Source organism: Ambystoma mexicanum, chromosome 4p (assembly GCF_040938575.1).
Source record: "Ambystoma mexicanum isolate Mex_15411 chromosome 4p, UKY_AmexF1_1, whole genome shotgun sequence".
In the NCBI taxonomy this organism is placed as follows: Eukaryota; Metazoa; Chordata; class Amphibia; order Caudata; family Ambystomatidae; genus Ambystoma; species Ambystoma mexicanum.
Window position 1 is genome coordinate 89,832,323 of NC_090927.1, and position 144,179 is coordinate 89,976,501.

A 144,179-nucleotide genomic window follows, 5' to 3' on the forward strand; every position below is an offset into this window, starting at 1 on the left:
CTCGTCCCAATTGCTGGAATCCGTCCTTTCAAAATAAACCCTTGCAGTCCCTTCAATATCCAGGAGACTGACATAGCCCTCCCCTGAGAGGATTGCAAGAAGAACTAAGTCCTCATCAAGGTGAAAGGTGGAGCAGTAGGGTTGTAGAACCAGGCCATCAGGAAGGAAATATAAGTAGGGGTAGAAACAGAGCAAGGCGTCATTTTCCCCTAGCCTCCTGGCAGAAGTAATGGTTAGGAGAAAAGCCTCCTTAAAGGTCAGAAGTTTCAGGGGAATTTCCAAGAGATGCTTGTGTGCTCTATTACCTTGAAGCATTGTCTAAGTGCTAGACGGAATTAAAAATAAAATACCTCAGACCAAATAATCAGGCAGACTCATGGTAGATGGAAAAATACTGCTTTTATCGCAGTGAACAAAAGCAGGGTACCCAAACTAACATCAATGCAGATGTAAGTCAGCTCACACACAATTCTAATCAAACAACAATGTTATACTACATATGATGCTATGTGTGATGTCATGCTGCGTGGTAAATAATAAAACCTATCGGGTAGAGGAATTGGGTTAGGGGAACATCTCTACATATACGATCCATAAGTAACAGTGCCTCATTGGTGGCCCCTAGTCTGTAGGGCACACCCTGAGCTACTTCTATACGCTTGTCATCATTATTACAGCAGAGAATATGGTAGCAAAATAGTGCTTCACAAAGGTGTATGTGAAAGTGCTATACCAGCCTCTCATTGGTTGGCAACCCACCCAACCTTGGATGTTCAGCTTGCTAGCAGAATGTACATGAAATAGAAACCCAGGCACCATGAGCTACATCAGCTTTCCCCTTGTTCTCCCAATTAGTTTGACTATCTCTGATCGGTAGGCCTTAAGCCACTGTCTCTGTTCACTGTCCTGAAACATTCAAGGGAGTGTAGGCACGCCACTATCTCCGTCTGAGGCTCTAATGAATAGCCTTTGTTCACGCATCTCACATCACGTACTAGGGGACCATGAATTTGTCCATTCTGTCCTCCAATTAATAAGAATTGATTTTAATTGGTGTGATGCAATTACCCTTTCCAGCCTTTATAGACTTGCTCACTCTAATTCACATAGGCTTTTGCATTGTGTTTATCCAATACTTGTCTTTCACAAATGTTCTTATCCTTCACAATATTGAGAGAAATATGTCTGACGCACGTGGTTTGGTCATGGACTCCCTTTGAACTCTTTATTCATCTCCTGAAATAGCCTTTTTGGCTCCAGGCCTATGTACTCCTTTATTCTGCACACAGAGACCATTTCCCGATCACGTCTTTATCTCACCACCCTGGGCTCATACTCCTGAGGTAGCTGGGTTGTCATGAGACGTCACCCATTTTCATCTAATGGCCATCCTAAACGTTGTTTATATACCTCCTCTGCAAGCTTTTCCAGTTCACTTTCTACCTTGCATTACTGCATATGTACAGTTATTGACTGAGAAGTAACTTCATCTTTGTTTCATCCATGATTCCTTTGCCTTTAGGTACATGTTTCTCTTAATGCTTCCGTTATAGTGTCATCTTTAAGTATTCTTATATCATTTCAGCATGGTCTCATATGCCTTTCATAAGACACCTTCTTGGTGCTGTCAGATTTTCTTTAACGCACATCCATGTTGTTCATAGCCACATTTCGGAAGCTGGGCACAGGAAATCTTTCTTGCTAACTTCCTTTCCCTATTGCAGCCTGTGGATAGACTCTGAATTGTTATCTGAGTGCATACCATCTCTCGTACATTCGGCGAGGTCCAGGAACATTGCAGTGGTTCATGCTTGGGTTCCCCGTTATAGCTCTTCGTCTGCTATCCCAATATGAGGGCAGCAAGGGGCGGGGAGTAAGCTTCTACCTCCTCCTCTACATTCCCCCCTCTGGTCGAGTTCTCAACCAAACTCTTCACTTCTTCTTCTGCAATTCCTGCTTTGTATTCTTCTATCATTTCATCATATTTCCTTTTCTTTGGGAACCATATTTCCGTCACCCACCTCAGGTTACCAGTATTCTTTATGTGTTCATCCACACTCCAGGTCATGAAACGACAATCCCCTGTTGGTGAGAAAAATATCCATCGTCCCACATACTTTTTTTCTGATCCTTGGGATAATGATACTTGGTTCCTGGAGGTGCACAAGTGCTTTTCTTTATGCTTTCTCTCACATGTTGGCCTCAGTCTTTTCAAGTGTTCCAGCATCGATGTCAATCATTATCTTCATCCCAATTGCTTTCTTGGATGTCTTCTTGCACTGTCCCATGATAATCCTTATAAGACAGAATCCTACCAATGCAAACACAAGTATTGCTCCAAGCATTTTAATGCATTTGCTAGCCAGGTTGGAATCCATGAGAACAGGGATGTAAACCAATCATCATCTTTGATTTCTTCTACTTCCATCACCATCTTCGTGTGCAGATTTGTCAGTGTGCTTTTTGCTTCTGTCAGCATTTATTTTCTTCATCATGGGCAGGTAGGTATGTACAGCATGCAGGTCCAACCTTGGCACACATGCCAACTTCCATCGCTGTAATCAGGTCCAAGACGTATCTTTTCTGGAGGGCCATATGCCTTATCGCCCTCAATTCTTCTCTGATTGCATTGAATCCTTTTATTGTTGTTTTGATCGTCTGCAGAAGCTCCCATCTAGTGATTTGCAACTACTTGGCATTTACTCCTGCCTGAAGTCATGGCAAGAATATGGATGTAAATTTCACTGCCGTCTCGCTGAATCGCTTTTGTTCATCTCGGATTTCATCATATGCCTACATTGATTTTGATGAGATATAATTCTCTCTTTTTTGTCACTTTTTGGAAAGCGATCGCCTCTTCGTCATCTTCAGGAAATCTACTATCTGCAGGTCACTCTGTGGTACTACCAAGGCTGGCATGCTTACCAACACTAATGAACAAAGTCCTCCCCAGTCTGGTGGTAATTTGATATCTGCTCTGGTTCCACATCCCCAGTAATGATCCATCAATACTGAGGTCCCATCCTTCATGCCTGGTACATCAAAAATCCGACCACACTTGATGTGTTCTCCAACCTACATTTTGGCATTGTTTCGGAAGCATAAAGAAGCATTCTTCAGGGGCAGTATCTGCAATGGCGCCCCTCATCATCCACCCAAGTCAGCAGCCTTACGATCTTCGGGCCACTGGCTTTTGCATACATCGACTGCATTTAACTCAACTCATATTTTATAATTCAATGCTTTGCTCTTTTGTCTTCCCTTGACTTTGTATCCTGGACATAATCATCTTCTATTTGATTTGTCTTTTTAGTAAGACACACTAGGGAAGCAGTTTTTCACTAGAACTGCCTTCTGGTCAGGAAGAGTGCAAGATGTGTCAGATAATGTGCTTTTTTTACTGGTACTTCTGTAGCTATAAATATCTTGGATGTACCCAAAGCGTAGGGTATCAGTGAGCAGACGTAGCAACTTTCATCTGATGTTCTTCTTCCACTTCCTTCATGTGTTGATACCAAAAAGTATTCTTTAAATTGACTGCATTGTCTAGGTAAGAATGTATTCCATCGTGATCTTCCCCAACCTCCCTCTGGTGTCGGAATAAGTGCATGGACATGTTATTAAATATGGGTATATTGTCTGTGGCAGGGACAACAGTACATGTTTATGTATAGTTCATTTTGCTATTATCTTTTGTAACATTTCTAAGGGCTATTGAAATAAGGAGGGGAACACAAATCATACTACCAATTGATGTCACTACTAGTATCCCATGAACGCCTACGGATCTTCTAGAAGGCAATGAATTTCTAAAATTCAGAAACCTCTCATTGTTACAATTTATTTTCCCAATTCTACAACTCATTTTTACTTTAATATCAGGAACTGGAGCATTACTGCAAAGATAATCCTCCAAACAATGCAGTGGTTCATTGCGTCAACTAGAAAAGGTAGGCATTTTCACTCCATGTCTGCTTAAGGCTGCGTAAGACTGGAGTATATATGAAAACAAAACTAATAAAAATCTATGAAATAATGTAACAATTGGTGTCATAGGAAATATTCATTGTTCCATTCTTCTTTTGGAAATCCACATTTTCATGTCACATTGTTCCTTTGAACCTGTCTAAAGAGTGTGTTCCAGGATTCTCAGGCAGTCCATCAATCTATAAAAGGAAACCCTAATCTAAAAGATGTTCTTTTTCAACTCATTGCTTCTGTTTTTTTCGATCTTGACCTGCTCTGGATGGGCTGAATTTCTTCAGTTGCTTCACTTGGGGCAGTTGCGGGAGAGGTCACTGATTCGCCTTTGTAGAGCTTGACGTCATGTAGATGGTTCCACACTCTCCTCCCCTTCAATTTGAAAGAAGTGGGATTTACTTCCTCCACAATGCTGGGATCTTCAAAGCGAGGGGTACTCCAGGTGCGCACAAACCTACGTAGCCACATCTGGTCCCCTGGATATGGTTGGGGGAAGGGGGGTTTGAGCAGATCGTTCGAATAACCTGGTTGGTTGGTTCTGCTGTTTTCTTTCGACCTCTCACATTGGTTCTTGAGCTGTTGAGAAATGAAAGAGAAACGTGTAGTCATTACTCTCAAATAATTGTGCATCTCGTCACCTAATGCCTTCGCTACACTGTCCAGTCACCAGTTCATTAGTAGTTAAATAGTGATCTGAACCTGGTTGGTTTCATAAGGAGTATAAGGTCAGAGGTAGGCAATGCAGCCATCCCTTCTTCAACGTTAATTTTAATTTGGCTATTCTCTCCTTCAAAAGGCCATTGATCTTTTTACATATGTAATTCGCTTGTGGATGATAAGCAGAAGCAAACTTGTGCCTGATTCCTAACAAGTATACTATATTCTCAAAGAGTACGTTAACGAAGCGTGGTCCATTATTGCAGCACATGCAGCATCAGGGTGCATGCATGGACCTGCTTCAATCCACCTTTAAAAGGGTCATACTAAGACCAGCATGTACCTGTAGACATTACATGTTTGCAACATATCTATATAATCTATATGTAGATGTTGGAATGGTCCATTAGATCTGGGAATCGCTCCTCTCACTACCCACATGATATGCCCTCTGATACATTTCTGGCACACAATACAATTCAAATGAACTGTGTCACATATCCATAGACATTTGGTGTAAACCATTATTTTTCAATAGTAGCAGCTAGACTCTCTCGAGTCACATGCGCCGGATAATAGAGCTGCTCCAAGGCTATTCTCAATAAAGCTAGCAGCATAACTGGAAATTAAATATGATCTTTTTGAATGCGCTGTGCATTTCACGACTGCTATGGTCTCTGCGATACTCAATGCTTCGATAAGTTTGTCTAATAATCGGACATGCTGCACTGGTCTGCCGTCTGCTTGGAGGGAGCCCCTCCTCTTCCAGTGTTACAAGCCTGCATGTACAGTTGACGTCACATAGGCCGAGTCAGAGTACACTGTCACTTCCTCATCCTCAAATCTTATCAGTGCATCAATGAGCATGGCTAATTCTGCATGCTGTGCTGAATAGGTTGAAGGCAGTCTTCTGCTAAGCAGCACTTCAGGTTTTTCCTCTCAGTTCAGCTGTATTACCGCTGATCCCGTATGTCTTATTCCCGGTTTTTGGTCAATTCTAGATGCACCATCAATACAGATGATTTCCCCCCTCCTTAGAGCATTTTCTCTAACATGGGAAATATCACTATAACATTCTGTGTAAGTCATGCAGTCATGCACATCATCATCTTCTCCCACTGGTTTGGCTTTAGACATTGCTGGCTTTACTGTGCTACACCTTACAACTTTGATTGCAGGGCTTCAGATAATTACCTCATACCCTGATGCTCTTTGCGTGGTCAATGTACTTTTGGGTTTCTCCAAAATAGCAAACAATTCATGTTCTACAAATAAAGTTATGGAACATCCCATAGTAATACTTGAAGCCTTTTCCATTGCGTAAGCGGCAGCTGCTTATGATTGTTCGCAAGGGTAGTGCCCTTTCATGACTGGATCTAAACTTCCACTATAATAGGCTAGTGGTTTGTGACCATGTCCTAGTGTTGTTTTCTGTGTAAGAACTGCTGTCGTAACTTCTCTATTTGAATGTGAGAATAAATAAAATTCCTCACTGTAATTTGGAATTCCTAATACAGGGGCTGTACAGACTGCCTTTTTTTAATTCATTAATTCCTTCAGTTATATCCTCTGTCCAAGTCTTAACCACCTGTGCTTCTTTAAGTGCTTTTAAAAGTGGTTGAATGTAAATACTGTAACCAAAAACCCATGTTCTGCAATAATTGCATAGACCAAAAACATTATGCATTTGTTTTACTGTTTGTGGCTGAACCATTCTCATAATAGTTTCTGCTCTCTCAGGTGTCACTCTTCGTCCTTCATGGGAGATTAACTGTCCTATGTACAACACTTCTTCCTGATAATATTGCAGTTTTTCTATGCCTACTTTGTACCCCTTCTCTATGAGTATGGTCATAAGCATGACAGAGGGCCTCATCACGAGTTTGGCGGTAACCCTTAAATGCGGCGGTAGCACTATTGCAGCTGCAGTTAAGGGTCCGCCAGATCATGGCTTTGGCAGATTTGCCGATTTTTGGCACGATTACCGCAAGCGGTAATAGCGCGAATTTTCCCCTTTGGGCCTAATGGGGAATGAGGAATTCCTGAATGGGCCCAACGGGGAATCAGCAATAACCGTTCCGCCAAACCCATGATCCAGGGCTAATAGTGCCGGGGGGTTTGGCAGTAGGGCTATTAGCGCCGGCGCTAAAAGCGCCAGCGTTACCGCCCAACTCGTGATGAGGCCCAGAGTCTTCTCTGCATCTCTCTTCTGCCTCACTGCACACTAAAATGTCATCAACATATTGAATTATAATGCTCTCAAGTTCAACATTACCCAGGTCCATCTGAAGGACTCTATTAAAAATGGAAGGGGACTCACAGTACCCTTGAGGCAAACGGGTATGTGGATATTTCTATATGAAAATGAGGTAAAATCTTGTGAGTCTTCATGAAGGGGAATGGAACAGAATGCGTTTTTAAAAAAAGCCTTGCTACCACCGGGATATTACATAATATTGTCGTGGGATTAGGAACTAAAAGAAACTCTGCTTCGACTATATGGTTCAACGGTCGGAGATCCTAGATAAATCTCCACAAACCCTCTATCGATTTTTTGACAGGATACACACCCATGCTACCAGGGAAATCAGATGGTACCAGAATGCCTTGTTTCATTAAAGTGGATATGGTTTCAAATAACCCCCTCATCGGCTTCCCTAGACATGGGATATTGTTCCTCATGTGGCAGAATGGATCCTGCTTTGAGCTTGATTTTGACTGCTCCAAATCCTTTTAGTAGGCCCATGTCATATGGACTTATGGTCCACAAAATACTTGCCACTTTTTCCAAGTCTTCCTGGAAAAATGGCGGTCTTATTTTTACCACTGCCATTCTTCATGGTATCTCTACATTCTCTGCCTTAATTCAATAAGTAAAGCTTATACAAAATACCAACTCATCATCTGAACGTTTATCATTAAATAATTCTTCATCTGTCAAATCTGTCAATGTGTATACTTCATTGAAGGCTATTCTCCATCTTCGTCCGTCATCGCCTGTCCCATGAAGCATTACCCTTTCTTCCCTGACCACTGATGATTCTAGCACTAAAGGAATAACTTGCCCTTCTTTATCATCCATAGGAATTTCTGTCTTAAACAGAAAGTTGTCGGGTATCCTCAACATCTTACCTGCTAACTTAGGCAGACATGATAATAAAACAGTTACTACATACAAAAACACTTCCTCATCTAGAGGGCCTCCTCGCAATTATTCTTTTCTTGTAAATGCTAGTCTAAGCTCCCTCACGTTTATATAATGTATCCCTGGAGTGGAACACACTATCCCTTCATCAGGAAAAGATATCGTCATATTAAGTTTCGTCATCAAGTCATGCCTCAATATGTTTACCGGTATTTGTCTAGAATATATTATTGACATAGAGATGCCGTACTCTCCTATAGAAGAACAAGTTACTTATTACCTGGTAACGTTCTTTCGATGGGATGTTTCTCCGACGTATTCCTTATCTTTAATAGATCATCTCCCAGCTTGCTGGCCTCGGAAAAATGTTTCAGTAGAGGGCGCTGCGTGTCGACGTCCCTCGAGCCGATGTCCCTAGACAGCCTCTGTATCGGCGCCAACGTCATCACGCGTATAAATAGACTCGCGCAGCGTCCATTGCTCAGTTCCGTTTTGAGGTTAACAGTTGTTTTACATGAATTGGTTATTGACCTTGAAGGAGCGTAAACTGCAACAACAAGGGAAGTATTACTGCGGGGATGGATGGGAGGGGAGATAAGGAATACGTCGGAGGAACATCCCATCGAAAGAACTTATTCTTCGAAGGGATTGTGTCCTCCGACGTATTCCTTATCTTTGATAGACTCCCATAGCAGTGGTGTGTAATTGGAGGTGGGAGTAAAACGCCATGTTTCCCTTTAGGAATGAACAGAATGTAATACGGCTTTGCCAAACCTAGTCTCTTGACTAGAGGAGGAATCCAGGTTGTAAAATCTTGTGAAGGTATGTGCGGACGACCATGTGGCAGCCGCACATATGTCTCGAACCGGAACCCCTCTTTGGAGGGCCGAGGAGGCTGCGATACCCCTGACTGAATGAGCCCTAGGATTTTGAGGAGGCTCTTTCCCTGCTAGTTCATAACATTCCAGAATGGCCAAAATAATCCATCTGGAAATGGTTTGTTTTGTTATCGGTAGTCCCAATTTGTGTCCTGAGTAACCTACGAACAGTTGGTCTGCTTGCCTAATCCTAGCAAGTCTGCTGATGTAAAAGCTTAAAGCCCGCCTTGGGTCCAGCCTATGTAGACTTTCTTCCTCTTTCCCCGGATGGGAAGGCGGACAGAATGAAGGTAAGGTAATTTTCTGAGTGATGTGGAATTCAGAAACCACCTTTGGGAGGAAATTAGGCTTCACCTGTAGGACAACTTTGTCCTTATGGAAAATTGTATGGGGGGGTTTACAAGATAGAGCTTGTAATTCGCTCACCCTCCTAGCAGATGTTAGTGCTACTAATAGGACAGTTTTAAGAGTGAGAAATCTCAGCGAACAAGAGTGGAGTGGTTTGAAGGGAGTACCCATTTGGAAATTTAATACTAACTTTAAGTCCCATGAAGGAACCTGGAAAGGTCTTGGAGGGTAGACATTAGTTAACCCCTTTAGAAATTGTATTACTAAGGGTAATTTTAAATACGAGGGCACCTCTGCAGTGCGCTTGAAGATCGATAGCGCTGCGAGATAGCCCTTGACAGTGCCAACTTGAAGGCCTGAATTTGCCAAGTAGAGTAGAAAGGATAACACCGTTGGTGTACCACATGAAAAGGGGACGATATTCTCTTCTCTACACCAGCTGCAAAATTTGTTCCAATGGCAGCGGTATAAACACTTTGTTGCTGGCCGTCTGACTGAAAGGCAACACCTCCATGACGTCATCAGGGAGGTCCCAATCCTTGTATCTCAACCTTTCAGAAGCCAGGCGTGAAGGTTGAGGGTTCTGATGTCTGGATGGAGAACCAGACCTCCCTTCTGTGAGAGATGATTCTCCTTGAGTGGAAGATGAATTGGAGGGAAGATGGACATGTCCAGAAAATCCGGGTACCACATTCTCCTGGCCCAGTCTGGAGCAATTAGGATCATGGTCCTCCGGAATCTTCTCAACCTCCTGATCATTTGAGGGATAACAGGGACTGGTGGAAACGTGTACAGAGGTGGAAACTCCCAGTCCACTACGAACGTGTCCCCTAGAGTTCCTCTCGGGGGAAATTCCCTTGAACAAAACAGATCTCACTTCCTATTGGTACTGGTGGCAAACAGATCCACTTGAGGGGTTCCCCAAAGGGCAAAGATCTCCTGAAGGACTTCCTGAGCTAGTTCCCACTTGTGGGAGACTGTGCCCTGCCTGCTCAGAGCGTCCGCCATCAAGTACTTCTCTCCGGCTAGGTGAACTGCTGATAGAGAGATTCCTTCTTGAATTGCCCAAAACCAGAGCTGCATTGCCTCTCTGCACAGTGGCAGTGATCCTACGCCTCCTCTTTTGTTGAGGTAGTGAATGGCCACTGTGTTGTGCATCATTATCAGGACATTTTTCCCCTGTGCAGATGGCAGAAAAGCTTTCAGCGCTAGTCTGATTGCGCTCAGCTCTAACAGGTTGATATGTAGTCTGGACTCCAATGGAGACCAACGACCGCTGATGGTCAAGTCGTTGGTATGGGCTCCCCACCCCATGAGGGAGGCATCTGTGACTACTGTTATCTCCGGCCATGGTTGCCAAAACAGTTCTCCCTTCAAGATATTTTCCTGGCAGGATCACCACTGAAGGTCTCGAGCCACCTTGTCCGGAACCTGAAGGAGGTTTGTCATTCTCCCTGAGAATTGCGACCACTGAGTTCTCAATGCCCACTGAAGAGATCTCATTCTCAGGCGAGCCTCTGGCACAAGGAATATGCAGGATGCCATGAGGCCTAGCAACCTCAAAAAGTCGAAGGCTGGGAGACGTTGGGCATTTTGAAACTTGGTGACCATCTGCAGAATATCTTGAGCCCTCACATCTGATGGCAAGGCTTTTCCCAGGGAAGTGTCCAGGACCGCTCCAATGAACTGGAGTTTCTCTGATGGTATCATCAGTGACTTCTTTAAAATGAGGGAGAAGCCCAGTTTGTGAAGGAAGTGGCAGACATAATCTAGCTGAATCTGAGCTTGTTCCCGGAGATACAGCTCTGATCAGCCAATCGTCCAGGTAGGGGTAGACGTGAATCCCTTCCTTCCTTAGACTTGCAGCCTCTAGCGACATTAGCTTGGTGAAGACCCTCGGGGCGGAGGTCAGCCCAAATGGCAGAACTCGAAATTGATAATGAGAGCCGCCAATTTCCTGTGTTTGAGATGGATTGGCACATGGAAATAAGCATCCTGGAGGTCCAGAGATACCAGCCAGTCCTGGAGCTGGAGGGCCTGAAGGATCTGAGAGAGAATTACCATCTTGAACTTGTCCTTCCTGAGGAACTTGTTCAATTCTCGTAAGTCCAAGATAGGTCTCAGTCCTCTGTCTTTCTTCGGTATGAGAAAGTAGGAGGAGTACCAGCCCTTGTTCCTCTCCGCTACAGGTACCAGTTCTATGCAACCTTTCTCTAGCAGGTCTACAATTTGCTGCAAGAGGAGCAGATCTGGAACTTTTAGATAGCTGTTCCCCGGTGGATGACTCTGAGGGATGCGTAGAAAAGGCAGGCAGTAACCTTGGGCAACTGTCTCCATTGCCCAAGCATCTGACGTAATAGCCTGCCTTCCGTCAGATGTTGAGTTAACCTGCCTCCTACTGGTGTCTTATGAGGAGAGTCCTCAGAGCGGTTTGGAGGCGGCTGATGCAGATGCTGAGGGTAAAAAGGCACCTGCTGCTGCGGCTTTTGTATTTTTACCCCGTCCACCTCGGGTGAATTTTTCTGACCCCTTTGAACCGGCTGTCCTCTGCCTCTTCCGAATGCGGAATAGAAGCAAAAGGACTTACCTCTCCAAGAGGTTCCTGAGGGGCGATATGGTGTCTGACGGATTGCAGCTGTCAGGGATTCTGCTGCTGCCTTTGATGTTTGTAGTTTTTCTAAACTGTCATCCGCCTTCTTACCAAACAAAGAAGAGCCGTCAAAGGACATATTCAAAAGTCTGCTTTGCACATCTGGAGCAAAACCAGACTTTCGCAACCAAGCAAATCTCCGGGCTGTTGTACTTGCCGCCATGGCCCTGCTGATACTGTCAGCAGAATCAATGCCAGTTTGAAGGGATTCGCACATAGCTTCTTTACCATCCTTGATGATGTTTAGGAACGCTTCCCTTTCTTCTCCCTCCGGGAGGCAGTCAGCTGCTGATGAAGCACACTCCCAAAGTGTGTGGCTGAACCTTGCGAGCGTACAAGTAGCATTGATGGATTTCAACACCATGCTACATGCAGAAAATACTTTTTTGGCCATAGAGTCATATCTCTTATCATCCCTGTCCTGTGGAACAGTAGGGTAAGCCGATTTACTACCTGATAAAGTAGCTGCCTGAACAACCAGACTCTCCGGAGTTGGGTGTTTGGATAAATATTCAGGGTCAGCAGAAGACACCCTATATTTAGCTGATAATTTTTTGTTAACTGCCGGGATTACCTCAGGTGTTTCCCAGTTTGCCAATATTCTCCTTTGTAATGCTGCATGAAATGGCACCACATGATCCTCCTGTGGACCTTTGACCAAGATGTCTGTGAGGCGGACTTGCTGAAAAGCAGGTGAGGGTGTGGACCACCCCATAAACTCTATTGTCCTTGCCATAATGGTTCTATAAGGGGTTTCAGCATGTTTCCCTGAGTCTGGTCTGGCAAATTCCACTTCTGGGGAAGTGTCCAACCCACTTGCTTCCTGTAAGGATTCTTGGAGGTCTTTCAACCTACCTTCCTCACAGGTAAATTCCTCTGGTACAGGAGTTGCAGATCCCTGCAACTCAAAAGGTCTTTCCTGATCCGAATCTTCCCCTTCTTCATAAATAGATGATAAGACTCTGGAGTGATCAGGTCTTAAAAATGGTATAAATCCCATTTCCAGAGCAGAAGGGGCCAAATTCGTCATGATTGGCTGGGAAAACGTCGACGCCGTCGACGCGGACGTTAAAGGCTTCCAAGCCATCGAAAAAGCCGTTGGGAAAGGTGGTAGAGGCCTCGATGAACTTGAGAGTATCGGGATTCTACTCGAGGTTGTCGACGACATTCTCGTGATCGAGGCTCTGGGTATGGCCACTGGCTGTGAAGTCGGCGTGGGTTTGTCCTTTCTCGGCGTCGACTCGACTGACCTGTGCGTCGAAGAACCCTTCGATAACGGCGTCGAAGACGGCGATCTATGCGTTGAAGGGATCTTCGACGACGGCGTCGAAGACGCAACTTTGCCTTTACTCGAGGGTTTGTGACGCTCTCGAGTGGCTTCTTTCGCCGGGGGCTACGACTCGCAGCGTTTTGATTTTTCGGGTCTTTCACCCAGGGTATCACCCTCAGCAGTCTTCGAGGGGATCGAGACGCTTTCTGGAAGACGCTCAGCATCTTTTTCCTGAATTCCTCCCACTCAGCCTGAGAGCTATGTTTTGTGGGGCAGGAGACCCTTTTTGGGGAAATGGAAGAAGAAGAAGACAAGGAAGGGGATCTTCGACGTCTCTTTTTTGAATGCTTAGATCTCGAAGAGTGATGGGAACTGCTTTGTGACCTAGAACGAGAATGTCTTTTGTGATGGCGAGGAGACGAATGTCTCAACTCCGCTGAGGAAACTTTCGAAGAAGTTTTAACTGCCTTACCTCTCTCGAGCTTCCCCTTACGCTCCTTCAAGGCTTTCGCCGTCATGGACATGCAGTCCTCACACTCCGATCAATGGTGCTCGATTCCCAGGCACCACAAACAGATCCTGTGAGGATCCGTCAACGACATTTACTTTCCACAGTTTTGACATTTTTTAAAGCCGGACCGTGGAGCTGTCGGTTCGGGTGAGGAAGCCATCGAGTACGACTCGGTATTCACGAGGAATAATGTAAGTATATTTGACTGAAGAACTGAGCAACGATATTCTGAGGTCCCACGAAAAATGGAACTGAGCAACGGACGCTGTGCGAGTCTATTTATACGCGTGATGACGTCGGCGCCGATACAGAGGCTGTCGAGGGACAGCAGCTCGAGGGACGTCGACGCGCAGCGCCCTCTACTGAAAACATTTTCCGAGGCCAGCAAGCTGGGGGATGATCTATCAAAGATAAGGACTACGTCAGAGGACACAATCTCTTCGAAATAGGTAATTCGCTTGTGAAAGGAACAAGACTTGATGGCCCAGAAACTCCCTACGCATTCATGGCAGTACCTGACATTGGATATTTTCCCTCATGGACACAAGACTGAGTCGCCCCTGTGTCAACAAGAAATGAAAATGTCTTGCCCCCTATCATCACCCTGACTCTTGGTTCCTCTTGGGGATCTGGTGTTACAGATAGTACTGAACACAACAGGTCGCTCTGTGGGCTGTCCTTTTGTGGATATAAATTTATCGCCGTACCAGTGAAAATATTTCCACCCACCATAGTTCCACTCCCCATTTTGGGTGTGGCTACTGTAATGCTGGAAATGCATTGGAGAGACGGGGCCTCCATGTCATTGTCCTATACTCCCTTATCTTGTGTGTTCTGTGCTGTTTTCTGCACAGAGTCCAGTTGGGACCCCTGGCAGTACAGCTCTTCCTCTTTTTGGTCATGGTGAACAGAGACCCTTTGGGATACCCTTATGGCTCCCATGGTTGTGGGTACAACCCTGTACCCCTAGTGTACGTTTTGGGCACCTGTGTGTTGCCCACAGAGCAGGGTATGGGCTGGTGGCAGCTTCATGCTGATTTGACAGGAGCTTTGAGTATCCTCCATTTTGGGATAACCAGGCCCTATCATAGGAATCAGTGGATTCCTGATAGAAGGCAAGATGGCCCCTGCAGCCTCTTGGTTTCTGTTGCCTATTACCTTGTTTTTCCAAAGTCCAGGGAAGCCCTGACTCTGTCCCTTCCCCTGACTGGCTGTTGGGTAGAAGAACCATATATGGTATTGTGGGTAAGTCCAGGCCAGACTGGCTGGAGTCTTCCCAGTGACTGCATGTTGTGGGTGCACCCATGGGGTAGGACCTGTGTGAATAGAGTGTGTGACCAATATTGTTAGGCAGAATCACATGCAGTAACCTTTGGGAACACTACACACAATTAAGACTACAGGTCTCCTAGGAGACTAAGCACAGGGAGTTTCGGGCACCGCTCTCACTTCCTGCCCACCACAGACACTCAGGCACCAGAGGCAGCCTTCAGTACTGAAGCCCCCCAAGGGTGATGGAACAAAGGGACGATACCTGGTTTGGCGCGCAGAGACAAACACAAGAAGGACCTTTCCAAAAAGAAACGCGAAAACGTCGATGGGAGTCTGTTTTTTACAGAGAGGGCTCAGACGCCATCTTGAAAAGCATGGCGCTGGTGGATTTCAGCTACAGTAGCGTATAAACGGGTTGCGGTCGGGGAAATCATGGTAATACCACTGCAACCAGCCATTCTGAGAGGAAAGGGTAGCATTTGGATGCTACATGAGTTTTCTAGACATAGGGAACATTAGGCATTCCCTCCATCATTTCTACTGTAAGGCAGGGTGTGCTGGGTCTAGCAATTTAAAGAGACTAGCAAAGTCAATTTACCTTTACATTCACTAGGAGATAGTAGTCAGTCCCAGATAAGATATGTAAACCTTGGGAAGTCTAAAAGACATCCCTGTGCCACTGCACTGAAGGTGCTGTGTGACACACAAGAAAAGATGATGCCTATGGGGTTGTCTAAAACTCCATATTCACAGAACACAAAAGTAAAACACACATCAAAATACATGAAAGAGTGGGAAAAAAGGCTCACACTCTTTCCAGGTAAACATTCAAGTCCTAAAAATCCAGTAAGGTTGCTGGGGTCTCAAAAGGTAAGGAAAATTAGCACATTTATGAGAATTCCCCCTAACAAATATGCATTCTATGTTATGGGTATCTGGTTTCTGTGTGTGTGACACAATGACTGAGACAACACTGCCTGAAACTGGCATGAATGCAGTTTGTTGTGCTGAAAGACTGGGTGCTTGCTTCAATACGCATTCCTTGTTTTGGGTGTCTGGGTGGAAGTGAATGGCCAGAATACCTGTGAGCCTGATTGGCTGCCTGCCTGCATAAATGCCCTTCTGTGTGACTCGCTGACTTAGCCTGGCTCAGGCAGAGTGAATGGGGTCAGATGTTTATATCTGGGGACCTCTCACTTACCAATTTGTTCATAAGATGAAGTCGAAACTTGAAGCTCATCCTTGAAGCCCAGTTGGAAGAAGAGGATTGCTGCTGTATGTCCTTCGTAGTAATCTAAAAGCTGCTGAGTCTGTCGAGGACTGATCCGAGAGAGGACCTGGCTAGGAGACCTTTCCCCGAGCTACGAGGGACCATCGTGCAAAAACTGCTGTTCTTCATTGAGGCACCCTAAAAGCCAGTTCTGTGAGTCTGACGTCAGGAGAAGGGGTACGCTGAAAATCCTGAAGAGAGCGCCTGGACATCGAAGTCCATTGACATCGACCAGGGTTTGGAAGATTTCAGTGACTGCTAGAAGCCAGTCAAATCGTGTTGCCCAGAGGCGGGTACACCTTGACGCAGCACTGCGTGACTCCCGGAGTCGAGAAAGCTCCACTCTTGCCTAAGAACATTTGACAGAGGGCTCCCTTGGCATCACCATCTACTACTTTGTCCCGCTGGTGAAAGTCGAGGTCGACGGCTACCGAGGAAAGTCCGCCGGTGGGATCCCCACCACCAGAAGCCGACAAAGACATCACAAGTACATCGACGGAGTGAAGATCCTCGGTCTAGCCTGTGGTCGAGTCCCGATCACCGAAGCGACTGCAGCACCGACAGGCCAGAGGTCTGCCGAACATGATTCCTGACACCCGATGCCCGCTGCCGTGCCTGCATCCATCACAGCGTCTTGTTTGTGGCACCAAACACTTTGCATCGAGGACTACAGCATGCCTCATCTTCCCTGGACTTCCACGATCGATTGTCGAGGAGCACTGCGAACATCAAAGCTGCAGCACTACCACAAGTGTCCTCAAGGTTCTCGATGCCCAGGGGCTCCTGCTTAAAAGGGAGTACCCGCCAAAGGATCCCATCGGCGAACCGTCAAATAAACTCTTCCACTTCACATACATTGGGGTGGCTGAACTTTCGAATCAAGAAGTAAGGCTTATTGAACATTTATGGACTGGGGTTGTTAACTCATGGTTGCCCAGGTGGGGGGAACCTCATTCATAATAGTGCATCTAAATCCAAAGAAAGCATTCTGCCATTGTTTAATTTTAACCTCCCTTCTTTCCTTATTGTCTATGTTGATACACCTTACTGAATGATTTGTATGCTCTATTATAACTGCCGGCAGTTGATACATTTTAAAGGAATCTAAAGTCTAAATGTGGTACCAGATATCATTGTATAGATTTGCCATTGGAACTGTGTACAAAGTGTGTTATTGAATTGTGTATATATCTCTGAATCTTATTTTTATTGTAAGAACTGTGTTAGCACATAACATAGTGTGTGGACATTCCTTTGTGGGGGCTCGGGGACTCACTGTACTTAAGAAGCAGCCTGCATCACCTCCTCAGGGCAGAAGCCTTGCTTGCTCGTCCATAGCTACCATATAGAGAACCTAGGCTGGGGTTCTCTGTGCCTCTGCTCTGCCATATAGAGGGCAGAAGTACAGATAGCCCCCTCCAGTCTTTACAGTTACCTTTGTGGCTCCTGTGTCCATGTGCCATTGTGATGCACCTGTCTGTTGCATATGAATAAAATGAGTCTGCTGTGTTGGTGTATGTTGTGCTTGCATGGCTACTTGCTGCGGTTGCTGTGCATATGTTTTAGTCTGTGTGTGATCTTGGGCATACTGTCCTTGTGAGTCTGTGTTATTCTGTGATACATGTCCTCCTCCTCCTCTCTGAGGTTGTCAATTCTGTTGCTGCGTATTTCCCCTGCTCCTACATACTCTAAATGTCCTATTTTACTGCAATTACATGTTGGTAACTGTCCTCTACGAAATCCTCCCCTCTCTTGGGAGTTCTGAAATCCCCCTCATCCTCCCACTCCTCTAAGGTTATTCCCTCTGACCCTTGACATACCATTATACCCATTCTGATCAGTGGCATATGCTGTATAGATTTGCTGTTGTGTCTGAATAGTTTATGGCCCTCATTACGACCTCGGTGGTAGCCATGCCGCTATTGCGGCATGGCTGCCGCCGAAATCGCATCCGGGTCCGGGTCCGGGTCCACAGAATGAGGAATTACCAGGCCATTCCGAGTTCGGAAGGCCCGGTAATTCCTCCCTCCAAGGACCCGGACCCGGTCCTTCCCCATTCCCATTTCAGCCCCCAAAGGACTGAATGGGAATGGGAGAGGGGGCAAACAACGGGCCATTACGAGTTGGACCGTTGTTTGCTCCCTCTTCCCCTCGCGGCCCCGGTAAGCACGCCTGGTTTGACCAGGCGTTACTTACCGGTTCCCGCGAGGAGACCTTGTAATGAGGCGGTACGGGGTTAACGGCGCCGGCACCTTTTACAGCGCCGTTAACCCCATACCGCCAGGGTCGTAATGAGGCCCAGTATCTTTACTTCCTTGTTACTTGTCAATACCGCTCCTTCTATGACATATTTTGACCATTTTTCCTGGACTAACCTAGCCTCTTCTTGTTTTCTACTCTCAGCTTTCTTTTGTCTTTTTTTACTTTAATATTTTACAGTAGTGTATTATTGTTAATTGTATCTCTGGCCATGTCTTTGCTTCCATTCCTACCTGTTTCTTTAGCTGCCTTTGTATTGGCTCTAGTAGCCCTTGACACATAATGTGGTAAAATAATGATACCGTTGTATCCCAAGGCTCGTGCGTTTCGGCACGCCACTTGTCGTGAATACTTTGAATAAAGGCAATGGGATCCTCATCCTACCTCATCTTCCTAGTCATTATTGCCCCAACATACGATGTATCAGTGAATTGTACCCTGAGCGCTAGCCATACATCTGTTCTACAATTATTGAATGGCGCTCCATCGTGCATCTTATTTTGTGCAGTCACCCTAGGTTATGATGCTCTTTTCCAACTGTTGTCAGCTCTCTCCCCGAGAATGGTTATTATTATTATTATTATTATTATTATTATTATTATTATTATTATTATTATTAATGTATAATAGGCCTTTTATATCACCTATAGCTAGTGTTTAGTTTAGTTTAGTTTAGTTTATTATTTTATTATTTGTATGGCGCGCCATACCCTGGAGTATCAGGGCGCAAACAGACAAGGATATTCTCAGCTTAGTTACAGATACATAAAAATCAGATGAAGGTACAGAGATACGCTGAGCTTGGTTACAGATATGCTTGGCTAATTGCAAGTACGAGTAAAAGGCAGGAAGTGTAGACATAGACAATAGCAATATTACATTAAGCAGATATATACAGTGAGAGGTCAAGAACAGGGGAGCAAGGAGCATGCTCCTGCAAGGTCCTGTTCACGTAATATATAGTTATATAGAGTTATGTACAGTGTGACAAGTGGAGTAGTTAGCTGTCATTGGCTCTCAGCCACCTAGTGAGGTTAAGTCTAAATTTTGCGAAAGGCTGAGGTTCTCTGACGTCATGGGGGAGGGAGTTCCATAACTGCGCGGCCTTGACCGGGAAGCTATTTCCTCCTATAGTGGCAAGTTTGAAATGCGGAAGTTGGAGGCAGTTTGCATTGGCTATTCTGGTAGGTCTGGAAGAAGTTATTTTATGTAGTCTGTCCATGAGGTAAGGTGGAGCTTTGTTATTGATACATTTGTGGGCGAGGGAAGCGATTTTGAGATGAATTTTGTCTATGGTGGAGAGCCATTTGTATTCTCTTCTTGTAGAAGATATATGCTCATTTCTATTAATCTTGAGTGCTGCTCTCAAGGCATTGTTCTGGAGCACTTGAATTTTGTGGATGGTCTGTTTATTTGCTCCAATTTAAAGTCCATTACAATAGTCTCATTTGGATAGTATCAAGGCTCTGGCAAGTGTAATGCAGCTATCTGTGGAGAGGAATTGTTTGCTCCCTCTGATAAGTTTGCATGTGTATGCTGTGGCAGAAGCTAGAGAGTTAACTTGTTTGGTAAAGTTCATGGTGGCGTCTAGGTAGAATCCTAAGGTTTTTACTTTGTGAGCTACTTTTATGTTGTTCCTATCGATAATGAAGTTGTCATAAACAGGGCTGAGTTTGGATATATGGGTAGTAGTGCCCAGGATGATAAGCTCAGTTTTATCATCGTTCAGGCATAAGCTGTGTGTGGCCATCCATGCCTGAACGATGCTATATATCCTGTTCACTAGGGCCAGGTCCTTGGCGTAATCTCCTGAGAGTGGGAGGAGGATCTGGGTATCGTCTGCGTAGATGGTGTAGGAGATACCCAGATGATCCATTTCATCAAAGAGGGGCATTGTGAAGACATTGTAGAGGGTGGGTGACACACAAGACCCTTGTGGGACACCGCATGTTATGGGAATTGGATCTGCTGAGGCTGATGGAGCGAAGACTCTCCTGGTCCGATTACTCAGGAATGACTTCATCCAAATTATGGCCTCTTTTGAAAAGTGGGCTGCCGAGTCGAGGTGACTACAGAGGACTGTGTGGTCCACTAAGTCGAATGCCGCTGATAAGTCCAGGAGGAGAAGTAGGGCCGCTTGGCCATTGTCTCTGCAATCATCTATTTGGGTCTTAAGGTCTATTAACGCTGTCTCGGTCCCATGTTGCGTGCGGAATCCTGATTGACGGGTTCCAAGTAGGTGGTTAGACTCTAGGAAGTTTTGAATTTGCAGGTAAACCACTTTATCTAAAATTTTTAGAAGAAAGGGCACAGTCGTGATGGGCCTGAAGTTAGTCAGAATGGCAGGGTCAAGGGTTTGTTTCTTTAGTAGTGGCAGTACCCAGGACTCTTTTAGGTTGATCGGTACTGAACCTGAGATAAAGGAGGAGTTGATTATGTTGGTTATAAATGGCGATAGTTCTCTCGCAGCATCCTTGATGAGTTGTGCTGGGCATTGGTCGCCTTTGCAGTTGGACGGTTTAAGTCCCAGGATGACCTTTTCTACCTCTATGATCGATACCTTAGAAAAACAAAATCGGGCTCCCGTCTTAGGCTGTGGCGGTGGCGCTGAGCTCTGAGGGATGTGTGGTGTTAGCGATGCCTTCTTGATGGCAATTTTGGTTTGTAGATTAGCTACTTTGTTTGTTGAAGCAAGTTGTATGCTAGAGCACCATTTGTTATCCTTGGTGCAGTTTTCTTGGGGTACAAAGGGTGTTTCCAGTTCTTTCAGAATGCTGAACAGTTCTTTGACACTGGATTTTGAGTTGGATATTCTAGTATTGTAGGTTTCTTGTTTGGCTAATAGTATGTCTTTCTTGTATTGGGAGGAGGCTTTGGAGAGGTTGAATTTATTTTTGAATGATGGGGAGAGTCTCCAAATAGTTTCAAGTTTTCTTTTGGCCAGCCTGAGATTTTTTTAGATGGGGCGTGAACCAAGAATTGAGGTGTTTTTTTGGTTTGCCATTTCTTAGTTTGAGCGGGGCTATATGATCCAGGGCTGAGGTCATGGCTACATTATAATGTTCAACTAACAGATTCGGGTCCATGCTGTCAGGTAGTGAGTTCAATTTAGGTATTATAACAGGCATCAGGTTTTTGTCATGATGCCTACCTCTAAGGAGCCAGGCCGGGCCCAGCAACCCCAGAGGCAGACATCATTTTCCCCAGGGAAGTCTCAGCGGGCCCAAGTCGGGGCCCTTTGGACTCAGTCCTGGCGCCTTAGGCGCCAGGCTCATTGCGGGCGCCAGGCTCATAGAAGAGGATATGTGTTTAAGTGCTTGGGTGCACACTTACCTGATGCAGACCTTGCTGCTTCATCCAGGCCCTCTTGAGGCCTGAATGGGACTACTTAACCTGTAGGACTACTTCACCACCCGGGTGTGGTAGGGGAAGGATACATACCTGATTGGTGGAAGGATACATACCAGGAACTTCTTCCAAGGCTATTTAAACCCCACCCGAACAGCCACACATGCTTCGCGTTGTTCTGCACCTAGCAGCTGGACGCTCACCGTGTCAGCTCCTGCATCCTGACTTCAGCCACGCCTGCCAGCACCCTGGAACACCTGCAAGGGGAGAAAGGAAGAGAATAGGAGAAGAAAAGCCCTTACCTGCTAAATCTGCATCCCAGAGTCATTTCTCCAACGGCCCTGAAAAGGAAGACATCATTTTAAAGGCATTTTGTTTCGATCGCTGCAGCGCTGCATTTTACTCACCTTTGCAAGGCGCTTCCATCTTCAGCAGCGATCTTCCGGATTCATCTACGCCCCGGCGCCTAGAGGAAAAAAGACAAGAACAAAGGTGAGAGGGAGAAAAGAAATAAGGAAAGCTCAGTTTCCTTTTAAGTCTTACCTGTTGGATTATTCCCACTGCATTTCGGGTCCTGCCGCTTCCTGGCATCTCCGGACCCCGGCCCCTATGGGGAAAAAAGACAAAGACATTGAATGAGCGAATGCAAAGACATTACCTGAGCGCTCATCCAGAACTGTTTCACTTCGGGTCGGCGCCATATCTCCGGCACTCCGAACCCCGGCCCCTAAGGGGAAAAAGACATAAGCATCAGCGCTTGCTGCAATTAGACAACGAACATTATTATTAAGCTTGAACTTTTGAACAGAACTTTTACAGCGCCTTACCTGAACAGTCAAGCTTACCTGAACTCCCATCAATCCTCAATCCAGTGAAGTAACTGGGTTTCAACGCGCCCCTGCATCAGAAGCAGGATGGAGAGCTCATCCTTCCAAACCCTAAGGTGAGGCTTCACGGGGAATCGTGGAGGAGGTATCGTGGAGGGTTGGAAGGGAGTGGGAGGCTTGAGCATTGTTCCACAGTTGGTAATACTCCCTTTTCACGTACAGGAGGGTATCCAACGAGCCAGGGAAGCCAGAATAGAGGGGCCCTTCCTGTCCATCTTCAGAGTTCTGCGCCTTCGACGCCGCGCCTCCGTGGGAACCAGGTGAGCGTTACAGAACGCGAAGCCTTACCACAATTTCCCACCTGGGCGCTATGGAGACTTCCGAGACAGATCAGCTGGCCCATCTTTTAGGGGAATTACGGGCAGAAGTGCACTCAGCCCGCCAGGAGACTAATGCTCTCAGAAGGGAACTAATCCTATCCAAGGAAAGAACTGATTATCTGGCCAAAAGGTTATTGCAGGGCCAGGCAGAGCACACTCCTTTACCTGTTTCCGGAGATATTTCTACAACAATGGGTTCAAATAACCCGGTACAAATCAATCTACCTGGACACATGCCTTTGGCCCCGCCGGAACGTTTTGCGGGGGATCCCAAGAAATATGCCGTTTTTATGAACCAATGCCGTTTACACTTTTTATGCAGGCCCGGGGCCTTCCCCAACGCCCAAACCGAAGTAGCCTTTGTACTATCTTACCTCAGTGGCTGTGCTGCCGATTGGTCTATTCCATTGGTAAATCGGGATGATCCCATTCTCTGGGATTTCCAGGGCTTCCAGGCCAGCATGGAAAGATTGTTCGCTCGACACTCGCAGGGACAGGCCCTTGACAACGAACTGCTATCCTTACGACAAGGTAATCAGGATCTTTTGTCCTATATCGCCACCTTTAATAGACTAGTTGTGGAAACCGGATGGCCTGAAAACAAAAGGATCACATTGTTTCATCGAGGCCTGCGCGGAGAGCTTAAAGATGTTATAGCTCAGATAGTAGATCCACCCCAGGCCTGCGCAGACTACATAGACTTAGTGGTTCAACTTGATCACAGACTTCAAAATAGAAAAGCAGATCGGCTCAAGTATGAAACCAGAGTACCTATCAAGACCCACGTTAACTCCAAGAGTACTGACGTTTCCGAACCTATGCAAATTGGCAGTGTTAAAGGACCATTAACGCAGAAGGAACGAGAGAGAAGGCGACAAATGCAACTTTGTCTGTATTGCGGAACTTCCGGTCACTTTCTTCAAAGTTGTCCATTTAAACCACCCAAGAAGGTGGTTGGAGCCACTGATAACGAGTTATTGACACCTGGTTCGGGAAACGACCTAGCCCGACAAGCGTAGGGGTCCGCTTGACGAGCTTGAAATAAAAACTCTTTGACCTCGCATTTTGTCATGCCAATGGTGCTTGTGAACCCAAAACAGCCTCAGCAGTTGCATGCTATAAAAGCATACATAGACAGTGGAGCTATTGGAAATTACATAGACCGTGAATTGGCTTCCAGGATTAAGCTTCCTCTCCGCCCGAAAGTAACCCAAGATGTAATTACTACAGTTGATGGAACCGAAATAGCCTCAGGGCCTGTAACGCATTCCACAGTTGAAATCACTCTGGTGGGTCAGGACGGACATCGGGAAGCAATCGTGTTTTATGTGATCAAGGCCCCACAATTTCAAGTACTTCTTGGAATCCCTTGGTTAGAAACACATAATCCGAGAATAGACTGGCGAGCAAAGAAGATAACTTTTCCTGATTGTGAACCAACCTGTTACCCAAGGAATCCAGCTATGGGTCTAGCCTCTGTAACTTCCACCCCTGTACAGCTACCATCTGAATACCAAGAATTCCAAGACGTTTTTCAGAAAGAGCAGGCTAACACCTTACCTCCCCATCGATCTTACGATTGCCAAATCGACTTGGTACCCAATGCACAACTACCTTGTAGTAGGATTTATGCTCTTACTGAACCTGAGAACCTGCATTTGCGCCAGTATTTGGATCAATACCTGGCCAATGGTTTCATTCGCCCATCAAAGTCACCAGTCTCTTCCGCTTTGTTCTTCGTACCTAAAAAGGAAGGAGACCTTAGGGCCTGTATTGACTACCGCGCCCTAAATCAGATAACGATTAAGAATCGTTACCCTTTGCCCCTGATACCTGAGCTTATCGACCAAGTAAAAGATGCTTGTGTGTACACCAAGCTAGATCTCCGAGGAGCTTACCACCTGGTACGTATAAAAGAGGGCGACGAGTGGAAGACTGCATTCCGCACCAAATTTGGGCTCTTCGAATATCAAGTAATGCCCTTCGGTTTGTGCAACGCACCTGCCGCCTTTCAGTACTTCATGAATGATGTTCTTCGGGAACTTATCGATGTTTGTGTCATCGTTTATATTGACGACATCCTGGTGTATTCCTCCTCAGAATCTGATCACAGAAACCATGTTAGGGCAGTTCTTGAGAAATTGCGCCAGCACAAATTATTTGCCAAGCTCGAAAAATGCGTTTTTCATACCACAGAAGTGGAGTTTCTCGGATTCATCCTGACACCTCAAGGAATCCGAATGGACTCGCGGAAAGTGGACGCCATTCTCAAATGGCCATCTCCTAGCTCTGTGAAGGGAGTGCAAAGCATGCTTGGCTTTTCCAATTTCTATCGAAGGTTCATCCCGGAATTTTCTCGAACTGTTCAACCCATCACAGCTCTCCTAAAGAAAAACAAACGCTTTGAATGGACTCTTGAGGCTGAACAAGCCTTTCAGGACATGAAAACCAAATTCACCTCTGCACCTGTATTGAAGCACCCGCGCCCAGATCTCCCTTACATCGTGGAAACCGATGCATCCAGTTCGGCCATGGGAGCTGTCCTGTCGCAAAGAGACCCAGAAACTAACCAACTACACCCTGTAGCCTTTTGGTCCAGAAAATTCTCTCCACCTGAACTCAATTATGCAATTACCGACAAAGAACTACTGGCTATTAAATTAGCTTTCAAGGCTTGGCGTCACTATCTTCTCGGTGCAAGACACACCATCACCGTAATTACGGACCACAGAAATTTGCAGTATTTAAAGACGGCCAAAGCTCAATCTTCGCGACAACTCCGATGGGCTTTATTCTTTGCGGAATTTGATTTTGTAATTACCTATCGCCCTGGCTGCAAGAATGGTAAGGCAGATGCCTTATCCCGGATAGGCATGGAAGAACCCAATTCGAGTTTAGAACCTGTGCCAATCATACCGGAACAAAGAATTCTGGGCTTGACTTCATTGCAAACCATTGAGGACATCCAAGCTCAAGTAAAACAGCTTTTTGACTCTTCTGCCTTACTGGAATGGAGTCAAAAGGGTCCTCACTACACCGTTAAGGATGATTTACCCTACTTCCAAGAGCGGTTATTTCTGCCAAGTAAAGAATTGCAGGAACTTGTCATTACCCGTCATCACGAATCATTAATGGAAGGACACCCTGGTATCGCGAAAACAGAAGAAAAGATCAAACGCCACTTCTGGTGGCCTTCTTGGAGAAAAGATATAAAGTCATTTGTGTTGTCTTGCCGAATCTGTGCCGAAAATAAGAGTCAAAAGAAAAGGCCAGCCGGCCTACTTCAACCTTTGGACATTCCACCAGCACCTTGGCACATCTTGTCAATGGACTTTATAACTGACCTGCCTCCTTGTGGTGGTTACAACACGATTCTCGTAATAGTGGATCTATTCTCCAAAATGGCCCATTTTATCCCTTTAAAAGGATTGCCGTCAGCTTCCATCTTGGCCAAGGAATTTATGGAAAATATAGTGCGGTTACATGGTTTCCCTTCCATATTAGTCTCAGACCGTGGAAGTCAATTTATCTCCCACTTTTGGAAGAAATGTTGCCAACTAGCACAAATAGACGTGCGGTTATCCACCAGCCACCACCCCCAGACCGACGGACAAACCGAGAGAACCAATCAGACTCTCGAGCAATATCTGCGGTGCATGCTACACCAATCCGAGTTGAATTGGAAGGACATCCTTTGGATTGCAGAATATGCATACAACAATTCAGTGCATTCTGGAACCGGACAGACTCCTTTTTATACCCTGTATGGTCACCATCCTCGGACCTCTGACCTAGATCCACCTCTGACCCTGGAGATGCCTGCAGTAAATCACCTACATTCCACAATAACCCAAGCCTTCAAAGAAGCTACAACCCACTTACAGCAAGCCAAGAAAAAGTATAAAGAAAACGCTGATTTGCACCGAAGTAAAACTCCTCCTTACCAAGTAGGAGATCAGGTATGGCTAGCAACTAAACATCTACCCCTCAACTTTTAATCCCAGATTCATTGGGCCTTAGCCCATCAAAGCTATTATCAACCCAGTGGCCTTTAAACTCGATTTACCATCCAACATGCGGATTCATCCCGTTTTTCACGCATCTCTTCTAAAACCAGTACAACCTGGAACCAGACTGTCTGACCCCCCAGGCCCTGTCCAAATTGATGGAGAATTAGAATTCGAAGTGAAAGACATTTTAGATTCCAAGATAGTTAAGTCGAAACTCTTCTATCTTGTTGATTGGAAAGGATATGGACCTCAGGAAAGATCTTGGGAACCCAGTAACTATGTTCACGCACCACGATTAATTCAAAGATTCCATCGAAGATTCCCGCACAAACCAAAACCCCAGGAGGGAAAGACCTTGGGAGGGGCCTTGAGGGGGGGTACTGTCATGATGCCTACCTCTAAGGAGCCAGGCCGGGCCCAGCAACCCCAGAGGCAGACATCATTTTCCCCAGGGAAGTCTCAGCGGGCCCAAGTTGGGGCCCTTTGGACTCAGTCCTGGCGCCTTAGGCGCCAGGCTCATAGCGGACCCCAGTCCTGGCGCCTTAGGCGCCAGGCTCATAGAAGAGGATATGTGTTTAAGTGCTTGGGTGCACACTTACCTGATGCAGACCTTGCTGCTTCATCCAGGCCCTCTTGAGGCCTGAATGGACTACTTAACCTGTAGGACTACTTCACCACCCGGGTGTGGTAGGGGAAGGATACATACCTGATTGGTGGAAGGATACATACCAGGAACTTCTTCCAAGGCTATTTAAACCCCGCCCGAACAGCCACGCATGCTTCGCGTTGTTCTGCACCTAGCAGCTTGGCGCTCACCGTGTCAGCTCCTGCATCCTGACTTCAGCCACGCCTGCCAGCACCCTGGAACACCTGCAAGGGGAGAAAGGAAGAGAATAGGAGAAGAAAAGCCCTTACCTGCTAAATCTGCATCCCGGAGTCATTTCTCCAACGGCCCTGAAAAGGAGGACATCATTTTAAAGGCATTTCGTTTCGATCGCTGCAGCGCTGCATTTTACTCACCTTTGCAAGGCGCTTCCATCTTCAGCAGCGATCTTCCGGATTCATCTACGCCCCGGCGCCTAGAGGAAAAAAGACAAGAACAAAGGTGAGAGGGAGAAAAGGAATAAGGAAAGCTCAGTTTCCTTTTAAGTCTTACCTGTTGGATTATTCCCACTGCATTTTGGGTCCTGCCGCTTCCTGGCATCTCCGGACCCCAGCCCCTATGGGGAAAAAAGACAAAGACATTGAATGAGCGAATGCAAAGACATTACCTGAGCGCTCATCCAGAACTGTTTCACTTCGGGTCGGCGCCATATCTCCGGCACTCCGAACCCTGGCCCCTAAGGGGAAAAAGACATAAGCATCAGCGCTTGCTGCAATTAGACAACGAACATTATTATTAAGCTTGAACTTTTGAACAGAACTTTTACAGCGCCTTACCTGAACAGTCAAGCTTACCTGAACTCCCATCAATCCTCAATCCAGTGAAGTAACTGGGTTTCAACGCGCCCCTGCATCAGAAGCAGGATGGAGAGCTCATCCTTCCAAACCCTAAGGTGAGGCTTCACGGGGAATCATGGAGGAGGTATCGTGGAGGGTTGGAAGGGAGTGGGAGGCTTGAGCATTGTTCCACAGTTGGTAATACTCCCTTTTCACGTACAGGAGGGTATCCAACGAGCCAGGGAAGCCAGAATAGAGGGGCCCTTCCTGTCCATCTTCAGAGTTCTGCGCCTTCGACGCCGCGCCTCCGTGGGAACCAGGTGAGCGTTACAGTTTTCTGCTGTCATTAGTTTTTTGTTTCTCGTTGGCAGAGGTGGGGCGGGTGAGGACGGGGCAGTGGCCCAGTTGGTTGTCACTGTGAATAATAGCAGGTGGTGGTCAGTCCAGATCTGCGGTACAGAATCCGTAATATTTACTTTGCAATTATGTTCTGCTATCCAATCAAGGATGCAACCTTTGTTGTGGGTGGGTAATTCAACTTTTTTGGGAGAATCCCAGCTCTTTCAAGGTCAGAGCAATCGCTGTCCATTGGGTGTCCTTATTGTCATTATAGCCTAGATTAAAGTCTCCTAGCACTATTGTTTGGGATGTATTTTTTAGGTTATTGGACAAGGATGTCGAGATGTCCTCAGCGAAGGTTCCGATAGGACCTGGTGGTCTGTAGATGAGGATGATGTTTAGGGTTTGGGAGTTGGCGATGGCTATTTTGACCGTGAGGCATTCACAGGATTGCATAGTGGTAGTAGTGATGATCCTCATGTCCAGGCTAGTTTTAGCTATGATTGCTAGACCTCCGCCTCGGGAAGTAAGTCTGTCCGCACGTAGGATTGTATAGTTGTCTGGGACTGCTAGTGATAAGGCTGGGCCAGCCGCATCATGTAGCCAGGATTCTGAGATGGCCAAAAAGTCTAGGTTGTCTGTGGCAATGATATCCGAGATCTCTGTAGCGTGTGCGACTAGCGACCTGGCGTTTATAAGCGCACCTTTGAGATATGGTTTGTGGTCTGCTAAGTTAGGGCAGGTGGTGTTATGGCTACCTTTGGTTGTCTGTTTGGAGTTGTTTATTCTGGGTCTGTTGGGCTTGGCCTGTTTCCTGGTGGGTTCTGCAATACCCTTCAAGGGTAACTGTATTTTATTTTGGAATTTTAGTAGTTCAGCTTTCTTGGCTGGTAGCTCATGCAGTTTGGACAGGCGAGCACGTAGTCTTAGGTTTCTGTCTGTAGTGTTGCATGCCCTTTGTAGAGTGGTGCTATCTGGATAGTGGGTCATTTTAAGTCTAGTATTGGGTTGTTGTGTGTTGAGCATGATATGGCAGGTGCGATGGGTGGAATAGGACGTGGTGCGAAGACTCAGAATGTTAACTTTGGTGCTTATTTTAAGTGGTTGTTTTCCTAATGTGATGAGGAGGGCAATATACAATGGTAGCCAGGGTGACCTGTAGGCAAGACCCAGGGTGTGCATGCTAAATGGCTGAGTAATAGTCAGTTAGGTGTAGTTTCAGTGGCAATTTAGGTGGCTAAGACTAGGCAGGTTAGATGCAACTATCAGGCTAGGTAGAATTTCAGTAGCAATTTGGAAAGGCCAAGAACAGGCAGGCAAGATGCAACTGTCCTGCTAGGTACAGTGCCAAGGCACAAGGGCACAGTGCAAGTCAAATGTGGTCTATTAGCGACCAAGGGGCACAACAAGGATCAGGTGTGGTCTATTAGTGACCATAGGGCACAATGCACGTCAAATGTGGTCTAGTAGCGACCATAGGGCACAATGCAAGTCAAATGTGGTCTATTAGCGACCATAGGGCACAATGTAAGTCAAATGTGGTCTATTAGCGACCATAGGGTACGATACAGATCAAAAGTGGTCTATTAGCGAACATAGGGCACAATGCAAGTCAAATGTGGTCTATTAGCGACCATAGGGCACAATGCAAGTCAAATGTGGTCTATTAGCGACCATAGGGCACAATGTAAGTCAAATGTGGTCTATTAGCGACCATAGGGTACGATACAGATCAAAAGTGGTCTATTAGCGAACATAGGGTACAATGCAAGTCAAATGTGGTCTATTAGCGACCATAGGGCACAATGCAAGTCAAATGAGGTCTAATAGCGACCATAGGGCACAATGCAAGTCCAATGTGTTCTATTAACGACCATAGGGTACGATAAAGATGAAATGTGGTCTATTAGCGACCATAGGGCACAATGCATGTCAAATGTGGTCCATTAGCGACCATAGGGTACGATACAGATCAAATGTGGTCTATTGGCGAACATAGGGCACAATGCAAGTCAAATGTGGTCTATTAGCGACCATAGGGTGCGATACAGATCAAATGTGGTCTATTAGCAACCATAGGGCACAATGTAAGTCAAATGTGGTCTATTAGCGACCATAAGGCACAATGCAAGTCAAATGTGGTCTATTAGCGACCATAGGGCACAATGCAAGTCAAATGTGGTCTAATAGCGACCATAGGGCACAATGCAAGTCAAATGTGGTCTATTAGCGACCATAGGACACAATGCAAGTCAAATGTGGTCTAATAGCGACCATAGGGCACAATGCAAGTCAAATGTAGTCTATTAGCGACCATAGGGCACAATGCAAGTCAAATGTGGTCTAAAAGCGACCATAGGGTACAGTACAGATCAGTGGGGTCTATTTGCGACCATTGTATAGGTGTGAGACCAGTAGTAGTGTGTCAGAGAGTGAGTCTGTAGTGCACGAGCCGGCAAGTTGAGGTACATGTACTGTTTCTACATGTGGCAGTGGTAACCAGGCTGGATGCCGTATGCTAGTGAGGGCCCATATGGGTGCCCGAGCACTCTAGAAATGAGAAAAAACAGGCAAGTGGCTGGGATCTGGAGTACAACAAGGGGGCAATATGGCCTACCTTGCATCTGGCTGGGCTCGTAGCCAACGATCCTGAAACCTGCTACTCCTGCAATGGATGGCGGGATCTCCTACTCCTCCGGCCTTCAGTTGAGATGTTGGCATAGAGGGCATACTGCAAGTATGAGCACAGGCAGAGTAGCGTGCTCCAGCGTGCGAACAGGGGGCAAACAGGGGCCTTAGTATGGGCCTTTGTTGTGAGGCTGGCGTTTCCGCTTGCCGGCGGAAGAGGATCGGTGTAAGGAGGTTTTGGTTGCTCAGCAGCGAAGCCACGCGGTCAGAGCCTCGCTCTGATGCCGCGATGCACCCGCCATTGCTAAGTCAGGCGGAAGAATCTGCCAGGGTCAGGGGATTCACTGGATGCGGTGCGCTTCAGGTGGACATCAGCGTGCGGCTGATCTAGGTGTGCTCAAGGCGCATACCTGTTTGGTGTGGGTGGAAAGACCTCACCCTTGAAGATTTCGGGGTGGCCTGGCAATCCGGGGCACAGCTGGGCCATGTAGAGTTGGAGCCGCTCCTGGGCTCCAGAGGCTGGGGCTCCTGCCCTCCGTGGTGTGCTGCTGCAGCAATGATAGAGTGTCATCCCTGATGTTCTTTCCTCTAGTTCCCTAATCCATTTTCCAACACAGGAAGTTAAACTCGGCAGTGTGCACTGTAAATGTTCTTTATCCATTTGTGGCCATGGGATATATTGTGGTCAACCCACCCTTTCTCTAATAGGGGAAACTGTGAAAAGCCTGGCCCAAAGTCATATCTACCAACACTCCTTGTCTTCTATGCAGCATTATCATCACCTGCTTGTCTTCATGCTGATAACTCCCTTAATCTACTCACATAGGGTGGGGACACATCCCTTGCACTGTGTGATCGTACTTGCGGTCGTTTTGTACATGATGTTGACTCTGGTGTTTTCTCTATGAGACCCTCTTGATCTGTCCATTTTACCCCTTTATCTAGGTTTGATTCTCATGAAAACCCATATGCGCCTTCCTTTCTTGTTCTATTCCTTTCTTTTCTTTCTTCATCTGACATTGCCATGCCCCAGCTCATGTGGCTGTAATCTCCCTCTGCATTATCAAGGTCTAACCTGCTTAAGGATAACACTCTATGATTGTCTGTTATGACATCACCCATATCTCCTTCTGCTCCCTTACATGAAGATCCTTGCTCATCCTCCTGAGTTTTGTATCATCCCTTATCTCTCATTTGTCTATATAGGTTCCCACTCCTTCTCCCTATAGTCTCTGTGTCTTCCTCTCTCCATGTTGGTGTTCCTGACATACCTCGCAGCCCTCCTCTGGAGAGCTCTGACCCTCTCTCATCTTCAATTCGCTCTTGCATTTCTATGGTTACCATGCTCCTATGGCATAAACATTCAATCTCCTTGTCTCTGATTTCCCTACTTCGATTCCTTTCATCTTCCCTTCTCTTTATCTCTCTCAATTCTTCTTCCTCTTGCATTCTCTGTAACCTACGTGCTTTCAATCGTAGGGCTTCTATTTCTTCTCGTTTCTCTTCTTTTACCCTCTCTTGCTTTTTTTGTGCCTCATACTTCCTTCGTTCTTCCCTTCATTTGCATTCTTTGCCCCTTTCTTATTTATATATATTCTCTCTTCCTCCTTTTCTTTCTCATTTTTATCTCGTTCTTCCCATTTCCTCTCTCTCTCAAACTTCATTGATGCCTTATCATCTAATTTAAGCAATATCTGTCCTCCCATGCATTCACCCTGCACTATGGTCGTCTTTGTAGCTATGTCCTGTATTACTTTCTTTCATTCTTTCTGCTGCTTCCTCTATCTCTGTCTGTCTACTCTGTCCATCCTTTTTCTCATTGCACTGTTTACCTTCATCGCGTGTCGATAAATATTTGTGTTCTTGAATCTTGCTATCTTCCTCATTGTCTTCACTATCATAAGCAGGGGGCTCATATGATGGATTAATGCACCCCGCTGCTGCTTTTAATTCCTTTAAAGGATAAAATCCCTCCTCTTTATTTTCTGTGCCTGGCTTTTCAGACAGGGAAAGGGAAGCCAAAGGCGTCACACCTTCCCTTACGTTCGGGTTGAGCATCCACTCCTTATAGGCTGGATCCTCCTTCTCATTCTTGTACATCTTCCAGAGTTCTAAAACTGCCAATCTCTTCTCTAGTTTCTTTCCCTTATATGTGGCATGCAAATATGTTGCCATATTACGTAACACTGTCTTTAACAGCGAACCCTCTGATGGCCAGGGCCTAAATGTTTTCTTAGTCGTGCCCTTGACCCATTCGGAATGATACAGCCTAATTTTGGCTGTATGTCTCGGCAATGTTCTGCGTAAATGTAAAAGAGGTGCATCTTCCATGGTGACAAGTCAGTTCAGACTGTCGATACTTACTTGTGTTTTTTGTTGTTCTTGTATTTATTAAGTATATCATTTTAAATTATTTGAGCAGGTACCATCAATCACTGCTCGTATTCCACAATGTAGAATGTTTTGCCTATCTCCAGGTGTTGTTATTTTTGGAGATCTTTATGGCGCTACTCTCCGAGCTCCTTCGTTCACACTTTCTCTTCATTATTTGTATATCGTTCTATGTTTTTTAGTATCTATAGACTCTCTACTTCACTTATATCTTAGTTTCATTTAGTTTTGCCCTCTCTAAAGAAGAGTAGGGGGCACAGGAAGAGCAGGGGAAACCATAAAGGAGAGAAGAGGGCACAAGCAGAGCCAGAGAACCCATAAAGGAGAGAAGAGGGTACGGGGGAGTAGGGGAACCCATAAAGGAGAGAAGAGGGCACGGGGGAGCAGGGGAACCCATAAAGGAGAGAAGAGGGTACATGGGGAGCAGGGAACCCATAAAGGAAAGAGGTAGGCACAGGGGAACCCATTAAGGAGAGAAGAGGACACAGGGAGAGCAGGAGAGCCCATAAATGAGAAAATAGAGTGCAGGGAGAGCCGGATAACTCATAAAGGAGAGTAGAGGGCACAGGAAGAGCAGGAGAACCCATAAAGGAGAGAAGAGGGTACAGGGAGAGCTGGAGAACCCATAAAGGAGAGAAGAGGGCACAGGGGAGCCCATAAAGGAGAGGGGAGGGCACAGGGAGAGCTGGATAACCAATAAAGGAGAGGGAAAGAAGAGGGCACAGTGAGCGCTGGAGAACCAATATAGAAGAGAAGAGGGTACATGGGGAGCAGTGAAACCCATAAAGGTAAGAAGAGGGCAAACCCATAAAGTAGAGAAGAGGGCACAGGGGAACCCATAAAGAAGAGAAGAGGGCACAGGGGGAGCCAGAGAACCCATAAAGGAAAGAAGAGGGCACAGGGAGAGAAGGAGAGCCCATACATGGGAGAATAGAGTGCAGGGAGAGCCAGAGAACCCATAAAGGAAAGAAGTGGGCACAGGGGAGCCCATAAAGAAGAGAAGAGGGCACAGGGAGAGAAGGAGTACCCATAAAGGAGAGAAGAGGGTATGGGGGAGCAGGGGAACCTATAAAGGAAAGAAGAGGACACAGGGAGAGCTGGCGAATCAATAAAGGAGAGAAGTGGGCACAGGGAGATTAGGGGACCCTGCAATGGAGAGAAGAGGGCACAGGGAGAGCAGGGGACCCCACAAAGGAGAGAAGAGGGCACAGGGAGAGCAGGAGAACCCATACAGGAGAGAAGTGGGCACAGGGAGAGCAGTAGAGCCCATAAAGGAGGGAAGAGGCTACAGGGAGAGCAGGGGACTCCGCAAAGGAGAGAAGAGGGTACAGGGAGAGCAGGAGAACCCATACATGAGAAAATAGAGTGCAGGAAGAGCCAGGGAACTCATAAAGGAAAGAGGTAGGCACAGGGGAACCCATAATGGAGAGAAGAGGGCACAGGTAGAGCAGGAGAACCCATAAAGTAAAGAAGGGGGCACAGGGAGAGCAGGAGAACCCGTACAGGAGAGACGCAGGTACAGGGATAGCAACGGAACCCATAAAGGATAGAAGAGGGCACAGGGAGAGCAGGAGAACCCATACAGTAGAGAAGCGGGTACAGGGATAGCAACGGAACCCATAAAGGATAGAAGAGGGCACAGGGAGAGCAGGAGAACCCATAAAGGATAGAAGAGGGCACAGGGAGAGCAGGAGAACCCATACAGGAGAGAAGAGGGCACAGGGAGAGCAGGAGAAACCATACAGGAGAGAAGATGGTACAGGGAGAGCAGTAGTAGACATAAAGGAGAGAAGAGGGTACAGGGAGAGCAGGAGAACCCATAACGGAGAGTAATAATTCCTGTAAAATACTGCACCAGGATCATTTTCTCCAGGCTGGGGCCACTAGAATCATAGGATCCTCCGCCATGTACATCCTGAGGGGTAACTAGGACAAGATTTGGAAGGGTGGAAAGTTATACAACAAACCTATTGACCAATGGAAATGCAGGGCATCTTAGCCTTAGGTGACAGGGTTGATGTCACTGAAGCAATATGATGGGAGCCTGTGGGATGCCCCGGAGGGGAAAATCCATCCTTATTTATTTATGTCGTTATTAATATACAGGGAAGAACAATTCTCTTTTCATTACAAAAGAACATACAATACATAGGAGATCTAATTTGAAGGGAAGCAGTGAGCTTCTTACAATGGCATGAGTGTGAGTGACATTCTGACCAGGTTGTGGAGGGGAGTAAATGGAACAGTCACCAGGGACAATACATGTGTGGACATGTATAGATTAAGGACAACCAACATTAGATATGTTTAAGTGCAGGTGGGCAGTACGGCTACCTCTGTTAGGGATGTGACCATGATGGATGAAGTTCTAGAGGGAGACAGAGAAAGTGAGGGACAGAGGCAGGTTAGAGGGAAGTGAAACTTGCTAGTTAGAAAGCAGATGAGAGGTAGGTTAATGGGTTAACTCAGAGGCAAGGAGACAGGCTTTTAGTTTAGAATCTTCTGCAAATCGCAAGGAAGATACTCCTGATGAGGGTCAATTCCCTCAAGGAAGGTAACATTTTGCTGCGTGCACCTGCCTGGATGTTTTCCACCCCACAAAGGTAGGAGGATTCCAGAGAGAAGGGATGGCCCTTGCCCATGCCATGATGGCAACAGCCACTTCCACTAGCTTCTGGGATATGGTGCCCCGTTATGGTTCAGGTAACATTTCATCACTGTGGTGGATGTTCTAACTGGGAGGAATTGGGAGCGAAATGGAGAAGTGTCATTCTGCCTGTTGAGAACGCTCTCCAGTTTAAGGAGGCTTGCTCCACCTGCGGGTTCCACAGACCCTAGCCAGAATCCTAGGCCACAATATACCCCAGCCCCTTGCATTGGCAGAAGTTGTTTGGATGAGCAGAAAACTCCTTTGCAGATGTTGGGGTGGTCAGGAAAGGTCCTCATGAAGAGGTGTTCATGTGCCTGGGGGTGCAGCGAAATGGGTGCCATGTTGCAATTTCATATGTGTCCAGTGTAGTTAATTGTTTATGGGATATGTTACTGTTAGGCAGAAACCTGTGCAGTTCCCTTAGGGAGCACTGCAAAAGATTTAAGACTACCGGTGTTTGGCAGTAAACCCACTTGGTAGCAGTCTCTACCACACAGATTCACTTGGTAGCTGTGGCTGAGCAGTCAGACTTCCCTCAAGAAGAGTTAGGCAGTATGCAGAGTATACACAATAGGTACAGAGACACAGTAGTACAAGCAAACACTGACCAGAGCTTTGGTGTAAAAGTATAGAATTATTTATTTAAAAACACACTTGTGATTTACACTAGCAAAAACGAGGTAAGTAAATTCAGCACACAGTCACTATCATATATATACAACCCTATTCACTTTTTAGACAAGTCTTAGTGTGAAACACCACTTATTTTCAGACAGAGGTGAGTGCTTAACGTAAGATGACACTCTAATAAGTTGTAAAGAAACGGAGGGAAAAAGGCAGAGTTAAGGAAGCACACCAGTTTCAATACTTTTACAAAGAACCACAATAAGGCAGGATAGGCAGAGTTCTACTGGAGAGCAAGGAAGTCAATTGCAAGGCCCACTCTTGGAGAGAGCAAGCAGAAGGGGTTCAGGTTCACACAGTGGGGTTATGCCCAAAGAGTCTTGTAGATAGTTTGCACAAAAAGGATGAAATTAAAGTCAGGAAAAGTTAGCTAGTTTGTCCCAGGCTAGCCCAGGTTAGAAATTCGAGGCTTTACTGTCACCCCGAACGATCTGTCGCAAGGGAAGCCAGGTGGGACACAGTACCTTAAGTGCGAAGGAAGCTCCAGCGGGGGAAGTTGTTCCTGGCAGCAGGTGCAAGTCAGTGTTTCGTCCAGAGGAAGAAGAGGTCTCGCCGTGGAGGAAAGATGAAGGTCGTTGCACTGCCAGGGAAGAAACCTGCCGCGGAGTTCTCCGGTTAAAAGGCACTACCCTTCTCTTTGTGGTAGTGATAAACCATGGTATTCTGGTTGCCGGGATGCTTGGCATGGGCAAGGCGACCACGAGATGCTCCAGGAAGGTGAAAAGAAGGCAAAACTGGTTATCCCCACCAGTCAAAGGAAGAAGACTCTCCGGACTGGAGATCTCCTCTGTTCGGGAAAAGTGGTCAGACGGTTCAGCAGGGCTCCACCGGTGGTGTCGTCGTTGCAGATCGGCTCAGCTGCTCCCTCCTCGGATTCTTATGTCCTGTGGCGACTTCTGAAGTTCCAGTCCCCAAAGCCCTGCTTTTATGCAGCACACCCCCATTCACTCAGCCTAGCTGTCACTCAAACATGCTAAGTGGTGAGCCGGCCGGCTCACCACTTGGGCCAATCACACAAGAGTGCGACCTGAGTTACCAAGGCAACTCAGTCCAGGGTGCCTAAACCCCCTCCCACACCTCCTGTGGTACCCAGACAGAGTGGCACCACTTTTGGAGGCTTCTGTGAAGAAGCCCGCAAAAAAGTGGAACAAAGGGCTCGACTTAGGTTGGAGTCACAGAAGAGAACACAAACGCCATTTTAGAACCGAGTCTTGGCAAAAAATACCAACCGGAGAATTAATATTAAATAAATAAACCGGCGGTATGTTCGAGGCTATAAGAATTAAATAAAGTTTGTAGCCTCGAACAATGGGAAAATCCCATAAAGATATATTTGCGGTCGAATATAAAAAGTAGTATCCACTGCCACCAGCCAAAACTCGATCAGGGGGGACGGAGACGTGCCCCCTCGAACAACAGACCCGGGCCAATCGAATTGCCCCGACCAGTACGTCCACAATATGATGGTTTGTACTGGTTTCTGTTCATAATTTGGACTAGTAAAGCCAATGGTGACTTTACATGCCCTTGGAGACAGTAGTCAGTCCCAGGGTATGGAGTCTATGTTGGGGGGTTGCTACGACACCCCTGGGTTACGGCACGGAGGGTGTTGTGTAACCCACATAAAAAAAACACATGAGACCCTATGGAGTAAAAGACCCCATAGCCCATAAAACACATTGAAAGATAAAGGAACACCTCAAGGAACACCTCAAATCATGTCTAAGAGTGGGAGTAAAAGAATCTCACTCTTAGCAGCAGAGAAAAAAATAAACCCCAAAAATCGAGTAAAGCAGCTGGAGGACTCACTAGGTTTGGGAAATTAGCCTTACAGAGAATTCTCCCTAACAGTTACTGTAGTGTTACTTTTTGTTTAAAGTTGATACATATTCGATTTGCACACACGTAGAAAGACAAAATGCTAAAACCGCCAAATGAAATATAAAACCTGACCCAGATATGCTGTGCTATGAAGTACTTAGAAACTGTGTGACAGGGAGTTTTGTAACACGCATGCAAAGAAGGGGCTTGTTCTGAAGAAACCACTTTAAGGGAGAGATAATATTTATTAAACATGCATGCACACTATACACAGGGCATTCATAAATCTACTTGTAGTGGACTTATAAATAGATTAAAACACAGCTGTCAGGGTTTGACTTTGAGAAACTGATTTTGCCGCGTTTCAGAGGCCAAATAAACTACGACCTTAGCAATGGTCTTCTCATCTAAAGGAACTGGCCATGGGTTTTATGGCAGGTAGTAAAGCAGAAAGCAGATGTAGGACATTATCAGACGTTGGACGGATTTACCGCTGGGATACCGCCCAACGCAAATAGCATTCCAGCGACTCAGTTTGGCGCTATTAGTGCTGAATACTGAGTTGTGGCAATGCTGTTAAACCCCATTTTTTTAAGAGTCCAAAGGACCCTATGGGGGAGTCTTGGTTCTATTACCACTGGCGCTAATAGCGCCATGGTACTAGCACTGCAAATGGGTGGTAAGTGTCAAGATTTACCTCCAGCTCAAAGCTGGAGGTAAATCTACAACTTTCGGCCCAAACTCAGGATTGGGCAGAGTGGTAACGCAGTGATAACAGCATTATGCTGCATTTACACCACTCCGCCCAACCCCTGATGAGGCCCATAATCTCTTAAATGCATGGGAGCTTGACAGAGGGTTGCAGCTATTTGTTTTTGACCAGCAATAAACATGGGTCGAAGCGATGCATGAGGCCAAAGTGACTAATACTCCTTGTGATTCGATTACTCAGGAAGTGGCCTGGGGCCGAGCATGTTGTAATGGTAGTTATTTATATTAGAATGTTCCAATGGAGACAGTAAACCGGGGTGGATGAGATAGTTATCCTCAGTTCAAAGAAAACTTATTTACTCAGCGTTCCCTCATGTTATTAAAGTATCCACGCGGACCATGTGCAATCCCGATTAAGGTTAAAGGGCTCAGGCCAGTTGGTACTAGTAATTAATTATATTTGTATACAAATGTGTAACCATGTGCTGATGTCATGTCCTACAATGGAGGTATCCCAAGAAGGGATGTGCTATGAATATGTTCTGAAGATGGTAGTTATGAGAACAATGGCTACTGAGAATGGAAGAATCGAAGAAAGATAGGATTTCTTTGAATAGGTTTTAACCAATCATGCATGGGGGTTGATTGTAATGAAGCGTATGGGAGTGTTTTAACTGTTGCTAAAATGTATGCAATGTGTCAACTTATGTGGTTCAGGGAGACTTGGGTTAGTTTGACTCTGCAACGTCATCTAGCTTCTCCCCAGACAATTGTATAATAAACTTGCTTTACCTCTAAACGTGCACTCATTCCTTAAATGGTGAGCACACCTTGGGTTAAGGTGATTAGGGGCCCGCCCCTACACAGTTGAGCTTCTACCAACCAACATAAAAGTTATGCCACAATCCTGGAATAGGTGTGAAGAGTTCTGAGAGGGAGGGTCCATGTTGGTGAGGAGAAAGTTGACCAGAGACTTTAGATGGGACCTAACCAATGGGACCACAAATACACATGCCACGTTGTCAACTTGACACAGCAGCTATGGGTGAGACAGCGTAGAGGGTTGGACCAGAAGACAGCACATGCGGGCTGGCAGCTTGCAGGCTCTTGCTTGTGGAAATGACTCACAATCCTCCATCATATTGAAGCATGCCACTATAAAGTTCAACCATTTTCCTTGGTTCAAGTTGTTCTCGACCAAGCTCAGGATCCAGACAAACCTGAGCATAGTCTGATAAAAAATAGTCATGTTCACAACCGTCTGCAGAAGGGAGAGATGTGCAGCAACCAATCATCCAAGTATGGGTGCAGGATGTGCCCCAAGCATGAAAAACTCTGATCAGAGGTGCCACTTTGTGAAGGCTTTGGATGAAAAGGAAAGGCCAAAGGGGAAGACATGGACCTGAAAGTGCCACTCCTGGGTTGCAAATCTGAGTAAACAGTGATCTTTGGCTCTGTTGGGGGAATGGAAATAGGCATCCTCCATTTCCATGAAGCAAAAGGCATCCCTGGTGCCATAATTGGTATGATGGATTGCAATGTCTAAATCTTGAAAGTTGCAGGACTAAACTACTTGTCTATTCACTTGAAATCTATGATGGGTCTAAAGGACCAGAAAGTGGATGGAATAAATCCCCTCTGTGTATTCCCGAAGTGTGACAGACTGCCATGTTTGGGCAAGCTGGGTGGAGGGTTGGCAGGCCTGGCATAGGCACACATAGAACCCATAGCAGATCCATCCTTTACTTCCTTCCTAGTGTTTGTAGTAACACCCTGGTTACCACTTCCTATTGTCAAACAGGAAGTGCATGCTCACTAGTGTTTGGGTGTGGCTGGCTATATAAGCCACACCCAAGAATCTTCCAGTGCTTCGTGTTGCTTCCTGTGAGCTGCATCAGCACACACTGTCACGACCCTCGCCCAAACCCCCTCTGGCAAACCCATTGGCCAGGTGGAGTCAGGACTCGGGCCTCTAGAGTCTTGCATCCTCTTCAAAAGCCCTCATGGGGCCAGTCCTGGCGCCTGTGGCGCCAGGCTCATACATCATGAAAAACAATGTGCTTGGGAACTACTTTATTGAATTGTCAGCCAACATGGAGGCATCCACATAGCTTGGTTCCCTGTAACCAAGCTATGCGGTCTAGTGTTTTGGGTGTGGCAGCCTAGGGACTACTTTACCTGGACTATTTTGTTGGGGCTATTTAAACCACACCTGAGCAAGACAACACGCTTCGCGTTACTTTGCAGCTTGCAACAGGACGCTCACCATGTCCAGCTATTCCCTCGAACCTCGGAGAAGCAGAACCTGCAAGGAGACAAAAGGAACATCATTAGCAGCAGCATCTTACCTGCAGTCTTCATCTTTAAACACTCGCAGCTACTGAGAACAGCTTCCCCGAATCTGCACGCCTCCTGGACAGAATGACCTGAAAGAGGAAGATAGAGGCAAAGAAAGCAGTAAAGACATTTACAAATTACGAACTGCTCAAAAGGCTTACCTGGCTGGTCGCCTCTCGGCTGGCACCACTCCGGTCATTCCACTCACGCTGAAGAACACTGCAACCTACAAGGAAGGAAAACACAGGTTAGCAAAGGCAAGACTTCGCAGTGCTGCGTATAGAGCTTACTTACCGCATCATAGTGTTCTTAATGCGCCATCATTTACCAGCGGGTCTCAACCAAGTGAGTTCGCTGCGCTAAAGCTCTGCATACCTAAGGGAGAAAAAAGAGACATTTTAAACAAAGAAAGACATGCTGGATAGCAACAAAACTAAAGAACAGCAATAAGACCTACCTGAACAATAACAAAGGGGCCGGCGTCAGTGAAGTAACTGGACTGCACTCGCCCATGAAAGACAACGCGCCCCTGCAAAGAAGGCAGGAGGGAGAGCACGCCTAATTCTACCACAAGGTGAGGAGAGTGCGCCAGAGGGACTGAAATCATGCAGGGATGGAGGGAGGATACTTACCCCCATCGGTCAGTCTTGAACACAGTCCTCCTGTATTTTCAGGCAGAACCTTCCCCGCAGACCACATCTGGGCAAAGCTGAGAAGCATACCAGCGAGTAACCCGGCTGGGTGGCGTCCCTGTGGATACCAGGTGAGCATAACAGAACGCAAAGCCTACCATAACAAATCCACTGGGCGCAATGGAGACATCAGAAATGGACCAATTGGCTCAATTACTAGGAGAGCTTCGTGCTGAGGTTCATTCTGCCCGAAAAGAGACTAATGCCCTCCGGAGAGACCTAATAGTGACCAAAGAACGCACTGAAGAAATTAGCAGGCAATACTTGCAATCACAGGCAGGACAGACGCCTCTACCTGGAAGCAATCCAAAGGTTCAAAACCCCGCCATACCACCCACTCTGGTACAGATCACGTTACCTGGAACAGTGCCCCTGGCACCACCAGAAAGGTTCTCAGGCGACCCCCGGAAGTATGCGGCAGTCATCAATCAGTGCCGCCTTCATTTTCTTTGTAGGCCTGGAGCATTTCCAAACGACCAAGCTCGGGCAGCTTATCATACCTGAGTGGTAGTGCAGCAGATTGGTCGATGCCGTTGGTAACCCATGACAATCCTCTATTACATGACTTTGGGGGGTTCCAGAGAGAAATGGAAAAACTTTTTGCTCGCCATACCCAGGAACAAGCCGTAGACAATGAACTCTTGTCCCTCCGACAGGGGAATCAGGACTTGTTAATGTACATTGCTACCTTCAACAGACTGGTTGCCGAAGCTAGGTGGCCAGAAAACAAAAGAACCACGTTATTCCATCGAGGCTTACGAGGCGTATTAAAGGACGTCTTAGCCCAGGTGGTTGATCCACCCAGAGACTGTGCAGAATTCATAAATCTGGTCGTGCAGCTAGACCACCGGTTGCAGGACCGAAAGGCAGACCGTCTAAGACGGACCCTCGGACCGTGTATATTTGACCAAGGGAAAACACACCCCGTGTACCTGAAAATGCTGTAGAACCCCTACAGATTGGTGTGACGCTCACCTGGCTCCCACAGGAGTGTCGATCGGACCCGGACAGCTGCGGTCTCCTCCAACATGATGCATAGTGCAGAGATGACAGACTGGACTGGCCCGCTTAATCTCGTCTACTTGACCCATAGAAGTATTTTCCTGCAAGTGGAAAAAGCGATTTAGCCACCTGTGGATTCTAGTAATGGCACCCCACTGTTCTCCCCACTAATCACCTCCGATATTCCCTTTCAGTAATCTCACCTTATGTTTTTGAAGGATGAGCTCTCCATCCTGCGTGGAATGCAGGGAGCGTAGATACCAGTTAGTTCACTGGTTCGAAGGCGTTGGAAGAGTTCCAGATGAATATTGACTCCGAGGTTCCTGGCGAGAACCCGGAAGTATAAAGTCCAAAGAGTTCAATATGTCGGATGTTCACTCTTGTCCCATTCCCTTCTTGTGTTGCAGCCGGGTCCAAGAGAAGATTGTCTTGTGGCAGCTGATGGCGTTCAGGTAAGAATCTGTATTACCCAACACTGTCCGGTAAAAGATGTGTGTATTTAACTTGTTGTTTTCTCTCTCCTTACAGGTGCAGCGTAAGAAGTTGCGGGATGTTAAAGAATATTGCCTCTGGTGGTAAATCAGGTAAGTTTATGGTGGTAAAAAGAGATTGTATTTGTTGGCTCTCTCGGCTCACCTTATATTTCTTTGTCCCCTAGATGCTGGAGTTCGGCGAGGAAAATGATGGAGGCAGCGCCGAATGGAAAAATGCTGTGAGGACTGGTGAGTATGGCGCGGCGCTGCAGCTGGCGATGCGACGCGTGCGGAAATAATGTCTTTTCCAAGATCGAAGACATGATGGATCCGGAATCAGGTAAGGAATTAAAATAAAGTCTGTGTTCTATCCTTTCTTTCTTCTTTCCTCTTTTTCTAGGAGCTCAGGATTCGAGGCGGGCGTGGCAGAAGACTGAATGCTGACTATAGGCACGGTGAGCGTTGCGCTGCTGGATGCAGAATAATGCGAAACATGTGCTGCTGTTCGGGCGTGGTTTAAATAGCCTTCAAAGTAGTCCCAGGTAAGAAGTTCCCCCAGAACCACACCTGAGTAAAAAAAAGTCCCTGAAGTAAAGTAGTCCCATTCAGGCCTCACGTTGGCTTGACTTCATTGCAGCATGGTCTGCATGAGGTAAGTAATGTACATGAGCCTATGGACCAGGACTGATTTCCTCTATGAGCCTGGTGCCAATGGCGCTAGGACTGTACCCAGACAGCCCCTAGCCAGAGCTGCTGGTTTTTTTGTAAGCACCTGGATGCCTGCTCCCAGGGCTGATGGGCTTGGCCCGGATGCCCGGGGGTAGACATCATGACAATTGGAGGGATACTGTCACGACCCATTTCCTTGAACCCCCCGGGCAAGCCCATTGGAGGGGTCTTGGTTCGGGCCCCAAACAAGTTTAGGCATCCTTGGCCAAGGCCCTCTTGGCCTTTGGCACCAGGCTCATACTTAATGAGACTTGTGCTTGGTGCTGGAGACTACTTTTTTCAATGCCAGTCAACATGGAGTCATCCACATAGCTTGGCTCCTGGGAACCAAGCTATGCAGTATAGTGTTTTGGGTGTGGTAGCCTAGGGACTACTTCTAGGGACTATTTTTCTTGAGGCTATTTAAACCATTTTGCGATCCAGCAACGTGACGCTCACCGTGTTCTGCAGCATCTGCAAACCTCGGATGAACCGCACCTGAAAGGACAAAAAGGACATTGTTATTAGCAGCAGCTTACCTGAGATTCCACCGTTAGCTGTCCACTGCTCCAGCGAGCAGCATCCAAGGAACAACGTTGTGATGCTGGAAATGCATCGGAGGGACAGGGCCTCCGTATCCTTGTCCTTAACTGCTTTTTATCATGTGTTCTGTCGTGTTTTCCGCGCAGGAGTTCATGTGGGACTCCTGGCGGTGCAGCTCTCTTTCTTTTGGTTTGGTGAACGGACCCGTGGGATACCCTTATGGCACCCACGGGTGGGGGTACAACCCTGTGCCCCTAGTGTATGTTTTTGGGCACCTGTGGGTGGCCCGCAGAGCAGGGTATGGGCTGGTGGCAGCTCCATGCTGAATCTGACAGGTCCGCGGTGTATCCTCCATTTTGGGATACCCGGCCCTGCCATTGGGATCAGTTGATTCCTGATGGAAAACAAGATGGCCCCGGTGGCCTCTTGCTTTCTAATACCCATTACCTTGCTTTCCCAAAGTCCTGGGAAGCCCTGACTCTGTCCCTTCCCCCTGACTGGTTGTTGGGTGGAAATGCCATATATGGTGTTGTTGTGAAGGCCCGGCCAGACTAGCTGGAGCCTTCCCGGTGATGTATGTTGTGGGTACCTCCTGCGGGTGGGACCTGGGTGAATAGTGTGTGACGAATATGCATTCTGTGTTGTGGGTGTCTAGTATCTGGTGGTTGACACAATGACTGAGACAACCCTGCCCGAAACCGGTATGAATGTAGCTTGGAGTGTTGAATGGCTCGGTACTTGTCCCAATACACATAACTTGTTGCGAGTGTCTGGAGAGAAGTGAATGGCCTGAATACCTCGTGTGCCTGATTGGCTGCCTGCCTACATGAATGCCCGTAGTCGTGATTGGATGCTTGAGTGTGACCCAGCGGAATGAATGGGAGATCAACAGTATATCTGGGGACCTCTCACTGCTAGGAATCGTGTTCAGAAGCTGAAGTCCACTACGACGAGTAACTGGATTAACTGACGCTTGACCTTGAAGCCCTGCTGGACGAGAAGAATTGCTGTTGCTCTCCTTCACAATCTGAAAGCTGCTGTGCCTCCAAGGACTGACCCAGAGAGGACCTGGTAAGGCGCCCTCTTCCCGAGCTACGAGGGACCATCGTGCACAGCTGATCTTTGCCAACGCTCCCTGGTAGACAGACCTTCGACAGGCTGCTGACCCGATACGGGGACTGCTGCGGAACTCCAAGGAGAAGCACTCGGACTGTTGTCCGCCACTGTCGACGACCGCCGTCGCTGACCGGAGCCGCCGTGCTCCCGTTTGCCTAAGAACTTCCATTGATCATTGGACGCTCTCGTCTGCATCGTCATCCGCTTGTCTCCCGCTGGAGAAGGCCCGACCATCGACGCGTCGAGGAGCATCCCCCGGTGGGTTTCCCGCCACCTACAGACCGCAGAGATGCCGACGACTCGATGCCCTTGCTGGGCCACAGTTCTTCATCATCTCTTTACGGTCCAGAACTATTGTCACCGAGATGCCCCGCACGCCTCTTCCTTGCAGGACGCCAATGCTCTGTCGTCGACGAGCACCGTTAGGAACGCAGCTGCCACTTCCCTGCCATAGTTCACCCTGGCACTCAAGAAGGGCCGTCGATTCCCCGACACCGAACACCAAGTTCCCCGACACCTCTCGACGATCCGTGGCTCCCTCCTGAAAGGGAGGCACTCAAGAAGGATCGGTTGCCGCATCATCAGAGAACTCTACTCCACCAGGTACATTGGGGGGGTAAAACCTTAATAGGAAGAAGTAAGACTATCGAACATTATATGGACTGGGCTTGTGCTATATATATTTATTTACAGGTTGCCCAGGTGGGGGGATCTCCACACAGAACTGTGCCTAGTGGTAGGGGTCAGCATTCTGCCTATTGTTTCAACCATCTTACGTTCCTGCCTATCTCTATTGCTGGTTTACTCGTTATTGATCTGTGTGACATTTTAACCGTACAGTTGATGCACTTTAATGAGATTTGATAACATTAGTTGTACCACTCTAGACGTGTATATATTTATCATTATTGACTTCCAAGTACAAAGTGCGTTATTGTGATTGTGTACATACCTTTGAATATTAATTATATAAAGACTGTGTTTTCAGTAATACAGTGTGTGGACATTCCTTTGTGGGGGTTTGGGGACTACACTGTACTTAAGAACCAGCCCGCATCACCTCCTGAGAAGCTAGGCCTTGATTGCTCGCCCATTGCTACCTTATAGAGAATCTTGGCTGGGGTCCTCTGTGCCTCTCCTCTACCATATAGAGAGCGGAAGTACAGACACCCCCTACCGGTCTTTACAAGCGTGCCTACTGGATCGTCGAACCTGCAAGAGAGAAAAGATACATTAGACACGACATTTGAGCCGGCAGCTTACCTTGAGTCACCCCTCGATCAGCACCGCTCTGGAACTTCTTGCCCCGGTGAACACCACAACCTGCGGGAGCAAAAGACAACAGGTTAGCAAGGCAAGACATCATCATAGCGCTGCGCAAGCGTTCAGCTACCGCATCAAGGCGCTCTCGAAACACCATCACTCGCCGGAGAGTCCAAATCCAGCCAACGTTCCACAGCGGACTTCCGCGCACCTAAATAGAGAAAAAAGACATTAGTAAATCAAGGAAAGGCTTACAGTATTACAGTATACAGTAATAAGACCTACCTGAGAGACTCTAAAAGGGCAGCATCAGTGAAGTAACTAGATTGCATTCGCCCACAGAGGACAACGCGCCCCTGCCAAGAAGGCAGGACGGAGAGCACGCCAAAACAAGGTGAGGAAAGGTCGGGAACGGCCGCGGGCATACCTGATCTTGGAAGGCTCTTACCCCACTTGCCCAGACTTGAACATTGCCCACCTGTTTTCCAGGCAGAACTTCCCCGCTGATAAATCCAGGGAGCGACCGAGAGGGGTACCAGAGTCCCGGCAGCTGGGTGGCGTCCCCATGGATACCAGGTGAGCATAACAGATACGGCCTCCATTAACAAAACAAGAGCGGGACAAAAGAAGACAACAACAGCTTTGTTTGTATTGTGGGAAACCAGGACATTTCCTGAAGGACTGTCCAGTAAAACCCCCAAGAAGAACAGTCGGGGCCACAGAGAAGGATGAAGCTAAGGACTCGGAAAACTACCAAGCTCGACAAACGTAGAGGTCAGTTTGTCGATTGAGAAGAAAGGGTTGCTGACCTCGCACTTTGAAATACCAGTGATCTTAATTAACCACCAACAGTCATCAAGAATGCATGCCATTGAAGCATACATCGATAGCGCAGCAGTTGGAAATTATATTGATCAAGAACTGGCAGCAGAGATGGGGCTTCCTTTGTGTTCTAAGCCAACTATGGACAAGGTAACCACCGTGGATGGGTATAGAAATCGCTTCCGGACTAGTAACCCAGTGCACAGCCAGGGTAACCTTGCTGTGCCAGGACGGATATCAGGAGTCTATTTCATTCGATCTCATCAAGGCACCTCAGTTCAGGCTAATACTAGGGATGCCATGGTTGGTTTCTCACAACCCTTTGATAGACTGGCGCGCACGAAAATCAACCTTCCCCGGTAACTGCTCCCCTGCCTGCTATTACCAAGAGGAGAAACCTGACGTCTGTATCCCCATGACTCCCGGAGTGACAGTATCAACCCTGGGAGCAACTAATACCTTGCCAAGTGAATACCATGATTTCCAGGATGTTTTCCGAAAGGACCAAGCCAATACATTGCCGCCGCACAGGCCCTATGACTGTCAGATCGACCTTGTTCCTGGTGCACTAATCCCTTGCGGCAGGATCTACGCTCTCACAGAACCAGAAAACCTTCATTTGAAATCCTATTTAGACCAGTACCTTGCAAACGGATTTATCCGTCCTTCGAAGTCCCCCGCAGCCAGTCCTTTGTTCTTCATACCGAAAAAGAAAGGAGACTTGAGAACCTGTATTGACTACCGCGCATTGAACCAGATCACTGTGAAGAACCACTACCCCTTGCCACTTATCCCTGAGATGCTAGACCAAGTTAAAGATGCCCAGATTTATACCAAATTGCACCTTCGAGGAGCGTACCACCTGGTCCTAGTCAGAAAAGGAGATGAATGGAAAACCGCCTTCCGTAGTAAGTACGGCTTGTTTGAATATTAAGTCATGCCCTTCGGGTTATGCAACGCTCCTGCGACATTGCAATATTTCATGAATGACGTTTTAAGGGAATTCATTGATGCTTGCGCCTTAGTGTACATAGACGACATCTCGGTATACTCAGCCTCGGAACAAGATCATGTCAGGCACGTTTGTTCAGTCCTCACCATGCTCCTTCAACATCGTTTTTTTTGCAAAGCTTGAAAAATGCTTTTTTCACGTCACCGAAGTAGAATTTCTTGGTTTCATCCTTACTCCAAGAGGCATCAGAATGGACGTGCACAAGGTAGATGCCATTCTGAAATGGCCTTCACTGACATCTCTGAAAGGGGTACAAAGCATGCTGGGCTTTGCGAACTTCTACCGCCGGTTCATCTCAGACTTCTCTCAGGTTGTACACCCAATCACAGTACTATTACGAAAAAACAATAAAAAGTTTGCTTGGACCGAAGAAGCAGAAAAAGCCTTTCAGGAACTTAAACAAAGGTTTACCTCTGCCCCAATCCTACGACATCCTCATCCAGACCTCCCTTATGTCGTTAAAACTGATGCGTCCAGTGTCGCAATGGGGGCTGTCCTTTCACAGAGAGACCCGGAAACCGGCCAGCTACATCCTGTGGCCTTCTGGTTGAAAAAGTTCTCACTGCCAGAGATTAATTATGCCATCACGGACAAGGAACTCCTGGCTATCAAATCCACCTTTAAAGCCTGGATGCACTACCTTTTGGGGGCCAGACACACCATCACAGTCATCACATACCACCGAAACCTGCAATATCTCAAAACAGCCAAGGCCCAGTCCTCGTGCCAATTACGGTGGGCCCTTTCCTTCCCCGAATATGATTATGTAATCACATTTCGACCAGGAGTCAGAAACGGAAAGGCGGATGCCTTATCTCGCATGGGCATAGATTAAATAGTATATACAATTCCGGACCCAGTGCCTATTATACCTGAAGACAAACTCTTGGGTATCACGACAGCCTTAAAACAAGCAGAACTACGAAAAGAAATCCAACGGACAATGAATCCTGATTCCTAACTCGCATGGCAAACTCAAGGAGAACAATATACCATTAAGGACCATCTACCCATTTTTAGGGATTGCCTATATGTACCCAAGAAGGAATTACAACAGCATATTATTTCAAACTATCACAATTCACTGATCGAAGGGCATCCTGGGATCGCCAAAACCCTAGCTAAGGTGAAAGAGAACTTTTGGTGGCCTACCTGGCGTAAGGACATCATTCAGTATATTCAGTCCTGCGGTGTCTGCGCACAAAATAAATCACAGAAACAAAAACCATCTGGTCGCCTACAACCATTGGACATTCCTCCAGTTCCATGGCACACTCTTTCCCTTGACTTCATCATTGATCTACCTCCAAGCCAAGGGTTCAACACCATCCTTGTAGTTGTGGACTTATTCTCGAAGATGGCCCATTTTATTCCTCTCAAAGGCCTCCCAGACACAGCCACTTTAGCAAAAGTGTTCCTGGAGGGCGGGGTTAAGCTACATGGCTTCCCTTCGGTTCTGGTCTGTGATCGAGGCAGCCAGTTTGTTTCAAACTTCTGGAAAAAATGGTGTGCAATGGCGCAGATCGATGTTCGGCTATCTACGTCACCATTCCCAAATGGACGGCCACACCGAGAGAACCAATCAGACACTCGAGCAATATTTACGGTGCATGCTACACCACGAACAAAGGAATTGGAAAGACCTACTATGGATAGCCGAATATGCATATATGCATATAACAATTCTTTGCATTCAAGCACGGGACAAACGCTCTTCTATACCCTTTATGGCAGACATCCACGTACCTCTGAACTAGACCTTCTAGTCAACTTGGAAATGCCAGCGGTAAAGACTCTACACACAACCATTACTCAGGCTTTCAAAAGGGCAAAGGAACACCTTATTCATGTCAAAGAAAAACAAAAGAAATTTGCCGACCAACATCGGAAAAAGGCCCCTGATTATCAAGTAGAAGACAAAGTTTGGTTAGCCGCTAAATTCGTATCCATCAAGGGAAACCGGACCTTTCATCCCAGATTATTAGAACCCTATACCATTAAGGCAATTATCAACCCAGCAGCCGTGAAACTGGATTTACCACCTAATCTACACATCCACCCGGTATTCCATGTGTCCCTCCTGAAACCAATGCAACCCGGCACACGGATTGGGACACCACCTGAACCCGTACTTGTTGACGGAGAACCAGAATTCAAAGTCAAAGATATCTTGGACTCTAAATACTCTAGGACCAAGCTATATTATCTCGTCGATTGGAAAGGATTTGGACCACAAGATAGATCCTGGGAGCCCAGTGACAATATCCACGCACCACGTCTAATTAGGAAATTCCATCGGAACTTCCCAACCAAACCTGGGCCAGACAGAAGCAACACCATGGGAGGGGCCTTAGGGGGGAGTGCTGTCACGACCCGCGCCCAAAACCCCCTCTGGGCAACCCATTGGCCAGGTGGAGTCAGGACTCGGGCCTCTAGGGTCTTGCATCCTCTTCAAAAGCCCTCATGGGGCCAGTCCTGGCGCCTGTGGCGTCAGGCTCATACATCATGATAAACAATGTGCTTGGGAACTACTTTATTGTATTTTCAGCCAACATGGAGGCATCCACATAGCTTGGTTCTTAAGAACCAAGCTATGCGGTCTAGGGTTTTGGGTGTGGCAGCCTAGAGACTACTTTACCTGGACTATTTTGTTGGGGCTATTTAAACCACACCGAGCAAGACAACACGCTTTGCATTACTTTGCAGCTTGCAACGGGACGCTCACCGTGTCCAGCTATTCCCTCGAACCTCGGAGAAGCAGAACCTGCAAGGAGACGAATGGAACATCATTAGCAGCAGCATCTTACCTGCAGTCTTCGAATCTGCAGGCCTCCCGGACAGAACGACATGAAAGAGGAAGATAGGGGCAACATTAAAGAAAGCAGTAGAGACATTTACAAATTACAAACTGATCAAAAGGCTTACCTGGCTGGTCGCCTCTCGGCTGGCACCACTCCGGACAATCGACTCACGCTGAAGAACACTGCGACCTACAAGGAAGGAAAACACAGGTTAGCAAAGGAAATACTTCGCAGCCCTGCTTATAGCGTTTACTTACCGCATCATAGCACTCTTAATGCGCCATCATTTATCAGCGGGGCTCAACCAAGCCAGTTCGTCGCGCTGAAGCCCTGCATACCTTTAACATTAAAATACCTAAGGGAAAAAAAAGAGACATTTTAAACAAAGAAAGGCATGCAGGATAGCAACAAAACTAAAGAAGAGCAATAAGACCTACCTGAACAATATCAAACGGGCCGGCGTCAGTGAAGTAACTGGACTGCACTCCCCCATGAAAGACAACGCGCCCCTGCAAAGAAGGCAGGAGGGAGAGCACGCCTAATTCTGCCACAAGGTGAGGAGAGGGCGCCTGAGGGACTGAAATCATACGGGGGTGGAGGGATGATACTTCGCCCGTCGGTCAGTCTTGAACACAGTCCTCCTGTATTTTCAGGCAGACCCTTCCCTGCAGACAACATCTGGGCAAAGCTGAGAATCATATCAGAGAGTAACCCGGCTGTGTGGCGTCCCTGTGGATACCAGGTAAGCGTGCTCTGGATCAGCCAGCTTCTGCTTACCTGCTCCGGGTCATCCTGCTTCAGCTTACTTGCTCCGGATCATCCTGCTTCAGCTTACCTGCTAAGGAACATCCTACTTCTGTTTACCTGCTTCAGATCGTTCTGCTTCACCTTACAGGTACTCTGTGTTTTCTCCACGGCGCAGCTATCTCTGGTCAACAGGGGACTTCAACACCGGCATCTGTAAGAACAAAGAAAAACAGCGTTAGTGCGCGACAGCAATAACGCTGCACATACTCACCCAATCTTCCCGCGAAGCGCACAAACCCCTGCAAAAGAAAGACGAGACATTAGTCATTGCGCTCGCCCTAATAACGCAGCATATACTTACCAATATCTCCGTACAAACTTACCAGACCACCAAGTCTTCGGTAGCGCTGAACCCGGACTCGAGGCGCTAATATCACTTAATCCACTCCTGCAAGGAAAGAAAAAGGAGAGACATTACCAGGTGCGCTCGGATTTAAGGCGCTGCGCTTACCTACCAGCAGCTGACTTCAGCACGCAGCGCTACTCACCCATAAAATACCTAGGCAAACAAGGACAATACGAACAATTCAGGACACTAAACAGTCTCTGTGCAACGTTCACCTGGAAAAGACTTTCTAGGCAGTGAAGAAACTGGCGCCTTGAACACTCAGCCTCGCTGTGAAGGCATATAACAGCGTGTGGCATCAGAACTCAGCCAACAGACATTGTCATCATCCATATGAGTGAATCGCGCCCCTGCGATTGCAGGATGGAGTGCACACCTTACTAAAGATCAAGGTAAGCCATTAGGGGACATCACAGCACACCTTAAAGTAAAGGAAAGGGCCCAGGGGAATCAGGTGAATTCAGGTCTGAGTGTTTACTTTGTATTTGACAGGAATCCCTCCGGGTGAAAACAGGGGAAGTGAGAACTCGGGGGTCAAGGGAGGCTCATCCATCGCTCCTGCAGAGACACATGTGAGTGTGACAGCTATAGGGTCACCTGGGTACCCAAGTCAGGAGTAACAGAGGTGAGTTTTAGGTGAGTTTGAGAACAAATTCATCTCGGACCACTGCCTGTCAACAAACATTGTAAACCTTGTTCAACCACACCTCTTGGAAACGGAATATACTTCCCCCTACTGGGAGATCTGATTGGAGGTATGCCAGAGTGTAGACCTGCTGGTAATTATTCCTGGGGAGTGGAAGGAGGAGTGGTAGTAGAGGAGTGAGGCTTAATGATAGACACACCTTGAAACCTGCTACCAGAATTACTAGATCCTCTAATACATTATGCCTTACAGTGCCCAGATTCACCTTAAAAAGTGCTGGAGGATCCAGCTTCATGGTCCTTGCCTCCCAACTTTGGAACACCTTACCACTTAACATTAAATCTATCGAGTCATTTCAGTCTTTCAGGAAACAGGTTATTAGTTGGTTACTGGATAAAAACTAGCATTTACCATCTTCTCTCTCCTATGTCTGACGATACTGCCTATACTCTAATTGTGCTTTTTACCTGCAAACTGTATAAATGTATAACTGTAAACTGTATATAATGTACTATGTAACCGTGTCCCGAAGCACCCTTTTACCTCTGGGTCTGGAGCGCTATATAAATAAATAAAACAAACAAACAAAACACACCTCTACCACATCCATGACCCCAGAACCTAATCACTGGGAGACTGAGGCTGGTCCCGGGGGCTACTGATGATACTTCCCCATGCCCCAGGAATCAATGTCTTGGAAGTATGGATGGGAAGAGCAAGGCCAGATTCTTCCCTAGATTGCTTGACCCAGGAAGTTCCTCTCCAGTCTAACCTGTCAAGCATTTTATAATAAAGAAGAGGTCTAAAGTGAATAAAATGAGGCAGGCATTCCTAGCAAGAGCGAGTGAAATAAAAGGTACAAATTTGGCGCTTATTAGGAATTTATGCTTCTTCCTTGCTGTCATTTTAAAAATGGACCCCTGTCAGATTGCAGAGCACAATGGACTGTTGAAGTAAATTATTTTCAGGTTCAGACTACATAATAACCATGTACAGGACATATTTTCTTTCAGACATTGTGCAACTCAATAAAAATGCCCATCTAGAATATGTGTTGTGGAATACACAAGCCTTCTTGGAAAAAACATATCCCTGTCATGTGAAATCCTGATCCCAAAATATGAAGCACAGGATATTATAAATTTGAGAAAAGAAAACTGTAATGAACCATGCTACATGTGAAAGACAGGCCAATAATTAAAGTAGTCAATGTGCAAGGAATACCACAAGCTATTTAAATAAAAGTTTATAATTGGATTCTTCATATGTCTGTCAATGTGAATAGCAAATGTACAGTAAAACTTGTATTCCAGTCAATGTGAGAATATTACCAGGTTACTCACCGTAGTGACCACCTTACTCCTAGTACATAGTCCCCTTTCCTCCATACTTATGGACATCTCTCCGTCCTGTGGGACAGGACCGGAGCACTTTGTAAAAGCATCCACATTTTTCCAAAAATGTGTCCTTCCTCTCTTTCTTGCGCGGGGCCCGGCACACGGCTGTAACCCCGCCCACCTTGGCTCTGCCCCGCGCATCGCCCATCAGTCCTTTTCTATCGCCGGGTCAAAGACCCATTAGCAATAACAGAGGAACCTTATTAGGGCGTATGGAGGAAAAGGGACTATGGACTAGGAGTAAGGTGGTCACTATGGTGAGTAACCTGGTAATACTCCTACGTCCCGCCCCCTTTCCTCCATACTTATGGGAGATTCCCAAGCACTCCTTACAGGAACTGTGGGTGGATGGAAATACCCCTTACTGAAAAAGGTTCTTCAGCACAGCCTGACCAAAGTGAGCGTCAGCTCTTGAGCTCATGTCAAGACAATAATGCTTACAGAAAGCAGATGGGGAGGCACAAGTAGCTGCCCTAGCAATGGACTCCCAGGGGACATATTTCTAAAAAGCAACCACGGCTGCCTTACCCCGCACCAGGTGTGCATGAATACCCTTAGGAGGTTTCAGCCCTTGGACGGTGAAAGACTCTGTGATGCAGGCGGCGATCCACCTAGAAATAGTTGCCTTAGAGGCCTGCCTGCCCTGAGGGTTACCGAAGGTCACAAAAAGTTGAGAAGAATGCCTAAGCTCGGAAGTCCTGTCCAGGTAGAACTTAAGAGCTCTTCGGACATCAAGACAGTGTAGAACCCTCTCAGCCTCAGAGGCAGGGTTCGAAAAAAAGACCGTTAGGGAGATCGACTGATTCAGATGGAGTTTGGTCACCACCTTCGGTAGAAAGGCCGGGTTTGTCCGAAGGACTACCTTGTCCTTGTGAAAGACCAAGAAAGGATGCTCCACCGACAATGCCTGGAGCTCACTCACTCTCCTTGCTGACGTGACGGCGACCAAAAATGACACTTTCCAAGACAAGTACTTGAGGTCCACCGTAGCCATTGGTTCAAAGGGTTTATGGCACAGCGCCATCAGGACTACATTTAGGTCCCACGGCGGGTGCGGACTACGAAACGGAGGGTAGAGGCGTGTCAACCCTGCAAAATGCCTCTTAACCACTGGGTTACTCAGAGAATAAGAGCACTGGTCTGTAGAAAGATAAGCGGAAACCGCTGAAAGGTAAGTCCTGCATGACAGAACATGAACCCCTGACTCTGCTAGGGAGGACATGAAGGACAGCACCGTGTCAATCGTGGCCACCCTTGGATCCAACTCCTTCTCCAAACACCAATGACAGAACCTGAGCCATTTACTCTTGTACTGAGATCTGGTCGATGGTTTCCTGGCTGCCTGGATAATGTGCATGTTATCCGTAGAAAAATTCAGATGCTCTAAAGACTTGAACTCAGGCACCATGCCGCCAAGCTGAGCAATTGTGGGGAGGGGTGCCACATCTGCTGTTCCCCTTGGGGAAGAAGATCGAGAGTTACTGGTAATCTGATCGGCGGATACACCGACAGGTGTTGAAGTTCTGAGAATCAAAACCTGGCCGGCCACCACGGAGCTATGAGTAGAAGGGAACAGTTCACTGAGTTCTTCAACTTCCAAATTGCACGGTGAACTAGAGGCTGAGGCGGGAAGGCGTAAGCTCTCATGTTGTGCCATGGAATCTCGAGAGCATCCCCTAGAGAGGAGGCTCCCAGCCCCCCTCTGGAGGCATACTGAGGAAGCTTCTTGTTCATCGCCGTAGCAAAGAGGTCCATCTCCGGTGTGCCCCAATGCAAGAAAATCCATGAGAGGACCTCTGCCTTCAATTCCCACTCGTAGCTGACCACTGTCCGCCGGCTGAGGGCATCCGCTGTGACATTTAGCTGGCCCGGGATGTGCACTTCAAGCAGCCAGACACCATGAAGCACGGCCCACTCCCAAATCTCGATAGACAGGTCCACGAGGGTGGGAGACTTTGTTCCCCCTTGATTGTTGATGTAATACATTGACACCACATTGTCCGTTCTTATGCGGACCACCTTGTTGACAATGAGCGGTATGAACGCCCTGAGCGCTAGGAAGATCGCCAGAAGCTCCAGATGATTTATGTGGAGGAGCCTGTCCTGGTGCGACCAGAGGTCCGAGACCCAAAGAAGATCTAACATCGCACCCCACTCCAGAAGGGAGGAGTCCATCGTGACCGTCACCGTGGGGACCGGGTACTGAAAACCTGCACCCCCAGACAGGTTGCTGAGAGATGACCACCAATCCAGGTCCACTCTCATGGAATCCGGAATCATTATCCGCTTGGAATCCGGATCCACTGCCTGACGCCATGAACTCCGAAGAGCCAGCTGGGTCTGGCTCATTTTGAGACGAGCAAGAGGAAGAGCCAGTAGACACGAGGCCATGAGGCCCAGAAGCCTCTGGAACCTCCAGGCCGACATGCTCTCCGACTGTGCAAACATCTGACATGTGGCTAACAGATCCGCCATTCTGTCCGCAGTCAGATACACTCTGCAGTCGATCGTGTTCCAACGAAAACCCAGGAAAATCAGGTCCTTTGAGACCGTCATGGAGGATTTCTGCCAGTTCACCGACAGCCCAAGAGGGAACAGGAGCTGAAGGAGAGACTGGAGATTGCCCGCTGCCGCCAGCGGACAAGGGCTGCGTAAGAGCCAGTCGTCCAAATATGGATACACATGGATACCCTAGAGATGAAGATAGGCCTCAATTACCGACATCATCTTCGTGAAGACACGCGGCGCCGAGCTGAGGCCAAAAGGAAGCACCCGAAACTGGAAGTGCTCCTCTCCCAAAGAGAAGTGGAGATACCTCCTGTGTGGATTCCAAATCAGGATATGCATGTACGCGTCTTGAAGATCCACAACGCTGAGCCAATCGCCCCTCTGTAAGGAGGAGCGTATCTGGCTGGGCGTGATCATCTTGAATTTCTCTTGGGGTAGGAAAAGATTGAACTGGGAAAGGTCTAGGATGGTGCGCAGGCTAGCCTGGTTGGGTTTGGGCACCGTAAACAGTCAGGAGTAGAATCCCTCCCCTTGCTCCCCAAGGGGAACGGGTTTCACAGCTCTGAGGTCCAGACGTTTCTGAACTTCGGCCTTGAGGGAGGGTGAGCCCGATAGCTGAAAAGGAGGGTTGAGAGGTGGGGTAGGGGGTAAAGGTAAGCGGAAGCCCACTCGAGCGACTGACAAGACCCATCTGTCTTCTGTGATGGTCTGCCACACCTCCCAATGAGACGCAATGCGTCCTCCCACCGGGGTATCGTGCGAGCGCAGAAAACCCTCATTTGGCAGGCTTATCGGTGGCGGTGCCACCTGAACCTGATGAGGAGGCTGAGGAGCGGGAGAAAAAACGCATGCACTGTTGTCTATGGCGGTTATTCCCCGCAGGAGTATCCACTCTGTGAGATTTGCGGTCGAGGAAGCCCCTAAAACCAGAGGAGGGTCGACTTTGAGACAACGGTCTCTGGGATTTGAAAGGAGCTTTGACCAGAGCAGACAATGATTTAGCCGTCTGAGTGATATCCTTGGTCTTGGTGAGCTCTACATCAGTTGTAGAATGAAAAAGCTCCTTACCATCGAATGGAAGGTCCAACACCTTGTCTTGCACTTCCTTAGAAAATTTAGTGGCATGCAGCTACGCCCGCCGTGAGGTATCAACCCCCAGCATCAGGCCCCGAGCCGAAGTGTCTAAGTGATGAGCCGCAGCCTCCAGGAGATCCTGGGCCAAGACCCTGGCGTCAGAAAGGCCTCCTTTAAAGTCTTCCAACTTCTCGACCGGGATGTGCTCCTCAAACTCCGACAGACCTTTCCACATCCGCATGTTAGCTCCCGCCGCAGCCACCACTGTGGAGGAGGGAGGCGGACAAGACAACAGGGCCACCTCTTCCGAAGAATGTAGCCTGTACCTCGCGTCATTCTTCTTATTGACAAAAAGTCCCGAGTGTGGCTTTTCCCAGACTCTTCGGACCTTGACCAGAACGTCCCTCTGCAGGAACAGGCCGGTAGGCTCCAAGGGAGGCAGGGTGAAATCCCCAGAAAGCACGCCTGCCTGCGGAGTGGGTGCCTCGGGCACCGGAACATCTAAGAAACTCATCATGAAAGGCTCTGATAGAGCGGGGAAGGTCCTCGTTGTCCTGATCGCCTTGAGGATCATCTGACAGGTCAGCATCCTGCTGAGCTGTGTCAGGCACTGCCTTGTCCACTGGGGACAATGGAGGCAAAGGCGGAAGAGCCGGGGGAAGCATCACAGGCAAGGAAGGCGCCGGCAGAACCACCGGAGGAACGGGTGGAGCCGGAGGCGTAGGTGGACATATCTCCTTGAAAAGCCTTTTCGAAATATTCCCTCATGGGGTCGGTACGCATAAGTGCTTGAAATTTACCGAAAAAGGCGTCCTCCGGAGACTGTTTCGGAAACTGAGTTGGCCTCTCATGAGGTGGACAAATCTAGGGACGTAACGGGGAAGGGTACACACCGGCCCCTCCACCGACGTATCCACATAAATCAAAGGTGCCGCCCCCGTGGGCAATGACACATTGTGCGGAAGAGGCATCCGGGCGTTCCAATCATAAACCGGCCGGTAAGGATGCGCACAAGGGACTTTAGGTTGACCCAAGGACCAAGCCCTACACCAGACGCCGATGGCGTAGTTGTAGGGGTAGCACCTAAAATGGCCGCTGTGGTCGTGGCGGGAACGGGTGCCATTTTGTCCTCATCTGAGGGGAACTGCGGCACGTGAGGAAGTGAGGCAGGTGTCCCCGTCGATGGATCAGGGGTCTTAATCTTAGCCTTAACATAAGGAACCTTGGCAGAGCCGGTACTATGAGGCCTGGAATGTTTTTGAGACATACCAACCGCCAACTGAGCCTTCGAAGGAAGGACCTCGGCACTGCCGGTAAAAGAAGAATTTTGCTTCTTTGACCCCTCAACACATCTGGTGTCACCTCAAGAGCGGCAACGGTGAGCAACCGCTTTCACTGACAAAGCCTTGACCGGCCTCTCAGAACTGTTGGTAGCTTTAGCCTCTGAACGAGGGACCTCGGACCCAGGCCTGGTAACAGCATTATCTGCGCTGGCCTCGAACATCCGTTCAGTAACAACAAGCCCAGCCAAGGCCTCGGGGCGCACCCCGGTCTTGATTTTTTTTTTTTAAAACATATCTTTATTATTTTCTTTAGTTAACCGCATGTAATCAACTTGTATAACAATTCGCCCCAACCCCACCCTCCCCCGCCCCCACCCCGGGGACACGTGATCTTGATCTCGGAGGATTTAGTCTATGCGTTGAAAATGTCCGTGACCTTAATATTGTGGGGGCACCATTGTTCCATAAGGTCCGACTGTAGGTGTTCCAAGACGTTACCCCATTCTTTGGTAAACCGGTCCTTTGTGCCTTGGATTGTGTGGGTGACTTTTTCCATTGCGAGCTGTGCCCAGACTTTTTGAAGCCATGTGAATATTAGTGGTGTTTCCCTCTTTTTCCAGCTCTGTGCTATTGTTGTCCAAGCTGCTATGAGGAGACCCACGAAGCTTCTCAGTTGTGCTTTCGTGTATTTTTTCGTAGTGTCGTCTCTCATTCCGCACATCCATACACCGTCGCTTGTTTGTTCCACATCTGGAAACATTTTGCCCATTTCTCCCTTAACTTCTTCCCAGAACGGCACTATTCCTTTGCATGTCCACCAGATGTGTTTCCACGTCCCCACCTCTCCGCATTCCCTCCAGCATAGGTTAGATGTGTTTGGGAACATGGTGTGCAGTCTCTCTGGTGTGTAGTGCCATTGGGTCATTATTTTAGTCCACATTTCTCTCAGCTGTACTGATCGTGTCAGTTTGGGGATTAGGGCCCATGTGTCCTCCCACTGGTTTCTCGTTAACTCTGATCCCAGCGTTTTGTCCCATTTGCCCATGTATGCCCATTTGATCTCTTCATCTTGTTTATTTATAAAGGTGTATAGCGTCGAGATCCATTTCTTTACCCCTGTGTTGGATGTTATGTAAGTCTCAAATGGGGTTAGGATTCTCGTTGCCGCCTTTACGACTTCGGGGGATTTTAGCCAGTGCTTAAGTTGCTCATACCTGTATCTGTTTCCTGTGGTTCTATTAGGGAGTGTGAGGCATGATTCGAATGGTCTGATTTCTTTGTTGTGGAACATTTCCCCGATTCTCGTTATGCCCTCCTCTTCCCAATCGTCTGATGTACCCTGCTCCGTCCCTGGGGGGAATTGCGGATTCCTCCATATGGGGGTAAATGGGCCTAGCGTGGTGGATATTATGCCTTTACGTGTTTGGGTGTCCCAGGCCTTCATTGTCGTGCTCAATATTTCGCTGATCCCTATGTTGGGGTGTCTATGCTGTTTCTGTTTCCAAAGTAATTCCCCAAGAGGTGTTCTAGCCACTGCCCTATCTTGTGCCGCCCATATCTGTTGTGGGTCTTCTCCCAGCCATTCCCGAAGCACCTTTAGTTGGGCCGCTTGGTAATATTTTTGGAAGTGTGGGAGTGCCATCCCCCCCTCCCTTATTGCCGATGTTAAGACTGCCCTGGACAGTCTTGGAGTTTTCCCTTTCCACACAAAAGTCGATATCACCCTCTGGAGTGCCCTGAAAAAGGAACGGGGAATCCCTACCGGTAGGGCCTGGAAGTAGTATAGGAGCCTTGGGAGTATGGTCATCTTCACCGCTTGTATTCTACCCCACCAAGAGATCATCAGGGGGTTCCATTTGCCTATGTCACTCCTGACACTAGACAGTAGCTGCGGGTAGTTTTTGCCATATAGTTGTTCCACCTTATGTGTCAGGGTGATCCCTAGGTACTTATTACCCTCTTCTGCTACTTTGAGGTTTAGTGCCTTTGCTTCTTTTTTTATCTCTTCCCCGTCCCCTGCTAGTATTAGTATCTCTGATTTGCTTCTGTTGATTTGTAGCCCCGAGATGGCCCCAAATGTTTCTAGCTCTCCCATTGTTACTGCCAGAGTGCGGTCCGGTTCTTCTAAGATCAGCAACATATCGTCCGCGTATGCGGTCACCCTATGTTGCGTGCCTGCCATCTCTATCCCTTTTATTTGCGTGGCTTCCCTGATTTTCATTAGCAGGGGTTCTAGGAAGATGGCGTATAACAGTGGAGATAGGGGGCATCCCTGTTTTGTTCCTCGGGATATGTTTACCCTTTCGGTTACCTCCCCGTTGATGGCTACTCTGCAGGTTGGGGTGTTGTAGTTCGCTCTAATTCTAGCAATAAAGTGTTCCCCAAATCCCATACGTTGTAGTGTCTTAAATAACATGGACCATTCGACTCGGTCGAATGCTTTTTCGGCATCAATTGCCAGAAGGATTGCTGGGGTTTGTTTTATTCCTATCTTTTCCACTAGGTGAATGACCCTTCTGAGGTTGTCGTGAGTTTGTCTCCCTGGAATGAAGCCTGATTGATCTGGATGAATCAACTTTGGAAGGAGCGGGGACAGCCTAGCTGCTAATATCTTCGTATATATCTTGGCGTCTAAGTTAATCAGTGATATCGGTCTATATGATGCTGCGGATGATGGGTCTTTCCCTGGTTTATGAAAAACTAAGACCTTAGCCTCATTCATTGTGGGGGTCACGTTGCCGCTTTCTTTGAAAGAGTTTAAGAGTCTGGTAAGAACCGGGGCTAGGTGATCCGCGTACTTTTTATAAAATGGGGCTGTGAAGCCGTCCGGGCCTGGGGCCTTGTTCGTTGGGAGTTCGATTATTGCTTTCCTAACCTCTTCTTCTTTTATGGGGTCCTCTAAGGATTGCCTGTCAGCCGTAGTAATTTGTTGGAATGTGAGGGATGCCAGATATGTGTCTTGTGCGTCTGAATCCGGGTGATCCGAGTTATATAGCTTTTGGTAATATTCTCTGAAGACTTCCCCAATGTCTTGTGTACGTGTCATGTGTTCCCCTTTTGTGTTTGTGATGTTTTTGATTGTTATGTCTTTCTGTTTGGCTCGGAGTTGTCTTGCTAGTAGCCTATCTGCTTTATTAGTTTTTATGTAGTATCTTTGTCTTAGATACAGGAGGCTCCTTTCCGCCCCCTTTGTGCGAAGCATTTCCAGTTGGCCCTGAGTGTGTTTGAGGGTCCTCCTAAGTTCCCTCGTGGGTTGTGATAGGATTTTCCCTTGCAGCTCCGATATCGAGCTTTCCAGTTCTTTTTCCCTTGTATGCCTCTGTTTCTCCCTCGTTATTTTCAGTGCCATTAGTTTCCCGCGGATCACTGCTTTAAACGCCTCCCAGACTGTGGCTATTGAAGTCTCCCCTGTGTCGTTTTCGGTGAAGTATTCTTCTATTGTTTCCCTTCTGGTTCCGCCCATTACCTTGTCCTGGATTATGTCTTCCGGCAACCTCCACCTCCATAAGCCTCTGGTTTTCCCCTGCAGTTTCAGGTCTAGCCACACTGGTGCGTGATCCGCAATTGTCCCCTTTTCTACCCCCTGGATTTTGCCCATAAGGCCGGTAGAGGCCCACAAGTAGTCAATTCGTGACATAGAGTTGTGTACATGTGAGAAGTGTGTGAACCCGCTCAGGTTCCCCCTGAGTTCCCTCCACACATCGCCCAGAGCCAACTGGTCCATTTGTTGCTTTAGCAGTTTAGATGGTGCCCCATGGCTGTGTGAACCTCCTGCGCTCCTGTCCATCTGTGGGTCCCATGCTAAATTCAGATCTCCTCCCAAGATCACCTCTCCCCTTGCAAAGGATTCTAGTTTGTCCAGGACGTCCCTTAAAAAGCCATCCTGTCCTACATTTGGCGCATATATTGACGCTAGGGTGATTCTCTGTCCCTCCAACACTGCATTGACAAAGGCATACCTTCCCTCCTTATCTGTGATGAAGTCCTCTAGGATGGCATCCCTTCCGGTCTTCATTGCAATGAGGACCCCGGCCCTTTTCCCGGTGGCGTTCGCTTGGGCCCAAATTGTATATCCCTTTACCCTTGCCTTTAGTTTGTCTTTTTTCCTGATATGTGTCTCTTGGAGGAGGAGGAGGTCCACCTCTTCCCTTTTTAATAATTTCTCCAGTTTCACCCTTTTTGTTGGATGGTTCATCCCCCTGATGTTATAGGTCACTATACGAATCTTACCCATTTAGTATGACATAAGTTCCTCGTGTTGTTGATCCCTTTGGTCGGTAATGTCGTCTGGATGTTTTCCCGGTCCCTCATTGCCCACCCTCTGAGTTCCCCCCCCCCCCCAACAGGTAACAGTAACATAACCGAACTTGTTGCCCCCGAGTAGGGCGAGGGTTCCTACTGATGCTTGGGCGTTGCGCCCGCAGCTCCCTGCCCTCCTTCCTCTCGGGGGAAATGTGCATGGGGAATCCTAAACCCCACATTACTGTCTTATCTTATCCGATTCCAAGCCGGGTGTTCCATCCCGGGCCGCCTGCTTCGTTCCTAGCGCGACAGTTTATGTTCTCCTTCGCCCCCTTCTGGAGCCTGCACGGGGACGGCTGTTTGGTATCTTTTCTCTCTGTGTGTTGTCCTCCTTTCATATTTGCTTTCTGCGGCCTTCTCTTCCCAGGGCCTGCCTTTTTTGCTTGGTCTTTTCCCATCCGTTCGGGTTTCTTCGTTGTTCTCCGCTGGGTGCTGTTGGGTCCCTCTCCTCTGTATCACCTTGAAGGCCCAGAATGCTGAGGCCCTCTTCCCACGTGGTTGCTCTCCTCTGTTTACCCTCCCATACAAACGTGAGGCTGAATGGGAAGGTCCATTTGTATCTGATTTCTTTCGCCTGTAGGGCCTTGGTTAGTGGGGCCATCGCTCTCCTCTTTTGTAGTGTTGTTAGTGCCAGATCTTGGTACAGTTGAATTTCCTGCCCATTCATTCTTATGTGGGTCATTCCTCTGGCTTTCCTCAGAATTTGCTCTTTTTGCGGGTAGGATGAGAGCGCCGCCAAAACGTCCCTTGGCCTCTCCCCAGGTGCCCCCGATCTTTTAGGACCGACCCGGTGGACCCTGTCGATTCCTATTTCATCTGGGTCTGCTGCGCCCAGGATGTCTCTAAACACCTCCTTTACTGCCATCATCAAATCCTTGTCCTGTACTGTTTCCACCAGGTTCTCACACTGTATCTCACTGTATCTCGAGGTTGTGGGTGAGTCTCACCAGATGTTCCTGGGTTTCGCTAACTTGCTGCGTTTCTTCGTCGATCCCTTGGAGTGTTCTCTCTAGTGTGTCGGTTCTTTCCTCCAGTTTCGCCACATCGACCCTTAGGTCTTGGACCGCCTGTTTCATGTCGCTTTTCATCGTCATGAACTCTTCCTGTACTGTGGTCATGAATTTTTCCTGGAGGTCGTGGAACCATGTTTGCATGTCCTCCTTAGAGGGTATATTATGGGGGTTCATTTGTGCCATTCCCTCCGTTTGTTGGTTATCCTGTGTCTTTCCTTTGGCTTGTTGCGCAGCTTCCGTGGACCACAGTTGGAGGATGTTTGCTTCTTGCCTCGTAGGTTGTGGGGTCTGTTGGGCTGCGATGTTTTTGTTTTTAGCTCTTGACATGGTATGGTTTGTCCAGGAGTTCCCAGGGGCCGCCGGGTTTCCTTCTTGAGGTTTGGCTTTGTCCCCCTGGCGTTCGCGGCGGGTCCCCTGTGTGGACTGCTTGCTGTAATTCCTGATAATCCCCTTTTCCCTGTTGGGCCTTGTCCATAGGTTGTTTGGGGGGGGTCCCTCCTGACCTGAATTTCTGTCCGTGCTCTTGTGTTATTGTGCCCAGATGGGCGTCTTGGTTCCTGCTTCGCCTACTGTCCCTTGCTCTCTGTTCTGCCCTTCTTCCTTCGGGGGCACTTCCCTTCCGGCAGCCCCGGGTGGGTGGGGGGGGGCGGGGGGCGGCGGTTTTGCTCCCCCAAGTGCTAGGCCGCGCCTTTTCCACGCAGCCCGGCCGTCGTGGCGGGCTTCTGTGCCAGCGGGGCCAGGGGGCGCGAGAGGCCCCGGACTCTGCCGCGCGCGCGGGGCCGGGGGAGCGGGCGTCCCCGGGCTCCGCCGCGCGCGGGTCTCTGCTTGTGGGGGGGAGAGGATCACCTCACCTTCCGTCTCCTGTGCACCGCCTCGGCCGCCGCCCCCGCGTTCTCTTCCGCGCCGGCTTGCCCCAGGATCCAAAGCGCGAGTCCTTCGGTGGGGGAGCGGCGGTCGCCTCGGAGCGGCGCGTCCTGCTTTATCCGGCGCGCCTCCGCCGCGCCCCCGGCTCCCCCGGTCCGCGGGTGTCTCCGGGGGGGTGTATCAGGCCTCAGTCGCTCTGGTCTGCTCCGTTTTGTGCTTTATACGGCGGCCCGGAACGAGCGCGATTTAGTCGCGTCTCGACTCTGCAGCGGCCATCTTGGAATCCTATCCCGGTCTTGTTTTTGAGGGAAGCCGACAGAGAGTTCCTCAGAGCGAGCTCCGGTACCCCACGATTCAGTAGAACTGGGTCTACAAACAGCCCCCACAGGAGGGGCCTCGGAGCGTACTCCGGTATTCACAGGCCCCTTACGGAGATCCTCGTAGAAAACTCCAGTAGAATTATTAGGCCCAACGGGCACATCAGGGCGCACCCCGGTGACAGAGCGATCAATGCCCCTCCCAGACCAAGAGGAACCCGGGAAGGTATCCCTGATCTGAAAAGTAAAGAACTTACCGGGTGTTTCTTCTTCTCGTCGATAAACGCCTGAAAATGCGAAGGAGGAGTTCATCGGAACACCTTCTCCCACCGCTCCAACCGGCGTTGAAGTGCCCGGACCGAAAGGGAGGCACAGTAAAAACAGGAGTCCCAATGGTGTTCCGGACCCAAACACTCTAAACAAAGAGGATGGGGATACGCCCTCACGAAGCGACGGTGACACGATGAACAATCTGGAAAGTCTAACTTGAAAGACATAGACAGACTAGTAAATGAACGCTAGCGAGAGCCAGAGAGGAAAAAGGGAAGAAAATCTTCCGAGGATGCAAGTGCGTCTGGCCCTGATCGAGCGGAGAAAAGGACTGATGGGCGATATGCGGGGCGGAGTCAAGGTGGGCGGGGTTACGGCCACGTGCCGGGCCCCGTGCAAGAAAGAGAGGAAGGACACATTTTTGGAAAAATGTGGATGCTTTTTACAAAGTGTTCCGGTCCCGTCCCACAGGACGGAGAGATGTCCATAAGTATGGAGGAAAGGGGACGGGACGTAGGAGTATATAATGTTTTCCTTTATTGTTCCATGCTAATAATTAATGTATACTATATTGTTTGAAATTCAAGAATAGGAATGGAAATGCTATTGAATTTTATTTGATACCTGATGTAGATTGATTGAAAAGTTAGGTCTGCATTTATAAATGAAGAAAGCTTTAGCCTCTGAACGAGGGACCTCGGACCCAGGCCTGGTAACAGCATTATCTGCGCTGGCCTCGAACATCCGTTCAGTAACAACAAGCCCAGCCAAGGCCTCGGGGCGCACCCCGGTCTTGTTTTTGAGGGAAGCCGACAGAGAGTTCCTCAGAGCGAGCTCCGGTACCCCACGATTCAGTAGAACTGGGTCTACAAACAGCCCCCACAGGAGGGGCCTCGGAGCGTACTCCGGTATTCACAGGCCCCTTACGGAGATCCTCGGAGAAAACTCCAGTAGAATTATTAGGCCCAACGGGCACATCAGGGCGCACCCCGGTGACAGAGCGATCAATGCCCCTCCCAGACCAAGAGGAACCCGGGAAGGTATCCCTGATCTGAAAAGTAAAGAACTTACCGGGTGTTTCTTCTTCTCGTCGCTGGAACAGCTGGAATTAAAAGAAAAGGATCAGATTGCATTAAACGTTTCTATTCTCACATGTAGGCATACATGAATAGTTCAAGGCCTCCAATACAGCTGTAAATGAATAGAATATGATTATAGGTGATGTTCAGGCCAGATTCTTTTAAGATCAACACAAGATGCTCCTCCATTGTACTCACAAAGGATTTCAGGACATGTACACTTTATAAATTGTCTTCGGCATGCAATCAGGCCACCAGGCCTTGATTCAAAGAGATAGCACATGCTTTATTTCACAAAAACACATAAACTATATCCATTAGCAGTGTGAGGTCACCCTAAAGTGTTACTGACATTTAGATGTACAGCTCCAGCCATTTGCCTGGATTAGTTAAGGTTAAAGGTCATACAGAATATGCACAACCAAGAAAATGTTACTTTGAAGAAGTGGTGACTTAGAGAGGGAACGCTTGGGCAATGTGTCATCTCTGCTCTCTTGTGGAGAACTGCTTCAATAACATACCAAAGAAATCCCCATTAATAACATAAACAAAAATCTCACTTTAAATGTGCAAATGCGAAATTAAGCCTTGCATTGCCATGCAAGCTTCAATTGATTAGAGCTTTTGATATGTTGTAGATAAAAGGAAGCTATACCAAAATATTGAAATGGAATTAAACGTTGTCATTTTGGAAATGGCTCAAAATGGTGAAAACGTGTAAAATTGTTAAAATTGTTAAAAAGTATCAGAATTCCATCATGTGATATATCAAACTGTTCACCTAGGCGTGTACACTGAAAATATAAGTTATAATATAAGTTATATCTAGTTAGTGCTGATGAGTCAAAAGTTAGAGCATACAAACAAAATGTATAAGGGCATAGGTGTACATTTTCCAATGTTCTTTGTTACTTTTACATATCAAAGACAATATATGATGTGGTTTCTTTTATCCTCATTCCACTTTTTAGTGAAAAACGAAATTCATAACTGAAAACATTTTGGCTGCCACTTTAAATTGGCATTACCTTTGTAAAGTTAAATATTAGTTGCAAATATAGGTAATATTTAAACTGTTTTCAGTCTTAAATGGCTGGCACGTGGCGGTTCCACATTTGTTGGTTGTTGGGTAGTTTTCAGGCAAAAATAGTTTATCCCACTAGTGAGGCTGCTTCACTGCAAAAATTCAGTATTTATAAAGAGGGGATAATTGTATTTTGGGCCAACTGTATTCATCAAAAAAGTTATGCCAGTAAATTGGTGTTGAAATAATCTACTAGTGCTGGTCTTGATTCAAAAAACTATATTTATTGTCAGGTTTTCTGTTAATTCAACTCTCAACACGTGTTTCACCATTCACATTTCTAAATGGATCAGCAGGAGAGGTTTATCAATATTGTCTATACAGTGTTCCTAAGAAGAAAAAAAATGCAAAAAGAAAAGGGTGTTTTTCTTAGCTTTTGTCCTGTATAATGCTCTGCTAGTCAGAACTAGAAGATGACCTTCAAATGACATACACGATTCATATCACTTACCTGTTTGTAAGGTTGTTACTGTTTTCGTGTTTCTTAGTTGAAGTAATAACTGTAACAACCATTTCTTATGGCTCACTATTGATAGCAATCTTCAATTTTCAAATACTGGCAGGTTCAAAAAGTGCCCCAGAGAGAAAACAAAAAAAAGAAAGAAAGAAAATGGACAGAGTTAGAATTCAATGATAAGGGGGAGGAGAGGACCAGATTATGTGGCAGAACTATGCACTGATTGAAGCTTACCTTAAATTACTTTGTTCCAAGATAAAAGGTTTTTTCTTTTAGGCTTTCATTCGGCTTCCTGTTCCCTGATGCTTCCTGTTGGAGGCATAGTCAGGAAATGAACATTTGTGCTAAAATAGAGCGATTTTAACTTGGTGATTGCTGGAGGAAGAGGAGGGACAGCTCTTCATTACACCGGATACCGGCATAAAAAGCTGGCATGCAAGTGCGGCATACAAGTGCTGTCACACTGCAGACATAATTTGGGTTTTACGGAGTGAGGATTTGTTTTTGCGGACCGTGTCGTTGGTGATTGCTGGTGGAAGAGGAGGGACGGCTCTTCATTACAATGTATACTGGCATGAAAAGCTGGCGTGCAAATGTGGCATGCAAGTGCAGTCGCACTGTAGACATCATTTGGGGCTTACGGAGCGAGGATTTGATTTTGCGAACCTTGTCGCTGGTGATTGCTGGAGGAAGAGGAGGGCCGGCTCTTCATTACACCAGATACCGTCATGAAAAGCCGGCATGCAAGTGCAGTCGCACTGCAGACATCATTTGTGGCTTACGGAGAGTGGATTGGTTTTTGCGGATCTTGTCACTGGTGATTGCTGGAGGAAGAGGAGGGACAGCTCTTCATTACACCGGATACCGGCATGAAAAGCCGGCGTTCAAGTGTGGCGTGCAAGTGGCATGCAGCCGGTCAGATAGCACAGCGAGTAGAGCGCTCGCTTTGACATCCGTGCAGAGCCTGCTGACACAGGTTCGAATCCCGGCAGGGCCAACTCAGCCTTTCATCCTTCCGAGGTCGCTAAATGAGCACCACACACCGTGGGAAATAAGCAGCGCTCAGATACCTGAAGGTTCGTAGCGCTATATAAATGCACAAACAAAACAACAAACAAACAAAACAAACACTGTAGACATCATTTGGGGCTTACGGAGCGAGGATTTGTTTTTGCAGACCTTGTCGCTGGTGATTTCCGGTGGAAGAGGAGGGCGGCTCTTCATTACACCGGATACTGGCATGAAAAGCTGGCGTACTAGTGCAGAATACCAGTGCTGTTGCACTGCAGACATCATTTGGGGCTCATGGAGCAAGGATTTGTTTTTGCGGACCTTGTCGCTGGTGATTGCTGGAGGAAGAGGTGGGCAGGATACTTGCGTGAAAGTCCGGCGTGCAAGTGCAGTCGCACTGCAGTCACACGCAAGGAATCAGCAAGATGGAACGCGTTAGTCAACCCTGAGACTGGTACTTGTGAAAGATCTACGGGTGATCCTTCACTTGGTCTGTGGTGAGTCGAGCACTAAAATCTGTGATTCCCCGGGTCGTGTTTGGTACTTTCATTCAGTGGTAAAAATGCCTGTTGCCTGCTCATTGCATAGTAAAATCAGCCCAGGACTTGAGCGCGGTACAAACACTAGAAGAAGCCCCTCCTGGTGCAGCCACCTTGTGGATGTGCTTGTGACTGATTCCACTACAGCCAGCTTCCCCATGTCGATCCATCTGCAGCCCTTATTGGAGCCCCTTACGGTTGATGCTCCTCAGAGCAGAGGGTCACCGTTGTTCACTCCACTTCACTCCCACACCCCCGGCATTCCCAAAAATTCAAATAAAAAAAAGACTGCCTTCTTTCCCAAATCTGTTCCCTTAATTAGTAGCGCCACTGATGTGGGTCAAGCAGATCCATCTGTCATGAAAGATATCCCTTACAAGAATGTGTTAGTCTATGGGCAAACTATGGATATGGTGTCTACTCCTTCGGCTCCTGATACAAACTCCATTCCGATTCCCCTAACAGATGCTTTACTTAATGACGTTGTCATCAAGCTGATAAATTCTACTCCGATGGTCGTCTCGAAGCCACATGCCCCATTTCACCAGCGGCTATCAGACTCTTCAGTTGCTTCTCCCGCTTTGCTAGAAGAGTTGCCTGAACCCTCGAAAATATCATCGTCATCCTCAGCCTCATCTTTGTTTTCCTCCCACTTGCCGAACCCTGGCACGCAAGGTCCCCCTCTAAGGGCTACTATGATCTCAGCATTGAACTTTGTTAACTTCTTTGGTTAGAATATATGAGAGTATCAACTCCAATTGTAAAGAAAAGGCAGCCCTTTTAAACATCTTAATGTCCAAAATGTCCTTCATTGAAGGATATATTACAGCTGTGAACCCCATTCATCCTATACTAGACCTAAGGAATGATTGAATACGTGCCACCCCTTGAGTTCATCACAAAGATCACCTTTGGGATCGCTGGTCCTCCAGCAAGTTACGAGGGAACATGTGTAGCTCCCCTTGCCATCTCCCCAGGACTTTTGTGTTTGAACCAGTGACCTTCCGCTCAAGGTGATCAGCCCTCCCCTAGGCTTCATGATGATCACTTAGGGCAAGAAGACTCTGGTTAAGGCCCTGCTCAAGATCTCTTAAATGATTCAATTTTCTATGAGAGGAGGAAAAAAACTCTGGTCTGAGAAAAGGAAACAAAACAAAAAAGAGCAAAAACATTAAATCTACACGTAGAAATTGTGTTTCTTGCAGATTTCTCTGCACACTAGTGACATCTATTGAAACTGAGGAGATAGTGGCAAATATATGTATGAAATCAAAGAAAGTGGAGCACATCCCAGATAAAGTCACAGTTTGTTAAGTGACTTCTATTCAGCACTCCAACAAAGTCAATGCCTAGTCTGGGATGCCCAAGGGAAGCCCTTATTTATATATTTTTATAACAAGTTCATAGATCTGGATGATAAACCCTTGTATAACGCCCCTCTCTTTGAATCCCCCTGACCTCACTGAGCCAAGAAGTAGGTTTGTTTGCAAATTAAAAGATGTATTTGAAAAATTAAACAATATATATATATCACACTTTTATGAATAAATTAATATTTGATAGCACACTTATGAATATGACAGTGATCAACAATGGATAATATTAGACTAGCACACTTTTTTCATCATTTAGGAGTTGGTATAGAAAGGATAAGGTATCTGAGAATACTTTATGGTTTCAAGAAAATGCAATGATGGAAAAGAATGCAGCACACGGATAAACTGATATTGTTTCAACAAGAGATAATATAATCACTTTTCCCCTTGTGGCAATTCACTCCCCCCTATGCAATATAAAGAGATGGAAGGGGAGCACACAATTTTCAGGAATATAATCAAATGCAATACAAATTCTAGTTCCCCCCTAGCAAGCTTAGAGCAACCGGTATGCTTTTAAACAGGAAAAAATACTTTTACATGTGATTAGCAAAGAAGTGAAAAATATGCTAAAAATGATTTTAATTCCCTATAGGAGATTCAGGGTAGGTGACAGCTACTAGCAATGATGCATGAGGTATTATCAGGTTGAAAACGAATTTCAGCAATGGAAGCAAAAGACAGCTATTTTTGACAGGTGAAGAAGAAGATTTGTTCCGAGTGCGTCGAGCCTGATTACGGAAGAACTATAGGTTTAGGGCTTGGAAAGCTGAGGATCCTAGCTTTAAAATGAAAGTTAAATCTCGTTCCTAGCACGTTTGGTTCAAGAGATACAGACGATTTTGTGGAGGTAGATTTCAGAAATGAAATAATGATTCAGAATGGCAAATGACACTTTCACAGGTTTGAAATCACAGAATGGACACACGATTTCTATGCAGTTCTAAATAGGTGGAAATGGTTTGAATTAGATTATTTTAAACTAAGAGATTGGTTTGCACAGCTCTGGCTGGATACTCACTCCTAATTTTGGAAGGAATGGGCCTCGTCACAGATCTGGTCAACAGGTTTAGCTGCGATTCTCTCTGCTCTGCTGGTCTGGATCTCTGGTTCTGGCAAAAGTTCTGGCACTGCACAGCGGTCTGGTCTGGTCTCTGGTTTTGGCAAAAGTTCTTTGCACAGGGTTCTAGCCAGAATCACACAGCTCGCCCGGCTGTTGAATGGTTTGGTTAGGTTGCTGGATTCTGAGGCCTCTGGAAAGGATTCAGCTTGTGCACTAGGCCTTTCTGCTACAAAGTTCTGGAATCTGGAGTCTGGTTTTCTAAGTTCTGGTCTCTGAATATTGTCTGGATTTGAAGTCGTCCGGCAAAGTGCTTCGCAAGAAAGTGGAAAGAGCAGTCCTACCTGGGTTTCAGTGGGTCTTTTTATGTCTTTTGAAAGTGGGTGGGAAGGCTGACTTTCTATGCCCAACCCTCTGAGGATCCTGATAGGCTATAGGATTCTCTGTCGCCTGACTAGGGAACTGAATTGTGAGTCATCCGGCATCCTTTTTATGGCATACAGAAAGAACACTCCCCTTGTCACTTTGCACACAAATCTATTTTTGACTTAAATGCATATTTATCTATGTACAATTTTTCTAATATTATATGTCCAGTTAACATATTTTCTGTAGCGCCAAACCATCCGATCCCTGTCTTTGTAAGATGTTGTGTTCACTTCTGACAGAATTATGCCCTTTTCATCCGGAACACAACCTCTAAACTTTTCCAAAATTTACAAAAATGTGCGCAAGGACTATAGGCATCAGATGATGAAGTGTCAGATTTTTAACATACATACATTTGGAGTAATACCCTATTTTCCGCTACTACCCCCAGAACATACCACAGAGTCCTAACACCTCTTAAAATGTGCACAGAAAAATCACAGGAATCATGATATTATTGATATAATTTTGACAATTATGTACTATGAATTATCCATCTTTCTAAAATTATGCTCTGGCCCAGTGGGTGTGGTTTCCCAAAGCACATGGGGGAATGTCTGGTTTATCCACTTCCTCCAAGCTCAGCTGGTTCACAGAGACAGTGCCCCTCCCATTTCCTTCCAAGAGGAAGCCATTTACGACCCCCTGATTTAGAAATTGCTTGGAGCAAAGGGAAGTTCATTGTTCTTTTTCCCTGCTCCCAGGTACTCCTCCCCTGATTCATTCAGAGAGGTGTGATCTCCTTTTGGTGGGGACAGCAGAATGCAGCCCGGCCTGTGAATGCAGTTGCTGGGCAAGTTTAAACTCCTGGCGGGGTAGTTGCCGGGCAGAATTCAATCCCTTTAAGCCAGGCTTCAGCCAAATGTGAATTTTGTTCCCATTTTTCTTCATTCAAATCAAACTTACAATTTTGACACATGCAGCTAGAACGCTGATTCTAAGTTCAAAACTATGACATTTAAACAGTTGCAACCTATGTGACACTACAAAGTAAATCACTCATTTATTTTAAACATTTCGATTTTAGTGGCTTTAAGTCCAATTTCACTTGAGCTGCTGACATCCACTGCTCAGCCAGTTTTGTTATGAACATTATTTTAGGCTCTTCATCTTTCCAGATTTGGTATGCACACAAGACTTCATTCTACCAGACGTCTGCTGGTGTTTAGTAAGATTTTTGAATATCTTGCAATGTTTGAAATAGGCATTTTGAGCTTGCATTTCAGAGAAACAAATGTGATTTCAAAGCGCTTTTTGAGCTAACACACCACGTTTCACTCATGGCGCTTCTCGCCCACCACGCTCGCACTGGTGGGTGGCAGGTCAAGCGACCATTTTGGTGTGCGCAAAAACTGTGCAGTTTTCCTGGATTCTGACGCAAATGTGGGCTTTTCGCCCATCTTGGATTTTCTAAGCCCACAGCACCAAATGTTGCAGCACGATAACTTGAACGTGGGTCGATACCCCTGACAAGTTACAAGTGCCAAGAACAATCATCCACCAAGTAATTGATTAAGTGGATCTTCTGAATATTTCTACATACTCAGTTGACTCCCCCTCGGCTTGTGTTGTAGTGGAAGATCCCGTTCCCCGGACTACTAAAACATGAGGTACAGTGGATCAGGGATCTATTTCCAGCTTGCAACCCTCCAACTCATTATTTAGGAGATATCATAGAAATAAAGCCCTCTACTAGTGGTGTCCAGTTGGTACGCCAGCCGCAATTTCTCATGCTTGAACAAAAAAGGAAGGTCTCAAAGACTTGAATAATAAAACAGTCTTGGACCCCACAAAGAAACCTTTAGAACCACAGCCAGGGGGTTTCAATGTGTTGCAATTTTATATTTTTGCTCTACAGGAAACCTGGCTGAGTATAAGTCCTTTGTTCGAAGGATAATCAGTGTTGTTAAACCCAGCCACTAGGGGGCTTAAAAGAAGGTCATCAGCGGGTCTCCTTGTGGCGGTGCATGATGACTTGGGGCTAACGAATTCCAATTGGCAATCCCCAAATCCCTTTATACAAGCAGTAACATTAACATGGGATCCCCAGTGTTTTCCAGGTGTGGGTATATTTCCAGGGTCGGACTGGCTTGGTTAGAGCTCATGGACACGCCATGATTACACAAGGTAAATGCAATGTGACGGGTGACATTCCTGCTCAGGACACCTGGAATAGGGGTGATAAACATGTTTGTCTTTTTAAATGATACCTTGGTGGCCACTCAGTACTTCAAAGGAGATGTCATTCTCCGGCTGTGGATAATTTAAATAGAAAATACATACCAAATTTAGAGGTAAACCCAGGGAGGAGCAGGTCATTATGGAAGCAGAAAAGTGTAGACAAATTTGCCAATCGCCCAACTCGTGTCGTGTATAGTCTGAAGAGTTCAAACCATATCCTCCATTAAAACCATGTTGCTATTTTGACAGTTTTCCAGGAACAACTCGCAGTTATGACCAAACCTTGCTTTAAACATAAACATAAGTCTAGGGTTGATATTTGTGGCGCTGCCGGATGACTGGGCGTGCACGCGGTGGCGTGATGTTGCACGGCTTTCCCGACCGCGACAGAGCGACCGGGAAGCCCGAACCGAGAGGACGTCTCCGGCTGAGTCCTTCGGGGTTGGGGGCTTACGGAAGGCGCAGGGGGGTCCTGACCAACCCCCAACAGTGGTGACGAGTGGGGGAAACAATGCCTGGGCCCGGCTGTGACTTGACCGGCAATTTTTGTGTATTTGCAGCGAGGTCGCCTTGAGACTTCGCTCCGGCCCGCAGGCCGTGCATTATCCACGCGGCCGGCGGCCATTTTGTGAATCAGGCCGTGAAACTTCTCCGTGCTGCGGTTTGAGCTAAGAAGTGCATCCAGGCCTAAATTTTGGAAATCCTACTAGCAAGCAGTGATACCTGCATGTGACTTTGCCCAGTTGGTGTTTTTGCATTTTCCTGGGTATCCTACGTCGAATGCAAGCAAGAAGGAGGGCTACAATGGCTGGGCCTGCAGGGCCCATATTTCTTTCTTGTCCTAATTTTTGGAACAGCTGGAAGCTGAGGCTTCTCTTCATCTTCTTCATCATCATCAGACTGGTGGCCCCACTGATCTTCATCCTCTTCATCATCACAGAAGTGTGGTGCAGCAGCTGTTTTTCTTCAATGGTGCTGGCTGGAGGCATCTGGACTTGGTGTTTGAGTTGCGGCCCCTGTCCTTCACGCTGGGGGTGCCTGTGCGCTCGAACGAATGAGTGATACTGAGGACCAGGACGGAGCGGCGGTGCAGCGGCCTCCATGTGCTCCAGCAGCACCTCAAGGTTTGCTACCTCCAGTGCAGTCGGCACAGCAGCCTCCAGGTGGTCAAACAGGCCCTCAAAGTCCTATACTTCCAGCGCAGCCTGTGGCAGCACCCGTTGTTCAACAGATCCTCCCCGTTATGGCTCAGGTACATGCACAGGCGGCTCTGCAGCCCATCCCGGAGTTTGATGTATCAGGCCCACCTTCCAGCTTGGGGCCCAGATGGAGGAGGTGGGTGGACCGCCTGGACATGTACTTTCGGGCTGCCCAAGTGGTAGATGTTGATACCCGGCTGGCAACCATGCTGTACTCAGCAGGTCCATCTGTCCAAGAGACTTTTGAATCACTCCTGCCAGGGATGGATCCTATGATCAGGCGAAGGCCGCTCTGCAGGCCTACATCCTGCCTCTCGCCAATGCGGATTATGAACGTTTTGTCATGCTCTCTGCCAAACAGAAAGACGATGAGACTCTGGACACTTTCTACGGGCGCCTAAGGCATCTCTCGCTGGCCTGCGCTTGGGGTGATGCGGAGGACATGATCAGGACGATGCTGATCCAGGCTTGCTCGTCAGGCAAGTTAAGGCACCAGGTGCTAAGGGAGCCTGGCATTACACTTCAGTGCATCCTTGAACTGGGGAGGTGCCATGAGGTGTCAGAGGCGAGGGCTGCGAGAATGGAGGCCGGGTCGCACCCCCTCAAGACCGAAGAGGTATGTGCGATGTGGCGAGGTGGCAGGGGCACCCAAAGACCTGGCAGCAGTCCCCGGGATCGAGCCGGTAGGGCAGGAGAAATCTGCCAAAAATGTGGGTATGATCTGCCTCACCCTGCTGAGTGCCCTGCGGCTGGAAAGACCTGTGGACGGTGTGGGATGCCGGATAATTTCTCAAGGGTATGCAAAGCCGCAATGACAGTATTGGTACCGTGGGGCCCAGGACGGTCCAGTCTCAATCGCCAGGATCAACCATCCAACGTCGCTCAGGTGGATCAGACTGAAGAGGATGCCCAGGTGGAGGAGGCTGAAGAAGAGGAGGAAGAGAATATCTTCTTTGTCTCGAGTGTGGGGATCCTGAGAAGTGAGAACAGGAGACAGCCAAGGTGCGTGGTTGAGGTGAACCGATCTCCAGTCCCCGTCCTGGTGGACACTGGGGCGTCAGTGAATGTAATGGCCCGTGGACACTATGACGCCATGAACCAGCCCCCCAAACTGGCTGCTCCCAAGGCCTGCATTTTTGCCTTCGGTGGTGTTGACCCCATCCCTCTGGACGGTGTGTTTGTGGCAAAAGTAGAACATGAGGGCTCCCAAATCACAGCACGATTCTACGTGACACCGGTGAGCACCAACACGCTGCTCAGTTGTGCTGCAGCAGAGGCCCTCGGCATCGTCAGCTTCGCGACTCTGTCTATTTGGAGGACATTAATGACTTGCTCGAAAAGTATGCTGCGCTGTTCAAGGGGATCGGGCAGATGGCCGGTGACCCAGTGAGGTTACACATTGATGAGTCGGTGCAGCCCATTGCCCTGAAACATCGAAGGCTGCCGTTCCACCTCCGTGAACTTGTCGACAAGGAACTGGACAATTTGGTCAATCTTGACATTATAGAAAAGGTGGAAGGCCCGACACCCTGGGTGTCCCCGATAGTGGTGGCACGGAAGCCTAAACAACCCGATGCTGTGAGAATCTGCGTCGACATGAGGCTCCCGAACAAGGCCATTAAGAGAGAGAGGCACCTCACCCCGACGATTGACAACATCATTGTGGAGGTACAGGGCGCTCGTTTCTTTCCGAAACTGGACCTTCGTGCAGGCTATGACCAGGTTGTCCTCCACCCCGAGTCGAGGTACATTACCACCTTCACGACACACCGAGGGCTATACCGCTACAAGAGACTAAGCTTTGGTGTGTCCTTGGCGGCGGAGGTGTTCCAGAACATTATTCGGGGTGCCCTGGCTGATCTGCAGGGCGTTTTGAACATAAGCGACGACATCCTGGTGTTTGCCAGAACGGAGGTAGACCATCTGAGGTAGTTGGCGAAGACGTTCGGAAGACTGCAGTCCTTGGGACTCACCCTCCACAAAGAGAAGTGTGAATTTCTCCGACCATCGATAGAATTCTTTGGTTTTGTATTCAAAGAAGGGGGGTGTCTCCTGATCCCGGAAGGTGCAGGACATAAAGAAGGCGCAGCCTCCGGAGTCCATATCCGAGGTGCGAAGCTTCCTAGGCATGGTCACATACTGTGGACGATTCATTAAAAATCTGGCTTCCAGATCGGAACCTCTCAGGGCACTGACCAGGAAGGATGTCATCTGGAACTGGGGCCAGCTAGAACAGGTGGCTTTTGATGACATAAAGGGTGCCCTGGCGGTTGAAGACACCATGTCCTTCTTCGATCCTGCGCTGCCTTCGGAGATCATCGTCGACGCTAGCCCATTCGGCCTGGGCGCTGTGCTAATACAAATTGACAGTGGTGGGGGCGTCCGCCCGGTGGCATATGCCAGCAAGGCCCTGTCCGATGCGGAGCAGCGATACTCACAGATCGAGCGTGAGGCGCTGGCAGTACTGTGGGGATGCCGGCACTAACGGCTCTACGTCCTTGAACGCCCGGTGACGGTGGTGACAGACCACAAGCCGCTGCTTCCCATCCTAGCAGGGTCGTCATCCAAGCCACCGGCACGCATTGAGCGGTGGATGCTCGCACTTTTGGAGTATGGAGTCACATTGGTATACCGGCCAGGGGTGAACAACGCTGCAGACTATCTCTCCAGAAACCCTGGGGCGTACGCAGGCGAAGTCCAGGACGCCTGTGCAGAAGAAGCAGAAGACCACGTCTGGGTGGTGGTGGAGGCAGCCACGCCAAACGCTATGCCTCTCCAGGAGCTGGAGGAAGCTGCAGGGCAAGATAAGTGCTTCCAGATCCTAAGACACTCGATGCAACAGGGCTCCTGGAAGTCGGTGCTGGAGGCTCTGGCGGGGCGCACCCAGGATCGGACTTGAGCAACTATGGAAAGTCCGGGAGGAGTTATCGTTCTCGACCTCTGGCCTTCTGCTCTGCGAGGATCGGATTGTGGTGCCCCAGTCGAAGGTGGACGAGGTGATCGCTTTGGCTCACCAGGGCCATCAGGCTGCCGCCAAGACCAAGGCACGCCTACGGCTGAAGGTGTGGTTCCCCGAGCTAGAACGCAAGTTGGATGACTTTGTGGCGGCCTGTGTTTGGTGCCAGGCGGCATGTCCTCTGCAGCGGGAACCTGCAATAGAGACAATGCCGAGGGGGACGTGCCCTTGGGAAATCGTTCATGCGGACTTTGGATCCACCACCATGGGCACCCATTTCCTAATTCTGGTTGACGAGTAATCTAGATACCCAGAGGTGGAGATTGTGGATTCTGTGGCATTTGAGCACGTCATGGTGGCCGTGGAAAAGGTGTTCGCAGGCCATGGTTTCCCACGCACGCTGTGCTCGGACAACGGGGCGCCATTCCAGAGCGAACGCTTCTCGGAGTTGATGGAGAGCTATGGGGTGGTGCACAGGAAAATCATGCCCCTCTGGCCCCGGGCCAATGGCGATGCAGAACGGCTCATGAGGACTCTAAATAAGACCTTTAGAATTGCTCTGGGGCAGGGGCAGTCACTCCAGAGAGCTCTGTACCAGTTTCTGAGGGTGTACCGCACCACGCCACATGCATCCACTGGAGTGGCCCCGGCTGTGGCATTTTTCAAGCGGTGTCCTCGGGGTTTGCTACCGGAGGTAGGAGAGAAAGAACCTGGGGTGATCAATGACCAACAGGTCGAGATGGACCGGTGGCTGAGGATCGAGCAAGAGAACGCTCGGAGAGGGCTTCGCCCGCAGCGGCTGGAGCGTAGCGATGAGGTCCTCATTCGGAATAGGCATCCCCATGGGAAGCTCTCCCTACCGTATGAACCGGAACCGCTGGATGTCGTCGCGATCCAGGGATCCATGGTGACTGTATTGGACGGACGGTCAGCGGTAACTCGCAATATGAGTTTCTTCAAGAAACTGCAGGATCCAAGAACTGATCCACCACCTGATCCAGACCCCGGAGAGATCCCTGAGGACGAAAGGGCAACACCCTGTCTGCCTGAGTCCCTGGCCCGGGGCATGCTCCTGGACAGATCACCCGCGCCGGAGGCGAGTAGGAGGTACCCCCAGAGGGCTGGGTGAGGGAATCCTTCTCACCTCAGCGATTACGTGTTGGGTCACCTGGCTGTTTGTCCTGAGGATGAGGACTGTTAAGTAAGGGGACCCGGGTGGATGTCAATATAGGGTTTTTTGAACATGGGGTTTTCGTAAAGTGTTAAGGACTCATTTTGGTTTGGTTTGCAGTGTCTAGTGTTAGTATTGTTATTGTTCTCCCGGAAAAAGGGGGAGTGTGGCGCTGCCCGATGACTGAGCATGCACGCGGCGGCGTGACGTTGCATGCCGCCGCGTGCAACTTAAATAAACGGGGCGTTCCCGGCCGCAACAGAGCGACTGGGAAGCCCGAACCGAGAGGACGTCTCCGGCTGAGTCCTTCGGGGTTGGGGGCTTACGGAAGGCGCTGGGGGGTCCTGACCAACCCCCAACAATATTCATCAAAAGAAGCAAGTGCTCAGGCGCACTTTTGGGGCCCTGGGGAAACTTAACACGGATGAAATGTGTGCCATGATAAGGAAATACAAATTAAGCTACAACAATTGGCTAAGAAGCTTAACAGCCTCCATGACGCAAGCAGACGCTGAAGAAATGTCAAAAACTTTAGCCTCAAAATCCTCTGCCCATTTCTGGCCTCTTATTAAGTCGATGAATTCCCCCAGTTATCCTATGAAGTGACTTGCATGTCTGCGCATGCCTGGATAAGGTAGTCACAGCCAACCTTTGCCTTGTATCCAAGGAACATTGAGTTGCTGCACCCAGGCCTCAAATCCATTCGCTGACTACAGAGCTTATAAATGTGAAAGGAGGGGATCAGAGGGGCAACGCGCTATTCTTGGAAGCATCTGCGCTTAAAAACCGAACTCAGGTACCGGATTCGGCTCAGTGCTTTATAAAAAAACAATTAAATAAATAAATACATGTTATAAAAGATGGAAGAAAGTGATTCTCTATTTGCAAAGCATAACCTGATGGTGGAAATGATCACGTACTTTGCACTTCCTGCTATGTTTGTGATGTTGCTTCTGCACCTGTACACTCTCACCCTTTACTGCTCGTATTTCCTCCTGCTCATCATGGATGGCAACTGATAGCAATAGCTTCCTCCCTTGCTCTAGTCCCCCCTCTGATTCTATTTCCCACCTGCACCCCTTATCGCACCTCCTTTGAAGCTTTTCACTCCTCTCCTTGAACCCTGGTGCCTATACATGGAAAGTGCAAGGAACAGCACTATTGACTTTGCCAGTGCTTGGTTTATTTTGAAGTGTTACTGCACGGGTTAAACCGCAGCTGTCACACTTGCATTGTCATCTCCAGGGTTTTAAGTGGGTAAGAACTCGAGGGGGGGCCCTCATTTGGGGGCGTGGCTTGTAGCATGGCCGTGGCCTAACAAAGTACACAAATGCATGTAAGCATTTATATATTTGTATGTTTACCTTACTATGTTTTGTGTAGTATGCAAAAAACGAAAAAGGAGGTCACATGGATAAATAAAACAATTATTCAATAAGTAATTGACTCCGGTAGGTGAGGGGGTGATGAGAGGCTCAGTCAGGTAAACAATTGAATCAACATATTTTATTAGTTATACAAAAATCACAGTACAGTAAAAAAGAAATGTCATCCACACAATAACATCTTAAAATGTATATAAATGTATATAATTATCAAAAAGGTTCTAGAAAAAATCTAAAAACTACCTATAGAACACTGCTAAATGTAATTCATAAACCACTCTATATCTGGAGCAGTGTGTGATAGTCAATATAAAGGTATTGTCAAAAAGTGCTTAGTGCCTACTACGAGAATATCATTACAAAGTATCATCATAAGTGTAGTTTCGACGACAAAAGTGATCTAGTTAAGTCAAAAAAGAAAAAACTGATAGTTGTCTTCGTCAGGGCGCAAGCCATCTCTTATAAACATAGAAATAGATAACATATTTCTATGTTTATAAAAGATGGCTTAAAAGTACACAAGCCATAGTGAGGTACACACATGAATATAAAAATGCATACATTTATAAATTTGTTTTAGTGCCTTACTATGGTTTGTGTACTTCAAGATGGCTTGAAAAGTACACAAACCACAGTAAGGTATGCACACCGATATATAACAGTTATATATTTGAGTGCGTACCTTATAGTTTGTGTACTTTTCAAACCATCTTTTTTAAAACATTTCTCTGTTTATAAAAGATGGCTTGAAAAGTACACAATTAAATAAATCTTTTATAAAGCTTTGACGATGGACAAAGCCCGAGGCGACTTTGTCCGTCGGCAAAGCTTTATAAAAGATGGATTGAATTTTATAAAGACAGAAACACAGGAATCCCCAGGTTCGCTGAGGGTGAAAGAACCCTCGACGATCTGGGGAAACAAAGGGACTGTAACTTCCTTTGATGACCTGAGGGGTCACCATAGGAATTTACAGTAACTGACGGAAGTGCCAGCCAGTCACAGCAACGCTGTGCCTGGCTGGCACTTCTGTCGGCTTGCCTGACATTAAAATGGCGGACGCATCTCCCGTCGCGGCTTCAGCCGCGGCAGGATAATGTGTCCTGCTAATGTTGTGTGGGAAGGGCCCCTCGGCAGGTCCCCGCCTGACATTTGCCACCATCATATATACTTTGTGTTCAAATAATTAAAATATGTGAAAAACTGCAAGATAAACAGAGAGAGTACTCCTTTTGCATAGTTTTATGCTCAAAAGTGTGCACGGAGCCGTTCATTTTTGCTAAAGTGATCCCAAAAACTGTTCTACCCACTTAAGGCACTGGTCATCTCCCAAACAGGGATTCCGATTGTTTTTTTTTTCAAAGGAATTCACCCCGATGGGCCTTTTAATGGCCCATCTGAGTGAAATGCGCCCCCAGCAACACACTCTCAACACTAACGTATGCAAGGGAGCTGGCCAGCGCATCCATTCTCTGTGCTCCTTTCATTTGCGCCGCCTTTTGGGAATCAGGCCCCAGGTGTGTCTGAGCTTTCTGCTGTCTCTCTCGTTGCCATCTGGCCTTGAGAGTCAGCAGCTAAACACGTGTCAGTCTAATAGTGATAACACGGTGCTCCAGCCACAGTGCAAGCGGAGCAGAACATGTTGCTGAATGCATGGGGTCATCTGTTTAGAATTCATTCTGAGCACACGTGGAGGATCCTCTGCCCCTCGTGATACCCATTAGTATTAGGTGTTAGTGACACATCTAATAGATTTCCATTTATTTTACAGTGAAACCCGGTGTTTGCCCATCACCAGCCATAATGTGTCACTTGGATCCTTTGCCTAAAGGTTGCCAGGGAGACAATGAATGCCCCGATAAGCAGAAGTGCTGCCGGCTGCCATGCAGCATGAATTGTACCAATCCAGTGAACCCAGGTGAGGTGTGCAGTGTAAACTATGGCTTTGAATCATGCAAGGAATCCGGCCGAATCATTAATCATAGTACTGGTTATTTATATATAGCACTCCTCCTTTCAGCTTCCACAAGCACCAATGTGTGGATCCTTTCAGCTTCCACAAGCACCAATGTGTGAATCATCACACACTTCATGCCCGACTCCTCCTTTCAGTTTCCACACTCACCAATGTGTAGATCATGGCACACTTCATGCCAGACTGCTCCTTTCAGCTTCCACAAGCACCATTGTGTGGATCCCTCCTTTCAGCTTCCACAAGCACCAATGTGTGAATCATCACACACTTCATGCCAGGCTCCTCCTTTCAGCTTCCACAAGCACCAATGTGTGAATCATCACACAGTTTATGCCGGACTCTTCCTTTCAGCTTCCACAACCACCAATGTGTAGATCATGGCACACTTCATGCCAGACTGCTCCTTTCAGCTTCCACAAGCACCATTGTGTGGATCCCTCCTTTCAGCTTCCACAAGCACCAATGTGTGAATCATCACACACTTCATGCCAGACTCCTCCTTTCAGCTTTCACAAGCACCAATGTGTGGATCATGGCACACTTCATGCCAGACTCCTCCTTTTAGCTTCCACAAGCACCAATGTGTGGATCCCTCTTTCAGCTTCCACAAGCACCAATGTGTGGATCAACACACACTTCATGCCAGACTCCTCCTTTCAACTTCCACAAGCACCAATGTGTGGATCATGACACATTTCATACCAGAGGCCCGTTTTCAGCTTCCACAAGTACCAATGTGTGGCTCATGATACACTTCATGCCAGACCCCTCCTTTCATTTTCCACAAGCACCAATGTGTGGATCATGATACCCTTCATGCCAGACTCCTCCTTTCAGCTTCCACAAGCACCAATGTGTGGATCATGATACCCTTCATGCAAGACTGCTCCTTTCAGCTTCCACAAGCACCAATTAGTGGATCCCTCCTTTCAGCTTCCACAAGCAACAATGTGTGGATCATGGCACACTTCATGCCAGACTCCTCCTTTCAACTTCCACAAGCACCAATGTGTGGATCATGACACAATTCATACCAGAGGCCTGTTTTCAGCTTCCATGAGTACCAATGTGTGGCTCATGATACACTTCATGCCAGACCCCTCCTTTCATTTTCCACAAGCATCAATATGTGGATCATGATACCCTTCATGCCAGACTGCTCCTTTCAGCTTCCACAAGCACCAATTAGTGGATCCCTCCTTTCAGCTTCCACAAGCACCAATTAGTGGATCCCTCCTTTCAGCTTCCACAAGCAACAATGTGTGGCTCATGGCACAATTCATACCAGAGGCCTGTTTTCAGCTTCCACAAGTACCAATGTCTAGATCGTGGCATATTTTATGGCAGACTCCTGCTTTTAGCTTCCACAAGCAGCAATGTGAGGATCATGACAACTTGGTTCTTGGAAACAGAGGCGGCTGAGAAGTCCACCATGACCAGAAGCACCCCATCCCCCCTGCCGGCATCTCCCCATCCCCCCCTTCCGGCTGCTCCCCAGTCCCCCTGCCGGCAGCTCCCTTAACCCCCTGCCGGCAGCTCTCCCCGCCCCCCTGCCGGCAGCTCCCCTATCCCCCCTACCACCAGCACCCCGCCCCCCCTGCCAGCAGCACCCCATCGACCTGCCGGCAGCACCCCTATCCCCCCTGCCGGCAGCACCCTTATCCCCCATGCCTGCAGCTCCCCTATCCCTCCTGCCAGCAGCACCCCATCTGGCGGCAGTCCCCGGGATCGAGCCGGTAGGGCAGGAGAAATCTGCCAAAAATGTGGGTATGATTTGCCTCACCCTGCTGAGTGCCCTGCGGCTGGAAAGACCTGTGGACGGTGTGGGATGCCAGATAATTTCTCGAGGGTATGCAAAGCCGCAATGCCAGTATTGGTACCGTGGGGCCCAGGACGGTCCAGTCTCAATCGCCAGGATCAACCAACCAACGTCACTCAGGTGGATAAGACTGAGGAGGATGCCCAGGTGGAGGAGGCTGAAGAAGAGGAGGAAGAGAATATCTTCTTTGTCTCGAGTGTGGGGATCCTGAGAAGTAAGAACAGGAGACAGCCAAGGTGCGTGGTTGAGGTGAACCGATCTCCAGTCCCCGTCCTTGTGGACACTGGGGCGTCGGTGAATGTAATGGCCCGTGGACACTATGACGCTATGAACCAGCCCCCCAAACTGGCTGCTCCCAAGGCCTGCATTTTTGCCTTCGGTGGTGTTGACCCCATCCCTCTGGACGGTGTGTTCGTGGCAAAAGTAGAACATGAGGGCTCCCAAATCACAGCACGATTCTACGTGACACCGGTGAGCACCAACACGCTGCTCAGTTGTGCTGCAGCAGAGGCCCTCGGCATCGTCAGCTTTGCGTACTCTGTCTATTTGGAGGACATTAATGACTTGCTCGAAAAGTATGCTGCGCTGTTCAAGGGGATCGGGCAGATGGCCGGTGACCCAGTGAGGTTACACATTGATGAGTCGGTGCAGCCCCTTGCCCTGAAACATCGAAGGCTGCCGTTCCACCTCCGTGAACTTGTCGACAAGGAACTGGACAATTTGGTCAATCTTGACATTATAGAAAAGGTGGAAGGCCCGACACCCTGGGTGTCCCCGATAGTGGTGGCACGGAAGCCTAAACAACCCGATGCTGTGAGAATCTGCGTCGACATGAGGCTCCCGAACAAGGCCATTAAGAGAGAGAGGCACCTCACCCCGACGATTGACAACATCATTGTGGAGGTACAGGGCGCTCGTTTCTTTCCGAAACTGGACCTTCGTGCAGGCTATGACCAGGTTGTCCTCCACCCCGAGTCGAGGTACATTACCACAAAGAGAAGTGTGAATTTCTCCGACCATCGATAGAATTCTTTGGTTTTGTATTCAAAGAAGGGGGGTGTCTCCTGATCCCCGGAAGGTGCAGGACATAAAGAAGGCGAAGCCTCCGGAGTCCATATCCGAGGTGCGAAGCTTCCTAGGCATGGTCACATACTGTGGACGATTCATTAAAAATCTGGCCTCCAGATTGGAACCTCTCAGGGCACTGACCAGGAAGGATGTCATCTGGAACTGAGGCCAGCTAGAACAGGCGGCTTTTGATGACATAAAGGGTGCCCTGGCGGCTGAAGACACCATGTCCTTCTTCGATCCCGCGCTGCCTTCGGAGATCATCGTCGAGGCCAGCCCTTTCGGCCTGGGCACTGTGCTAAATCAAATTGACAGTGGTGAGGGCGTCCGCCCGGTGGCATATGCCAGCAAGGCCCTGTCCGATGCGGAGCAGCGATACTCACAGATCGAGCGTGAGGCGCTGGCAGTACTGTGGGGATGCCGGCACTAACGGCTCTACGTCCTTGAACGCCCGGTGACGGTGGTGACAGACCACAAGCCGCTGCTTCCCATCCTAGCAGGGTCGTCATCCAAGCCACCGGCACGCATTGAGCGGTGGATGCTCGCACTTTTGGAGTATGGAGTCACATTGGTATACCGGCCAGGGGTGAACAACGCTGCAGACTATCTCTCCAGACACCCTGGGGCGTACGCAGGCGAAGTCCAGGACGCCTGTGCAGAAGAAGCAGAAGACCACGTCTGGGTGGTGGTGGAGGCAGCCACGCCAAACGCTATGCCTCTCCAGGAGCTGGAGGAAGCTGCAGGGCAAGATAAGTGCTTCCAGATCCTAAGACACTCGATGCAACAGGGCTCCTAGAAGTCGGTGCTGGAGGCTCTGGCGGGGCGCACCCAGGATGCCAGGATCGGACTTGAGCAACTATGGAAAGTCCGGGAGGAGTTATCGTTCTCGACCTCTGGCCTTCTGCTCTGCAGAGATCGGATTGTGGTGCCCCAGTCGAAGGTGGACGAGGTGATCGCTTTGGCTCACCAGGGCCATCAGGCTGCCGCCAAGACCAAGGCACGCCTACGGCTGAAGGTGTGGTTCCCCGAGCTAGAACGCAAGTTGGATGACTTTGTGGCGGCCTGTGTTTGGTGCCAGGCGGCATGTCCTCTGCAGCGGGAACCTGCAATAGAGACAATGCCGAGGGGGACGTACCCTTGGGAAATCGTTCATGCGGACTTTGGATCCACCACCATGGGCACCCATTTCCTAATTCTGGTTGATGAGTACTCTAGATACCCAGAGGTGGAGATTGTGGATTCTGTGGCATTTGAGCACGTCATGGTGGCCGTGGAAAAGGTGTTCGCGGGCCATGGTTTCCCACGCACGCTGTGCTCGGACAACGGGGCGCCATTCCAGAGCGAACGCTTCTCAGAGTTGATGGAGAGCTATGGGGTGGTGCACAGGAAAATCATGCCCCTCTGGCCCCGGGCCAATGGCGATGCAGAACGGCTCATGAGGACTCTAAATAAGACCTTTAGAATTGCTCAGGGGCAGGGGCAGTCACTCCAGAGAGCTCTGTACCAGTTTCTGAGGGTGTACCGCACCACGCCACATGCATCCACTGGAGTGGCCCCGGCTGTGGCATTTTTCAAGCGGTGTCCTCGGGGTTTGCTACCGGAGGTAGGAGAGAAAGAACCTGGGGTGATCAATGACCAACAGGTCGAGATGGACCGGTGGCTGAGGATCGAGCAAGAGAACGCTCGGAGAGGGCTTCGCCCGCAGCGGCTGGAGCGTAGCGATGAGGTCCTCATTCGGAATAGGCATCCCCATGGGAAGCTCTCCCTACCGTATGAACCGGAACCGCTGGATGTCGTCGCGATCCAGGGATCCATGGTGACTGTATTGGACGGACGGTCAGCGGTAACTCGCAATATGAGTTTCTTCAAGAAACTGCAGGATCCAAGAACTGATCCACCACCTGATCCAGACCCCGGAGAGATCCCTGAGGACGAAAGGGCAACACCCTGTCTGCCTGAGTCCCTGGCCCGGGGCATGCTCCTGGACAGATCACCCGTGCCGGAGGCGAGCAGGAGGTACCCCCAGAGGGCTGGGTGAGGGAATCCTTCTCACCTCAGCGATTACGTGTTGGGTCACCTGGCTGTTTGTCCTGAGGATGAGGACTGTTAAGTAAGGGGACCCGGGTGGATGTCAATATAGGGTTTTTTGAACATGGGGTTTTCGTAAAGTGTTAAGGACTCATTTTGGTTTGGTTTGCAGTGTCTAGTGTTAGTATTGTTATTGTTCTCCCGGAAAAAGGGGGAGTGTGGCGCTGCCCGATGACTGAGCATGCACGCGGCGGCGTGACGTTGCACGCCGCCGCGTGCAACTTAAATAAACGGGGCGTTCCCGGCCGCAACAGAGCGACTGGGAAGCCCGAACCGAGAGGACGTCTCCGGCTGAGTCCTTCGGGGTTGGGGGCTTACGGAAGGCGCTGGGGGGTCCTGACCAACCCCCAACAATATTCATCAAAAGAAGCAAGTGCTCAGGCGCACTTTTGGGGCCCTGGGGAAACTTAACACGGATGAAATGTGTGCCATGATAAGGAAATACAAATTAAGCTACAACAATTGGCTAAGAAGCTTTACAGCCTCCATGACGCAAGCAGACGCTGAAGAAATGTCAAAAACTTTAGCCTCAAAATCCTCTGCCCATTTCTGGCCTCTTATTAAGTCGATGAATTCCCCCAGTTATCCTATGAAGTGACTTGCATGTCTGCGCATGCCTGGATAAGGTAGTCACAGCCAACCTTTGCCTTGTATCCAAGGAACATTGAGTTGCTGCACCCAGGCCTCAAATCCATTCGCTGACTACAGAGCTTATAAATGTGAAAGGAGGGGATCAGAGGGGCAACGCGCTATTCTTGGACGCATCTGCGCTTAAAAACCGAACTCAGGTACCGGATTCGGCTCAGTGCTTTATAAAAAAACAATTAAATAAATAAATACATGTTATAAAAGATGGAAGAAAGTGATTCTCTATTTGCAAAGCATAACCTGATGGTGGAAATGATCACGTACTTTGCACTTCCTGCAATGTTTGTGATGTTGCTTCTGCACCTGTACACTCTCACCCTTTACTGCTCGTATTTCCTCCTGCTCATCATGGATGGCAACTGATCGCAATATCTTCCTCCCTTGCTCTAGTCCCCCCTCTGATTCTATTTCCCACCTGCACCCCTTATCGCACCTCCTTTGAAGCTTTTCACTCCTCTCCTTGAACCCTGGTGCCTATACATGGAAAGTGCAAGGAACAGCACTATTGACTTTGCCAGTGCTTGGTTTATTTTGAAGTGTTACTGCACGGGTTAAACCGCAGCTGTCACAATTGCATTGTCATCTCCAGGGTTTTAAGTGGGTAAGAACTCGAGGGGGGGCCCTCATTTGGGGGCGTGGCTTGTAGCATGGCCGTGGCCTAACAAAGTACACAAATGCATGTAAGCATTTATATATTTGTATGTTTACCTTACTATGTTTTGTGTAGTATGCAAAAAACGAAAAAGGAGGTCACATGGATAAATAAAACAATTATTCAATAAGTAATTGACTCCGGTAGGTGAGGGGGTGATGAGAGGCTCAGTCAGGTAAACAATTGAATCAACATATTTTATTAGTTATACAAAAATCACAGTACAGTAAAAAAGAAATGTCATCCACACAATAACATCTTAAAATGTATATAAATGTATATAATTATCAAAAAGGTTCTAGAAAAAATCTAAAAACTACCTATAGAACACTGCTAAATGTAATTCATAAACCACTCTATATCTGGAGCAGTGTGTGATAGTCAATAAAAAGGTATTGTCAAAAAGTGCTTAGTGCCTACTACGAGAATATCATTACAAAGTATCATCATAAGTGTAGTTTCGACGACAAAAGTGATCTAGTTAAGTCAAAAAAGAAAAAACTGATAGTTGTCTTCGTCAGGGCGCAAGCCATCTCTTATAAACATAGAAATAGATAACATATTTCTATGTTTATAAAAGATGGCTTAAAAGTACACAAGCCATAGTGAGGTACACACATGAATATAAAAATGCATACATTTATAAATTTGTTTTAGTGCCTTACTATGGTTTGTGTACTTCAAGATGGCTTGAAAAGTACACAAACCACAGTAAGGTATGCACACCGATATATAACAGTTATATATTTGAGTGCGTACCTTATAGTTTGTGTACTTTTCAAACCATCTTTTTTAAAACATTTCTCTGTTTATAAAAGATGGCTTGAAAAGTACACAATTAAATAAATCTTTTATAAAGCTTTGACGATGGACAAAGCCCGAGGCGACTTTGTCCGTCGGCAAAGCTTTATAAAAGATGGATTGAATTTTATAAAGACAGAAACACAGGAATCCCCAGGTTCGCTGAGGGTGAAAGAACCCTCGACGATCTGGGGAAACAAAGGGACTGTAACTTCCTTTGATGACCTGAGGGGTCACCATAGGAATTTACAGTAACTGACGGAAGTGCCAGCCAGTCACAGCAATGCTGTGCCTGGCTGGCACTTCTGTCGGCTTGCCTGACATTAAAATGGCGGACGCATCTCCCGTCGCGGCTTCAGCTGCGGCAGGATAATGTGTCCTGCTAATGTTGTGTGGGAAGGGCCCCTCGGCAGGTCCCCGCCTGACATTTGCCACCATCATATATACTTTGTGTTCAAATAATTAAAATATGTGAAAAACTGCAAGATAAACAGAGAGAGTACTCCTTTTGCATAGTTTTATGCTCAAAAGTGTGCACGGAGCCGTTCATTTTTGCTAAAGTGATCCCAAAAACTGTTCTACCCACTTAAGGCACTGGTCATCTCCCAAACAGGGATTCCGATTGTTTTTTTTTTCAAAGCAATTCACCCCGATGGGCCTTTTAATGGCCCATCTGAGTGAAATGCGCCCCCAGCAACACACTCTCAACACTAACGTATGCAAGGGAGCTGGCCAGCGCATCCATTCTCTGTGCTCCTTTCATTTGCGCCGCCTTTTGGGAATCAGGCCCCAGGTGTGTCTGAGCTTTCTGCTGTCTCTCTCGTTGCCATCTGGCCTTGAGAGTCAGCAGCTAAACACGTGTCAGTCTAATAGTGATAACACGGTGCTCCAGCCACAGTGCAAGCGGAGCAGAACATGTTGCTGAATGCATGGGGTCATCTGTTTAGAATTCATTCTGAGCACACGTGGAGGATCCTCTGCCCCTCGTGATACCCATTAGTATTAGGTGTTAGTGACACGTCTAATAGATTTCCATTTATTTTACAGTGAAACCCGGTGTTTGCCCATCACCAGGCATAATGTGTCACTTGGATCCTTTGCCTAAAGGTTGCCAGGGAGACAATGAATGCCCCGATAAGCAGAAGTGCTGCCGGCTGCCATGCAGCATGAATTGTACCAATCCAGTGAACCCAGGTGAGGTGTGCAGTGTAAACTATGGCTTTGAATCATGCAAGGAATCCGGCCGAATCATTAATCATAGTACTGGTTATTTATATATAGCACTCCTCCTTTCAGCTTCCACAAGCACCAATGTGTGGATCCTTTCAGCTTCCACAAGCACCAATGTGTGAATCATCACACACTTCATGCCCGACTCCTCCTTTCAGCTTCCACACTCACCAATGTGTAGATCATGGCACACTTCATGCCAGACTGCTCCTTTCAGCTTCCACAAGCACCATTGTGTGGATCCCTCCTTTCAGCTTCCACAAGCACCAATGTGTGAATCATCACACACTTCATGCCAGGCTCCTCCTTTCAGCTTCCACAAGCACCAATGTGTGAATCATCACACAGTTTATGCCGGACTCTTCCTTTCAGCTTCCACAACCACCAATGTGTAGATCATGGCACACTTCATGCCAGACTGCTCCTTTCAGCTTCCACAAGCACCATTGTGTGGATCCCTCCTTTCAGCTTCCACAAGCACCAATGTGTGAATCATCACACACTTCATGCCAGACTCCTCCTTTCAGCTTTCACAAGCACCAATGTGTGGATCATGGCACACTTCATGCCAGACTCCTCCTTTTAGCTTCCACAAGCACCAATGTGTGGATCCCTCTTTCAGCTTCCACAAGCACCAATGTGTGGATCAACACACACTTCATGCCAGACTCCTCCTTTCAACTTCCACAAGCACCAATGTGTGGATCATGACACATTTCATACCAGAGGCCCGTTTTCAGCTTCCACAAGTACCAATGTGTGGCTCATGATACACTTCATGCCAGACCCCTCCTTTCATTTTCCACAAGCACCAATGTGTGGATCATGATACCCTTCATGCCAGACTCCTCCTTTCAGCTTCCACAAGCACCAATGTGTGGATCATGATACCCTTCATGCAAGACTGCTCCTTTCAGCTTCCACAAGCACCAATTAGTGGATCCCTCCTTTCAGCTTCCACAAGCAACAATGTGTGGATCATGGCACACTTCATGCCAGACTCCTCCTTTCAACTTCCACAAGCACCAATGTGTGGATCATGACACAGTTCATACCAGAGGCCTGTTTTCAGCTTCCATGAGTACCAATGTGTGGCTCATGATACACTTCATGCCAGACCCCTCCTTTCATTTTCCACAAGCATCAGTATGTGGATCATGATACCCTTCATGCCAGACTGTTCCTTTCAGCTTCCACAAGCACCAATTAGTGGATCCCTCCTTTCAGCTTCCACAAGCACCAATTAGTGGATCCCTCCTTTCAGCTTCCACAAGCAACAATGTGTGGCTCATGGCACAATTCATACCAGAGGCCTGTTTTCAGCTTCCACAAGTACCAATGTCTAGATCGTGGCATATTTTATGCCAGACTCCTGCTTTTAGCTTCCACAAGCAGCAATGTGAGGATCATGACAACTTGGTTCTTGGAAACAGAGGCGGCTGAGAAGTCCACCATGACCAGAAGCACCCCATCCCCCCTGCCAGCATCTCCCCATCCCCCCTTCCGGCTGCTCCCCAGTCCCCCTGCCGGCAGCTCCCTTAACCCCCTGCCGGCAGCTCTCCCCGCCCCCCTGCCGGCAGCTCCCCTATCCCCCCTACCACCAGAACCCCGCCCCCCCTGCCAGCAGCACCCCATCGACCTGCCGGCAGCACCCCTATCCCCCCTGCCGGCAGCACCCTTATCCCCCATGCCTGCAGCTCCCCTATCCCTCCTGCCAGCAGCACCCCATCTGGCGGCAGTCCCCGGGATCGAGCCGGTAGGGCAGGAGAAATCTGCCAAAAATGTGGGTATGATTTGCCTCACCCTGCTGAGTGCCCTGCGGCTGGAAAGACCTGTGGACGGTGTGGGATGCCAGATAATTTCTCGAGGGTATGCAAAGCCGAAATGCCAGTAGTGGTACCGTGGGGCCCAGGACGGTCCAGTCTCAATCGCCAGGATCAACCAACCAACGTCACTCAGGTGGATAAGACTGAGGAGGATGCCCAGGTGGGGGAGGCTGAAGAAGAGGAGGAAGAGAATATCTTCTTTGTCTCGAGTGTGGGGATCCTGAGAAGTAAGAACAGGAGACAGCCAAGGTGCGTGGTTGAGGTGAACCGATCTCCAGTCCCCGTCCTTGTGGACACTGGGGCGTCGGTGAATGTAATTGCCCGTGGACACTATGACGCTATGAACCAGCCCCCCAAACTGGCTGCTCCCAAGGCCTGCATTTTTGCCTTCGGTGGTGTTGACCCCATCTCTCTGGACGGTGTGTTTGTGGCAAAAGTAGAACATGAGGGCTCCCAAATCACAGCACGATTCTACGTGACACCGGTGAGCACCAACACGCTGCTCAGTTGTGCTGCAGCAGAGGCCCTCGGCATCGTCAGCTTCGCGTACTCTGTCTATTTGGAGGACATTAATGACTTGCTCGAAAAGTATGCTGCGCTGTTCAAGGGGATCGGGCAGATGGCCGGTGACCCAGTGAGGTTACACATTGATGAGTCGGTGCAGCCCATTGCCCTGAAACATCGAAGGCTGCCGTTCCACCTCCGTGAACTTGTCGACAAGGAACTGGACAATTTGGTCAATCTTGACATTATAGAAAAGGTGGAAGGCCCGACACCCTGGGTGTCCCCGATAGTGGTGGCACGGAAGCCTAAACAACCCGATGCTGTGAGAATCTGCGTCGACATGAGGCTCCCGAACAAGGCCATTAAGAGAGAGAGGCACCTCACCCCGACGATTGACAACATCATTGTGGAGGTACAGGGCGCTCGTTTCTTTCCGAAACTGGACCTTTGTGCAGGCTATGACCAGGTTGTCCTCCACCCCGAGTCGAGGTACATTACCACCTTCACGACACACCGAGGGCTACACTGCTACAAGAGACTAAGCTTTGGTGTGTCCTTTGCGGCGGAGGTGTTCCAGAACATTATTCGGGGTGCCCTGGCTGATCTACAGGGCGTTTTGAACATAAGCGACGACATCCTGGTGTTTGCCAGAACGGAGGTAGACCATCTGAGGTAGTTGGCGAAGACGTTCGGAAGACTGCAGTCCTTGGGACTCACCCTCCACAAAGAGAAGTGTGAATTTCTCCGACCATCGATAGAATTCTTTGGTTTTGTATTCAAAGAAGTGGGGTGTCTCCTGATCCCCGGAAGGTGCAGGACATAAAGAAGGCGAAGCCTCCGGAGTCCATATCCGAGGTGCGAAGCTTCCTAGGCATGGTCACATACTGTGGACGATTCATTAAAAATCTGGCCTCCAGATCGGAACCTCTCAGGGCACTGACCAGGAAGGATGTCATCTGGAACTGAGGCCAGCTAGAACAGGCGGCTTTTGATGACATAAAGGGTGCCCTGGCGGCTGAAGACACCATGTCCTTCTTCGATCCCGCGCTGCCTTCGGAGATCATCGTCGAGGCCAGCCCTTTCGGCCTGGGCGCTGTGCTAAATCAAATTGACAGTGGTGGGGGCGTCCGCCCGGTGGCATATGCCAGCAAGGCCCTGTCCGATGCGGAGCAGCGATGCTCACAGATCGAGTGTGAGGCGCTGGCAGTACTGTGGGGATGTCATGATCTCTGCTTCCAAAAGGTCAGGGTTTTCCCGACTCCCTTGGAAGCAGATCCATAACCCAGGTTCCGAGGGCCAACCAGTCCCAATTGGGACCTTTTGGACCCAGTCCTGGCGCCAGTGGCACCAGGCTCATAAATATGCCCAGTCCCAGCGCTGGAAGCGCCGGGCTCATAATGCTTGGGTGGACTTACCTGCAGCAGACCATGCTGCTTACTTGCCTGCCAGCTGAGCCTCTGATCCTCTTCTGTTTGGAACTACTTTTCCTGTTGGGTGGGGCAGGAGCCACTCCCTAGATTCAGAACACTGGAACTCTTCTGGAAAGCAGGAACTCTTTTCTTACCTAGGCGTGGCTGTGGAAGGAGACACCTAAGCACTACAGGAGGCTATTTAAACCACACCCGGTGGATGAATCTTGCTTTGCGTTATTCTGCATCCCCAGCAGCAGAACGCTCATCGTGTCTTCTGCATCGGATCCTGGGCCTAAGGAAAAAGGCTTACCATCCTGAATCCAGTCTTCAGCAACACCTATAAAGTCAAGAAAGAACAGGTTAGCATTCCGGCGTCTGAAAGACAAAGGCTTACCTACTCTTCGTGCGCTCCGGAGGTCTTCACTCTGCATTCCGGCATCTGAAAGACAAAAGCTTACCAACTCTTTGCATGCTCCGGAGGCCTTCGGCGCTGCATCCTGCATCTGAAAGACAAAACAAGGTGCGTTTAAAGACATTGGGGAACTTTAATACTCACGTGCCATTACTCTAACCCAGTGGGTATTCCGGCACCCTGCAGCCGCTCCGAACTCGTACCTGCAAAATAAAAGACAGTTAGAGCGCATCGTGAAGCAGGCAACAAGCGCTTACTTACGTGCTTCCAGGCGCTTCTATTCATCACACGGACTCCATCTTCAACTCACTTCAGTCCGTCATCCGCCATCGCCGGAACCTGCAAAACAAGAGACATCATTACTAAAGACTTTAAAGACAATAGAATTACTCGAAACTTACCGTTCGTGCAGTAAACGACGGACAGCAGTTCTCTGAAGTCAAGAGGCCTGTGCTACCGATCCAGTGAAGAAACTGGTTACAGCACCCTGCCCCGAGGCAGATGGAGAGCTCGGCATTCACTTACCTAAGGTGAGAGCGTTAACCTTTGGGGGTCTACAGTAGAGCAAAAAAGGAAAGAGATAGGGACACCCCAATAACCCCAGTTCATTAATCCCATATTTTCTATCTGCAGACATCTCACTCTTGAAGTCAGGCATACAGTGCACAGAGGTCCAGCCTAAAGAGCCAACCGGGTGCTACACATCACCTTTGAAGGTACAGTAGTCGCCCAGTCAAGACCGGCGCCTCTGCGAGAATCAGGTGAGCGTTACAGAACGCAAACCCTACCGCAAAACTCTCGCCCAGGCGCTATGGAAACCTCGGATACTGACCACCTAGCCCGGTTACTTGGGGAACTAAGGGCGGAAGTGCATGCAGCTCGTCATGAAACGAATGCTCTAAGAAGGGAACTAATTATTTCCAAGGAGAGAACAGACGGTCTTGCTAGACAATTGCTACAGTCACAAGCCGGACAAACCCCGTTACCTGCATCAGGGGCAAATCTTCCTTCAACATCCTCTATGAATCCAGTGCAGATCAACCTACCTGGGAATGTACCTCTGGCTCCGCCCGAACGATTTTCTGGTGACCCAAAGAGGTTTGCAGTATTTATCAATCAGTGCCGGTTGCACTTCTTATGCCGGCCAGCAGCCTTTCCAACTGATCAAGCTAAAGTAGCTTTTGTACTTTCGTACCTTAGTGGCAACGCGACAGACTGGTCGATCCCTCTAGTTAATCAAGACGATCCGGTTCTCCATGATTTTCAAGCCTTTCAGCTTAGTATGGAAAAACTGTTCGCAAGACATTCACAGGGGCAGGCCTTGGACAATGAGCTTCTTTCGTTGCGACAGGGTAATCAAGACCTTTTGGCTTATATTGCATCTTTCAATAGACTAATAGTGGAAACTCAATGGCCTGAGGACAAAAGGATTACGCTGTTTTATAGAGGTCTACGTGGAGAGCTCAAAGACGTTTTAGCCCAAGTAGTGAATCCCCCACAAGACTGTTCGGATTACATAGACTTGGTCGTTCAAATAGATCATAGACTGCAGAACAGGTAGGCCGACCGTTCCAAGTTTGATGCTCGAGTATTTTCCAAACCGCCAACTCCTTCCAAAGGAGTAGACTCCGGGGAACCTATGCAAATAGGGGGTCTGAAAGGTCCTCTAACACAAAAGGAGCGGGAAAGGAGAAAACAGTTGCAATTATGCCTATATTGCGGAAACTCAGGGCACTTTCTTCGAGACTGTCCAGTGAAATCTGCCAAGAAGGCAGTAGGAGCTGCAGTTACCAAAGTTACAAACTCTGAGCAGGGAAACGACCTCGCCCGACAAGAATAGTGGTCCTCTTGCCGAGCGTGAAAACCAGTTCCGTGACCTCGCATTTCGTGATACCTATGGTCCTCATTAGCCCTGATAATCCGGATCAATTACATGCAATTGAAGCTTACGTCGACAGCGGTGCCATCGGCAATTATGTGGATCATGAAATGGTTTTGAGGATGAATCTAACTCTTTGTCCCAAGGCTGTAAAGGACGTCATTACTACAGTGGATGGTACGGAGATAGCCTCCGGGCCTGTAACGCATACCACTCAAGAGGTGACGCTAGTAAGTCAAGATGGACACCATGAGAAGATCGTGTTTGATGTGATCAAGGCCCCTCAGTTTCAGATTATTCTAGGAATACCTTGGTTAGAGAAACACAATCCTCTGATCGATTGGCGAGCAAGAACGGTCCAGTTTCCAGAATGTGTCTCTACTTGTCACCCTCCACCTGGTGTTGCACTGGCAGCAATTTCTTCAGAGACTCCCCAGTTACCTCCCGAATACCTTGAATACCAAGATGTTTTCCGGAAGGATCAGGCTAACACTCTACCTCCTCATAGGTCTTATGACTGCCAGATAGACCTGATACCTGGATCTACTCCTCCTTGTAGTAGAATTTATGCCCTCACCGAGCCTGAGAACCTTCACCTTCGACAATACCTGGATCAATACCTGGCAAATGGGTTTATTCGTCCTTCCAAGTCCCCTGCTTCTTCAGCTTTGTTCTTCGTTCCAAAAAAGGAAGGAGACCTTAGAACTTGTATCGATTATCGCTCCCTGAACCAGATCACCGTTAAGAATAGATATCCGTTACCTTTGATCCGTGAACTCCTGGACCAAGTCAGAAAAGCATGCATATATACAAAGCTGGATCTTAGAGGAGCTTACCACTTGGTATGAGTAAAAGAGGGCGATGAATGGAAGACTGCCTTCCGCACCAAGTATGGGCTATTTGAATATCAGGTCATGCCCTTCGGACTTTGCAATGCCCCGGCCGCCTTTCAATATTTTATGAACGATGTCCTCAGAGAGCTCATAGATGTGTGTGTTGTTGTTTACATTGACGACATCCTCGTTTATTCTTCATCGGAATCTGAACATCGAAAACACGTGAAAATGGTCCTCGAAAGATTGCGTCAACACAAACTTTTCGCTAAGTTGGAAAAATGTGTTTTCAACGTGACTGAAGTTGAATTCTTGGGATTCATATTATCACCTGGCGGAGTACGTATGGATTCAAAGAAGGTTGATGCAGTTCTCAAATGGCCATCACCATCCTCCGTAAAAGGTGTGCAAAGCATGTTAGGCTTCTCTAACTTTTACCGCAGGTTTATCCCCGAATTCTCTCGAATAGTCCAGCCCATCACTGCCTTGTTAAAGAAAAACAAACGTTTTGAGTGGTCTACGGAGGCGGAACAAGCTTTCCAGGATTTGAAGACTAAATTTATCTCCGCACCAATCTTAAAACACCCTCGCCCCGAACTCCCCTACATCGTGGAAACTGATGCTTCAAGCCTTGCCGTGGGGGCAGTTCTATCACAAAAGGACCCGGTAACCAATCAGTTGCATCCCATGGCATTTTGGTCCCGCAAATTCTCGCCTCCTGAAATCAATTACACGATTACTGACAAGGAACATCTGGCTATCAAGTCTGCCTTTAAGGCTTGGCGGCATTATCTGCTGGGGGCCCGACACACCGTAACTGTGAATACGGATCACCGAAACCTGCAATATTTGAAAACCGCAAAAGCCCAATCCTCTAGACAACTCCGTTGGGCATTATTCTTTGCCGAGTTTGACTTCATAATTACCTATCGACCTGGTACAAAGAACGGTAAAGCTGATGCCCTTTCTCGGATGGGAGTGGAAGAACACTTGATCAACCCTAAACCTGTACCAATCATTCCCGAACAAAGATTTCTGGGTGTAATCGCCACAGAATCCATAGAGGAAGTTAAGGATAAAGCCAGGCAACTTGTAACTCCAGCAGACATACAGAATTGGCATCTGCAGGGAAAGGACTTTGCAGTAAAGGACAATTTATTGTATTTCCAAGAACGATTATACCTACCCAGCACAGATTTACAGAAAAAAGTAATCTCCTGTTATCACGATTCTTTAATGGAAGGTCATCCTGGTATGGCCAAGACCTCAGAAAAGATCAAGCGCTACTTCTGGTGGCCGTCTTGGAAAAAAGATATCAGAGACTTTATAATGTCCTGTGGAGTATGCGCCCAAAACAAGAGTCAAAAGGAAAGACCAGCAGGCCTCTTACGCCCTATTGACATCCCACCTCGCCCTTGGCATACGCTTTCTATGGACTTCATCACCGATCTACCTCCATGCTCCGGATACAATACGATTCTAGTAATCGTGGACTTATTCTCCAAGATGGCGCATTTCATTCCGCTCAAAGGCTTGCCAACAGCAGCAACTCTGGCCCGAGAATTTCTCGAAAACATCGTCCGACTACACGGTTTTCCTTCGGTTCTAATTTCGGATCGAGGTAGTCAATTTATTTCTCATTTTTGGCGAAGTTGCTGTCGGTCGGCTCAAATTGATGTGAGACTATCGACCAGTCACCACCCTCAGACCAACGGACAAACCGAGAGGACCAATCAAACTCTGGAACAGTATTTACGCTGCATGCTGCAACAAACTGAAAAAACTTGGAAAGACATCCTTTGGATAGCCGAATATGCCTACAATAACTCTGTCCATTCGGGAACTGGGAAAACACCGTTTTTTCTTTTGTACGGCAGTCACCCTCGAACCTCGGAGTTGGATCCCCTCCAAGATCTTGAAGCACCAGCAGTAGACTACCTGCATTCTACAATCACCCAAGCCTTTAAGGAAGCTGTTTCTCACCTTCAAAGGGCTAAAGAACAATACAAGAAAGGAGCAGATCAACATCGGAAGGAAGCCCCTCAATATCAAGTAGGGGACCAAGTCTGGTTATCCACCAAATATCTACCTCTAAAAGGGCCACGCACATTCAACCCAAGATACCTTGGTCCCTATTCCATCACTACCATAGTAAACCCAGTAGCGGTCAAGTTGGACTTGCCCCCGCACATGAAGATACATCCGGTCTTCCACGTCTCTCTATTAAAACCCGTGCAACCTCAAACCCGACTAACTAAATCTCCAAAACCCATCCTAGTTGATGGAGAACTCGAGTTTGAAGTCAAAAGCATTCTGGACTCCAAGATCTCCAAATCTAAACTATTTTACCTAATTGACTGGAAAGGCTACGGCCCCCAAGAGAGATCCTGGGAACCTGCTGAATATGTCCACGTTCCTCGCCTAATCAAAAAATTTCACCGAACATTTCCTGACAAGCCAAAACCCCTGGAGGAGCCCGGTTTGGGAGGGGCCTTGAGGGGGGGTACTGTCATGATCTCTGCTTCCAAAAGGTCAGGGTTTTCCCAACTCCCTTGGAAGCAGATCCATAACCCAGGTTCCGAGGGCCAACCAGTCCCAATTGGGACCTTTTGGACCCAGTCCTGGCGCCAGTGGCACCAGGCTCATAAATATGCCCAGTCCCAGCGCTGGAAGCACCGGGCTCATAATGCTTGGGTGGACTTACCTGCAGCAGACCATGCTGCTTACTTGCCTGCCAGCTGAGCCTCTGATCCTCTTCTGTTTGGAACTACTTTTCCTGTTCGGTGGGGCAGGAGCCAATCCCTAGATTCAGAACACTGGAACTCTTCTGGAAAGCAGGAACTCTTTTCTTACCAAGGCGTGGCTGTGGAAGGAGACACCTAAGCACTACAGGAGGCTATTTAAACCACACCCGGTGGATGAATCTTGCTTTGCGTTATTCTGCATCCTCAGCAGCAGAACGCTCATCGTGTCTTCTGCATCGGATCCTGGGCCTAAGGAAAAAGGCTTACCATCCTGAATCCAGTCTTCAGCAACACCTATAAAGTCAAGAAAGAACAGGTTAGCATTCCGGCGTCTGAAAGACAAAGGCTTACCTACTCTTCGTGCGCTCCGGAGGTCTTCACTCTGCATTCCGGCATCTGAAAGACAAAAGCTTACCAACTCTTCGCACGCTCCGGAGGCCTTCGGCGCTGCATCCTGCATCTGAAAGACAAAACAAGGTGCGTTTAAAGACATTGGGGAACTTTAATACTCACGTGCCATTACTCTAACCCAGTGGGTATTCCGGCACCCTGCAGCCGCTCCAAACTCGTACCTGCAAAATAAAAGACAGTTAGAGCGCATCGTGAAGCAGGCAACAAGCGCTTACTTACGTGCTTCCAGGCGCTTCTATTCATCACACGGACTCCATCTTCAACTCACTTCAGTCCGTCATCCGCCATCGCCGGAACCTGCAAAACAAGAGACATCATTACTAAAGACTTTAAAGACAATAGAATTACTCGAAACTTACCGTTCGTGCAGTAAACGACGGACAGCAGTCCTCTGAAGTCAAGAGGCCTGCGCTACCGATCCAGTGAAGAAACTGGTTACAGCACCCTGCCCCGAGGCAGATGGAGAGCTCGGCATTCACTTACCTAAGGTGAGAGCGTTAACCTTTGGGGGTCTACAGGAGAGCAAAAAAGGAAAGAGATAGGGACACCCCAATAACCCCAGTTCATTAATTCCATATTTTCTATCTGCAGACATCTTACTCTTGAAGTCAGGCATACAGTGCACAGAGGTCCAGCCCAAAGAGCCAACCGGGTGCTACACATCACCTTTGAAGATACAGTAGTCGCCCAGTCAAGACCGGCGCCTCTGCGAGAATCAGGTGAGCGTTACAGGGGATGCCGGCACTTCCAGCTCTACGTCCTTGGACGCCCGGTGACGGTGGTGACAGACCACAAGCCGCTGCTTCCCATCCTAGCAGGGTCGTCATCCAAGCCACCGGCACGCATTGAGGGGTGAATGCTCGCACTTTTGGAGTATGGAGTCACCTTGGTATACCGGCCAGGGGCGAACAACGCTGCAGACTATCTCTCCAGACACCCTGGGGCGTACGCAGGCGAAGTCCAGGACGCCTGTGCAGAAGAAGCAGAAGAGCACGTCCGGGTGGTGGTGGAGGCAGCCGCGCCAAACGCTATGCCTCTCCAGGAGCTGGAGGCAGCTGCAGGGCAAGATGAGTGCTTCCAGATCCTAAGACACTCGATGCAACAGGGCTCCTGGAAGTCGGTGCTGGAGGCTCTGGCGGGGCGCACCCAGGATGCCAGGACCAGACTTGATCAACTATGGAAAGTCCGGGAGGAGTTATCGTTCTCGACCTCTGGCCTTCTGCTCTGCGGAGATCGGATTGTGGTGCCCCAGTCGAAGGTGGACGAGGTGATCGCTTTGGCTCACCGGGGCCATCAGGCTGCCGCCAAGACCAAGGCACAGCTGAAGGTGTGGTTCCCCGAGCTAGAATGCAAGGTGGATGACTTTGTGGCGGCCTGTGTTTGGTGCCAGGTGGCATCTCCTCTGCAGCGGGAACCTGCAATAGAGACAATGCCGAGGGGGACGCGCCCTTGGGAAATCATTCATGCGGACTTTGGATCCACCACCATGGGAACCCATTTCCTAATTCTGGTTGACGAGTACTCTAGATACCCAGAGGTGGAGTTTGTGGATTCTGTGGCGTTTGAGTACGTCGTGGTGGCCGTGGAAAAGGTGTTCGAGGGCCATGGTTTCCCACGCACGCTGTGCTCGGACAATGGGGCGCCATTCCAGAGCAACGCTTCTCGGAGTTGATGGAGAGCTATGTGGTGGTGCACAGGAAAATCATGCCCCTCTGGCCCCGGGCCAATGGCGAAGCAGAACGGCTCATGAGGACTCTAAATAAGACCTTTAGAATTGCTCAGGGGCAGGGGCAGTCACTCCAGAGAGCCCTGTACCAGTTTCTGAGGGTGTACCGCACCACGCCACATGCATCCACTGGAGTGGCCCCGGCTGAGGCATTTTTCAAGCGGTGTCCTCGGGGTTTGCTACCGGAGGTAGGAGAGAAAGAACCTGGGGTGATCAATGACCAACAGGTCGAGATGGACCGGTGGCTGAGGATCGAGTAAGAGAACGCTCGGAGAGGGCTTCGCCCGCAGCGGCTGGAGCGTGGCGATGAGGTCCTCATTCGGAATAGGCATCCCCATGGGAAGCTCTCCCTACCGTATGAACCGGAACCGCTGGATGTCGTCGCGGTCCAGGGATCCATGGTGACTGCATTGGACGGACGGTCGGCGGTAACTCGTAATGTGAGTTTCTTCAAGAAACTGCAGGATCCAAAAACTGATCCACCACCTGATCCAGACCCCGGAGAGATCCCTGAGGACGAAACGGAAACACCCTGTCTGCCTGAGTCCCCGGCCCGGGGCATGCTCCTGGACAGATCACCCGTGCCGAAGGCGAGCAGGAGGTACCCCCAGAGGGCTGGGCGAGGGACGCCTGCTCACCTCAGCGATTACATGTTGGGTCACCTGGCTGTTTGTCCTGAGGATGAGGACTGTTAAGTAAGGGGACCCGGGTGGATGTCAATAAAGGGTTTTTTGAACATGGGGTTTTCATAAAGTGTTAAGGACTCATTTTGGTTTGGTTTGCAGTGTCTAGTGTTAGTATTATTATTGTTCTCCCGGAGAAAGGAGGAGTGTGGCGCTGCCCGATGACTGAGCAAGCACGCGGCGGCGTGACGTTGCACGCCGCCGCGTGCAACATAAATAAACGGGGCGTTCCCGGCCGCGACAGAGCGACTGGGAAGCCCGAACCGAGAGGACGTCTCCGGCTGAGTCCTTCGGGGTTGGGGGCTTACGGAAGGCGCTGGGGGGTCCTGACCAACTCCCAACAATATTCCTCAAAAGAAGCAAGTGCTCAGGCGCACTTTTGGGGCCCTGGGGAAACTTAACACGGATGAAATTGGTGCCATGATAAGGAAATACAAATTAAGCTACAACAATTGGCTAAGAAGCTTTACAGCCTCCATGACGCAAGCAGACGCTGAAGAAATGTAAAAAACTTTAGCCTCAAAATCCTCTGCCCATTTCTGGCCTCTTATTAAGTCGATGAATTCCCCCAGTTATCCTATGAAGTGACTTGCATGTCTGCGCATGCCTGGATAAGGTAGTCACAGCCAACCTTTGCCTTGTATCCAAGGAACATTGAGTTGCTGCACCCAGGCCTCAAATCCATTCGCTGACTACAGAGCTTATAAATGTGAAAGGAGGGGATCAGAGGGGCAACGCGCTATTCTTGGAAGCATCTGCGCTTAAAAACCGAACTCAGGTACCGGATTCGGCTCAGTGCTTTATAAAAAACAATTAAATAAATAAATACATGTTATAAAAGATGGAAGAAAGTGATTCTCTATTTGCAAAGCATAACCTGATGGTGGAAATGATCACGTACTTTGCACTTCCTGCTATGTTTGTGATGTTGCTTCTGCACCTGTACACTCTCACCCTTTACTGCTCGTATTTCCTCCTGCTCATCATGGATGGCAACTGATAGCAATAGCTTCCTCCCTTGCTCTAGTCCCCCCTCTGATTCTATTTCCCACCTGCACCCCTTATCGCACCTCCTTTGAAGCTTTTCACTCCTCTCCTTGAACCCTGGTGCCTATACATGGAAAGTGCAAGGAACAGCACTATTGACTTTGCCAGTGCTTGGTTTATTTTGAAGTGTTACTGCACGGGTTAAACCGCAGCTGTCACACTTGCATTGTCATCTCCAGGGCTTTAAGTGGGTAAGAACTCGAGGGGGGGGGCCCTCATTTGGGGGCGTGGCTTGTAGCATGGCCGTGGCCTAACAAAGTACACAAATGCATGTAAGCATTTATATATTTGTATGCTTACCTTACTATGTTTTGTGTAGTATGCAAAAAACGAAAAAGGAGGTCACATGGATAAATAAAACAATGATTCAATAAGTAATTGACTCCGGTAGGTGAGGGGGTGATGAGAGGCTCAGTCAGGTAAACAATTGAATCAACATATTTTATTAGTTATACAAAAATCACAGTAGAGTAAAAAAGAAATGTCATCCAGACAATAACATCTTAAAATGTATATAAATGTATATAATTATCAAAAAGGTTCTAGAAAAAATCTAAAAACTACCTATAGAACACTGCTAAATGTAATTCATAAACCACTCTATATCTGGAGCAGTGTGTGATAGTCAATATAAAGGTATTGTCAAAAAGTGCTTAGTGCCTACTACGAGAATATCATTACAAAGTATCATCATAAGTGTAGTTTCGACGACAAAAGTGATCTAGTTAAGTCAAAAAAGAAAAAACTGATAGTTGTCTTCGTCAGGGCGCAAGCCATCTCTTATAAACATAGAAATAGATAACATATTTCTATGTTTATAAAAGATGGCTTAAAAGTACACAAGCCATAGTGAGGTACACACATGAATATAAAAATGCATACATTTATAAATTTGTTTTAGTGCCTTACTATGGTTTGTGTACTTCAAGATGGCTTGAAAAGTACACAAACCACAGTAAGGTATACACACCGATATATAACAGTTATATATTTGAGTGCGTACCTTATAGTTTGTGTACATTTCAAACCATCTTTTTTAAAACATTTCTCTGTTTATAAAAGATGGCTTGAAAAGTACACAATTAAATAAATCTTTTATAAAGCTTTGACGATGGACAAAGCCCGAGGCGACTTTGTCCGTCGGCAAAGCTTTATAAAAGATGGATTGAATTTTATAAAGACAGAAACACAGGAATCCCCAGGTTCGCTGAGGGTGAAAGAACCCTCGACGATCTGGGGAAACAAAGGGACTGTAACTTCCTTTGATGACCTGAGGGGTCACCATAGGAATTTACAGTAACTGACGGAAGTGCCAGCCAGTCACAGCAACGCTGTGCCTGGCTGGCACTTCTATCGGCTTGCCTGACATTAAAATGGCGGACGCATCTCCCGTCGCGGCTTCGGCCGCGGCAGGATAATGTGTCCTGCTAATGTTGTGTGGGAAGGGCCCCTCGGCAGGTCCCCGCCTGACATTTGCCACCATCATATATACTGTGTGTTCAAATAATTAAAATATGTGAAAAACTGCAAGATAAACAGAGAGAGTACTCCTTTTGCATAGTTTTATGCTCAAAAGTGTGCACGGAGCCGTTCATTTTTGCTAAAGTGATCCCAAAAACTGTTCTACCCACTTAAGGCACTGGTCATCTCCCAAACAGGGATTCCCATTGTTTTTTTTTCAAAGCAATTCACCCCGATGGGCCTTTTAATGGCCCATCTGAGTGAAATGCGCCCCCAGCAACACACTCTCAACACTAACGTATGCAAGGGAGCTGGCCAGCGCATCCATTCTCTGTGCTCCTTTCATTTGCGCCGCCTTTTGGGAATCAGGCCCCAGGTGTGTCTGAGCTTTCTGCTGTCTCTCTCGTTGCCATCTGGCCTTGAGAGTCAGCAGCTAAACACGTGTCAGTCTAATAGTGATAACACGGTGCTCCAGCCACAGTGCAAGCGGAGCAGAACATGTTGCTGAATGCATGGGGTCATCTGTTTAGAATTCATTCTGAGCACACGTGGAGGATCCTCTGCCCCTCGTGATACCCATTAGTATTAGGTGTTAGTGACACGTCTAATAGATTTCCATTTATTTTACAGTGAAACCCGGTGTTTGCCCATCACCAGGCATAATGTGTCACTTGGATCCTGTGCCTAAAGGTTGCCAGGGAGACAATGAATGCCCCGATAAGCAGAAGTGCTGCCGGCTGCCATGCAGCATGAATTGTACCAATCCAGTGAACCCAGGTGAGGTGTGCAGTGTAAACTATGGCTTTGAATCATGCAAGGAATCCGGCCGAATCATTAATCATAGTACTGGTTATTTATATATAGCACTCCTCCTTTCAGCTTCCACAAGCACCATTGTGTGGATCCCTCCCCTAAGCTTCCACAAGCACCAATGTGTGAATCATCACACACTTCATGCCCGACTCCTCCTTTCAGCTTCCACACTCACCAATGTGTAGATCATGGCACACTTCATGCCAGACTGCTCCTTTCAGCTTCCACAAGCACCATTGTGTGGATCCCTCCTTTCAGCTTCCACAAGCACCAATGTGTGAATCATCACACACTTCATGCCAGGCTCCTCCTTTCAGCTTCCACAAGCACCAATGTGTGAATCATCACACAGTTTATGCCGGACTCTTCCTTTCAGCTTCCACAACCACCAATGTGTAGATCATGGCACACTTCATGCCAGACTGCTCCTATCAGCTTCCACAAGCACCATTGTGTGGATCCCTCCTTTCAGCTTCCACAAGCACCAATGTGTGAATCATCACACACTTCATGCCAGACTCCTCCTTTCAGCTTTCACATGCACCAATGTGTGGATCATGGCACACTTCATGCCAGACTCCTCCTTTCAGCTTCCACAAGCACCAATGTGTGGATCCCTCTTTCAGCTTCCACAAGCACCAATGTGTGGATCAACACACACTTCATGCCAGACTCCTCCTTTCAACTTCTACAAGCACCAATGTGTGGATCATGACACATTTCATACCAGAGGCCCGTTTTCAGCTTCCACAAGTACCAATGTGTGGCTCATGATACACTTCATGCCAGACCCCTCCTTTCATTTTCCACAAGCACCAATGTGTGGATCATGATACCCTTCATGCCAGACACCTCCTTTCAGCTTCCACAAGCACCAATGTGTGGATCATGATACCCTTCATGCAAGACTGCTCCTTTCAGCTTCCACAAGCACCAATTAGTGGATCCCTCCTTTCAGCTTCCACAAGCAACAATGTGTGGATCATGGCACACTTCATGCCAGAGTCCTCCTTTCAACTTCCACAAGCACCAATGTGTGGATCATGACACAATTCATACCAGAGGCCTGTTTTCAGCTTCCATGAGTACCAATGTGTGGCTCATGATACACTTCATGCCAGACCCCTCCTTTCATTTTCCACAAGCATCAATATGTGGATCATGATACCCTTCATGCCAGACTGCTCCTTTCAGCTTCCACAAGCACCAATTAGTGGATCCCTCCTTTCAGCTTCCACAAGCACCAATTAGTGGATCCCTCCTTTCAGCTTCCACAAGCAACAATGTGTGGCTCATGGCACAATTCATACCAGAGGCCTGTTTTCAGCTTCCACAAGTACCAATGTCTAGATCGTGGCATATTTTATGGCAGACTCCTGCTTTTAGCTTCCACAAGCAGCAATGTGAGGATCATGACAACTTGGTTCTTGGAAACAGAGGCGGCTGAGAAGTCCACCATGACCAGAAGCACCCCATCCCCCCTGCCGGCATCTCCCCATCCCCCCCTTCCGGCTGCTCCCCAGTCCCCCTGCCGGCAGCTCCCTTAACCCCCTGCCGGCAGCTCTCCCCGCCCCCCTGCCGGCAGCTCCCCTATCCCCCCTACCACCAGCACCCCGCCCCCCCTGCCAGCAGCACCCCATCGACCTGCCGGCAGCACCCCTATCCCCCCTGCCGGCAGCACCCTTATCCCCCATGCCTGCAGCTCCCCTATCCCTCCTGCCAGCAGCACCCCATCTGGCGGCAGTCCCCGGGATCGAGCCGGTAGGGCAGGAGAAATCTGCCAAAAATGTGGGTATGATTTGCCTCACCCTGCTGAGTGCCCTGCGGCTGGAAAGACCTGTGGACGGTGTAGGATGCCAGATAATTTCTCGAGGGTATGCAAAGCCGCAATGCCAGTATTGGTACCGTGGGGCCCAGGACGGTCCAGTCTCAATCGCCAGGATCAACCAACCAACGTCGCTCAGGTGGATAAGACTGAGGAGGATGCCCAGGTGGAGGAGGCTGAAGAAGAGGAGGAAGAGAATATCTTCTTTGTCTCGAGTGTGGGGATCCTGAGAAGTAAGAACAGGAGACAGCCAAGGTGCGTGGTTGAGGTGAACCGATCTCCAGTCCCCGTCCTTGTGGACACTGGGGCGTCAGTGAATGTAATGGCCCGTGGACACTATGACGCTATGAACCAGCCCCCCAAACTGGCTGCTCCCAAGGCCTGCATTTTTGCCTTCGGTGGTGTTGACCCCATCCCTCTGGACGGTGTGTTCGTGGCAAAAGTAGAACATGAGGGCTCCCAAATCACAGCACGATTCTACGTGACACCGGTGAGCACCAACACGCTGCTCAGTTGTGCTGCAGCAGAGGCCCTCGGCATCGTCAGCTTCGCGTACTCTGTCTATTTGGAGGACATTAATGACTTGCTCGAAAAGTATGCTGCGCTGTTCAAGGGGATCGGGCAGATGGCCGGTGACCCAGTGAGGTTACACATTGATGAGTCGGTGCAGCCCATTGCCCTGAAACATCGAAGGCTGCCGTTCCACCTCCGTGAACTTGTCGACAAGGAACTGGACAATTTGGTCAATCTTGACATTATAGAAAAGGTGGAAGGCCCGACACCCTGGGTGTCCCCGATAGTGGTGGCACGGAAGCCTAAACAACCCGATGCTTTGAGAATCTGCATCGACATGAGGCTCCCGAACAAGGCCATTAAGAGAGAGAGGCACCTCACCCCGACGATTGACAACATCATTGTGGAGCTACAGGGCGCTCGTTTCTTTCCGAAACTGGACCTTCGTGCAGGCTATGACCAGGTTGTCCTCCACCCCGAGTCGAGGTACATTACCACCTTCACGACACACCGAGGGCTATACCGCTACAAGAGACTAAGCTTTGGTGTGTCCTCGGCAGCAGAGGTGATCCAGAACATTATTCGGGGTGCCCTGGCTGATCTACAGGGCGTTTTGAACATAAGCGACGACATCCTGGTGTTTGCCAGAACGGAGGTAGACCATCTGAGGTAGTTGGCGAAGACGTTCGGAAGACTGCAGTCCTTGGGACTCACCCTCCACAAAGAGAAGTGTGAATTTCTCCGACCATCGATAGAATTCTTTGGTTTTGTATTCAAAGAAGGGGGGTGTCTCCTGATCCCCGGAAGGTGCAGGACATAAAGAAGGCGAAGCCTCCGGAGTCCATATCCGAGGCGCGAAGCTTCCTAGGCATGGTCACATACTGTGGACGATTCATTAAAAATCTGGCCTCCAGATCGGAACCTCTCAGGGCACTGACCAGGAAGGATGTCATCTGGAACTGGGGCCAGCTAGAATAGGCGGCTTTTGATGACATAAAGGGTGCCCTGGCGGCTGAAGACACCATGTCCTTCTTCGATCCCGCGCTGCCTTCGGAGATCATCGTCGACGCCAGCCCTTTCGGCCTGGGCGCTGTGCTAAATCAAATTGACAGTGGTGGGGGCGTCCGCCCGGTGGCATATGCCAGCAAGGCCCTGTCCGATGCGGAGCAGCGATGCTCACAGATCGAGTGTGAGGCGCTGGCAGTACTGTGGGGATGCCGGCACTTCCGGCTCTACGTCCTTGGACGCCCGGTGACGGTGGTGACAGACCACAAGCCGCTGCTTCCCATCCTAGCAGGGTCGTCATCCAAGCCACCGGCACGCATTGAGGGGTGTATGCTCGCACTTTTGGAGTATGGAGTCACCTTGGTATACCGGCCAGGGGCGAACAACGCTGCAGACTATCTCTCCAGACACCCTGGGGCGTACGCAGGCGAAGTCCAGGACGCCTGTGCAGAAGAAGCAGAAGAGCACGTCCGGGTGGTGGTGGAGGCAGCCACGCCAAACGCTATGCCTCTCCAGGAGCTGGAGGCAGCTGCAGGGCAAGATGAGTGCTTCCAGATCCTAAGACACTCGATGCAACAGGGCTCCTGGAAGTCGGTGCTGGAGGCTCTGGCGGGGCGCACCCAGGATGCCAGGACCAGACTTGAGCAACTATGGAAAGTCCGGGAGGAGTTATCGTTCTCGACCTCTGGCCTTCTGCTCTGCGGAGATCGGATTGTGGTGCCCCAGTCGAAGGTGGACGAGGTGATCGCTTTGGCTCACTGGGGCCATCAGGCTGCCGCCAAGACCAAGGCACGGCTGAAGGTGTGGTTCCCCGAGCTAGAATGCAAGGTGGATGACTTTGTGGCGGCCTGTGTTTGGTGCCAGGTGGCATCTCCTCTGCAGCGGGAACCTGCAATAGAGACAATGCCGAGGGGGACGCGCCCTTGGGAAATCATTCATGCGGACTTTGGATCCACCACCATGGGCACCCATTTCCTAATTCTGGTTGACGAGTACTCTAGATACCCAGAGGTGGAGTTTGTGGATTCTGTGGCGTTTGAGTACGTCGTGGTGGCCGTGGAAAAGGTGTTCGAGGGCCATGGTTTCCCACACACGCTGTGCTCGGACAATGGGGCGCCATTCCAGAGCAACGCTTCTCGGAGTTGATGGAGAGCTATGGGGTGGTGCACAGGAAAATCATGCCCCTCTGGCCCCGGGCCAATGGCGAAGCAGAACGGCTCATGAGGACTCTAAATAAGACCTTTAGAATTGCTCAGGGGCAGGGGCAGTCACTCCAGAGAGCCCTGTACCAGTTTCTGAGGGTGTACCGCACCACGCCACATGCATCCACTGGAGTGGCCCCGGCTGAGGCATTTTTCAAGCGGTGTCCTCGGGGTTTGCTACCGGAGGTAGGAGAGAAAGAACCTGGGGTGATCAATGACCAACAGGTCGAGATGGACCGGTGACTGAGGATCGAGTAAGAGAACGCTCGGAGAGGGCTTCGCCCGCAGCGGCTGGAGCGTGGCGATGAGGTCCTCATTCGAAATAGGCATCCCCATGGGAAGCTCTCCCTACCGTATGAACCGGAACCGCTGGATGTCGTCGCGGTCCAGGGATCCATGGTGACTGCATTGGACGGACGGTCGGCGGTAACTCGTAATGTGAGTTTCTTCAAGAAACTGCAGGATCCAAAAACTGATCCACCACCTGATCCAGACCCCGGAGAGATCCCTGAGGACGAAACGGAAACACCCTGTCTGCCTGAGTCCCCGGCCCGGGGCATGCTCCTGGACAGATCACCCGTGCCGGAGGCGAGCAGGAGGTACCCCCAGAGGGCTGGGCGAGGGACACCTGCTCACCTCAGCGATTACGTGTTGGGTCACCTGGCTGTTTGTCCTGAGGATGAGGACTGTTAAGTAAGGGGACCCGGGTGGATGTCAATAAAGGGTTTTTTGAACATGGGGTTTTCATAAAGTGTTAAGGACTCATTTTGGTTTGGTTTGCAGTGTCTAGCGTTAGTATTATTATTGTTCTCCCGGAGAAAGGAGGAGTGTGGCGCTGCCCGAAGACTGAGCAAGCACGCGGCGGCGTGACGTTGCACGCCGCCGCGTGCAACATAAATAAACGGGGCGTTCCCGGCCGCGACAGAGCGACTGGGAAGCCCGAACCGAGAGGACGTCTCCGGCTGAGTCCTTCAGGGTTGGGGGCTTACGGAAGGCGCTGGGGGGTCCTGACCAACTCCCAACAATATTCCTCAAAAGAAGCAAGTGCTCAGGCGCACTTTTGGGGCCATGGGGAAACTTAACACGGATGAAATGGGTGCCATGATAAGGAAATACAAATTAAGCTACAACAATTGGCTAAGAAGCTTTACAGCCTCCATGACGCAAGCAGACGCTGAAGAAATGTAAAAAACTTTAGCCTCAAAATCCTCTGCCCATTTCTGGCCTCTTATTAAGTCGATGAATTCCCCCAGTTATCCTATGAAGTGACTTGCATGTCTGCGCATGCCTGGATAAGGTAGTCACAGCCAACCTTTGCCTTGTATCCAAGGAACATTGAGTTGCTGCACCCAGGCCTCAAATCCATTCGCTGACTACAGAGCATATAAATGTGAAAGGAGGGGATCAGAGGGGCAACGCGCTATTCTTGGAAGCATCTGCGCTTAAAAACCGAACTCATGTACCGGATTCGGCTCAGTGCTTTATAAAAAAACAATTAAATAAATAAATACATGTTATAAAAGATGGAAGAAAGTGATTCTCTATTTGCAAAGCATAACCTGATGGTGGAAATGATCACGTACTTTGCACTTCCTGCTATGTTTGTGATGTTGCTTCTGCACCTGTACACTCTCACCCTTTACTGCTCGTATTTCCTCCTGCTCATCATGGATGGCAACTGATAGCAATAGCTTCCTCCCTTGCTCTAGTCCCCCCTCTGATTCTATTTCCCACGTGCACCCCTTATCGCACCTCCTTTGAAGCTTTTCACTCCTCTCCTTGAACCCTGGTGCCTATACATGGAAAGTGCAAGGAACAGCACTATTGACTTTGCCAGTGCTTGGTTTATTTTGAAGTGTTACTGCACGGGTTAAACCGCAGCTGTCACACTTGCATTGTCATCTCCAGGGCTTTAAGTGGGTAAGAACTCGAGGGGGGGGGGCCCTCATTTGGGGGCGTGGCTTGTAGCATGGCCGTGGCCTAACAAAGTACACAAATACATGTAAGCATTTATATATTTGTATGCTTACCTTACTATGTTTTGTGTAGTATGCAAAAAACGAAAAAGGAGGTCACATGGATAAATAAAACAATTATTCAATAAGTAATTGACTCCGGTAGGTGAGGGGGTGATGAGAGGCTCAGTCAGGTAAACAATTGAATCAACATATTTTATTAGTTATACAAAAATCACAGTAGAGTAAAAAAGAAATGTCATCCAGACAATAACATCTTAAAATGTATATAAATGTATATAATTATCAAAAAGGTTCTAGAAAAAATCTAAAAACTACCTATAGAACACTGCTAAATGTAATTCATAAACCACTCTATATCTGGAGCAGTGTGTGATAGTCAATATAAAGGTATTGTCAAAAAGTGCTTAGTGCCTACTACGAGAATATCATTACAAAGTATCATCATAAGTGTAGTTTCGACGACAAAAGTGATCTAGTTAAGTCAAAAAAGAAAAAACTGATAGTTGTCTTCGTCAGGGCGCAAGCCATCTCTTATAAACATAGAAATAGATAACATATTTCTATGTTTATAAAAGATGGCTTAAAAGTACACAAGCCATAGTGAGGTACACACATGAATATAAAAATGCATACATTTATAAATTTGTTTTAGTGCCTTACTATGGTTTGTGTACTTCAAGATGGCTTGAAAAGTACACAAACCACAGTAAGGTATGCACACCGATATATAACAGTTATATATTTGAGTGCGTACCTTATAGTTTGTGTACTTTTCAAACCATCTTTTTTAAAACATTTCTCTGTTTATAAAAGATGGCTTGAAAAGTACACAATTAAATAAATCTTTTATAAAGCTTTGACGATGGACAAAGCCCGAGGCGACTTTGTCCGGCGGCAAAGCTTTATAAAAGATGGATTGAATTTTATAAAGACAGAAACACAGGAATCCCCAGGTTCGCTGAGGGTGAAAGAACCCTCGACGATCTGGGGAAACAAAGGGACTGTAACTTCCTTTGATGACCTGAGGGGTCACCATAGGAATTTACAGTAACTGACGGAAGTGCCGCAACGCTGTGCCTGGCTGGCACTTCTGTCGGCTTGCCTGACATTAAAATGGCGGACGCATCTCCCGTCGCGGCTTCAGCCGCGGCAGGATAATGTGTCCTGCTAATGTTGTGTGGGAAGGGCCCCTCGGCAGGTCCCCGCCTGACATTTGCCACCATCATATATACTGTGTGTTCAAATAATTAAAATATGTGAAAAACTGCAAGATAAACAGAGAGAGTACTCCTTTTGCATAGTTTTATGCTCAAAAGTGTGCACGGAGCCGTTCATTTTTGCTAAAGTGATCCCAAAAACTGTTCTACCCACTTAAGGCACTGGTCATCTCCCAAACAGGGATTCCCATTGTTTTTTTTTTCAAAGCAATTCACCCCGATGGGCCTTTTAATGGCCCATCTGAGTGAAATGCGCCCCCAGCAACACACTCTCGACACTAACGTATGCAAGGGAGCTGGCCAGCGCATCCATTCTCTGTGCTCCTTTCATTTGCGCCGCCTTTTGGGAATCAGGCCCCAGGTGTGTCTGAGCTTTCTGCTGTCTCTCTCGTTGCCATCTGGCCTTGAGAGTCAGCAGCTAAACACGTGTCAGTCTAATAGTGATAACACGGTGTTCCAGCCACAGTGCAAGCGGAGCAGAACATGTTGCTGAATGCATGGGGTCATCTGTTTAGAATTCATTCTGAGCACATGTGGAGGATCCTCTGCCCCTCGTGATACCCATTAGTATTAGGTGTTAGTGACACGTCTAATAGATTTCCATTTATTTTACAGTGAAACCCGGTGTTTGCCCATCACCAGGCATAATGTGTCACTTGGATCCTGTGCCTAAAGGTTGCCAGGGAGACAATGAATGCCCCGATAAGCAGAAGTGCTGCCGGCTGCCATGCAGCATGAATTGTACCAATCCAGTGAACCCAGGTGAGGTGTGCAGTGTAAACTATGGCTTTGAATCATGCAAGGAATCCGGCCGAATCATTAATCATAGTACTGGTTATTTATATATAGCACTCCTCCTTTCAGCTTCCACAAGCACCAATGTGTGGATCCTTTCAGCTTCCACAAGCACCAATGTGTGAATCATCACACACTTCATGCCCGACTCCTCCTTTCAGCTTCCACAAGCACCATTGTGTGGATCCCTCCTCTAAGCTTCCACAAGCACCAATGTGTGAATCATCACACACTTCATGCCCGACTCCTCCTTTCAGCTTCCACACGCACCAATGTGTAGATCATGGCACACTTCATGCCAGACTGCTCCTTTCAGCTTCCACAAGCACCATTGTGTGGATCCCTCCTTTCAGCTTCCACAAGCACCAATGTGTGAATCATCACACACTTCATGCCAGGCTCCTCCTTTCAGCTTCCACAAGCACCAATGTGTGAATCATCACACAGTTTATGCCGGACTCTTCCTTTCAGCTTCCACAACCACCAATGTGTAGATCATGGCACACTTCATGCCAGACTGCTCCTTTCAGCTCCCACAAGCACCAATGTGTGGATCATGGCACACTTCATGCCAGACTCCTCCTTTCAGCTTCCACAAGCACCAATGTGTGGATCCCTCTTTCAACTTCCACAAGCACCAATGTGTGGATCAACACACACCTCATGCCAGACTCCTCCTTTCAACTTTCACAAGCACCAATGTGTGGATCATGACACATTTCATACCAGAGGCCCGTTTTCAGCTTCCACAAGTACCAATGTGTGGCTCATGATACACTTCATGCCAGACCCCTCCTTTCATTTTCCACAAGCACCAATGTGTGGATCATGATACCCTTCATGCCAGACTCCTCCTTTCAGCTTCCACAAGCACCAATGTGTGGATCATGATACCCTTCATGCAAGACTGCTCCTTGCAGCTTCCACAAGCACCAATTAGTGGATCCCTCCTTTCAGCTTCCACAAGCAACAATGTGTGGATCATGGCACACTTCATGCCAGACTCCTCCTTTCAACTTCCACAAGCACCAATGTGTGGATCATGACACAATTCATACCAGAGGCCTGTTTTCAGCTTCCATGAGTACCAATGTGTGGCTCATGATACACTTCATGCCAGACCCCTCCTTTCATTTTCCACAAGCATCAATATGTGGATCATGATACCCTTCATGCCAGACTGCTCCTTTCAGCTTCCACAAGCACCAATTAGTGGATCCCTCCTTTCAGCTTCCACAAGCACCAATTAGTGGATCCCTCCTTTCAGCTTCCACAAGCAACAATGTGTGGCTCATGGCACAATTCATACCAGAGGCCTGTTTTCAGCTTCCACAAGTACCAATGTCTAGATCGTGGCATATTTTATGCCAGACTCCTGCTTTTAGCTTCCACAAGCAGCAATGTGAGGATCATGACAACTTGGTTCTTGGAAACAGAGGTGGCTGAGAAGTCCACCATGACCAGAAGCACCCATCCCCCCTGCCGGCATCTCCCCATCCCCCCCTTCCGGCTGCTCCCCAGTCCCCCTGCCGGCAGCTCCCTTAACCCCCTGCCGGCAGCTCTCCCCGCCCCCCTGCCGGCAGCTCCCCTATCCCCCCTACCACCAGCACCCCGCCCCCCCTGCCAGCAGCACCCCATCGACCTGCCGGCAGCACCCCTATCCCCCCTGCCGGCAGCACCCTTATCCCCCATGCCTGCAGCTCCCCTATCCCTCCTGCCAGCAGCACCCCATCTGGCGGCAGTCCCCGGGATCGAGCCGGTAGGGCAGGAGAAATCTGCCAAAAATGTGGGTATGATTTGCCTCACCCTGCTGAGTGCCCTGCGGCTGGAAAGACCTGTGGATGGTGTGGGATGCCAGATAATTTCTCGAGGGTATGCAAAGCCGCAATGCCAGTATTGGTACCGTGGGGCCCAGGACGGTCCAGTCTCAATCGCCAGGATCAACCAACCAACGTCACTCAGGTGGATAAGACTGAGGAGGATGCCCAGGTGGAGGAGGCTGAAGAAGAGGAGGAAGAGAATATCTTCTTTGTCTCGAGTGTGGGGATCCTGAGAAGTAAGAACAGGAGACAGCCAAGGTGCGTGGTTGAGGTGAACCGATCTCCAGTCCCCGTCCTTGTGGACACTGGGGCGTCGGTGAATGTAATGGCCCGTGGACACTATGACGCTATGAACCAGCCCCCCAAACTGGCTGCTCCCAAGGCCTGCATTTTTGCCTTCGGTGGTGTTGACCCCATCCCTCTGGACGGTGTGTTTGTGGCAAAAGTAGAACATGAGGGCTCCCAAATCACAGCACGATTCTACGTGACACCGGTGAGCACCAACACGCTGCTCAGTTGTGCTGCAGCAGAGGCCCTCGGCATCGTCAGCTTCGCGTACTCTGTCTATTTGGAGGACATTAATGACTTGCTCGAAAAGTATGCTGCGCTGTTCAAGGGGATCGGGCAGATGGCCCGTGACCCAGTGAGGTTACACATTGATGAGTCGGTGCAGCCCATTGCCCTGAAACATCGAAGGCTGCCGTTCCACCTCCGTGAACTTGTCGACAAGGAACTGGACAATTTGGTCAATCTTGACATTATAGAAAAGGTGGAAGGCCCGACACCCTGGGTGTCCCCGATAGTGGTGGCACGGAAGCCTAAACAACCCGCTGCTGTGAGAATCTGCGTCGACATGAGGCTCCCGAACAAGGCCATTAAGAGAGAGAGGCACCTCACCCCGACGATTGACAACATCATTGTGGAGGTACAGGGCGCTCGTTTCTTTCCGAAACTGGACCTTCGTGCAGGCTATGACCAGGTTGTCCTCCACCCCGAGTCGAGGTACATTACCACCTTCACGACACACCGAAGGCTATACCGCTACAAGAGACTAAGCTTTGGTGTGTCCTTGGCGGCGGAGGTGTTCCAGAACATTATTCGGGGTGCCCTGGCTGATCTACAGGGCGTTTTGAACATAAGCGACGACATCCTGGTGTTTGCCAGAACGGAGGTAGACCATCTGAGGTAGTTGGCGAAGACGTTCGGAAGACTGCAGTCCTTGGGACTCACCCTACACAAAGAGAAGTGTGAATTTCTCCGACCATCGATAGAATTCTTTGGTTTTGTATTCAAAGAAGGGGGGTGTCTCCTGATCCCCGGAAGGTGCAGGACATAAAGAAAGCGAAGCCTCCGGAGTCCATATCCGAGGTGCGAAGCTTCCTAGGCATGGTCACATACTGTGGACGATTCATTAAAAATCTGGCCTCCAGATCGGAACCTCTCAGGGCACTGACCAGGAAGGATGTCATCTGGAACTGAGGCCAGCTAGAACAGGCGGCTTTTGATGACATAAAGGGTGCCCTGGCGGCTGAAGACACCATGTCCTTCTTCGATCCCGCGCTGCCTTCGGAGATCATCGTCGAGGCCAGCCCTTTCGGCCTGGGCGCTGTGCTAAATCAAATTGACAGTGGTGGGGGCGTCCGCCCGGTGGCATATGCCAGCAAGGCCCTGTCCGATGCGGAGCAGCGATGCTCACAGATCGAGTGTGAGGCGCTGGCAGTACTGTGGGGATGTCATGATCTCTGCTTCCAAAAGGTCAGGGTTTTCCCAACTCCCTTGGAAGCAGATCCATAACCCAGGTTCCGAGGGCCAACCAGTCCCAATTGGGACCTTTTGGACCCAGTCCTGGCGCCAGTGGCACCAGGCTCATAAATATGCCCAGTCCCAGCGCTGGAAGCGCCGGGCTCATAATGCTTGGGTGGACTTACCTGCAGCAGACCATGCTGCTTACTTGCCTGCCAGCTGAGCCTCTGATCCTCTTCTGTTTGGAACTACTTTTCCTGTTGGGAGGGGCAGGAGCCACTCCCTAGAATCAGAACACTGGAACTCTTCTCTTACCAAGGCGTGGCTGTGGAAGGAGACACCTAAGCACTACAGGAGGCTATTTAAACCACACCCGGTGGATGAATCTTGCTTTGCGTTATTCTGCATCCCCAGCAGCAGAACGCTCATCGTGTCTTCTGCATCGGATCCTGGGCCTAAGGAAAAAGGCTTACCATCCTGAATCCAGTCTTCAGCAACACCTATAAAGTCAAGAAAGAACAGGTTAGCATTCCGGCGTCTGAAAGACAAAGGCTTACCTACTCTTCGTGTGCTCCGGAGGTCTTCACTCTGCATTCCGGCATCTGAAAGACAAAAGCTTACCAACTCTTTGCACGCTCCGGAGGCCTTCGGCGCTGCATCCTGCATCTGAAAGACAAAACAAGGTGCGTTTAAAGACATTGGGGAACTTTAATACTCACGTGCCATTACTCTAACCCAGTGGGTATTCCGGCACCCTGCAGCCGCTCCGAACTCGTACCTGCAAAATAAAAGACAGTTAGAGCGCATCGTGAAGCAGGCAACAAGCGCTTACTTACGTGCTTCCAGGCGCTTCTATTCATCACACGGACTCCATCTTCAACTCACTTCAGTCCGTCATCCGCCATCGCCGGAACCTGCAAAACAAGAGACATCATTACTAAAGACTTTAAAGACAATAGAATTACTCGAAACTTACCGTTCGTGCAGTAAACGACGGACAGCAGTCCTCTGAAGTCAAGAGGCCTGCCCTACCGATCCAGTGAAGAAACTGGTTACAGCACCCTGCCCCGAGGCAGATGGAGAGCTCGGCATTCACTTACCTAAGGTGAGAGCGTTAACCTTTGGGGGTCTACAGGAGAGCAAAAAAGGAAAGAGATAGGGACACCCCAATAACCCCAGTTCATTAATCCCATATTTTCTATCTGCAGACATCTTACTCTTGAAGTCAGGCATACAGTGCACAGAGGTCCAGTGTAACGAGCCAACCGGGTGCTACACATCACCTTTGAAGGTACAGTAGTCGCCCAGTCAAGACCGGCGCCTCTGCGAGAATCAGGTGAGCGTTACAGAACGCAAAGCCTACCGCAAAACTCTCGCCCAGGCGCTATGGAAACCTCAGATACTGACCACCTAGCCCGGTTACTTGGGGAACTAAGGGCGGAAGTGCATGCAGCTCGTCATGAAACGAATGCTCTAAGAAGGGAACTAATTATTTCCAAGGAGAGAACAGACGGTCTTGCTAGACAATTGCTACAGTCACAAGCCGGACAAACCCTGTTACCTGCATCAGGGGCAAATCTTAATTCAACATCCTCTATGAATCCAGTGCAGATCAACCTACCTGGGAATGTACCTCTGGCTCCGCCCGAACGATTTTCTGGTGACCCAAAGAGGTTTGCAGTATTTATCAATCAGTGCCGGTTGCACTTCTTATGCCGGCCAGCAGCCTTTCCAACTGATCAAGCTAAAGTAGCTTTTGTACTTTCGTACCTTAGTGGCAACGCGGCAGACTGGTCGATCCCTCTAGTTAATCAAGACGATCCGGTTCTCCATGATTTTGAAGCCTTTCAGCTTAGTATGGAAAAACTGTTCGCAAGACATTCACAGGGGCAGGCCTTGGACAATGAGCTTCTTTCGTTGCGACAGGGTAATCAAGACCTTTTGGCTTATATTGCATCTTTCAATAGACTAATAGTGGAAACTCAATGGCCTGAGGACAAAAGGATTACGCTGTTTTATAGAGGTCTACGTGGAGAGCTCAAAGACGTTTTAGCCCAAGTAGTGAATCCCCCACAAGACTGTTCGGATTACATAGACTTGGTCGTTCAAATAGATCATAGACTGCAGAACAGGAAGGCCGACCGTTCCAAGTTTGATGCTCGAGTATTTTCCAAACCGCCAACTCCTTCCAAAGGAGTAGACTCCGGGGAACCCATGCAAATAGGGGGTCTGAAAGGTCCTCTAACACAAAAGGAGCGGGAAAGGAGAAAACAGTTGCAATTATGCCTATATTGCGGAAACTCAGGGCACTTTCTTCGAGACTGTCCGGTGAAACCTGCCAAGAAGGCAGTAGGAGCTGCAGTTACCAAAGTTACAAACTCTGAGCAGGGAAACGACCTCGCCCGACAAGAATAGAGGTCCTCTTGCCGAGCGTGAAAACCAGTTCCGTGACCTCGCATTTCGTGATACCTATGGTCCTCATTAGCCCTGATAATCCGGATCAATTACATGCAATTGAAGCTTACGTCGACAGCGGTGCCATCGGCAATTATGTGGATCATGAAATGGTTTTGAGGATGAATCTAACTCTTTGTCCCAAGGCTGTAAAGGACGTCATTACTACAGTGGATGGTACGGAGATAGCCTCCGGGCCTGTAACGCATACCACTCAAGAGGTGACGCTAGTAAGTCAAGATGGACACCATGAGAAGATCGTGTTCGATGTGATCAAGGCCCCTCAGTTTCAGATTATTCTAGGAATACCTTGGTTAGAGAAACACAATCCTCTGATCGATTGGCGAGCAAGAACGGTCCAGTTTCCAGAATGTGTCTCTACTTGTCACCCTCCACCTGGTGTTGCACTGGCAGCAATTTCTTCAGAGACTCCCCAGTTACCTCCCGAATACCTTGAATACCAAGATGTTTTCCGGAAGGATCAGGCTAACACTCTACCTCCTCATAGGTCTTATGACTGCCAGATAGACCTGATACCTGGATCTACTCCTCCTTGTAGTAGAATGTATGCCCTCACCGAGCCTGAGAACCTTCACCTTCGACAATACCTGGATCAATACCTGGCAAATGGGTTTATTCGTCCTTCCAAGTCCCCTGCTTCTTCAGCTTTGTTCTTCGTTCCAAAAAAGGAAGGAGACCTTAGAACTTGTATCGATTATCGCTCCCTGAACCAGATCACCGTTAAGAATAGATATCCGTTACCTTTGATCCGTGAACTCCTGGACCAAGTCAGAAAAGCATGCATATATACAAAGCTGGATCTTAGAGGAGCTTACCACTTGGTACGAGTAAAAGAGGGCGATGAATGGAAGACTGCCTTCCGCACCAAGTATGGGCTATTTGAATATCAGGTCATGCCCTTCGGACTTTGCAATGCCCCGGCCGCCTTTCAATATTTTATGAACGATGTCCTCAGAGAGCTCATAGATGTGTGTGTTGTTGTTTACATTGACGACATCCTCGTTTATTCTTCATCGGAATCTGAACATCGAAAACACGTGAAAATGGTCCTCGAAAGATTGTGTCAACACAAACTTTTCGCTAAGTTGGAAAAATGTGTTTTCAACGTGACTGAAGTTGAATTCTTGGGATTCATATTATCACCTGGCGGAGTACGTATGGATTCAAAGAAGGTCGATGCAGTTCTCAAATGGCCATCACCATCCTCCGTAAAAGGTGTGCAAAGCATGTTAGGCTTCTCTAACTTTTACCGCAGGTTTATCCCCGAATTCTCTCGAATAGTCCAGCCCATCACTGCCTTGTTAAAGAAAAACAAACGTTTTGAATGGTCTACGGAGGCGGAACAAGCTTTCCAGGATTTGAAGACTAAATTTATCTCCGCACCAATCTTAAAACACCCTCCCCCCGAACTCCCCTACATCGTGGAAACTGATGCTTCAAGCCTTGCCGTGGGGGCAGTGCTATCACAAAAGGACCCGGTAACCAATCAGTTGCATCCCGTGGCATTTTGGTCCCGCAAATTCTCGCCTCCTGAAATCAATTACACGATTACTGACAAGGAACTTCTGGCTATCAAGTCTGCCTTTAAGGCTTGGCGGCATTATCTGCTGGGGGCCCGACACACCGTTACTGTGAATACGGATCACCGAAACCTGCAATATTTGAAAACCGCAAAAGCCCAATCCTCTAGACAACTCCGTTGGGCATTATTCTTTGCCGAGTTTGACTTCATAATTACCTATCGACCTGGTACAAAGAACGGTAAAGCTGATGCCCTTTCTCGGATGGGAGTGGAAGAACACTTGATCAACCCTAAACCTGTACCAATCATTCCCGAACAAAGAATTCTGGGTGTAATCGCCACAGAATCCATAGAGGAAGTTAAGGATAAAGCCAGGCAACTTGTAACTCCAGCAGACATACAGAATTGGCATCTGCAGGGAAAGGACTTTGCAGTAAAGGACAACTTATTGTATTTCCAAGAACGATTATACCTACCCAGCACAGATTTACAGAAAAAAGTAATCTCCTGTTATCACGATTCTTTAATGGAAGGTCATCCCGGTATGGCCAAGACCTCAGAAAAGATCAAGCGCTACTTCTGGTGGCCGTCTTGGAAAAAAGATATCAGAGACTTTATAATGTCCTGTGGAGTATGCGCCCAAAACAAGAGTCAAAAGGAAAGACCAGCAGGCCTCTTACGCCCTATTGACATCCCACCTCGCCCTTGGCATACGCTTTCTATGGACTTCATCACCGATCTACCTCCATGCTCCGGATACAATACGATTCTAGTAATCGTGGACTTATTCTCCAAGATGGCGCATTTCATTCCGCTCAAAGGCTTGCCAACAGCAGCAACTCTGGCCCGAAAATTTCTCGAAAACATCGTCCGACTACACGGTTTTCCTTCGGTTCTAATTTCGGATCGAGGTAGTCAATTTATTTCTCATTTTTGGCGAAGTTGCTGTCGGTCGGCTCAAATTGATGTGAGACTATCGACCAGTCACCACCCTCAGACCGACGGACAAACCGAGAGGACCAATCAAACTCTGGAACAGTATTTACGCTGCATGCTGCAACAAACTGAAAAAACTTGGAAAGACATCCTTTGGATAGCCGAATATGCCTACAATAACTCTGTCCATTCGGGAACTGGGAAAACACCGTTTTTTCTTTTGTACGGCAGTCACCCTCGAACCTCGGAGTTGGATCCCCTCCAAGATCTTGAAGCACCAGCAGTAGACTACCTGCATTCTACAATCACCCAAGCCTTTAAGGAAGCTGTTTCTCACCTTCAAAGGGCTAAAGAACAATACAAGAAAGGAGCAGATCAACATCGGAAGGAAGCCCCTCAATATCAAGTAGGGGACCAAGTCTGGTTATCCACCAAATATCTACCTCTAAAAGGGCCACGCACATTCAACCCAAGATACCTTGGTCCCTATTCCATCACTACCATAGTAAACCCAGTAGCGGTCAAGTTGGACTTGCCCCCGCACATGAAGATACATCCGGTCTTCCACGTCTCTCTATTAAAACCCGTGCAACCTCAAACCCGACTAACTAAATCTCCAAAACCCATCCTAGTTGATGGAGAACTCGAGTTTGAAGTCAAAAGCATTCTGGACTCCAAGATCTCCAAATCTAAACTATTTTACCTAATTGACTGGAAAGGCTACGGCCCCCAAGAGAGATCCTGGGAACCTGCTGAATATGTCCACGCTCCTCGCCTAATCAAAAAATTTCACCGAACATTTCCTGACAAGCCAAAACCCCTGGAGGAGCCCGGTTTGGGAGGGGCCTTGAGGGGGGGTACTGTCATGATCTCTGCTTCCAAAAGGTCAGGGTTTTCCCAACTCCCTTGGAAGCAGATCCATAACCCAGGTTCCGAGGGCCAACCAGTCCCAATTGGGACCTTTTGGACCCAGTCACGGCGCCAGTGGCACCAGGCTCATAAATATGCCCAGTCCCAGCGCTGGAAGCGCCGGGCTCATAATGCTTGGGTGGACTTGCCTGCAGCAGACCATGCTGCTTACTTGCCTGCCAGCTGAGCCTCTGATCCTCTTCTGTTTGGAACTACTTTTCCTGTTCGGTGGGGCAGGAGCCAATCCCTAGATTCAGAACACTGGAACTCTTCTGGAAAGCAGGAACTCTTTTCTTACCAAGGCGTGGCTGTGGAAGGAGACACCTAAGCACTACAGGAGGCTATTTAAACCACACCCGGTGGATGAATCTTGCTTTGCGTTATTCTGCATCCTCAGCAGCAGAACGCTCATCGTGTCTTCTGCATCGGATCCTGGGCCTAAGGAAAAAGGCTTACCATCCTGAATCCAGTCTTCAGCAACACCTATAAAGTCAAGAAAGAACAGGTTAGCATTCCGGCGTCTGAAAGACAAAGGCTTACCTACTCTTCGTGCGCTCCGGAGGTCTTCACTCTGCATTCCGGCATCTGAAAGACAAAAGCTTACCAACTCTTCGCACGCTCCGGAGGCCTTCGGCGCTGCATCCTGCATCTGAAAGACAAAACAAGGTGCGTTTAAAGACATTGGGGAACTTTAATACTCATGTGCCATTACTCTAACCCAGTGGGTATTCCGGCACCCTGCAGCCGCTCCAAACTCGTACCTGCAAAATAAAAGACAGTTAGAGCGCATCGTGAAGCAGGCAACAAGCGCTTACTTACGTGCTTCCAGGCGCTTCTATTCATCACACGGACTCCATCTTCAACTCACTTCAGTCCGTCATCCGCCATCGCCGGAACCTGCAAAACAAGAGACATCATTACTAAAGACTTTAAAGACAATAGAATTACTCGAAACTTACCGTTCGTGCAGTAAACGACGGACAGCAGTCCTCTGAAGTCAAGAGGCCAGCGCTACCGATCCAGTGAAGAAACTGGTTACAGCACCCTGCCCCGAGGCAGATGGAGAGCTCGGCATTCACTTACCTAAGGTGAGAGCGTTAACCTTTGGGGGTCTACAGGAGAGCAAGAAAGGAAAGAGATAGGGACACCCCAATAACCCCAGTTCATTAATTCCATATTTTCTATCTGCAGACATCTTACTCTTGAAGTCAGGCATACAGTGCACAGAGGTCCAGCCCAAAGAGCCAACCGGGTGCTACACATCACCTTTGAAGATACAGTAGTCGCCCAGTCAAGACCGGCGCCTCTGCGAGAATCAGGTGAGCGTTACAGGGGATGCCGGCACTTCCGGCTCTACGTCCTTGGACGCCCGGTGACGGTGGTGACAGACCACAAGCCGCTGCTTCCCATCCTAGCAGGGTCGTCATCCAAGCCACCGGCACGCATTGAGGGGTGAATGCTCGCACTTTTGGAGTATGGAGTCACCTTGGTATACCGGCCAGGGGCGAACAACGCTGCAGACTATCTCTCCAGACACCCTGGGGCGTACGCAGGCGAAGTCCAGGACGCCTGTGCAGAAGAAGCAGAAGAGCACGTCCGGGTGGTGGTGGAGGCAGCCGCGCCAAACGCTATGCCTCTCCAGGAGCTGGAGGCAGCTGCAGGGCAAGATGAGTGCTTCCAGATCCTAAGACACTCGATGCAACAGGGCTCCTGGAAGTCGGTGCTGGAGGCTCTGGCGGGGCGCACCCAGGATGCCAGGACCAGACTTGATCAACTATGGAAAGTCCGGGAGGAGTTATCGTTCTCGACCTCTGGCCTTCTGCTCTGCAGAGATCGGATTGTGGTGCCCCAGTCGAAGGTGGACGAGGTGATCACTTTGGCTCACCGGGGCCATCAGGCTGCCGCCAAGACCAAGGCACGGCTGAAGGTGTGGTTCCCCGAGCTAGAATGCAAGGTGGATGACTTTGTGGCGGCCTGTGTTTGGTGCCAGGTGGCATCTCCTCTGCAGCGGGAACCTGCAATAGAGACAATGCCGAGGGGGACGCGCCCTTGGGAAATCATTCATGCGGACTTTGGATCCACCACCATGGGCACCCATTTCCTAATTCTGGTTGACGAGTACTCTAGATACCCAGAGGTGGAGTTTGTGGATTCTGTGGCGTTTGAGTACGTCGTGGTGGCCGTGGAAAAGGTGTTCGAGGGCCATGGTTTCCCACTCACGCTGTGCTCGGACAATGGGGCGCCATTCCAGAGCAACGCTTCTCGGAGTTGATGGAGAGCTATGGGGTGGTGCACAGGAAAATCATGCCCCTCTGGCCCCGGGCCAATGGCGAAGCAGAACGGCTCATGAGGACTCTAAATAAGACCTTTAGAATTGCTCAGGGGCAGGGGCAGTCACTCCAGAGAGCCCTGTACCAGTTTCTGAGGGTGTACCGCACCACGCCACATGCATCCACTGGAGTGGCCCCGGCTGAGGCATTTTTCAAGCGGTGTCCTCGGGGTTTGCTACCGGAGGTAGGAGAGAAAGAACCTTTGGTGATCAATGACCAACAGGTCGAGATGGACCGGTGGCTGAGGATCGAGTAAGAGAACGCTCGGAGAGGGCTTCGCCCGCAGCGGCTGGAGCGTGGCGATGAGGTCCTCATTCGGAATAGGCATCCCCATGGGAAGCTCTCCCTACCGTATGAACCGGAACCGCTGGATGTCGTCGCGGTCCAGGGATCCATGGTGACTGCATTGGACGGACGGTCGGCGGTAACTCGTAATGTGAGTTTCTTCAAGAAACTGCAGGATCCAAAAACTGATCCACCACCTGATCCAGACCCCGGAGAGATCCCTGAGGATGAAAGGGAAACACCCTGTCTGCCTGAGTCCCCGGCCCGGGGCATGCTCCTGGACAGATCACCCGTGCCGGAGGCGAGCAGGAGGTACCCCCAGAGGGCTGGGCGAGGGACACCTGCTCACCTCAGCGATTACGTGTTGGGTCACCTGGCTGTTTGTCCTGAGGATGAGGACTGTTAAGTAAGGGGACCCGGGTGGATGTCAATAAAGGGTTTTTTGAACATGGGGTTTTCATAAAGTGTTAAGGACTCATTTTGGTTTGGTTTGCAGTGTCTAGTGTTAGTATTATTATTGTTCTCCCGGAGAAAGGAGGAGTGTGGCGCTGCCCGATGACTGAGCAAGCACGCGGCGGCGTGACGTTGCACGCCGCCGCGTGCAACATAAATAAACGGGGCGTTCCCGGCCGCGACAGAGCGACTGGGAAGCCCGAACCGAGAGGACGTCTCCGGCTGAGTCCTTCGGGGTTGGGGGCTTACGGAAGGCGCTGGGGGGTCCTGACCAACTCCCAACAATATTCCTCAAAAGAAGCAAGTGCTCAGGCGCACTTTTGGGGCCCTGGGGAAACTTAACACGGATGAAATGGGTGCCATGATAAGGAAATACAAATTAAGCTACAACAATTGGCTAAGAAGCTTTACAGCCTCCATGACGCAAGCAGATGCTGAAGAAATGTAAAAAACTTTAGCTCAAAATCCTCTGCCCATTTCTGGCCTCTTATTAAGTCGATGAATTCCCCCAGTTATCCTATGAAGTGACTTGCATGTCTGCGCATGCCTGGATAAGGTAGTCACAGCCAACCTTTGCCTTGTATCCAAGGAACATTGAGTTGCTGCACCCAGGCCTCAAATCCATTCGCTGACTACAGAGCTTATAAATGTGAAAGGAGGGGATCAGAGGGGCAACGCGCTATTCTTGGAAGCATCTGCGCTTAAAAACCGAACTCAGGTACCGGATTCGGCTCAGTGCTTTATAAAAAAACAATTAAATAAATAAATACATGTTATAAAAGATGGAAGAAAGTGATTCTCTATTTGCAAAGCATAACCTGATGGTGGAAATGATCACGTACTTTGCAATTCCTGCTATGTTTGTGATGTTGCTTCTGCACCTGTACACTCTCACCCTTTACTGCTCGTATTTCCTCCTGCTCATCATGGATGGCAACTGATCGCAATAGCTTCCTCCCTTGCTCTAGTCCCCCCCCTGATTCTATTTTCCACCTGCACCCCTTATCGCACCTCCTTTGAAGCTTTTCACTCCTCTCCTTGAACCCTGGTGCCTATACATGGAAAGTGCAAGGAACAGCACTATTGACTTTGCCAGTGCTTGGTTTATTTTGAAGTGTTACTGCACGGGTTAAACCGCAGCTGTCACACTTGCATTGTCATCTCCAGGGCTTTAAGTGGGTAAGAACTCGAGGGGGGGGCCCTCATTTGGGGGCGTGGCTTGTAGCATGGCCGTGGCCTAACAAAGTACACAAATGCATGTAAGCATTTATATATTTGTATGCTTACCTTACTATGTTTTGTGTAGTATGCAAAAAACGAAAAAGGAGGTCACATGGATAAATAAAACAATTATTCAATAAGTAATTGACTCTGGTAGGTGAGGGGGTGATGAGAGGCTCAGTCAGGTAAACAATTGAATCAACATATTTTATTAGTTATACAAAAATCACAGTAGAGTAAAAAAGAAATGTCATCCAGACAATAACATCTTAAAATGTATATAAATGTATATAATTATCAAAAAGGTTCTAGAAAAAATCTAAAAACTACCTATAGAACACTGCTAAATGTAATTCATAAACCACTCTATATCTGGAGCAGTGTGTGATAGTCAATATAAAGGTATTGTCAAAAAGTGCTTAGTGCCTACTACGAGAATATCATTACAAAGTATCATCATAAGTGTAGTTTCGACGACAAAAGTGATCTAGTTAAGTCAAAAAAGAAAAAACTGATAGTTGTCTTCGTCAGGGCGCAAGCCATCTCTTATAAACATAGAAATAGATAACATATTTCTATGTTTATAAAAGATGGCTTAAAAGTACACAAGCCATAGTGAGGTACACACATGAATATGAAAATGCATACATTTATAAATTTGTTTTAGTGCCTTACTATGGTTTGTGTACTTCAAGATGGCTTGAAAAGTACACAAACCACAGTAAGGTATGCACACCGATATATAACAGTTATATATTTGAGTGCGTACCTTATAGTTTGTGTACTTTTCAAACCATCTTTTTTAAAACATTTCTCTGTTTATAAAAGATGGCTTGAAAAGTACACAATTAAATAAATCTTTTATAAAGCTTTGACGATGGACAAAGCCCGAGGCGACTTTGTCCGTCGGCAAAGCTTTATAAAAGATGGATTGAATTTTATAAAGACAGAAACACAGGAATCCCCAGGTTCGCTGAGGGTGAAAGAACCCTCGACGATCTGGGGAAACAAAGGGACTGTAACTTCCTTTGATGACCTGAGGGGTCACCATAGGAATTTACAGTAACTGACGGAAGTGCCAGCCAATCACAGCAACGCGTGCCTGGCTGGCACTTCTGTCAGCTTGCCTGACATTAAAATGGCGGACGCATCTCCCGTCGCGGCTTCAGCCGCGGCAGGATAATGTGTCCTGCTAATGTTGTGTGGGAAGGGCCCCTCGGCAGGTCCCCGCCTGACATTTGCCACCATCATATATACTTTGTCTTCAAATAATTAAAATATGTGAAAAACTGCAAGATAAACAGAGAGAGTACTCCTTTTGCATAGTTTTATGCTCAAAACTGCGCACGGAGCCGTTCATTTTTGCTAAAGTGATCCCAAAAACTGTTCTACCCACTTAAGGCACTGGTCATCTCCCAAACAGGGATTCCGATTGTTTTTTTTTTCAAAGCAATTCACCCCGATGGGCCTTTTAATGGCCCATCTGAGTGAAATGCGCCCCCAGCAACACACTCTCGACACTAACGTATGCAAGGGAGCTGGCCAGCGCATCCATTCTCTGTGCTCCTTTCATTTGCGCCGCCTTTTGGGAATCAGGCCCCAGGTGTGTCTGAGCTTTCTGCTGTCTCTCTCGTTGCCATCTGGCCTTGAGAATCAGCAGCTAAACACGTGTCAGTCTAATAGTGATAACACGGTGCTCCAGCCACAGTGCAAGCGGAGCAGAACATGTTGCTGAATGCATGGGGTCATCTGTTTAGAATTCATTCTGAGCACACGTGGAGGATCCTCTGCCCCTCGTGATACCCATTAGTATTAGGTGTTAGTGACACGTCTAATAGATTTCCATTTATTTTACAGTGAAACCCGGTGTTTGCCCATCACCGGGCATAATGTGTCACTTGGATCCTGTGCCTAAAGGTTGCCAGGGAGACAATGAATGCCCCGATAAGCAGAAGTGCTGCCGGCTGCCATGCAGCATGAATTGTACCAATCCAGTGAACCCAGGTGAGGTGTGCAGTGTAAACTATGGCTTTGAATCATGCAAGGAATCTGGCCGAATCATTAATCATAGTACTGGTTATTTATATATAGCACTCCTCCTTTCAGCTTCCACAAGCACCAATGTGTGGATCCTTTCAGCTTCCACAAGCACCAATGTGTGAATCATCACACACTTCATGCCCGACTCCTCCTTTCAGCTTCCACAAGCACCATTGTGTGGATCCCTCCTCTAAGCTTCCACAAGCACCAATGTGTGAATCATCACACACTTCATGCCCGACTCCTCCTTTCAGCTTCCACACTCACCAATGTGTAGATCATGGCACACTTCATGCCAGACTGCTCCTTTCAGCTTCCACAAGCACCATTGTGTGGATCCCTCCTTTCAGCTTCCACAAGCACCAATGTGTGAATCATCACACACTTCATGCCAGGCTCCTCCTTTCAGCTTCCACAAGCACCAATGTGTGAATCATCACACAGTTTATGCCGGACTCTTCCTTTCAGCTTCCATAACCACCAATGTGTAGATCATGGCACACTTCATGCCAGACTGCTCCTTTCAGCTTCCACAAGCACCATTGTGTGGATCCCTCCTTTCAGCTTCCACAAGCACCAATGTGTGAATCATCACACACTTCATGCCAGGCTCCTGCTTTCAGCTTCCACAAGCACCAATGTGTGAATCATCACACAGTTTATGCCGGACTCTTCCTTTCATCTTCCACAACCACCAATGTGTAGATCATGGCACACTTCATGCCAGACTGCTCCTTTCAGCTTCCACAAGCACCAATGTGTGGATCATGGCACACTTCATGCCAGACTCCTCCTTTCAGCTTCCACAAGCACCAATGTGTGGATCCCTCTTTCAGCTTCCACAAGCACCAATGTGTGGATCAACACACACTTCATGCCAGACTCCTCCTTTCAACTTCCACAAGCACCAATGTGTGGATCATGACACATTTCATACCAGAGGCCCGTTTTCAGCTTTCACAAGTACCAATGTGTGGCTCATGATACACTTCATGCCAGACCCCTCCTTTCATTGTCCACAAGCACCAATATGTGGATCATGATACCCTTCATGCCAGACTCCTCCTTTCAGCTTCCACAAGCACCAATGTGTGGATCATGATACCCTTCATGCAAGACTGCTCCTTTCAGCTTCCACAAGCACCAATTAGTGGATCCCTCCTTTCAGCTTCCACAAGCACCAATGTGTGGATCAACACACACTTCATGCCAGACTCCTCCTTTTAACTTTCACAAGCACCAATGTGTGGATCATGACACAATTCATACCAGAGGCCTGTTTTCAGCTTCCATGAGTACCAATGTGTGGCTCATGATACACTTCATGCCAGACCCCTCCTTTCATTTTCCACAAGCATCAATATGTGGATCATGATACCCTTCATGCCAGACTGCTCCTTTCAGCTTCCACAAGCACCAATTAGTGGATCCCTCCTTTCAGCTTCCACAAGCACCAATTAGTGGATCCCTCCTTTCAGCTTCCACAAGCAACAATGTGTGGCTCATGGCACAATTCATACCAGAGGCCTGTTTTCAGCTTCCACAAGTACCAATGTCTAGATCGTGGCATATTTTATGCCAGACTCCTGCTTTTAGCTTCCACAAGCAGCAATGTGAGGATCATGACAACTTGGTTCTTGGAAACAGAGGCGGCTGAGAAGTCCACCATGACCAGAAGCACCCCATCCCCCCTGCCGGCAGCTCCTCATCCCCCCCTTCCGGCTTCTCCCCAGTCCCCCTGCCGGCAGCTCCCTTAACCCCCTGCCGGCAGCTCTCCCCGCCCCCCTGCCGGCAGCTCCCCTATCCCCCCTACCACCAGCACCCCGCCCCCCCTGCCAGCAGCACCCCATCGACCTGCCGGCACCCCTATCCCCCCTGCCGGCAGCACCCTTTTCCCCCATGCCTGCAGCTCCCCTATCCCTCCTGCCAGCAGCACCCCATCTGGCGGCAGTCCCCGGGATCGAGCCGGTAGGGCAGGAGAAATCTGCCAAAAATGTGGGTATGATTTGCCTCACCCTGCTGAGTGCCCTGCGGCTGGAAAGACCTGTGGACGGTGTGGGATGCCAGATAATTTCTCGAGGGTATGCAAAGCCGCAATGCCAGTATTGGTACCGTGGGGCCCAGGACGGTCCAGTCTCAATCGCCAGGATCAACCAACCAACGTCGCTCAGGTGGATAAGACTGAGGAGGATGCCCAGGTGGAGGAGGCTGAAGAAGAGGAGGAAGAGAATATCTTCTTTGTCTCGAGTGTGGGGATCCTGAGAAGTAAGAACAGGAGACAGCCAAGGTGCGTGGTTGAGGTGAACCGATCTCCAGTCCCCGTCCTTGTGGACACTGGGGCGTCGGTGAATGTAATGGCCCGTGGACACTATGACGCTATGAACCAGCCCCCCAAACTGGCTGCTCCCAAGGCCTGCATTTTTGCCTTTGGTGGTGTTGACCCCACCCCTCTGGACGGTGTGTTCGTGGCAAAAGTAGAACATGAGGGCTCCCAAATCACAGCACGATTCTATGTGACACCGGTGAGCACCAACACGCTGATCAGTTGTGCTGCAGTAGAGGCCCCGGCATCGTCAGCTTCGCGTACTCTGTCTATTTGGAGGACATTAATGACTTGCTCGAAAAGTATGCTGCGCTGTTCAAGGGGATCGGGCAGATGGCCGGTGACCCAGTGAGGTTACACATTGATGAGTCGGTGCAGCCCATTGCCCTGAAACATCGAAGGCTGCCGTTCCACCTCCGTGAACTTGTCGACAAGGACCTGGACAATTTGGTCAATCTTGACATTATAGAAAAGGTGGAAGGCCCGACACCCTGGGTGTCCCCGATAGTGGTGGCACGGAAGCCTAAACAACCCGATGCTGTGAGAATCTGCGTCGACATGAGGCTCCCGAACAAGGCCATTAGGAGAGAGAGGCACCTCACCCCGACGATTGACAACATCATTGTGGAGGTACAGGGCGCTCGTTTCTTTCCGAAACTGGACCTTCGTGCAGGCTATGACCAGGTTGTCCTCCACCCCGAGTCGAGGTACATTACCACCTTCACGACACACCGAGGGCTATACCGCTACAAGAGACTAAGCTTTGGTGTGTCCTTGGCGGCGGAGGTGTTCCAGAACATTATTCGGGGTGCCCTGGCTGATCTACAGGGCGTTTTGAACATAAGCGACGACATCCTGGTGTTTGCCAGAATGGAGGTAGACTGTCATGATCTCTGCTTCCAAAAGGTCAGGGTTTTCCCAACTCCCTTGGAAGCAGATCCATAACCCAGGTTCCGAGTGCCAACCAGTCCCAATTGGGACCTTTTGGACCCAGTCCTGGCGCCAGTGGCACCAGGCTCATAAATATGCCCAGTCCCAGCGCTGGAAGCGCCGGGCTCATAATGCTTGGGTGGACTTACCTTCAGCAGACCATGCTGCTTACTTGCCTGCCAGTTGAGCCTCTGATCCTCTTCTGTTTGGAACTACTTTTCCTGTTGGGTGGGGCTGGAGCCACTCCCTAGATTCAGAACACTGGAACTCTTCTGGAAGGCAGGAACTCTTTTCTTACCAGGAACTCTTTTCTTACTTAGGCGTGGCTGTGGAAGGAGACACCTAAGCACTACAGGAGGCTATTTAAACCACACCCGGTGGATGAATCTTGCTTTGCGTTATTCTGCAACCTCTGCAGCAGAACGCTCATCGTGTCTTCTGCATCCGGTCCTGGGCCTAAGGAAAAAGGCTTACCATCCTGTATCCAGTCGTCAGCAACACCTATAAAGACAAGAAAGAACAGGTTAGCATTCCGGCATCTGAAAGGCAAAGGCTTACCATCCTGAATCCAGTCTTCAGCAACACCTATAAAGACAAGAAAGAACAGGTTAGCATTCCGGCATCTGAAAGGCAAAATCTTACCTACTCTTCGTGCGCTCCGGAGGTCTTCACACTGCATTCCGGCATCTGAAAGACAAAAGCTTACCAACTCTTCGCACGCTCCGGAGGCCTTTGGCGCTGCATCCCGCATCTGAAAGACAAAACAAGGTGCGTTTAAAGACATTGGGGAACTTTAATACTCACGTGCCATTACTCCTTTCCACATCTAATCCAGTGGGTATTCCGGCACCCTGCAGCCGCTCCGAACTCGTACCTGCAAAATAATAAGACAGTTAGAGCGCATCGTGAAGCAGGCAACAAGCGCTTACTTACGTGCTTCCAGGGGCTTCTATTCATCACACGGGCTCCATCTTCAACTCACTTCAGCCTGTCATCCGCCATCGCCGGAACCCTGCAAAACAAGAGACATCATTACTAAAGACTTTAAAGACATTTGAATGACTCGAAACTTACCGTTCGTGCAGTAAACGACGGACAGCAGTCCTCTGAAGTCAAGAGGCCTGCGCTACCTATCCAGTGAAGAAACTGGTTACAGCACCCTGCCCCGAGGCAGATGGAGAGCTCGGCATTCACTTACCTAAGACATCTTACTCTACACGTCAGGCATACAGTGCACAGAGGTCCAGCCCAAAGAGCCAACCGGGTGCTACACATCACCTTTGAAGATACGGTAGTCGCCCAGTCAAGACCGGCGCCTCTGCGAGAATCAGGTGAGCGTTACATAGACCATCTGAGGTAGTTGGCGAAGACGTTCGGAAGACTGCAGTCCTTGGGACTCACCCTCCACAAAGAGAAGTGTGAATTTCTCCGACCATCGATAGAATTCTTTGGTTTTGTATTCAAAGAAGGGGGGTGTCTCCTGATCCCCGGAAGGTGCAGGACATAAAGAAGGCGCAGCCTCCGGAGTCCATATCCGAGGTGCGAAGCTTCCTAGGCATGGTCACATACTGTGGACGATTCATTAAAAATCTGGCCTCCAGATCGGAACCTCTCAGGGCACTGACCAGGAAGGATGTCATCTGGAACTGGGGCCAGCTAGAACAGGCGGCTTTTGATGACATAAAGGGTGCCCTGGCGGTTGAAGACACCATGTCCTTCTTCGATCCTGCGCTGCCTTCGGAGATCATCGTCGACGCTAGCCCATTCGGCCTGGGCGCTGTGCTAATACAAATTGACAGTGGTGGGGGCGTCCGCCCGGTGGCATATGCCAGCAAGGCCCTGTCCGATGCGGAGCAGCGATACTCACAGATCGAGCGTGAGGCGCTGGCAGTACTGTGGGGATGCCGGCACTAACGGCTCTACGTCCTTGAACGCCCGGTGACGGTGGTGACAGACCACAAGCCGCTGCTTCCCATCCTAGCAGGGTCGTCATCCAAGCCACCGGCACGCATTGAGCGGTGGATGCTCGCACTTTTGGAGTATGGAGTCACATTGGTATACCGGCCAGGGGTGAACAACGCTGCAGACTATCTCTCCAGACACCCTGGGGCGTACGCAGGCGAAGTCCAGGCCGCCTGTGCAGAAGAAGCAGAAGACCACGTCTGGGTGGTGGTGGAGGCAGCCACGCCAAACGCTATGCCTCTCCAGGAGCTGGAGGAAGCTGCAGGGCAAGATAAGTGCTTCCAGATCCTAAGACACTCGATGCAACAGGGCTCCTGGAAGTCGGTGCTGGAGACTCTGGCGGGGCGCACCCAGGATGCCAGGATCGGACTTGAGCAACTATGGAAAGTCCGGGAGGAGTTATCGTTCTCGACCTCTGGCCTTCTGCTCTGCGGAGATCGGATTGTGGTGCCCCAGTCGAAGGTGGACGAGGTGATCGCTTTGGCTCACCAGGGCCATCAGGCTGCCGCCAAGACCAAGGCACGCCTACGGCTGAAGTTGTGGTTCCCCCAGCTAGAACGCAAGTTGGATGACTTTGTGGCGGCCTGTGTTTGGTGCCAGGCGGCATCTCCTCTGCAGCGGGAACCTGCAATAGAGACAATGCCGAGGGGGACGTGCCCTTGGGAAATCGTTCATGCGGACTTTGGATCCACCACCATGGGCACCCATTTCCTAATTCTGGTTGACGAGTACTCTAGATACCCAGAGGTGGAGATTGTGGATTCTGTGGCATTTGAGCACGTCATGGTGGCCGTGGAAAAGGTGTTCGCGGGCCATGGTTTCCCACGCACGCTGTGCTCGGACAACGGGGCGCCATTCCAGAGCGAACGCTTCTCGGAGTTGATGGAGAGCTATGGGGTGGTGCACAGGAAAATCATGCCCCTCTGGCCCCGGGCCAATGGCGATGCAGAACGGCTCATGAGGACTCTAAATAAGACCTTTAGAATTGCTCAGGGGCAGGGGCAGTCACTCCAGAGAGCTCTGTACCAGTTTCTGAGGGTGTACCGCACCACGCCACATGCATCCACTGGAGTGGCCCCGGCTGAGGCATTTTTCAAGCAGTGTCCTCGGGGTTTGCTACCGGAGGTAGGAGAGAAAGAACCTGGGGTGATCAATGACCAACAGGTCGAGATGGACCGGTGGCTGACGATCGAGCAAGAGAACGCTCGGAGAGGGCTTCGCCCGCAGCGGCTGGAGCGTAGCGATGAGGTCCTCATTCGGAATAGGCATCCCCATGGGAAGCTCTCCCTACCGTATGAACCGGAACCGCTGGATGTCGTCGCGATCCAGGGATCCATGGTGACTGTATTGGACGGACGGTCAGCGGTAACTCGCAATATGAGTTTCTTCAAGAAACGGCAGGATCCAAGAACTGATCCACCACCTGATCCAGACCCCGGAGAGATCCCTGAGGACGAAAGGGCAACACCCTGTCTGCCTGAGTCCCTGGCCCGGGGCATGCTCCTGGACAGATCACCCGTGCCGGAGGCGAGCAGGAGGTACCCCCAGAGGGCTGGGTGAGGGAATCCTTCTCACCTCAGCGATTACGTGTTGGGTCACCTGGCTGTTTGTCCTGAGGATGAGGACTGTTAAGTAAGGGGACCCGGGTGGATGTCAATATAGGGTTTTTTGAACATGGGGTTTTCGTAAAGTGTTAAGGACTCATTTTGGTTTGGTTTGCAGTGTCTAGTGTTAGTATTGTTATTGTTCTCCCGGAAAAAGGGGGAGTGTGGCGCTGCCCGATGACTGAGCATGCACGCGGCGGCGTGACGTTGCACGCCGCCGCGTGCAACTTAAATAAACGGGGCGTTCCCGGCCGCAACAGAGCGACTGGGAAGCCCGAACCGAGAGGACGTCTCCGACTGAGTCCTTCGGGGTTGGGGGCTTACGGAAGGCGCTGGGGGGTCCTGACCAACCCCCAACAATATTCATCAAAAGAAGCAAGTGCTCAGGCGCACTTTTGGGGCCCTGGGGAAACTTAACACGGATGAAATGTGTGCCATGATAAGGAAATACAAATTAAGCTACAACAATTGGCTAAGAAGCTTTACAGCCTCCATGACGCAAGCAGACGCTGAAGAAATGTCAAAAACTTTAGCCTCAAAATCCTCTGCCCATTTCTGGCCTCTTATTAAGTCGATGAATTCCCCCAGTTATCCTATGAAGTGACTTGCATGTCTGCGCATGCCTGGATAAGGTAGTCACAGCCAACCTTTGCCTTGTATCCAAGGAACATTGAGTTGCTGCACCCAGGCCTCAAATCCATTCGCTGACTACAGAGCTTATAAATGTGAAAGGAGGGGATCAGAGGGGCAACGCGCTATTCTTGGAAGCATCTGCGCTTAAAAACCGAACTCAGGTACCGGATTCGGCTCAGTGCTTTATAAAAATGTCATCCAGACAATAACACCTTAAAATGTATATAAATGTATATAATTATCAAAAAGGTTCTAGAAAACATCTAAAAACTACCTATAGAACACTGCTAAATGTAATTCATAAACCACTCTATATCTGGAGCAGTGTGTGATAGTCAATATAAAGGTATCGTCAAAAAGTGCTTAGTGCCTACTACGAGAATATCATTACAAAGTATCATCATAAGTGTAGTTTCAACAACAAAAGTGATCTAGTTAAGTCAAAAAAGAAAAAACTGATAGTTGTCTTCGTCAGGGCGCAAGCCATCTCTTATAAGCATAGAAATAGATAACATATTTCTATGTTTATAAAAGATGGCTTAAAAGTACACAAGCCATAGTGAGGTACACACATGAATATAAAAATGCATACATTTATAAATTTGTTTTAGTGCCTTACTATGGTTTGTGTACTTCAAGATGGCTTGAAAAGTACACAAACCACAGTAAGGCATGCACACCGATATATAACAGTTATATATTTGAGTGCGTACCTTATAGTTTGTGTACTTTTCAAACCATCTTTTTTAAAACATTTCTCTGTTTATAAAAGATGGCTTGAAAAGTACACAATTAAATAAATCGTTTATAAAGCTTTGACGATGGACAAAGCCTGAGGCGACTTTGTCCGTCGGCAAAGCTTTATAAAAGATGGATTGAATTTTATAAAGACAGAAACACAGGAATCCCCAGGTTCGCTGAGGGTGAAAGAACCCTCAACGATCTGGGGAAACAAAGGGACTGTAACTTCCTTTGATGACCTGAGGGGTCACCATAGGAATTTACAGTAACTGACGGAAGTGCCAGCCAGTCACAGCAACGCTGTGCCTGGCTGGCACTTCTGTCGGCTTGCCTGACATTAAAATGGCGGACGCATCTCCCGTCGCGGCTTCAGCCGCGGCAGGATAATGTGTCCTGCTAATGTTGTGTGGGAAGGGCCCCTCGGCAGGTCCCCGCCTGACATTTGCCACCATCATATATACTTTGTGTTCAAATAATTAAAATATGTGAAAAACTGCAAGATAAACAGAGAGAGTACTCCTTTTGCATAGTTTTATGCTCAAAAGTGTGCACGGAGCCGTTCATTTTTGCTAAAGTGATCCCAAAAACTGTTCTACCCACTTAAGGCACTGGTCATCTCCCAAACAGGGATTCCGATTGATTTTTTTTCAAAGCAATTCACCCCGATGGGCCTTTTAATGGCCCATCTGAGTGAAATGCGCCCCCAGCAACACACTCTCAACACTAACGTATGCAAGGGAGCTGGCCAGCGCATCCATTCTCTGTGCTCCTTTCATTTGCGCCGCCTTTTGGGAATCAGGCCCCAGGTGTGTCTGAGCTTTCTGCTGTCTCTCTCGTTGCCATCTGGCCTTGAGAGTCAGCAGCTAAACACGTGTCAGTCTAATAGTGATAACACGGTGCTCCAGCCACAGTGCAAGCGGAGCAGAACATGTTGCTGAATGCATGGGGTCATCTGTTTAGAATTCATTCTGAGCACACGTGGAGGATCCTCTGCCCCTCGTGATACCCATTAGTATTAGGTGTTAGTGACACGTCTAATAGATTTCCATTTATTTTACAGTGAAACCCGGTGTTTGCCCATCACCAGGCATAATGTGTCACTTGGATCCTTTGCCTAAAGGTTGCCAGGGAGACATTTGTAAGAGGATTCAATTCAGCACTACAGCTAAGTTAACGCCTAGTCTAGAATACTGAATGAAAACCCTTATTGATATATCTTTAGGTCCAGTTCATGCGTTCTGGATGACTACCCCTATATAACACCCCTCTCTTGGAATCCCCCTGACCCCACTGAGCCAAGAAGTAGTTCTGTTTTGCAAGTTTAAAAGGTTTATTTGATAATTTAAAATATATATATATCACACTTTATAATAAGTTAATAATTGAATAGCACACTTAATCTGATATGATAAAGATCAACAACGGAGAATCTGGCACTAGCACACTTCTTTATAATTACTAAGGAGTTGAGATGAAATGGATAAGGTAGCACACTGGTAAATAGGTACAGAAGTATAATGTGGTAGAAAATGCTTTATAGGGTTCAAGGAAATGCAAGGTTGAATGAATGAAATGCAGTATAGAAAATACTCAATATGATTTCAACAAAACAATGTAATCACTTTTCTCTGGCTATTCACTCCCCCCCTCTTTATGCAATGCAAGGGAATGGGAGGAAAGCACGCAGTTCTCAGAAATGCAATCAATGTAATCAGTTCAATCCCCCCCAAGCTTAGACAACAGAAGTTTAAAACACAGATAGGAGTTTTGAAAACACAGGCCCAAATGCTTTGATATGTGCTAGCAATGGATGAGAAATATGCTGGAAATGCTTTTTAATTCCCTTTCAGAGGTTCAGGGTGAGTGGTATCTAGTTAATATTAGTCCAGGCTCACACTAGCAATGGGGCAGGGATAGTTAGCAGGTTAAACGAATTTCTGGCAAATGGAAGGCAAGCAGCAGCAGTTTTTACATGTGAAGAAATTTGCAAATCGCGGCAAAATTCGCGGATGCGTGTTCCGCGATTGCGATAAAACTATAAGGGGTAGGAATGCGGTTCTAGGTGCGATTCATAGCTAAGATTCTAAGCTTTCAAATAAAAGTTATTGCAAGTCTCTAGCACAAACGGTTGCGGAGATATGAGCGATTTTGTGAAGGTCGTTTTTCAGATTTGAAATTTTAAAGTTCAAAAAGACAAGTGCAGCTTGCGACTAGAAAATGACAAGTGACAGCTTTACAAATGACAGGTGACAGTTAGGAGGCAGTTCTACTTAGATTAAATAGATTGAATTATATTATTTTAACTAAGAGATTGGTTCTGCACAGTTTTCTAGGTACTCACACTATATTCTTGAGTGAAATGGGCCTCGCCATGGATCTGGTCAGGGTTTTGGACTGGGCTCGGGTCTCTCTCTGGGCACAGCACTGCTTTCTCTCTGGGTACAGCACTGCTTTCTCCCTCTGGTCTGGTCTCTAGTTCTGGCTAGATTGAAGTCTCTAGTTTGGCTCTCTGGAGGTTTGATGGAGGTAAAGTCTGGATCTCTGGATGTTGTATGGTCCGGCAGAGCGCGTTGCAGCAAATGGAATTGAAGGTCCCTATCTGTCCTGTCTGTCTGCTTTTATGTGTTTAGAATGTGGGTGTGTTCTAGCATCACTGACCCTACCTCTCTCTCAGCTTCTAATTGGTCAAAC